We start from the raw sequence: 144179 nt of genomic DNA, 5'->3' as shown, positions 1-144179 counted from the left end.
AGCACGGTGCAAAGAGCATCGGACTGTTGTTAACTAACAGTCATTGATGACACGGTTATTCTGTTTTTTCCCAACTTTATACCATTTCATTACTGTCCATGAACAAACGCATTTCTCTAAAGCTAATCTTTTATTTTTCAACTGTTAATGTCTAAGAAATAGATAGGTTTATACCTCAACAAACAATATCTCATAGAAAGTTATTGTTATATTGATTTGTTATACAAAAAAAATCTGTTATATAATACTTTCAAACAAATTAATGTGTATTTGTATTTGTAGAAGTCATGATCTGCTTTTATCTCATAATTCATTTTATAAAATGATTATTAATGCTAGAATTCACACATATTTTTGCACATACTTGTGTGTGTGTGTATATATATATATATATATATATATATATATATATATATAAAATCAAGTTAAAAAGACATTTTTTTTTATTTTTTAGGTAAAACATTAATTTATTCAATCAAGTTAAAAAGACATGACGTTTCGGTGCATTGCTGCACCTTTTTCAAATGTCAAAAATAACATACAACAGATAACCTAAAAAATTAGTTTTAGGTTATTTGTTGTATGTAATTTTTGACATTTGAAAAAGGTGCAGCAATGCACCGAAACGTCATGTCTTTTTAACTTGATTGAATAAATTAATGTTTTACCTAAAAAAAATATATATATATATATATATATTTTTTTTTTTTAACTTGATTGAATAAATTAATGTTTTACCTAAAAGACCAATGAGTGCCTGTACTATTTGATGGACTTTGGATTTATTTTGACAGTGCACCGTGGCAGAGGCCTATATGTAAGATTGTGCTATTCTCTTTTGGAGTATATATATATGTGTGTGTGTGTGTGTGTGTGTTATGTCAGATATCTTTTGCAAACATATTTACATGTCCCTAAATTCCTTTTTTTGTTCTAAACAATGTTGTCTTTAATATTGTTGTGTTTATTTATACCAATATATGTATATAGTGTAAATGTATTATTATTTTGAGCAGGAATAATTGCAAATATAACATGTAATCAGGGTGTCATATGTATTTATTTGCAATCAATTGATATTTTAAGAGCTGGGCCAGTTTTCTCTCTGTACCTGTGTAACCCCTCATGATTGCAATCTAGTTTTAAAAACCACACCTTCACAGGTGTTATAATATGGGCTGGCATATAAGATGACATTTGTTACTGAAAAAGAAATTCAAGAGAAGGAAGAAATACACTTAAAATATAATTACAGTAAAGAGGTGATTTTAATTTCTGCTATATCTGAATCATGACAGTTTAATGTTAGGTGGGCTATCCCTTTGAGCTATTAGCTTAAGATTATATTGAATCAAACATCAATTTGAATTTTAAAATCATTGTCTAAAATATTACACTGTGTGTCCTAATGTCAGCAATGTTTATCTTTAATTCTAAATTCACATACACATACTTTCAAAGTATAATACACAATGTCACAAATGGCACTTACAAGTTCTGATGTGTGATCAATGACACAAGTATCGAGTATTTTGATTTGTTATTGATAGTTTAAAATGTATATTTGAATCAGATTGGCTGATGTCATAAATCATGTGATTAGGCATATTCCAATCAAAAGTGGTTGAAAAATTCACTAGTGTGTGGGTTGTTTAGGAGTTTGCGTCATAATTGGTGAAAAAAGTGTTGCGTCAAAATTGGTGCGAAGTGGAGAGTGTGACTTGTATTACATGGCTTAAACATGGTGCACATAGATTTTTCACAAAAAATAAAAAGGAAGTTAGCTATATTAAGTTCTGTATTTCATTTAAATCACCATATCTATTAGTGCGACAAGTTTGGGGCAAAACTTTTTAACAAATTTGTAGAAATATTGTCCCCTTGCTTTGTAATGAGAGACAAATTTGTAACATAATCCATAAGTAGTAATGTATTTTTGATTTTTATCCTGGTATCTACTTGTACACCAAATGAGGAGCAATAATATTGTTTGATTTAGAAAGGGTATACAATTTTAATAGAGTTTCTAATTCACTTTTATTATGTAATATGCTTCATTCTCTTGCAGCATCGAACATATAAGCTTTCTGTGTTTTCAGACTCCCATTGACTTCTATGGCATCCACGACCTGAAGGGTGGCGGATTGAAAACTAGGTACGCTGCGTCTGAATACACGCTAGCGTACCTGTTAAATGTTTGATAAATTTGGAAAAGGTTCAAATAGAGTCGAATCTGAATTCGAAAAATCTGTAATGACGCAAGCATCGATCTGAGTCGGATTGAGATCGCGGGATCATATTTTACGTCACAAAGTTCAACATTGCCAATCTTGACGCTTTGATAACTACAGCTGATCAATCGTGCGACAAATATGACGTGGAATTTAAGCATATTTTCATTTGACGCTTTGATAAATAGAGACCATGGTCTGCACATCACCAAAGAAGAAATCATATACCAAAGAATTTTAGTACAGGGGGGAAAAAAAGGTGTGTGGGCACATGTGTGTTTTTATGTACGTGTGTGTATGTGAATGCATGTATGTACGTGTGCATGCTTGTCCATGTGTGTGTGTGTGTAAGTACATATGTGCATGGGAGCGTGTATATGTAAGTACGTATGTGCATGCATGCATGTATGTGTAAGTACGTATGTGCATGTGTGAGTGAAAATACTATGTGCATGTGAGTGTGTATGCGTGGGTGCATGCCTGTGCATGTGTGTATGTGTGTGTTTAAGTACATATGTATACATGTGTGCATGTGTATGTGTAAGTATGTATGTGCATGTATGTGTGTGTACGAGTATGTGTGTAAATGCGTGTGTATACGTGTGTGTAAGTATGTATGTGCATGTGTGTGTAAGTATGTATATGCCTGCGTGTGTAGATGCACAGAAAGGCTCTTTTTATATTAAATGTATAGACACAGAGCAGAATCAAGTCTGCTGTCAAGTATAAATGCTTGGCATGTGCTAAAATATAACTGCATTTTGCAGTTACTACCACAATCAATTTTCACACTCTGGCTACTTCTACCATCAAAGAAGATCCCTCTGGAGTCTCACTTACAAGATTATTGATCAATCAAAGGCTAACCTGCTTAGTATTATGTGTGTTTCATTTGAGAGGTCATGGGTCGGACACCTGACAAGCAGCTTATTCAACCTTGACATACTTCTCAAGTGACTGAATCACTGTTACTTGTGGAGAAAATAATGTCTGAGGTTAGGAAAAATCATTTATTTTCTGTGCAAAAAAAAGTTGCAGAACAGGAAAGTTTCAAATTGTTTACATGTTATTTATTTATTTATTTGGATGTAAAGAATTAACCAGATGTCAGAAATTAGAAGGAAGATAATTTGATCCAAATAAAATCATAATGCAATAATATGTTACCATCACTAAAAAGAAGATCTATATGGAAAGGAAGACCTGAAAATACATTATATAGTAATGATCTAATCTGTATATTATTTTGCCATATACAGTACAAAATGATGCTGACAAAACCATACAACTGAAAAGCATAAAATAATAAACGCCGGGAGACTTGATATATTTATGGCTGTCTGTAGAGATAAACAAACAGACAGAGGCCCTGATATTCAAAACCTTGACGCGTAGGCGAGATGATCTAAGAAGTCTCGTCGGTAGGGTGAGGCCTTTAAAGAAAAAAATTTTTTATCTTGAGAAATGTTCATGTTGCTATGTAGTGCTCTTTATGCGAAAAAGAGACTCATATTACAACACAAGGTCTAAAATAATTCAAAATATTTTCTCTCCATGCTAGCAAGGTTTTGAATACAGGGAGTGCAGAATTATTAGGCAAATGAGTATTTTGACCACATCATCCTCTTTATCCATGTTGTCTTACTCCAAGCTGTATAGGCTCGAAAGCCTACTACCAATTAAGCATATTAGGTGATGTGCATCTCTGTAATGAGAAGGGGTGTGGTCTAATGACATCAACACCCTATATCAGGTGTGCATAATTATTAGGCAACTTCCTTTCCTTTGGCAAAATGGGTCAAAAGATGGACTTGACAGGCTCAGAAAAGTCAAAAATAGTGAGATATCTTGCAGAGGGATGCAGCACTCTTAAAATTGCAAAGCTTCTGAAGCGTGATCATCGAACAATCAAGCGTTTCATTCAAAATAGTAAAAAGGGTCGCAAGAAGCGTGTGGAAAAACCAAGGCGCAAAATAACTGCCCATGAACTGAGAAAAGTCAAGCGTGCAGCTGCCAAGATGCCACTTGCCACCAGTTTGGCCATATTTCAGAGCTGCAACATCACTGGAGTGCCCAAAAGCACAAGGTGTGCAATGCTCAGAGACATGGCCAAGGTAAGAAAGGCTGAAACCCCATTGAGAACCTGTGGTCCATCATCAAATGTGAGATTTACAAGGAGGGAAAACAGTACACCTCTCTGAACAGTGTCTGGGAGGCTGTGGTTGCTGCTGCACGCAATGTTGATGGTGAACAGATCAAAACACTGACAGAATCCATGGATGGCAGGCTTTTGAGTGTCCTTGCAAAGAAAGGTGGCTATATTGGTCACTGATTTGTTTTTGTTTTGTTTTTGAATGTCAGAAATGTATATTTGTGAATGTTGAGATGTTATATTGGTTTCACTGGTAAAAATAAATAATTGAAATGGGTATATATTTGTTTTTTGTTAAGTTGCCTAATAATTATGCACAGTAATAGTCACCTGCACACACAGATATCCCCCTAAAATAGCTATAACTAAAAACAAACTAAAAACTACTTCCAAAACTATTCAGCTTTGATATTAATGGGTTTTTTGGGTTCATTGAGAACATGGTTGTTGTTCAATAATAAAATTAATCCTCAAAAATACAACTTGCCTAATAATTCTGCACTCCCTTTATAAGGCCTAGAGTGAAAAACAGATCAATAGATCAATCAATCAATCAATAAATTAATTAATTAATACATAAATTAATTAAGTAGACAGACAGATAGAAAGGTAGATGATAGACAGATAGATAGATAGATAGATAGATAGATAGATAGACATCAACAAATAGATAGATAGAGACAGAAAGACAAACAGACAGACAGATTATTTTTACTATTTATAGGTTTTTGTTTGAGTAAAATGAACATTTTTGTTTTACTCCATAAACTACTGACAACATTTCTCCCAAATTCCAAATAAAAACATCATTATTTAGACAATTTCTTTGCAGAAAATGACAACTGGTCAAAATAGTAAAAAAGATGCAGTATTTTTCAGACCTCGAATAATACAAAAAAAAAACAAGTTCATATTCATTTTTAAACAACACAATACTAATGTTTTAACTTAGCAAGAGTTTAGAAATAAATATTTAGAGGAATCAATCAGTTTTTATGCGTCTTGGCATGTTCTCCACCAGTTTTTCAAATTGCTGTTGGGTGAGTTTATACCACTCCTGGCGCAAAAATTCAAGCTGCTTGGCTTGGTTTGATGACTTATGACCATTCAACTTCGTCTTTATCGCATTCCAGAGGTTTTCAATGGGGTTCAGGTCTGGACATTGTCCTGCTGGAAAAACCAATCCTCAGAGTTGGGGAACATTGTCAGAGCAGAAGGAAGCAAGTTTTCTTCCAGGATAACCTTGTACGTGGATTGATTCATATGCCCTTCACAAAGATAAATCTGCCCTATTCCAGCCTTGCTGAAACACCCTCAGATCATCACCGATCCTCCACCAAATTTCACAGTGGGTGCAAGACACTTTGGGTTGTAGGCCTCTTCAGGTCTCCGTCTAACCATAAGAAGACCAGGTATTGGGCAAAGATTAAAATTGGACTCTGTGGTCTTTGCAAACCTCAGCCTGGATTTCCATTGATTTTGATTGTTAAAGGGCTTTTTTTCTAGCTTTGCACAACTTCAGCCCTGCACCTAGGAGTCTGTTTTGAACTGTCCTTGCTATGCACTTTACCCCAGATGCCATTTTGCTGTTCTTTTTGTAGGTCACTTGATGTCATCATACGGTTGTTGAGTGACATTACAATAAGTTGGCTGTCATCCTTGGCAGTGGAGAGACATTTTCACCCTTTGCTTGTCTGTAGCTTTGCTGTCTCAATGTCTGCTGCTTGACCTTGTTCTTATGAATCACCATTTTTGAAATTTTAAGGATGGAAGCAACCTGATAATCAGTGTATATCTCTGCCAGTAAAGCCAGAATTGAAAACTTATTTTCCTCATTCAAAGCTTTCCTTTTGAACTCTTTTGGCATGGTCAATAGTTATCTTTTGATTCCAATTACTTTTGCGGTACTACTAGCACCATCCAACTGGTTATGATAGTGATAACCACAGCAGTGGTATATATAAGGAAAGTGTAAAGCCAAATAGGCTAGCAGTGCCTTAAGGGTTATGGCTGGCAGTGAGTGGGATAGAGGAATGGAAGTTGCAGTTAGCTGCAACAATGTTGCATGGCCAGGGAGTGGCTTACCTTTTGTCCTGATGAACCTGGATTTCCTCCTCCTCTTTTGCTGCAGGACAAGAAGCTGTCAAGTTGCTGTCAGGCTGCTCTGGAATTTTCTTTTAATCATGAGGCGTTCTAAGCGTTCTTCGGCTCTTCCTTTGAAATTCAGGGATGGAATTAATCCTCCTGCTGTCTGCAGTGACCTGGATCAACAGATAAGTGTGCAAGAATTAGATGACATTGTTTTACCATCTCAAAATCCACCTCCTCCCCCCCTCTCAATCCCCTTCCCTCTTCCTAGACTAGCATAGCTCCCAATAACCTTGTGATTGATGTTCATCATCCCCCATCAATTCAGTTACATAGTCCTCTTTGAAGTCCTGTCCATGTGGTTATGGAGACCCCTCCTCAGGAGCAGATTCCTCTTCCAATTACAGGGCCTGCTATCAATTTAACCCCACAGGATTTATCATCCTCTTTTGTTTAGCTATTTACTTCCCTACCTGAACCTGCGGCAGGTGCAGTTGCATCCACTATTGCTGCTTCAATATCTGGGGGATGTGTGGCTTCTGGGCCTGCTCCTCTGGTGGGCATTAGTAATCCTGGCCTCATGGCATTTAATTTGCCTCCTGAAATGGGCCTACCGGATCTGGATGCTAGAGGGGGTTGGGCACTCAGGTCCTGTGATCCCACAGGCTTATTGCAGGGGCCTAGCTTTCCATCAAACACGGGCTCACCCAGACCTATGTTTTCACCCCATCCACAAGGCACGTTACAGGGGCCTAGTTTTCCCCCAGTCCCTAACCAGCATCCACTTAAAATGCACCCTAGAGTGGCCTCTCCTACTCACCATCCAGAAAAAGTGCCCCCTAGAGCGGCCTCTCCTACCCACCATCCATCCAAAGTGCCCTCTATATCGGCATCTCCTACCCACCATCCATCCAAAGTGCCCCCTAGAGCGGCCTCTACCCAAATACATTTTTCAACAGGCCCGCAGGACAATAGAGGTCCGGGCCTAGCCGCACGGAGCGACGTTTCCTTCCCGGCACATTCCGGTGTCCCAGTGGGTGTCCTACCAGGCCACACTACCCTAGCATCGGATGGAATACTTACCTTGCCTTCCGGTCCTCAGAGCGATCATCCGCCATCTCGCGTCTCCAGGCCCACATGCACGCAGGTAATGGCGGCTCCTCCACTATCGGTTGCGGTCGATGTCACTTCCGGTGATGTCACAGGCCCCGGAAATCAGTTGCCACGAGGCAGGACGGCCATCAGGTGAGCACCGCAAGCGTTCAGTAGCCAAAGAGCGCCTGGTGGGTCGCCTGCTGGGGAGGACACACACACAAAGGGGAACTTTCAGGGGGTGCAGGGGGGCAAGTAGGGCTTTGGAGGACCGTATGGAATTTTTGCAGGGCAGGGGCACCAACCTATCAGTGTCGCATACACAAAAAGGGGATATAATAACCCATGATAGTTATAATGAAGGGGCGCAGGGCGCATCAACCCCTCAATAGAGCTCCTCATGTTAATGTTTTGCATCAGATTATAGGTCAGGGACAGGATGGTCTGGTGTTTCAGGGACAGGATTTGCAAGCTCAGTTAGGAATTGACAATAGAGTGGTAGGAATGCAAACACCTTCAGGGGTCAATAATGCACAAGTTCTTTCTAGGGATATGTCCTGTGGCCCACAATTCAGCTATGTTTGGACCAATGAGGTTTTAGGTCAGGCAGGTTTGAATGTGGGAATGACTGTTTGCAGTGGGCCGTGTAATGCTGGTAACGTGTACGGGAATGCAGCAGTTAGGTGAGGTTTCTCAGGCAACACCTGGGTTTTCTTTGGCTACTGGGCAAAGTGCTCGCAGTATTTTGTCTGTTTTGCAAAAAGTCCTATCCACAGCGGAGGCAACTCCCGTCGCTCCAGTAGTTTTCTCTGTGGTTGCCAGTCCAGGGGTTCATCCAGGGTTGGGACAAATGGACACCTCAACGCCAACCATGGTGGCGGCGGCGGCCGCAAATAACCCTCCTCTCCCCTCAGCGTTAGCTTGCCCATCTGTTCCTGCTGTCCAGGCAACATCCGCAGGACCTTCTGGTGAGTCTTCTGCTACTAAACACCGTAGGGAACACATGTCAGACACTTCAACAACAGATTCAGACTTAGATAACGATACATCCCTAGGTTTAAGATCTAAAGGGCAGAAGAGAATGTACAAAATGCTCAAGCAGATGAAGGCAGGTCAGTAAGGTAAGGATAAAACTGGCGAGGGAACACCTGCAGTAAGCCATGCCCAGTTAGCCACGGTTGGGGGACAGATGTAAGGCGGCTTTAGCAGGGGATACACTTCTCTGCCCAATTTATTCCCTGCATGCACATTTAAAAAACAAGATTATTAGGAGAATTCAGGAGGGGAGATATGTGAATATTTTCAAACTCTCCCTAGAGGCCCATAGACAAAGGGAGAGGAGTACAGATGGCACAGGCCCAAAAAGAGTCAAGAGGCCAGAGACCTTTGACGAGTGGCTGAAGTGTTTCAGAATCCTGCCTTCTTGCTACTTGGATAAGTACCCTGACCAGGGGCAGGCACTTCTAAAGCATTCAGCCACTATTCACTGGATTTATCAGCACCAAAAGAAGGGGTGTGGCCGGATTAAGACTCTGAGTTTAGAAGGAAAATGGCGGGTAGTAGTATTCTAACTTTCGGGTCACAGGAGATGCATTTGTGGTCCCGGCTAGGGTCAGAAAGATCCTCCTTTCCTCCTCCCCCACTAGGATAGGGTGCACGTTTTCAAAGCAGGAATAGGCGGCGGGGGAGAGAATGTTGGGCCTTTCAGGAGAAAAGATGCGAGAAGGGAACCTCCTGTATCTTCCGGCACATCTGTAAATTTTGCAGAGGGTACCATTCCGGATCGGATTGTACCAGCAAAAAGACATCTAGTATGGAGAGAACTGTTTCAAAGTTCACCCCTGCCATGGCTTCGCGCATACCTCGACTGGCAAGCGGCGGCCCTCCTTTTGGCAGGTTTTAGGGACGGCTTTGTTATCCCGGTCGGCAAACCAGTGGTGGGGCCCCAGACACACCGAAATTTAAAGTCTGCTTATTAGCATCCGGGAGTGGTAAGGGAGAAACTTGCTAAAGAAATAGCTATGGGAAGGATCTTGGGTCCCTTTCCCTTCCCAATTTGGTCATCTCGCCATTGGGCGTGGTTCCAAAAAAGAGGGTAAGTTTCGCTTAATTCAGCATCTCTCTTACCCCAAAGGTACCTCGGTCAATGATGCCATTGGGTCCCTTTCCCTTCCCAATTTGGTCATCTTGCCATTGGGCGTGGTTCCAAAAAAGAGGGTAAGTTTCGCTTAATTCAGCATCTCTCTTACCCCAAAGGTACCTCGGTCAATGATGCCATTGATCCCGAATTGAGCTCAGTGCACTATCAGTCCTTTTATAGGGCTCTTGATTTGGTCCGTGGGGCAGGTAGAGATGCTTTGTTGGCAAAACTGGATATTGAATCAGCTTTTCGCCATTTTGCTCTGTATCCTAATTCATTTTCTCTCATGGGTTGTAAGTTTGAGGGTGGATACTACATATATCGCTGCTTACCGATGGGTTGCGCTATTTCCTGCTCCTTGTTTGAATGCTTTAGCTCATTCTTGCATTGGGCGATAGCTAAAGTCATGGGGGCCGACTCGGTAGCCCACTACTTAGAAGACTTTTTGTTAGTAGGGGAAAAGGAATCTAGTAGGTGTTCTCTCATTATGTCGGAAATGAGAAGCCTGTTGGGGCAATTTGGTGTCCCTCTAGCCGAGGATAAATCCCAGGACCCATGTACAAAACTCAACTTTTTAGGGATAGAAATTGACACCTCAGCTATGGTGTGTATATTGCTGTTATGTAAGGTCCAAGAAATGCTTGAAGCAGTTAGGTCAGCCATGACTAAACCTTGCATATCGCTACGGAAGCTTCAATCCCTATTGGGTTTGTTAAATTTTGCTTGCAGGGTCATCCCCATGGGTAGGGTATTCAATAGGAGGCTGGAAAGCCAGCTTAAGGGTAGCCCCAGAGTGTCCACTAGAATCATTGTTTCTCAGGATATGGTTAAGGATTTGAAAGTGTGGGAGGCCTTTCTAGTGCAGTTTAATGGAGTTAGTGTGTAGCGCTCAGGCCCCGCCTCCAACCAAACCTTACATCTGTTTACCGATGCGGCAGGCGCATTTGACTACAGTGCATATTTCCAAGGGGAATAGTGCGCTAGCCCATGGCCGGGCACATGGGAACATTTAGGCTTCACTAGGAACCTCACGCTACTGGAGTTATTTCTCATTGTAGTCGCAGTTGAGCTCTGGGGGAGGAGGATGCAGAACTAGTCAATAATATTTTGGTCGGACAACATCAGTGTTGTGTTTTCCATCAACAGGCTATCTGCTTCCTCCCACGCCGTTGTTCGCCTGTTACGTCACTTGGTATTGAAATGCCTTCAGCTTAACATACACTTTCAGGCTAGGCACGTTCCAGGGGTTAACAATGTCTTAGCAGATGCTCTGTCCAGATTTGATTGGCTAACTTTTAGGAGATTGGCGCCTTTTGCAGCCAAAGATGGGCTAACCTTTTTTTTATTTTCTCTGGCAGTTGGTGGATCCTGGCTTTCCCTAGTCCCTTTAGTGCGCTCTTCCCTCGCCACAGCAACATGGCGGTCCTATGTTACGTTATGGATTGAATGGGAAAAAAGATTAAACTTCTTGCGCTATAAATCCAACAGCAAGGACCAGCACCACAGATGGATACTAGTTCCCTACAAACTAGCAAAAGGAATATTAAAGTGAAAAAACAAGTACTGTGGGCGCCTTAAAGGGCAGGTCAAAAAAATATATGAGTTGATTATGTCCTAATACATGAAAAAAATCTTTTAACAAATGATAGGTAAATGATCAAGAAAAAAAAAATCTTTTAACAAATGATAGGTAAATGATCAAGAAAAAAAAAAAACAACAGCCAATTGAAATGAATGTTAAAATATAATTTAATTAGACTTTACTAAATGTATTAAAAGAGTTGTAAGCGAAATAATTCATACAATGAGATAAATATAAAAAGGCAATACTAAATGTACATAAATAAATGCATAAAAACTTGTTTATATAAAATAAGTGATTCTCTGTAAGTGACCTATCTATGTAGAGAGAAGACCTCTAAAGACACTTCAAAATACTTAGCCTCTGCTGCAGACAGGGTTAAGGAAGCAAAAAAGCAGTACTAATGAGAGAAAACGAATCCTGGTGATTTAAGCAAAATAACAATGAGCTGCAAAAATGATGCTCAATTCAATTTCAAAGTTTTAGGATTGGTGTAAAACGGCAATCCTGCGCAGGTTATAGCCGTGAAGAAATAGTACCTTAATTTGTTCAGGAGCTCCAAGTGTTTTTGTAATCCAGTGTAGCAGTTATACCGCCAGCATGAAACAGCTCTGGGAACCCTCTGTGTGTGATGGGAAGAAAGCCGCCAAGCTCCTCTCCCCTACAAACTCTGGAATTCCACCCTCAGCTGTGTGATGTCCGTTTGTTGCTTCAGTGTTTCCACATTTAGTATTGCCTTTTTATATTTATCTCATTGTATGAATTATTTCGCTTACAACTCTTTTAATACATTTAGTAAAGTCTAATTAAATTATATTTTAACATTCATTTCAATTGGCTGTTGTTGTTTTTTTCCTTGATCATTTACCTATCATTTGTTAAAATATTTTTTTTTTCTTGATCATTTACCTATCATTTGTTAAAAGATTTTTTTCATATGTATTAGGACATAATCAACTCATATATTTTTTTGACCTGCCCTTTAAGGCGCCCACAGTACTTGTTTTTTCACTATGGATGGAATGGGACCAATTTTGCAGTGATCGCAGGGCGGAAGCCACTCGGGCCTCTCAGGTGATGCTGTCTGAATGGCTCGCGTAGTTGCATAAGGTGGGGGTTCGGAAAGGGGCGGTTTTGCCTGAGTTGTGTTCTAACTCATATTAGGTGTCGCTCTTTAAAACAGCATTTGTGCTGGCTTTCGCAGGGGCCCTAAGAATTGGTGAATTGCTCTCGCCCAGTAAAAAGCAAGTTAATAAAGGCATACAGTATAGTCATATTAGAGTATATCCCGCATCGGTATTACTGTTTATCCCTCGGTCTAAAACGGACCAGGAAGCCAGAGGCATGTGGCTCACGCTTCCTCCCCAAAAAGATTCCCCTTGCTGCCCGGTGGCAGCGATAGGGGAGTTTTCTAGACTCAGACCTACAGGGTTAGGCCAATTCCTCATACATAGCGATAGATCCGCCTTGTCACTCTATCAATTCCGTAAAATGTTAGCTAGAGCAGTGCAGCAAGTAGGTTTGGACCCTGCTAGAATATCACCACATTCATTTAGGATTGGGGCAGCCATCAGTGCAGCCCAGGAGGGGGAATCCCTCTTTAGTATACGGCGCTTAGGGCGACGGAGATCTGACCGTTACAAGTTGTATGTGCGCCCAGTGCCCCACATATAGTAAGAGTTAGGTTGCTGCATGTGGTTGAATGTATAGTTCCATGTTTATCCCCTGTGCATTATCTGCAAAGGTCCATTACCATGGCTAATAATGTTTTGTTTTTTAGGTGCGGGCAGAACTGCCTGCAGAGTGTGGATCGTAGGCCACTCTTTTATTCACTGGGCGGCGATTTGGGCCATATCTAAAGAAAGGGGGCAGAAATTTGGGTTCCCGGCTTCAAAAGCTTCTATTAGATGGATAGGTTTGAAGGGTATGTGCTGGCCTCAACTCCCAGGGGTCTTACAGGATGCCTATAGGCGTTGGGGTAAGCCCCATATTGTTATCATTTACCTGGTGGGGAATGATTTTGGAGCAATCCCGGCTCTTGATCTCATAAAGATTATTCAGTCAGACTTGGGTTGGATTAGGGCCTGGCTCCCCGGGGTTACAATTGGTTGGTCCAATCTGATAGCTCAACGCCAGTGGTGGCATATGTGTTCCGCCGGCGCGGAACCTGTAAGTCAGGTTGGGTAGGTGGCGGCAAGTGATAGCGGGAGGCTGTCCCCTTGTGGTGGGAGGTCGCGGCCAGGAGTGCACGGAGATGGTGAACGGGGGGAGTGATGGCCAGGCTGAGGAGGCGGGGCTAATTGCTCCAGTCAACTGGAGTGCCCCGCCCCTTGGGGTAGGCAGGCCAGGAGAACTCGGAAACACCCCTAGTAGCATCTCCACCCGAGCAGCTTTGCTGTTGTAGTCTAGATCGGGCCGCTGACCTCTCCAGTCCAGGGTTAGACATAGCGCCTTGTTTGATGCCATCTATTAAGAGTTTGTTGGTTTAGTTATTTCTATATAGATACATCTATATATTGTTAATAAAAGGGGACCAGTGATGGTCTGTTTTATACCCAAAACAAAGTGTCTGTGTCTGATTTATGGGAAAGGGTAGAGGGGCAGTTACCTGGAAGTTTAAGAAGTTGAAGTTCCCTGCCCCCTTTCCTTAAGTTTAGGGAAGAATCCTCTGGGAAGGAGCTGGTAAACCTTTAATCCCTTATATAATAAATGCTCTACATGACAATGTTTTTATTTGGAATTTGGGAGAAATGTTGTCAGTAGTTTATAAAATAAAATAAAAATGTTCCTTTTACTCAAACACATACCTATAAATAGTAAACTGATAATTTTACAGTGGTCTCTTTTTTTTTCCAGAGCTACAAATATATATATATAAAGAGAGATGGAGAAGCGGCACACACCATCATAACATCCACCTGGTGCACTGCAATAAAGTAAGATACAAATACAATCCATAACATACACCTGGCTAGGTGTGTATAATATGTCCAATATATAGATATATATATTTAAAATTGTAAAGATAATTTTCTTCTAAGTGTAGCACAAAGTTATTTGAAGTATTCGGCTTTAGCCCAGTTCTCCTAGCGTACCTTTGCGTTAGCATACAAGGGAGTTAGCGCAGCCACTCTCTTCAACCTCCAGATGTTAGAACTCCTGAGGCTTTCACACTAATATTGTACATTCAACTTGTAATACCTGGGCAAACTTATGAACCTATTTAACACGATCGCAGTTAGCGCTCAATAGCACTAATATTTTTGTAATTTAGCCCTTTATGTTTAAATAAATTCCTTTTAATTACTATAGGCTGGATTACAAGTGGGCGTTATATATTGCTCCCATTTGCATGCTAACTCCGCTCGACTTCAGCTCTGGTAGCGTTATTTTTCACACATGCGCTTACCCAACGCACGCAAATTACCAAAGATAGAATATTGCAACAGCGTTAATGGACTCCCTCATAGACTTAAATGGAGTGAAAAAGCAGAAAAAACTAACATCCATACTCACGCACTAACACAAATCTCCAAAAGCCCCCTACTCTAATAACCCCTAAACTGCCACATAGCCCACCACAAAGTACCCCACTACACTAATAACCCTTTAACCACCACACCCCCACATCCCAAACTACCCCTCTACGCTATTAACCCTTAAACCGCCACATAGCCCACCGCAAAGTGCCACACTACACTATTAACCTCTAAACCACCACAACCCTATATCTTTCATTCTATTGGCTGATTTGAATTTGAAAGTGAAAATTAGCCAAATTGAATGGAAGAGTATATATATATATATATATATATATATATATATATATATATATATATTTATGGGATACCTCGCATTCAAAATTCTGTGTGTGGCGGGTGACCCCATGAAGAATACATTGGAGACAGAATATCTGAAGATAAGAAGAAAAGAAGATGGATGAACATAGAAGGCCGCCGTCGGGATGAAGATGGACCGCGGTTGCCAGATTCAAGTTTGGCGAGTACCATCTTTGGGGTTTAATGAAAGACATTTTTTTGATGGGTTTTTTTTTAGAATAGGGGTTTGTTTGTTTAAGAATAGTTTTTTGTTTGTTTTTTCCTTTTTGGGCAGCAAAACAGCTAAATGCCCTTCTAAGGGCAATGCCCAACCAAATGAAATAGCATTTTTGTTTGCGGGGGGGTTACTTTTATTGTAGAATGGGTTAGTATTTGTTTTGTGTGAAATAGAACTATATCACTATTAGGCAATGGCCTACAAAAAGCCCTTCTAAGGGCTATTGCTATAGTTTTGTTTAGTGTTATTATAGGATTTTTTATTTTGCTGGGGTTTTTTTTAAATGGGGCTTAGAATAGGCATAACTGTTTTTTTATTTTGGTAATTTGTTTAGTTTTTTTGTAACTATAGGTTTTTTAATTTCTGTAATGGTAGCTTTTTTCATGTACTGTTTGTTTGTTTTTCTTCAGTTAATGTTAGGTTTTTTTTGTAACTTAGGAGGTGTCAGGTAAGGGGGGTTAACTGGTAAAGGGGTTTAGATGTTAGTTGGTATTTTGCGATGGGGTTGTGGCGGTTTCAGGGTTAAAAGTGTAGAGGGGTATTTTTTGATGGTGGATGCGGCGGTTTACGGGTTAATAGTATAGGGGGTAGTTTGCAATGGGGTTGTGGAGGTTTAGGGGGTAATAGGGTAGTTGGGTATCTTGCGATGGGGTTTGTGGCAGTTTAAGGGTTAAGAGTGTAGTGGGGTAGGACATTGCCGCTCACCGCCGTCCATAGGAAATATGGGGAGTGTAAATTACCACAAGTTCAATTAAACGAATTTGCGATAATTTAAATAGCGGGTCCATGTAATATGGATTTGCTCTTTCAATCACATTTACGCTCCTCTTGCTAATCTAGCCCTACGTATTTAAAGGGACATTCCGGTCAACATTTAAATGCACATACAAGAAATACAACTTTAAATAGAAGGATATTTGCAATACACATGCAGTGTCAAAAATGCTTCTAGTTAAAGTTATAACTGTTTTAGTGTTAACATTTTTCTCTGCACGTGCATGTGACGCATAGTAAGATATGCTCAGTGCTCCAGCATTTTAAATACTGATGCTGCTCAGAGCACCAGTTAAAAATGTGAGTAATACCAGATGATACAAGCACCTTAGGCTCTCCAAGCAAGTGCTGTGTTTAACATGCTGGTGTGCAGTTCATACTTAAAGGGACATAAAACAAGTTGGGATAGAGACAACATATAATAATATGTACTTTAATTACTTTACCTGCAAATTTATACTGCAGTGCCTCGTCATTAACCCTTTCTTTGTAGTTTCTCAATTGTAAAGCTCTAACTCCCCTCACACATTTCCTTCTATGGCTGTATCTATATCTATTGTTATTTTGGTAAAATGCAAAAGTGCTTAGGGATTATCTGCTGGAGCATGCCTAGAAGCTGTGAAATCAGTTGAAATACAATACCTGGGTCTAAACACTGATAATAGGGGTGGCGTGTGCTGCTCCAGGCAGCTTAGCTATGAGATTAATTTTGCTTATTTTTGAAAAAAAAAAATTAAAATACCTGCCAGCAATTTTTAAATAATTTTTTATGCAAACTATTTTTAATTAATTATCCCTTTTTAGGATATGCACAGATCTCAACCTGTTTTATGTCCCTTTAAATACACTTTTGAAACAGCTACAGTTTTTTTAGAAGCATTTTTGCTAATACATATATATACAAAAATGCTTTTACTCAAAACTGAAATGCACCCATGTGGATTCCAGTGTTGGCTGGCATGTCCCTTTAACAAGTGAAGGAAGGAATTAAATTCATATGCCGCTATTTATTATTTAGAGGGGACAAAGTTCTCAACTTGTGCTCCCCCATTCAGGGCCAGTGAGGTGGCACCAACAGCGTGCATTCATCTTTGCACACATTTTTACTTGTGCCACCCTTACCCCTGCCCATTTGCAACCAATTGCAAAAGACCAAGGGTTATCAATTATTTTGGGGTAGTGATTCCAGGATGATTTAACTTGCATGTGCTACAGTGGATTATTAACTTACTGTATATGTGCCACAAAGACTTTTGCAGCTTGATAAATGAAGCCCATAGTCAAAGTTGTGCTATAGGCTCAAAATCTACTTTTGCAACTTTGACTATGTGTTTAATCCATTTGAAGGAATTAAACATAGTTTTCCTTATTAGGGGGAACCTGTGCTTGAGTTTGCAGACAACAAAGGTAATAATGTTAGTTAAATGTTGTTTATCAGTTAATATCTGTTAAATACAATTAGGGAAATATATGTAGCAGGGTTAGCCTTGATAAGTAAGCAGTGCATATTTCAAGTTCTGAGAATTAGAAAATCCTAATTTTTCAGAACTAAATTACATGAAAAGAGGACACAATAAATAATAAAAGTATATTGCAAAGGTGTTTCATTACAAATAATTAAATATTTTATATAAAAATCTCAAGGTGTTCCCTGTCCTTTTAAACCTGATACCAGTGCTACAACACTCTCTGGAGCTTTTATGGAGATTATATGTGAGTGTCACCAATGTCCTTATTTACTCTTGATAAGGAGAAAAGCATGTTGGTGACATCTATCACTAATCTATCAGCACAGCTTCAGGCTCAGACTTTGTCAAGATTCACTCTCAGCCACACAATGTCACAACACATCACGCAGCAAATACTGCCCACAGAAACATTCAAGGTGTCACCCAGTCAATAGCAGAGCCTCAGGCTGGTGCTGGGTGGACAAGCCAGGAGTGTGTAAGCATCTCTGTCATAAACAAAACCAATATATCCCTGACAATTACACCAATGTGTCAGGGCTAGGAATACTGATGGATTATTTTATATGCACTGGTAGAGATATATGCTCTGCACTGGTGGGGTATAGGCTCTTTATTCTAATGGAAGCTTTCTTTATGCTTCCTACAGAGATATTTTAGGAAAAGGAGAGGTTAGAAAAAGGAGCGCTGGGCAGCTAATACCGGATTGGAGAGAACAAAAAATTGTTGTCTATAGCAAATAAGTTTCTGTTAAAACAATATTTTTATTATTATTTTTTATAAAAAATGCTATTATTGCATAAACCGTGCTTCAAGCGGTATATCAAACAGTATTTTACCGGCTTACATGTAGTAGGTGTGTTATTATATACTGAAATATTTTCTATAAAAAATATTTGAACTTGGTTATTGTGGTTTGAAGGAGTGTATAGTGTTATAGGTTGGCTAACCTTTATGTGAAATATAGTTAAAATCACAATTGTGCTTTAAGAAGCATTAAAAAAGAAAAATCCCAGATGTCCAAATAAAAAGTTCATATAAAAGTTCATATGAAGATACTGTGGGCGTGGTATTATTCTGTTCCAAAAAGCAATGCTTAGTGATAAGTAGTGATGTCGCGAACTGTTCGCCGGAGAACAGTTCCCGGCGATCTTAGCTTGTTTGCGTTCGATCCGCCCCCTATTAGTCATCATTGATGAAACTTTGACCCTGTGTCTCACAGTCTGATGACACATTTCAGCCAATCAGCAGCAGACACTTCCTCCCAGACCCTCCCAGCTACTGGGCAGCAGCCATTTTAGAGTCATAACGATCCTGCTGTCTTAGTGAGAGGAGGTTTAGTGCTGCTGCTGTTGCTATTATAGGGAAATAGATAGCTAGGCTAGTGTATTTAGTGTCCACTACAGTCCTGAAGGACTCATCTAGTCTCTGCTATAAGGACAGCACCCCAAAAAGCCATTTTTAGGGATAGAACTTCAGCCCAAAAAGCCCTTTTTAGGGCTATAACTTCAGTCGGTTTTTTTTTGGTAATTTTATTTGCATTTGCTTGCCTGTCAGCCTGTGGCTCACAGCATATACTGTGATTAATTCTTCTGTGCCACCACTTATATCTGCTTAATATTAGTGTAAATTTAAAAAAAAAAACTTTTACCTCATTTTGCTAGTGTAATCTAATTTCATTTTCCATCAGGCCTGTGTGTCAGGTACACAGCATATATTGTGCCTAATTGCTCTGTTTTCCACCACTTATATCTGGTGTAACATTAGTGTAAATTTAAAAAAAAATAAACTTTTACATCATTTTGCTAGTTTAATCTAATTTAATTTTCCATCAGGCCTGTGTGTCAGGCCCACAGCATATACTGTGATTAATAGCTCTGTTTTCCACCACTTATATCTGGTGTAACATCAGTGTAATTTTTTTAAAAAAAAACTTTTACATCAGTCTGCTATTGTTATTTAATTTTAGTTGCCAGGCCAGCGTGCCACTAGTGCCAGCCTGTGTGTCAGGCTCCCAGCATATACTGTGCCTACTTCCATCCTGAGTGCCACCACTCCTATCTGGTGTAACATTAGTTTAAATTTAAAAAAAAAACAACTTTTACATCAGTCTGCTAGTGTTATTTAATCGCAGTTGCCTGCCTGCCAGCGTGTGTGCCAGGCCCACTTGCCAACTAGTGCCACCAATCATATTTGTTATAACAGTAGTGTAAATATTTAAAAAAAAACTTTTTTGACTCTGAAACATCAGTCTGCTAGTGTAATCTAATTGCAGTTGCCTGCCTGCCAGCGTGTGTGCCAGGCCCACTTGCCAAGTTAGTGCCACCACTCATATTTGTTGTAACAGTAGCGTAAATATTTAAAAAAAAAAACTTTTTTGACTGTGAAACATCAGTCTGCTAGTGTAATCTAATTGCAGTTGCCTGCCTGCCAGCGTGTGTGCCAGGCTCACTTGCCAAGTTAGTGCCACCACTCATATTTGTTGTAACAGTAGTGTAAATATTTAATATTTCTTAGATCTTGAAGCCCACCTCTTTCAGATTGCATTTTAACAGTTTTTCACCACTAGAGGGTGTTAGTTCACATATTTCATATAGATAACACTGTGCTCGTGCACGAGAAGTTATCTGGGAGCAGGCACTGATTGGCTAGACTGCAAGTCTGTCAAAAGAACTGAAAAAAGGGGCAGTTTGCAGAGGCTTAGATACAAGATAATCACAGAGGTTAAAAGTATATTATTATAAATGTGTTAGTTATGCAAAACTGGGAAATGGGTAATAAAGGTATTATCTATCTTTTAAAACAATAAAAATTCTGGTGTAGACTGTACCTTTAAACGAGGAGTTTGGTCTGTCACTGTGAAGCGGGCGTAACCCTTGCACTACATGATCGATACAACATCATACCTGATGTTTTAAAGCACGTTATTCCAAACAATTTAGGAATGTTAGGTGGTTTATGCCCTTTATGGCTTAAAACCAGACTCTGCATCAACTATGTAATTTTCCATGGGAGTTTTGCCATGAATCCCCCTCCAGCATGCCACAGTCCAGGTGTTAGTCCCCTTGAAACAACTTTTACATCACTATTGTGGCCAGAAAGAGTCCCTGTTGGTTTTAAAGTTCGCCTGCCTATTGAAGTCAATAGCGGTTCGCGAACAGTTGCGGAAGTTTGCCACATCACTAGTGATAAGCCTTTTTATGATGCAGATGTTTTGAATACAGACTGAAGAATTCTGACCTGTATTTCCCTTTAGTCCATTGGTGGCAATAGTAGATCCTCCTAGGGTCCTAGTCAGTGTCTTTGGGGTTTTAGGGTTTCTAATCCCCCCTCTGCCCGGATGTAGTAAGTGACGTTTAGAGTATCCGTACTCCAAATGGGGATCTTTGTTTTGAATCTTTTATTCTTCTTTTGCGGGTCTTTAGGATTCCACTTTTTCCGCAAACTGTTTTATACGTGAGAAAACAAAAGGAATGTATCCATAAGTGAGTATGCCCGTATAATGTCCTCTATTGTATTATTCTCTGTATAACATCAGACAGTTCTATGAGAGTCCCTTTCCATATACTCATATCCAGCACCTGCATGTCCCATCAGGGTGTTACCAATGTAACAGCACTTATTTGCAAGCAAAATCAGAGGACCGGGACCATGTCCCTCCTACCTCTGTGCTATAACGTTCGGTGTGAAATCAGTGGAATGGAAACGGCAGTGTATGGCAGATTACTTGATCTACAGTTATCGCAAATCACTGTCTCGCTCCGTGAGCAATAATAAAGGAACTCACCCAGTCCTGTGTCCTAAAAATAAAAAATAAAAACAGTGTCTCAATTCCTATTTGGATAAAGTGACAGCGTGTTATAAATCAGAGAATGTGATGAAAGATTTCACCTATTTGACATTGTTAATACTGATGTTGGTATAGTAAGAAAAATGTGATGTGCATACGTTTGATGTGGTGGGTAATTAAGGTCTATATATGTAGATAATAAGTAACAGATTAAATAGCAAAAAATAAATCTCTGTGACAATATTACTATGTAAAATATTTAATCCTAATAAAAATCAATAAACATCAATAAATGTTATTTAAAAAACTAGGGACGTCTCCCTTGCAATCAGTGGTTTCTGTTGACAATAGTTTGCTCAGCAGCAGTTAACTGAACATCGTAGGTAGTATATACTACAGTGTTACTGCATAAGTTAAAAGTCACAATGGCATAAATAGTAAGGTACCTTACTGTTAGATGTGTTGTGGAAGCTGGTGAACAGGCCGTGTGTTGATTCTTTTTGTCTTTGTACCGCGTCTCAGTATAGCGGTGTATTTCGCGGCTTAAAAACCAAACCGCTCGCTTTTGTGGTGATTGGTGGTTTGGGTCACACACCCCTTCTCTGATAGGTCTAATGAATGGCGTTCCGTAAAAGTATATCGGACAATATATTAGTTGATAAATCCTTCTTCTTACTGCAATGATGCTTGCTGAACTTGAGTCAGACAATTTATGCCTGCTGTAGCCGTGTTCAGAGACGGTAATGGTGGTAAAAGTAGATACTCGGTAATCGCTTATCAGATCCCTGGTCCTCGCAGTGGCTTTGTCTCCTAAATCATAAAATTAGAGAGTCCACAGGAGGGGCTGGATCGCAGCTTTTGCGTGTATTTCAATCTTTAATGGGTTCCAATAAAAGCAAAGTTTCTGGAGTAAATTCTACGCGTTTCACCCTGGGAGGGCTTTATCAAGATACTCCAGGTGTATATTTCACACTTTTTAAAGGTGTTCTTTGGATTTCATTGGCTGCTTGGTTGTTGATTTCTATTGGAGCCAGTGTACAACACCTCTTTTCCATAAAGGTGGACTTTGGATATTACTCAGACATATATAAGGTGGTCTATATATATTTGTGCTTATACATATCATTATCTCCTGTATTACTATAAATCCTCAACATATTTTTATTTATGCAGAGTGTTTAAAGGGCTATAAGAAAGTGATAACATATATTGTATCACTGATGCTGATAGATATAATGTTCCTATACACATAACTAGAACAATATGACAGTGATTATATTTAATAGTAAATATTCATATAAATAACATATTTCTATATGTTATGAAATTATTAATTAGCTACAACTTTAGGGCTATATGTCCAGAGATTTTCCTAAACTTAAGAATATGTAAATAGCAGATATAAAATAATAAAAGATATAAAATAATAAAAATATTGTGCAAAAATAAAAAAGAGCGATTCTAATGTGGATCTCTATAGGTGAATGGAGATAAAAAATGTAGTGCTATATCACAAGTGTGGTATGTATGGAATATATGAGCAACTATGATTAAAGACTTATGTTGTGGATGAACTATGGGGGTTAAGTTATCAACTATAAAAGTGCCAGAAAGGGTTTTAAAGTTTATAATGATACTATTATAGATCAATAATAAAAATATAAAATTATAAAAAAAGGGATATTTCTAATTCTGAGTTTAGTCCATGGAGTTGTAATGTTTGTAAGGTATATATAGTCTCTGATTCAATTTTGAGTAATTCTACTTCTAAGATGCCCCCTCTCCAGTTTCTGGTTACTTTTTTTGGTTCCCCAAAATCTAAAATCTGCCAAGTTATTGTTATGCTTTTCTTTGAAGTGTTGATATAAATATGTATCTTTTTTTCCTTTTTCGATTGTCCAGAGGTGCTCACGGATCCTTTCTCTAAGGGTTCTAGTTGTCTCCCCAATGTATTGTTTATTACATGTGCACTGGATCATATATACTATCCCTTTGTCTTGGCATCTGATGGTACTATCGATTTTATATACTTTTCCTGTTTGTGTGGACTTATATTCCTTTGTTTTACAACTATACTGACATGACTTGCAGTTTATACATGGAAAAAAAACATTTATATTTTCTCCTGATAGGCTGGTTTGTATTGTCTTGTTTGATTCATTTTTGAACTCACTAGGAGCTAAAATTGTTTTAAGATTTCTGGCCTTTCTATAGATGATATTCGGGTATGGAGAAATTTTATTACCAATAATTGGGTCATTCTGTACTAAATGCCAGTGTTTATTCATTATTTTTCTCAGAGTTTTATAGTCTTCATTGTAATTAGTGATAAGTGATACATTGATGCTATTACTATCTGGAGAGGATGTGTTTGATTTATCTTTATACTTCAGGAATTCTTTCCTATCAAAAGATTCAATATCCTTTTTAGCTTTAGTTATTAAATCTTTGTTATAACCTTTCTCTAGGAACTTTCTTTCCAGAAAATCAGCTTGTTCCAAATAGTCTGTATTTTTTTAACAATTTCTACGCAAACGGATGCATTTTCCCTTTGGTACGTTCTCTTTCCATCTTTTTAGATGGCAGCTCTCTGAGTGTATTAGGTTATTAGCATCTACTTGCTTAAAGTGTGTTTTCGTGTTCAATGAGTTCTCTACTATTTCAATTTCTAGATCGAGGAATACTATTTTTTCTTTACTTATAACGTTAGTAAATTTTAAGCCTAGGGTATTGCAATTCATATCCGCTAAAAACTGGTCTAAATGTACAATATCAACATTCCAAATCATTATAATATCATCTATATATCTTTTATATAGCACAAGGTTTGCGCCAAGCTCATGAGTCTGGATGAAATTTTGTTCCCAGTTGCCCATAAATAAATTGGCAAAACTTGGCGCAAACCTCGTGCCCATTGCTGTACCTGTTAACTGTAAATAAAATTTCCCATTGAAGGAGAAGTAGTTCTGATTAAGAATGAAAGTTATACCATCTAATATAAATTTTGCCTGCTCTTTTTTTTAAGTTTTGTCATTATGTAAATAATATTCCACCGCTTTTATACCATCATCGTGTTTGATGCTTGTGTAAAGTGATGATACATCACTTGTGATCAGATAGTAGCTATTTTGCCATTCTAATTTTTCTAAAATTTGTAATATGTTAGTGGTATCTCTCAAATATGAAGGGAGAGTTCTAACATATTTTTGCAAGAATTTATCGATATATTCTGAGAGGTTGCATGTAAGTGATCCAATGCCAGAGATTATTGGCCTCCCTGGTGGGTTACTGAGGTCTTTATGTATTTTTGGCAAGTAATAAAAAATGGGTATTTTCGGAAATTTTGGTGTTAAATATTTGAATTCTTTGGTGTTTATAATACCTTTGTCCTTTGCCTCATCTAATAATGAACTTAATCTATTAGAATATAGAAGTGTTGGATCTGATTTAAGTGTAGTGTAAGTACTTTTATCATTGAGTAGTCTATTTGTTTCAATTAGATAATCCTCTTTGTCTAAAATGACAACTCCTCCTCCTTTAGCTGCCTGTTTAATCACAATGTTTTTATTTTTTTGTAAACTTTGTATAGCTTGTTTTTCTTTTAAAGATAAGTTATATTTAATATGGGTATTGGGTGTTATATTTTGTACGTCTTTCTGTACTAACTTCTCAAAAAGTTCCAAATTGCTTCCCCGTTCGTGTTTTGGGTAGAACTTAGATTTTCGTTTTAAATCTGTATGTGTATATACGGTGGTTTGGCCCATATTGGTCCTTTGATTTAGAGGATTAGGATAGTTTCTTTCAATTGGAATTTTTAGAAAATATTTTTTTAAAGTTAATTTTCTAACAAATTGACCTATGTTAATATGTGTTTGGAATTTGTTCATTCTGGTAGATGGTGCGAAAGACAAACCTCTATTTAGAACTTTTATTTCTTCTTTGTTTAAAGTAGTGCTGCTGAGATTAAAAATACCATTTGGCACTATTTCGTTCTCTTGAAGTCTCTTATTTTCCCTTCCTCCTCTTCCTCTGCACCCTCTCTTGATCTTTTTTTTTGGGCTTCTTTGTGGTTTTTGTATTTCTCTTTCTATCCTTTGTTCTAATCTTGGTGATGCATCCGTTTGCGTAGAAATTGTTCAAAAAATACAGACTATTTGGAACAAGCTGATTTTCTGGAAAGAAAGTTCCTAGAGAAAGGTTATAACAAAGATTTAATAATTAAAGCTAAAAAGGATATTGAATCTGTTGATAGGAAAGAATTCCTGAAGTATAAAGATAAATCAAACACATCCGCTCCAGATAGTAATAGCATCAATGTATCACTTATCACTAATTACAATGAAGACTATAAAACTCTGAGAAAAATAATGAATAAACACTGGCATTTAGTACAGAATGACCCAATTATTGGTAATAAAGTTTCTCCATACCCGAATATCATCTATAGAAAGGCCAGAAATCTTAAAACAATTTTAGCTCCTAGTGAGTTCAAAAATGAATCAAACAAGACAATACAAACCAGCCTATCAGGAGAAAATATAAATGTTTTTTTTCCATGTATAAACTGCAAGTCATGTCAGTATAGTTGTAAAACAAAGGAATATAAGTCCACACAAACAGGAAAAGTATATAAAATCGATAGTACCATCAGATGCCAAGACAAAGGGATAGTATATATGATCCAGTGCACATGTAATAAACAATACATTGGGGAGACAACTAGAACCCTTAGAGAAAGGATCCGTGAGCACCTCTGGACAATCGAAAAAGGAAAAAAAGATACATATTTATATCAACACTTCAAAGAAAAGCAAAACAATAACTTGGCAGATTTTAGATTTTGGGGAATCAAAAAAGTAACCAGAAACTGGAGAGGGGGCAGATTAGAAGTAGAATTACTCAAAATTGAATCAGAGAGATATGTTATTTATATGAATATTTACTATTAAATATAATCACTGTCATATTGTTCTAGTTATGTGTATAGGAACATTATATCTATCAGCATCAGTGATACAATATATGTTATCACTTTCTTATAGCCCTTTAAACACTCTGCATAAATAAAAATATGTTGAGGATTTATAGTAATACAGGAGATAATGATATGTATAAGCACAAATATATATATACCACCTTATATATGTCTGAGTAATATCCAAAGTCCACCTTTATGGAAAAGAGGTGTTGTACACTGGCTCCAATAGAAATCAACAACCAAGCAGCCAATGAAATCCAAAGAACACCTTTAAAAAGTGTGAAATATACACCTGGAGTATCTTGATAAAGCCCTCCCAGGGTGAAACGCGTAGAATTTACTCCAGAAACTTTGCTTTTATTGGAACCCATTAAAGATTGAAATACACGCAAAAGCTGCGATCCAGCCCCTCCTGTGGACTCTCTAATTTTATGATTTAGGAGACAAAGCCACTGCGAGGACCAGGGATCTGATCAGCGATTACCGAGTATCTACTTTTACCACTATTACCGTCTCTGAACACGGCTACAGCAGGCATAAATTGTCTGACTCAAGTTCAGCAAGCATCATTGCAGTAAGAAGAAGGATTTATCAACTAATATATTGGCCGATATACTTTTACGGAACGCCATTCATTAGACCTTTCAGAGAAGGGGTGTGTGACCCAAACCACCAATCACCACAAAAGCGAGCGGTTTGGTTTTTAAGCTGCAAAATACACTGCTATACTGAGACGCGGTACAAAGGCAAAAATAATCAACACACGGCCTGTTTACCAGCTTCCACAACACATCTAACAGTAAGGTACCTTACTATTTATGCCATTGTGACTTTTAACTTATGCAGTAACACTGTAGTATATACTACCTACGATGTTCAGTTAACTGCTGCTGAGCAAACTATTGTCGACAGAAAACTCTGATTGCAAGGGAGACGTCCCTAGTGTTTTAAATAACATTTATTGATGTTTTATTGATTTTTATTAGGATTAAATATTTTACATAGTAATATTGTCACAGAGATTTATTTTTTGCTATTTAATCTGTTACTTATTATCTACATATATAGACCTTAATTACCCACCACATCAAACGTATACACGTCACATTTTTCTTACAATACCAACATCAGTATTAACGATGTCAAATAGGTGAAATCTTTCATCACATTCTCTGATTTATAACACGCTGTCACTTTATCCAAATAGGAATTGAGACACTGTTTTTATTTTTTATTTTTAGTTAACAGAAGGATAATATTAGGATATCTACATCTTATGCTCAATTCCCACTAGAGCACTCAAGACTATTTTTCACGAATCACTTTTCTATTCTCTCTCACTCAAACGGATAGCCGTCAATTATTATAACAGTCACTCTATTGGTAGTGTTATCCTAGCTAATTTAACTATTAGCGCCAGTTACCCCTTTTTTAATTTTAGCACTCACATTTTTTAAACTACTGAGGAGGAGTAGTTTTTTTAACCAGGCATTTAGGATAACAGTTAGCGCCAACGCTCACTTCTAAACACTGATTATCATAAGGGATAGGTGAACTAGGGAGTTCACCATCTAAACCTAAACCAAGTCCCAGGGTGGTACACTGACTTATCTCCTATCCTGATCTCGGCCGTTGCAGGAAATTACAGCTACTCTTATTAGTTGCCATCCTATATCCTATTAATTTGTATGTTAACCATATAAAACAATCTCACTTATTCTTCCCAATTTACCAAAATTCTTTTAGTATATACGGGAGATATTTCCTCTTTGCAAGATACAGGAGTGAACCTTTAAGTACAGCCAGATGTTAGTGTTTTGATAATTTAGTAGTCTAATCTGTGAACAGGAGTGTCAGAGACTAAACCTCATCATCTCTGCCAAAAATTTATGATATTGAATTCAAAATTGAATCCTTTAGGTACTAGGCTATCCAACTTGTGGATCCAATATAGCTCTATTGGCGGCTTAAGATTTGAAGTTTATTACCGCCCCTGGGTGGTCTCACTATTTGTTCAATAGCCTGCCACCTAAAGGATCCAACATTGCCATGGTGCACCTCTATAAAGTGCTTGGAAAGAGCCAAACATGGTCTCTCACTTGAAATATATGATAGATGTTCTTTTATCCACGTGCCCACTTCTCGAGTGGTTCTTCCCACATACTGTCGTAAACAACTAGTGCATTCAATCAAATAGACAACAAATTTACTCGTACAGTTGACGCAGCCTCTTGTCTCATACGCTTCCATGCGATTGGATGAGTAAAACTTATCAGTGACTCACACATGGTCAAAAGAGCAGCAGGTTCTTTTGCCACATTTAAATATTCCTTTATGTCGTAGCCAAGAATCTGCTCTACCCTCATCCCTAAGAAGACTAGGAATACACATTTGCATTCATTTTCAATGTATGGTCTTAAGTTCCTATCCCCCATCAAGATGGGTAAATTTTTCTTAATTATAGAACATATTTCCCTGTACTGGTTGGAGAAAACTGTAACAAAGATAGGTTCACCTCTGTCTCTCTCAATCTTCCTAGAATCTGTCAGTGGATTACCCATGAACAGGGCCTTTTTGTCCATGTCTTTAACTTTAGCAAAAGCACCTGATACCAACCTTTTTAGGTATCCTCTCAGGCGAGAGGATACCTAAAAAGGCACCTAGTTAGGTCACCTAGTTAGGTCTGTACTCTCTTTCAGAAAGTCCCCTTCCAGTGTGCAGTTCCTTTTAAGGCGCATAAACTGGCCCTTTGCAATCCTCCCAAACACATGCTTTGGGTGATTGCAGTTTGCGTGTAAAATCGAGTTTCCTGTAATGAGCTTTCTGTAGAGAGTGGAGACTATTTTGGAAGAGCTAAGGGTGATATCCAAGACGTTAATGCTCTTTCTATCCCATTCATGGGTGAAACTAATCTCTACATCATTGATGTTTAAATACTGTACAAATTCCTCTGCAGTGTTCTTGTCCCCTGACCAAATGATCAAAAGGTCATCTATGTAACATATATATCTCATTATCCATGTGGTAAAGGGGTTACTATCTCCATAGACATGGAACTGCTCCCACCACCCCATAAAGAGATTGGCGTACGAGGGGGAAATTTTGCCCCATGGTGGTTCCACGTCTCTGGAGATAGAAGCATCTCTGAAACATAAAAAAATTATGTTCAAGAAGGAATTTGACTATATCTACAATGAATTGCTTCAGATCCTCCGCCATATCTGTGAAGAGATCTAGAAAGAATTCTATGACCCTCAACCCGAATCGGTGAGGGATACTGGAGTACAATGACACAACGTCAATTGTTAACCAGCTATAGCCATTTCTCCACTCAGTATTCTCCATTTTTATTAGGGCATGGGTTGTGTCTCTTATATAACTTGGAAGTGTATGTACCAGTGGCTGAAGAAATTGGTCTACCCAGTTGGACAAGGGCTCCAGTAGGGACCCTATACCCGCCACAATGGGTCTACCCTTAACGTTAGTAAGGCTCTTGTGAAGCTTTGGAAGATGGTGGAAAATGGGTATGACAGGATGGTCAACTATAAGACTACTGAAAGTTTTTCTGTCTAAAAAGCCCATTTCCACACCATCATCCAGAAGGCTCACAAGTAGTGCCCTAAAGCGCTCTGTAGGGCCCCCTCCGAGTGGTAAATATGTCTCTGTGTCGCTAAGTTGCCTTACTGTCTCATCCACGTATGCACTCCTATCCATGATCACAACACTTCCTCCCTTATAAGAGTTTTTAATCACAATTTCTCTGTTATTTTGTAGGATTGTAACTGCCTCTCTTTCCATTCTAGTCAAATTTGAAATATGCCTTTGTTTGCTGTTTGCTAGATGAGTTAAGTCTTCTACTGTTCTTTTGTGAAAAACTTCAAGTAACTTACCTCTGGCCTGTAAGAGATAGAAATTGGATTTATATGTGGATGTGATCTTAGGTAACTCCCTACATCCCCCTGATTTGTCTGTAGTGGATAAATCATCCAGGGCTGTAATGGTGCAAATGTCTTCAAAATTTAATTGGGTATAGTCGGTGTCTACATCTCAGATCAATGTATTACCTGAACATGTGATTGCTCTGGTGTCTATGTGATAAAAATAATTTTTAAGGGTTAGGTCCCTAACTAATTTATTGAGATCAAGGATCATCTGAAAAAGGTCAAAATCTCTTGAAGGGACGAACCCCAACCCCATGCTCAATACTCTTTCCTCAACGTTTGTTAAATTAACTGAGCACAAATTGATAACCATACTAGGTGTTATTAATACTTCATTGCTGGGTTTCTGTTCTCTCGTATGGGGTATCGCTGATTTCCCTCCATATTTACAAGTTGATTTGCACCCCCTCCCCTTCTGTTGCACCTCCCTCCTCTCTCACCCCTCATTCTTCCTCCCCACGGTTTTATTGGTGGTCTGTGGTGTGTCTTGTGGGGCTGAAAGTGGTGTGGGGAGTCCTTATTCCAGTTCCCGAATATGCCGGTCTTGGAGAGTCTCAGCTCAGCGTGTCTCTGCCTCTCTCTTACTGAAACTGTCACACTCTGGTTGATCGGGTTGATTTCTGTCCGCGGCCTCAGAGCGGCGGACAAGTTATGGAGCAGCGGTACGGGGGCATCAAGCTCCATACGGAGCTTGATAAATCGACCCCCAAGTCTGAACTTCAAATGAGTAGTAGATTTTTTTCTAAAACGTTTTAAAGTTATGTCTATTTCCACCCATCCTGTATCATGTGACAGCCATCAGCCAATCACAAATGCATATACAAATATTCTGTGATTTCTTAGGACTGTGCACATTTTGTTAATGGAATTAAATTCAATTTTTTTTTTAAATTGCAACCTCTATCTGAATCATGAAAGTTTAATTTTGACTTGAGTGTTCCATTAAGGTGAAAAAAATAAACCGCCAGCATGGCTGATTAGTTGTGTTTAACATGGTGCCTCTTTATTATAGGCATGTGCAAAGTTAGGTAGCATTGTGAGTTAATGTATTGCTAGAGAAGGAAGTTGTAAATGGGGGAGAAAATTATTTTCTTGGGAAGTTTGTTAGAGTAATTGGGTAAAGGAAGCTAACTGGTGGCTATGTTTGTCAGGTGATTATTTATAGGTAGATGATGGCTTCTGCTGGAGATACAAAACAGAACTAGTGAGGAAACTATATAAAACCAAGTGTCCTTTTAAAAAGGAATCTCCAGCCTCTGTGTGAAGCACAGGGATGGCAGTGGGACAGCAGATGTCCTGTATGTAGTGTTTGCATATGGCAGGCGATTTGACTTCCTTTCTATAAAGGTTATCTAACACAGACTAATGAATAGAGAGGTTTTTTGTTAGCTAATTTGCTTTAAAGGGACACTGTAGTCAAAAACGGAATGCCAATTAACCAGCAGTATACATCTCAATCTATCATTTTCTAATGTGTATTCATTAGCAAATATAAACCGTTTTAAAGATATTTATTTTACACATAACTAATTTTTCCAAACCCACTTGTATATCAGCATTTACGGATTCCCAATCCGTGCTGACAACTGCAGTTGGAAGATGGCGTTCTTTTGACGTATTGCGCATGCGCGAGTTGTCTCCACGTCACATGATACGTCACCATCTTCCGAACCGAACAAAGTTTCTAATGCGCATGCGTTAGTTTGTTCACGACCGCAATGATCTTTAATTTAGTGCTGCTAATTGCGCATGCGATAAGAGGTATAGTCTATTGCGCATGTGTTTAATGGCGTTAATTCATTATAATTATATGCAAGTAAAAAGCATACCATTGGTGGTTTGATTATGCCATAGACGGCCCACATTTGTGGGCTGGATGACGTGATGTCATCTTAAAATAATAAAATGTAATTTTATGAAAGAAGTATGCTTCGTTTCAAGAAATAAATAGGTACATTTCATAGATAATATCATTTATCTTCAAAACAGTTATTGAATTTTACATTTAGTAATAAAAAGTTAGTTATCCTTTAATAATCAAAAACATTTTCACCCATATTGTGTTGGGAAATACAACAGCATGTACTATACCATGTGTATGAACAACATTAATGAGTAAGTGTTGCATCTATGATCCAAGCAAATACTGTGTGAGGAAACAAGAGCTGTATCCAAATTACTGAAAGATGGCAAGTGGTTCAGATGTGAAATATGCAATAGCGAAGCTAAACAATACCAACTACCAGCTGTGGAAATTTAAGCTTGAAATGCTGTTATCCAAAGATGATTTATGGGAGGTGCTGGATACAAACAGACCCACTGATAATCCAGGGGAATGGGACAAGAAAAACAGGCAAGGAAAAGCAGTTATAAGCCTGTTAGTGGAGGATGATCAACTCATTCGCATAAGAAAAGAAAACACAGCTAAAGGTATGTGGACTGCACTACAAAAACTGCATGAGCGTTCAAACTTAAATAGTAAACTATATTTGCAGCGCAAACTATATAAGATGAGGCTGGAAAAAGGCCAGGAAATGTGTGAACATGTGAATGCTATGCTAGAAATTGTGGAACAGCTATGTGCAATTGGAGAAGAAATTAAAGACAATCATATAGTAGCATTGTTACTATGCAGCCTTCCAGAGTCATATAGTGCCCTTATCAATGCTCTAGAAACCAGACCTGAACAAGAACTAACACTAGAATATGCTAAGGGAAAACTAATTGATGAATATAATAGAAGAAAGGAAAACATGCATAGTGAAGAAAATGAGAGATCAGAGGTAGCTCTGAAGGCGCAAGAAGGCACAAAACAAAACAAAGAAACCAGAATGTGCTTTTGCTGCAAAAAGGTTGGTCACCTGAAAAAGAACTGCTCAATCTGGAAAGCTGAGCAGTGAAAGTTAGAACCACCTACAAGAGAGAGAGCTAAGGCAGCCACAAAGCAAACTGCAGCTGCATCATGGAGCGGCAGCTTTAAAGTGACTCAGAATAGTACACCACACGGATGGTGCATTGACTCAGGGGCAACTAGTCACATGACAAGTGACGAGACATTCTTCACAGAAATTGATTTCAATACTAAAGATAAAGTCTTCCTAGCAAATGGGAAAAGTATTACAGCTGAAGGTAATGGTCAAGGGTTCCTGACTTGCATCACACCATCAGGAGATAAGCAAAGCATCCTAGTAAAGAATGTTCTGTACGTCCCAAGTTTAGAAGGAAGTCTCCTATCAGTGAAAACTCTTGCTAACAATGGACTCACAGTTCAGTTCCAAGGCAATGAATGCACAATTCGAAACAGGAAACAAATCCTAGCAAAAGGAAGATTGAACAAACACCTGTACAAACTTATCACTGAAAGGAAGCAAGCCAAAACAGCCATTCATAATCCACACAACAAATGTATCCACCTGTGGCACAGGCGATTAGGGCATCGAAACCCAGAGGCCATAAAGGAACTTGCAAAGGAAGGTTTATCAGAAGACATGATAATTTTGCCTTGTGACATGCTCATGAAGTGCACATGTTGTATCAAAGCAAAGGCCACACGTACCCCACTTCCACAAGCCAGTCAAAGAAAAAACACTCACCCCATGGAACTCATACACAGTGATGTGTGTGGACCAATGAAAACCCCCACACCCGGCGGGAACAAATATTTACTGACTTTCATTGACGATTATTCCAGGTACACAACAACATATCTGATGAAGCACAAAAGTGAGACATCAGAGAAACTTCAAGAATTTATAGCTACATTCAGCAATAAATTTCAACAGAAACCAGGAACAATACGTACCGACAACAGAGGGGAATATATGAGTAAGGAAGTGGAGTCATAAATGAAGAAACAAGGCATTATACACCAAACAACTGTACCATACACTCCTGAGCAAAATGGTGTTGCAGAAAGGAAAAATCGCACCCTCATAGAAATGGCAAGATGCATGCTTTCAGACGCCAATTTACCTAACCAGTACTGGGGTGAAGCAATAATGACTGCAACATACTTACAGAACAGGCTACCATAAAAAACTATTGAGAGTACCCCATATGAAATGTGGAATGGATCAAAACCTAGTATGGGGACATATTAGAGTGTTTGGATGTAAAGCATATGCCCATGTTCCAAGTGAGAAACGCTCCAAATTAGAGAACACAGCCATAGAAGGCATTCTTATGGGCTACAGTGAACAAAGTAAAGGCTATAGAATTCTTCATCCAAAGACCAACAAGATCACAATAAGCCGCAGCGTTTTTTTTTGATGAAAGTCAAACATCAGAAAAAATGTCCCTCGAAAGCCATAAAGAGAACCTCTCCACTGAATCAGCAAGATATGCTGACCAAAGTGAAGCTATACAGGAGACAGAGCAAGAAGTGGAGCTCACAATAGAAAAAACAGCTACTCAAAAACCAATAGAACCCACTGAACAACCAGAAATCAGAAAATCGACTCGGGTGATGAAAGGCATACCACCCCGCAAGCTGTCATACATCGCTAAGACACATGAAACACTCGAACCAACATCCTGGGAAGATATAGAAAAATTGGCAAAAAGGGAAGCCAACCAATGGAGAAAAGCAGCCGAAGAAGAAATAAAATCACTTCAGGAAAATAAAACCTGGACACTCACTAAGCTCCCCCCCCGGTCGCAAAGCTACAGGAAGCAAATGGACTTTTAAAGTAAAATACGAGGCAGAAGGAAATATCCACAGATACAAGGCAAGATTAGTTGCAACGGGATACTCACAGAAATTTGGAGAAGATTATGATGAAACTTTTGCTCCAGTTGTAAAACACTCCACCATCAGAGCACTCCTTAGCATTGCAGCCGGAAAGGGAATGCAAGTGAGGCACCTGGACGTCAAAACTGCTTTCCTATATGGAGACATCAAGGAGGATCTCTACATGGAACAGCCACCTGGATTTGAGAGGGAACAGAACCTTGTATGCAAACTTCAAAAGAGCATCTATGGACTAAAGCAAGCTGCGAGAATGTGGAATGAAAAAGTGAATGAAGTACTCATGAAACAAGGATTCTCAAGAAGCAAAGAAGATCCATGTCTATATTCAAGGCATCAAGAAAACAAATGGATATACATCCTAATTTATGTTGATGACATCATAACTTGTTTTGAACAAGAAGGAGACTGTGACCAAATAGTTCATATATTAAAACAGAACTTTGAGATTAAAGAACTAGGGAACATCACTCATTATTTAGGAATTCAAATAGAAAGGGAAGAGGATGGAAGCTATCTTCTTAACCAAAGTCAGAAAATTACAGAAATATTAGAGCAGTTTCACATGCAAGATGCAAAAGAGGTGAAAACACCTATGGAACCAGATTACCTGAAAAACAACGGAATAGAAAACTTGTTACCCAATAATGACAATTACCGCAGGGCAATTGGAAAATTGCTATACATTGCCACTGTGACAAGACCAGACATTGCCGCAGCAATAGGTATACTCTGTAGAAAAGTTGCGACACCATGTCAACGCGACTGGAATGCAGTAAAGAGGGTGATACAGTACCTAAAAGGAACAATTCGGATGAAGCTGCGACTGCCAGCAACATCAAACCCAAAACTAATTGGATATGTTGATGCTGATTGGGCCGGAGATACCACTGACCGCAAATCTACAAGTGGTTACATCTTCCAGTATGGAGAAGGAACAATAAGTTGGTCCAGTCGAAAACAAGCGACTGTTGCACTCTCTTCAACGGAAGCAGAATATATAGCAGCAGCACATGCATGTCAAGAAGCAATTTGGATTTGTCAACTTTTTCAAGACATGGGACTGGATGTGTCTAAACCCATACAAATTCTTGAAGACAACCAAGGGTGCATAAAGTTGATACAATCAGAAAGAGTGAATCCTCGAACCAAGCACATTGATGTAAAATATCATTTACTCAGGGACATGCAAGAACAAGGTATTATTGACATTCAATACTGCCCATCGGAAGAGATGACTGTAGACGCACTCACAAAACCGTTGCCAAAGGAACGGCATTGTTTTCTTCAAAAGAAACTGAACATAGTGTAATTATGTACATGCCGTTGAGAAGGGGTGTTGGGAAATACAACAGCATGTACTATACCATATGTATGAACAACATTAATGCTGTAGATGGCGCTGTTCAGTTTAGATTGCGGATTGTTTATATCTGTGATCTTGTTCATTCTTTTTACAGGAAGGAAGTTGTTTTATTCCTCTCTATTGTGTTTTTCCTCCTCTGTGTGTGCAGACTATCGTTTTACAAGTCCTTTGGTATGTTCCAAATATTGCTGATGCATCTGTACAAGTAAAGCCTAATGCAGTTTTCTTTAAAAGCTTCCAGTGTCTTTTTGATACATACACCAACATATTGATGCCTACATCCCTCAACCTGCCATCCAGTCAGTGACTATATCTCCTACATTACATTTGACTTCAGGCTGTGTATAGTGAAATGATTCCTGAGCACTTAAAGGGACAGGAAACTCATATATACTTTGCTTATTTATTTTACCCTATTTTCATGTAATGCTGTTCTAATTGTTTTTTTTTATTTTTCTTAATTTTTTTTTAGATTTGGCTGATATGTTCTCCTATTGTAAGATGATAGATATGTATTGTAATTAAAAGGGGTTCATTGTCCCTTTAAAAGAACATTGTAGAGAAATTTCAACTAGAAAGGGCTCATAGAGCTCTAAGAGCTAAACCCAAAGAGACAGAACCCCCGAGAGATATAATTGCGAAACTTTTCCGCTTTCAAGAGAAGGAAGAGATTATGTCGGCGGCGAGAAAAAACCCTACTTTCAAGTTTAAAGGCTCAATTGTACAATTCTATCAAGACCTCAGTGTCAAAACCCTACAACGAAGATATGCCCTGCGTCCGTTGACGCAACTCTTGAGGAAAAGTCAGATCACATATAGGTGGGGATTCCCCTTTTTTACTCCATGAAGGCAACACTTACACTATTAAAGAACACCAGGACATACCGGGACTGTGTCAATTACTAAAGCTAGAATGTCCGGAACTTCCAGACAACCCCCAAGACATCATCAAAACCAGACCACTATTACCAAAAGGGACTATTCAAAATGGTCGCTGGGCGAGAGTCTCTAGGAGGAAGCAGAGACCTTGAACACCCAACAGGATTTAGATGGCTGAAAATAACTTTCTAAAATAATAGAGTTGCTTTGCCTTCCCTAAAGGGAGAGAATAGGTCACAATTATTAGAGGTAAAACAAACTTGCACAGCAGTCCCATTAAGACTCACATTGTTAATAGCTGTGGGTAAGATAGGAGAAAGGTAAAAGTTCCCCTATTGTTGGTAGCTTCAAGTACTGAAGGGTCCATGCCGAGAACTGGTGGGAATACTGGAGGTTGGGCTTGATGACAGCAGAGAAGCAATAAAGTGATATCTGAAAAATTAGATTCATGCCCCAGAAAGATATCAGTAACGGCAAGAGACAAGGACACTTTAAACTGATTGAGATGTTCATAGAAATGTTGAGCTCCTAATGTTGTAATAGGATTCTTATATGCACGTTTAGCTAGACAACGAGATTTTAGTAAAACTTACAGAGAGTACTTTATAGTAGTATCTCAGTTTTCTATCAAAAATTAATATGTTTAAGTTTAAGTTTAATTTTTGTTTTTATGTTCCCATGCTAAGTACCGTCGAGCAGTGTCACAGAAAGTTTCTCCATGCTGGAGTTGGACTAAGGAAGACAGGAATTACTCGGGGTCTAATGCAGAAGGCACTTCTGAGCAGGTATGAGGGGGAGGGAGGTAAGGGTTGTTATGGGTTCTAGAATACAGATAATTTCACATAACGTAAGGGGTCTGAACACCAATGTGAAGAGAAAAACGGCACTCACTCAATATAGAAACATGAAATCTAAAATAATATTTCTACAAGAGACACATTTCTCACATAACCAATATCCTACTTACTGGGACAAGCATTTTAAACAACACTACCACGCCACATCTGATAAAAAAAAAAGAGGGGTATCGATACTTATACATGATTCTATGCAATTCGTAGAGGAAGAGGTGATCAAAGACAAGGAGGGAAGATATCTCATATTGAGAGGCAGTATACGAGGTACACCATTAACACTTTGCAACATTTACGCACCGAATGAGGGACAACATGAGTTCTTTAAAAAGCTATCACACTTACTGACACAATGGTCTCAAACGCTTTTGATAGTGGCAGGAGACTTTAATGTTAATTTAAAGATACTTAGGGATGCTGGCACTAATAGTCTTACTAACAAACAAAAAAGACTCAATTCTATCACTAAGTTAATTAGGGAAGAACTAGAGACACACAACATAATGGACACCTGGCCGACTCTATATGGCCAAACAAATGACCACACTTACTATTCACCCGCTCATAAAATATATACTAAACTGGACTATATATACATTAGTCAAACTTTGATACCTAATTTAATATCCTCGTCTATCCATACGTCGGTGTGGTCTGATCACTCTATAGTACAGGTTCAGTTGCACGGTTTTACAGATTTTAATAGACAGAAATCTTGGACTTATGACCCCTCACTATTAAAACACCCAGATATCCAAACCAAAGTCTTGAATAACCTAAAAGAATACTGGAGACTGAACGTTGACCCTTCCATAAGACCGGTTATTGTATGGGCAGCCCATAAACCATATATGAGGGGGTTGATTATCAAAGAGAAAGCTATGTATATGAAAAGGATCAGGTCTACGGTAGATTCCCTACAAAAGGAAATAGAATCGCTAGAGAAATCACATCAGGCGACCTTGTCCCCCCTAGTTTTAACTACCCTGACCACCAAAAGAAAAGAACTTGCTAGGATATTGACTGAAAACTCCCTGAGAGCCATAAACAAATTAAAGTCATTCTATTTCCTATATGCAAATAAGCCAGATAGGTTCTTAGCCAACAAATTACGAGAAAAAACGAAGTCCTTCACTATAGCTCACTTACAGAAATCAGACGGCACACTAACATCTAACCCTAAGGACATTGTAGAGGAGTTTGCCAAATATTACGAAACATTATATGACGGTAAGAAGGTCTGCCATTCCCCAATGACTATAAAACTTAGAGAACAAATACTAAAGAAAGCAACCTTGCCTAAATTAAATTTAGATGAGGCAAACTCCCTGGAGGCAGACATCACTTTGCAGGAAATAGCAACAGCTATTAAAGACCTTAAAACGAGGCAAGGCTCCAGGCCCTGATGGGTTTTCAGGGGACTATTATAAGCTATACAATACTGATTTGGCCACTCATCTACACAAATTTTGTAATGATATATTGAAAGGTTCCCCAATCCCGCCAGAGCTACTTCAAGCCAAAATAGTTGTTATCCCTAAGCCAGGGAAAAACCCTAATCTGACACAAAATTATAGACCGATTTCGCTAATAAATCAGGACATAAAAATTCTCACAAAAATTTTGGCAAACAGGCTTAAGCAGTATTTACCCACATTAATCCATACTGATCAGGTGGGCTTTATTAAAGACCGAGAAGCACCTGATAATATAAGACGCACACTAGCTCTAGTGGAATATTTGAATGCTACAGGAACGCCTTCTCTGCTTCTATCTTTGGATGCGGAGAAGGCGTTCGACAGGGTGGATTGGGGATACATGTTGGCGGTTCTGGAGCATATGGGATTTGGCAATCGGTTCATAGATGCGATTAAAAATATATATTCACGCCCAACTGCAACAATTAGGGCGGCAGGCTACCAGTCAAGAGCTATACAGATACTAAATGGAACCCGCCAGGGGTGTCCACTTTCGCCACTGTTGTTCGCCTTATGTGTAGAACTTCTGGCCGCCTGCATTCGAAATTATAAAGAAATACATGGGATCAAATTGAATAGAGGAGAATACAAATTAACATTGTTTGCGGATGATATCCTGCTTTCTCTCACAAAACCTATGCTTTCTTTGCCCATCCTCTATCACTTGCTAGATGAGTTTTCCAAGGTTTCAGGTTTTAAAATTAACTCAGAGAAATGTGAAGCACTTCCCCTACACATACCAAAGCAGACACAAAAACTAATTGAAGCTAACTGGGACTTTAAGTGGGCTAATAAGCACATCAAATACCTGGGAATATATATCACAGACACAATTGAGTCATTATATAAGGTCAACTATAATCCAATATTTAAGACTATAAGGAAAGATCTATCCAAATGGAAAAAAGCAACTTTTCCTGGCTAGGCAGACTATCGGCTATAAAGATGAGCATTTTACCGAGGTTGCTATACCTATTTAGAGCTCTACCAATCAAAATCCCATTGAAAGACCTAGATGCTCTACAGGCCAAACTTATTCTATTTCTTAGAGGACATAAAAAAGCTAGAATAGCAGCGCACTTCTTAAAACAACATAAACAACTAGGAGGACTGGGAGTCCCAAATCTCCGAGATTATTACCAAGCAGCAAGACTAGCGCAATGTGCATTGTTAAGCAAAAATTGTCAGGGAATGACGTGGCCTATGATAGAGACAGACATTAGAGGACTAGTGGATCCAGGGGAGCTTCTATGGAGCCCCGAGGACACAAATGCCAGCTGGCTATCACAACTAAAAATCACTGAAGATTCAAAAGCGTTGTGGTCTTCACTAACTAAGACATTGCAACTAATTTCACCACAGACTATTATTAAACCAATAGGGACGCTACTCCCGACTGAATTCCAAAAACAATTAAACAAATGGGAGAACAAGGGACTATACAGGGTGGCAGATTTTATAGACAAGGGGAAAATGTTGACGTTCAATCAATTGAAAGATAAGATCAGCCCGAGCACTTTACATTGGTTCTTGTACCTCCAAATCTCGCATGCCATAAACAAATACAGACAGGGCTCCTCTACCACAAAGAATACTGTTTTGGAACAACTCATAATAGCTCCAGGCAGGCACAAAAAAATGATCACACACCTATATCTAGCCATTTAAACAGCGAAAAACACAACAAAACCGAAGCTCCACGAGAGTTGGGAACATGATTTAGATATAACCCATAATACTGATGAATGGAGACAGATTTTCTTTGAGCTTAGTAGAGGCCTGATGGGAGCAGATCTGATAGAAAATTCAATTAAAACAGCTTATAGATGGTACCTGACCCCATTAAAGACTTCACACTACACTCCTGAATGCAATAGATTATGTTATAGGGGATGTGCAGAGGTAGGTTCTTATCTACATATGTGGTGGGAATGCCCAAAAATACAACCAATTTGGGATAAACTGCAACAGCTGATTAAGAGAATACTGGTTGACTCCTTTACACTATCAATATCAAAAGCTCTGCTACACACTCACTTAGATTCCCTAAACTCAGCCTCGAACAGATGGATTAGCATAGTATGCACAGCTACTAGATTATGCATAGCTAGGAAGTGGAAAGTGGGAGCCCCGGAATGGAATGAGGTGCTTGAAAAGATTGAGGATATTTATAGAATGTCAGAGTCAGCAGCTTGGATGCAGGGTACTGTAGAAAACTTTCATAACATCTGGATCCATTGGACCTTGAATAAATATTAATAGGTAGGACAAACTCTTGAAACACTATAGGACATAGGTTACTCTTTAGTGTCATAACACATAAATGACAAATGCATATTTTGATGGATACTGCTCGACGGGAACGGTTTAAGGTTTATAGTTAGAAGAAGTTTATGAGTTTGGGAGTTAAGGAGGGAGGAGGGTGAGGGGAGGGCGTAGGGGGGGGAAACTATTTATATAAAAAAAAAGGGAAACAAAATGGGACTAGAGACGGTTTGATATGTATCATTTTGATTCATGTATTTGGCTTTCCCTAAGTCATGTTTATATGTCTACCGTTCTGTCATATTTCTGATGTGAAACCTTAATAATAAAAAATATTTCAACCTAAAAGAACATTGTAGTCATTTTTTTCCTTTCAGCTAAAAGAGGGCATTTAAAATAGATTTTCAGGTTGTTTGTGTCATATCTGCAGAGGCGTCTCCTCCTCTCTACTCCAATAAAGCATTAATAGGAAATACAAAACCATTAATGCAGTATTAGCTTCAGTTTAAATTTAAACTGGCTTTGCTGAACACTTTATAAGCCTAAAAAATACTGCTTTTTCATGTGCATGACAGAAATGTATTTAGTACAATATCCCTTTAAAGAAAACATCCAAAGACAATAAGTCACAATTTATCTAATATTTTTTGCAGTGTAAATTACTCAAACTTCTTATTTAGTAAAATCAAAATAAATTAGATTGTACCCCCCGTCTGCTGAATAACATGGGTATCAGTAAGGTGATTTTTTTTTTAAATCACACTACATGGCTCCATTTATGATAGGTCAGAGGCAGCTTTAGAGCCTCATTGGTGCAAGCTCAAGGCTACCAGAGTTAAAAAGGGACCTCCCCATGGGTATACTCCATATAGATATCCCTCCAATTCCCTCTCATAGCAAATGTTTGCTGATCTGCATCCTTCTATCAGCAAAGCTACTGATAGCTAGAAATTGGAAAAAAAAATATCCCCCGAGATGGAGAGGTGTGCTGGAGACGGTTGAATACTTTAAGTCCATGGAGAGCGGTGTATATATGGTCAAAAGACAAATGGGTACTTATACCCAGATCTGGGAACCCTGGGAGACTCTTATGACCCATAGAACCCGTACCACCCTATATGACTAACTCCCTCCCTGACCTGAGAGGATCAAGATGGACAACGATTCCCACAAGTAGTCAGTGAGCCGAAACTTCTTCTCTACTAACTCTCCCTACCCTTTGGATATCACTCTCAGTGATACCATCGTGTAATAAGCCCCCCCCCCACCACCACCTCCAAACCTAACATATACTAGCATTTACACATGGACTCACCTGACTCTGACCCCCTCAGATTTTTGGCTTCAGTAATAACCTTTGCAGGTTGTTTACTGACCACATTTTCCCTCACTTATGATAGCTCTGTGAAATCTAGGGATGACCCATTTGGGGCATTTGTTTCTATTCCCCTACCCTCCTTCCCCCAACTTGTTCTGTTAGGAAAATTACCTTGTTGCTATGATTGAATAATATGTTTATATAGCCTTTATCATTTGTTGTAAAATGATTTCACTCTCATCCACTCCCGGCCGTACTTACAACAATGTTTATAGCTATATCATACATAGTTACAAACAATCGGCTAGATTACGAGTTGTGCATTAAGGTAAAAAAGCAGCGTTAAGAGGTCCTAACGCTGCTTTTAACGCCAGCTGCTATTACGAGTCTTGCAGGTTTAGGGGCACCACACACTTCTTTGACCTTACCGCAAAACGACTTACGTAAACTTCGTAAAGTCTTTTTTCTATGGGACTTCCATAGAGCTGATATTACGAGTCTGTCCTGGGAGGCCAAAAAGTGAGCGGTACACCCTACCCCGTCAAGAGTCCTAATGCATTAAAAGTCAGTAGTTAAGAGTTTTATGGTACAATGTCGTAGCATAAAACTCATAACTAAAGTGCTAAAAACTACACTAACACCAATAAACTACCTATTAACCCCTAAACCAAGGCCCTCCCACATCGTAAACACTATAATAAAAAGTTTAACCCCTAATCTGCCGCTCTAGAAATTGCTGCAACTATAATAAACATATTAACCCCTAAACGGCCGCACTCCCACCACGCAAACACTAGTTAAATATTATTAACCCCTAATCTGCCGTCCCTAACATTGCTGCCACCTACCTACATTTATTAACCCCTAATCTGCCGCCCCCCGTCGCTGCCACTATACTAAATGTATTAACCCCTAAACCTAAGTCTAACCATAACCCTAACACCCCCTAACTTAAATATAATTACAATAAATCTAACAAAAAATTCCTATCATTAACTAAATAATTCCTATTTAAAACTAAATGCTTACCTATAAAATAAACCCTAAGCTAACTACAATTTAACTAATAGTTACATTGTAGCTAGCTTAGGGTTTATTTTTATTTTACAGGCAAGTTTGTATTTATTTTAACTAGGTAGAATAGTAATTAGTTATTAACTATTTAATAGCTACCTAGCTAAAATAAATAGAAAAGTACCTGTAAAATAAAACCTAACCTAAGATACAATAACACCTAACACTACACTATAATTAAATAAATTAACTACATTAACAACAATTAAATACATTAAATTAAATTAGCTAAAGTACAAAAAAAACCCACTAAATTACAGAAAATAATAAACAAAATACAAGATATTTAAACTAATTACACCTAATCTAATAGCCCTATCAAAATAAAAAAGCCCCCCCCCATAAAAAAAACCCTAGCCTAAACTAAACTATCAATAGCCCTTAAAAGGGCCTTTTGCGGGGCATTGTCCCAAAGTAATCAGCTCTTTTACCTGTAAAAGAAAATACAAACAACCCCCCAACAGTAAAACCCACCACCCACACAACCAACCCCCCAAATAAAAACATAATTTATGCTTACCTGATAAATTCCTTTCTCCTGTAGTGTAGTCAGTCCACGGGTCATCATTACTTATGGGATATTAACTCCTCCCCAACAGGAAGTGCAAGAGGATCACCCAAGCAGAGCTGCTATATAGCTCCTCCCCTCTACGTCACACCCAGTCATTCGACCAAGAACCAAACGAGAAAGGAGAAACCTTAGGGTGCAGTGGTGACTGGAGTATAATTTAAAAATTTAGACCTGCCTTAAAAAACAGGGCGGGCCGTGGACTGACTACACTACAGGAGAAAGGAATTTATCAGGTAAGCATAAATTATGTTTTCTCCTGTTAAGTGTAGTCAGTCCACGGGTCATCATTACTTATGGGATACCAATACCAAAGCTAAGTACACGGATGACGGGAGGGACAGGCAGGATCTCTATACGGAAGGAACCACTGCCTGAAGAACCTTTCTCCCAAAAACAGCCTCCGAAGAAGCAAAAGTGTCAAATTTGTAAAATTTGGAAAAAGTATGAAGAGAAGACCAAGTTGCAGCCTTGAAAATCTGTTCAACAGAGGCCTCGTTCTTAAAGGCCCAAGTGGAAGCCACAGCTCTAGTAGAATGAGCTGTAATCCTTTCAGGAGGTTGCTGTCCAGCAGTCTCATAGGCTAAACGTATTATGCTACGAAGCCAAAAGGATAGAGAGGTAGCAGATGCTTTTTGACCTCTCCTCTGTCCAGAATAAACGACAAACAGGGAAGAAGTTTGTCGAAAATCTTTAGTTGCCTGTAAATAAAATTTCAGGGCACGGACTACATCTAGATTGTGCAGAAGTCGTTCCTTCTTTGAAGAAGGGTTAGGACACAATGATGGAACAACAATCTCTTGATTGATATTCTTGTTAGTGACTACCTTAGGTAAGAACCCAGGTTTAGTACGCAGAACTACCTTATCTGAATGAAAAATCAGATACGGAGAATCACAATGTAAGGCTGATAATTCAGAGACTCTACGAGCCGAGGAAATAGCCATTAAAAACAGAACTTTCCAAGATAACAGCTTGATATCAATGGAGTGAAGGGGTTCAAACGGAACACCCTGTAAAACGTTAAGAACTAAGTTTAAGCTCCACAGCAGAGCAACAGATTTAAACACAGGCTTAATCCTGGCCAAAGCCTGACAAAAAGCCTGAACGTCTGGAACTTCTGACAGACGCTTGTGTAAAAGGATGGACAGAGCTGAGATCTGTCCCTTTAATGAACTAGCAGATAAACCCTTTTCTAAACCTTCTTGTAGAAAAGACAATATCCTAGGAATCCTAACCTTACTCCATGAGTAACCCTTGGATTCTCACCAGTGTAAGTATTTACGCCATATCTTATGGTAAATTTTCCTGGTAACAGGTTTCCTAGCCTGTATTAAGGTATCAATTACTGGCTCTGAAAATCCACGCTTTGATAAAATTAAGCGTTCAATTTCCATGCAGTCAGCTTCAGAGAAATTAGGTTTTGATGTTTGAAAGGACCCTGAATTAGAAGGTCCTGTCTCAGAGGCAGAGACCAAGGTGGACAGGATGACATGGCCACTAGATCTGCATACCAGGTCCTGCGTGGCCACGCAGGCGCTATTAGAATCACTGATGCTTTCTCCTGTTTGATCCTTGCAATCAAACGAGGAAGCATCGGGAAGGGTGGAAACACATAAGCCATCCTGAAGGTCCAAGGTGCTGTCAAGGCATCTATCAGGACCGCTCCCGGGTCCCTGGACCTGGACCCGTAACGAGGAAGCTTGGCGTTCTGGCGAGACGCCATGAGATCCATATCTGGTTTGCCCCAACGTCGCAGTATTTGGGCAAAGACCTCCGGATGAAGTTCCCACTCCCCCGGATGAAAAGTCTGGCGACTTAGGAAATCCGCCTCCCAGTTGTCCACTCCTGGGATGTGGATCGCTGACAGGTGGCAAGAGTGAGACTCTGCCCAGCGAATTATCTTTGATACTTCCATCATCGCTAGGGAACTTCTTGTCCCTCCCTGATGGTTGATGTAAGCCACAGTCGTGATGTTGTCCGACTGAAACCTGATAAACCTCAGAGTTGCTAACTGAGGCCAAGCCAGTAGGGCATTGAGAACTGCTCTCAATTCCAGAATGTTTATTGGAAGGAGACTCTCCTCTTGAGTCCATGATCCCTGAGCCTTCAGGGAATTCCAGACAGCGCCCCAACCTAGAAGGCTGGCGTCTGTAGTTACAATTGTCCAGTCTGGCCTGCTGAAGGGCATCCCCCTGGACAGATGTGGCCGAGAAAGCCACCATAGAAGAGAATCTCTGGTCTCCTGATCCAGATTCAGCCTTGGGGACAAATCTGAGTAATCCCCATTCCACTGACTTAGCATGCACAATTGCAGCGGTCTGAGGTGCAGGCGTGCAAAAGGAACTATGTCCATTGCCGCTACCATTAAGCCGATTACCTCCATACATTGAGCCACTGACGGGTGTTGAATGGAATGAAGGGCACGGCAAGCATTTAGAAGCTTTGTTAACCTGTCCTCTATCAGGTACATTTTCATTTCTACGGAATCTATAAGAGTCCCCAAGAAGGGAACTCTTGTGAGTGGTAAGAGAGAACTCTTCTCCTCGTTTACTTTCCACCCATGTGATCTCAGAAATGCCAGTACTAACTCTGTATGAGACTTGGCAGTTTGAAAGCTTGACGCTTGTATCAGAATGTCGTCTAGGTACAGAGCTACCGAAATTCCTCGCGGTCTTAGTACCGCCAGAAGAGAGCCCAGAACCTTTGTAAAGATTCTTGGAGCCGTAGCCAACCCGAAGGGAAGAGCTACAAACTGGTAATGTTTGTCTAGGAAGGCAAACCTTAGATACCGGTAATGTTCTCTATGAATCGGTATGTGAAGGTAAGCATCCTTTAAATCCACTGTGGTCATGTACTGACCTTTTTGGATCATGGGTAAAATTGTCCGAATAGTTTCCATCTTGAATGATGGAACTCTTAGGAATTTGTTTAGGATCTTTAAATCCAATATTGGTCTGAAGGTTCCCTCTTTTTTGGGAACCACAAACAGGTTTGAGTAAAACCCTTGTCCGTGTTCCGACCGCGGAACTGGATGGATCACTCCCATTAGTAAAAGGTCTTGTACACAGCGTAGAAACGCCTCTTTCTTTATCTGGTTTGTTGACAACCTTGAAAGGTGAAATCTCCCTTGTGGAGGAGAAGCTTTGAAGTCCAGAAGATATCCCTGAGATATGATCTCCAACGCCCAGGGATCCTGGACATCTCTTGCCCAAGCCTGGGCGAAGAGAGAGAGTCTGCCCCCCACTAGATCCGTTACCGGATCGGGGGCCCTCACTTCATGCTGTCTTAGGGGCAGCAGCAGGCTTTCTGGTCTGCTTGCCCTTGTTCCAGGCCTGGTTAGGTTTCCAGCCTTGTCTGTAGCGAGCAACAGCTCCTTCCTGTTTTGGAGCAGAGGAAGTTGAAGCTGCTCCTGCCTTGAAATTACGAAAGGCACGAAAATTAGACTGTCTAGCCCTGGGTTTGGCTCTGTCTTGAGGCAGGGCATGGCCTTTACCTCCCGTAATATCAGCGATAATTTCTTTCAAACCGGGCCCGAATAAAGTCTGCCCCTTGAAAGGTATGTTAAGTAGTTTCGATTTAGAAGTTACATCAGCTGACCAGGATTTTAGCCACAGCGCTCTGCGTGCCTGAATGGCGAATCCGGAATTCTTAGCCGTAAGTTTAGTTAAATGTACTACGGCATCAGAAATAAATGAATTAGCTAGCTTAAGGGTTTTAAGCTTAAGTGAAATCGCATCTAATGTCGCTGAGTCAAGGGTGTCTTCCAGAGACTCAAACCAAAATGCCGCCGCAGCCGTGACAGGCGCAATGCATGCAAGGGGTTGTAATATAAAACCTTGTTGAACAAACATTTTCTTAAGGTAACCCTCTAACTTTTTATCCATTGGATCTGAAAAAGCACAGCTATCCTCCACCGGGATAGTGGTACGCTTAGCTAAAGTAGAAACTGCTCCCTCCACCTTAGGGACCGTTTGCCATAAGTCCCGTGTGGTGGCATCTATTGGAAACATTTTTCTGAATATAGGAGGGGGTGAGAAAGGCACACCGGGTCTGTCCCACTCCTTAGTAATAATTTCAGTAAGTCTCTTAGGTATAGGAAAAACGTCAGTACTCGTCGGTACCGCAAAATATTTATCCAACCTACACATTTTCTCTGGGATTGCAACTGTGTTACAATCATTCAGAGCCGCTAACACCTCCCCTAGCAATACACTGAGGTTTTCCAGCTTAAACTTAAAATTTGAAATGTCTGAATCCAATTTATTTGGATCAGATCCGTCACCCGCAGAATGAAGCTCTCCGTCCTCATGCTCTGCATATTGTGACGCAGTATCAGACATGGCCCTAGCATTATCAGTATACTCTGTTCTCATCCCAGAGTGATCTCGTTTACCTCTAAGTTCTGGCAATTTAGACAAAACTTCAGTCATAACATTAGCCATGTCTTGTAAAGTGATTTGTAATGGCCGCCCTGGTGTACTTGGCGTTACAATATCACGCACCTCCTGAGCGGGAGATGCAGGTACTGACACGTGAGGCAAGTTAGTCGGCATAACTTCCCTCTCGTTGTCTGGTGAATGTTGCTTAACATGTACAGATTGACTTTTATTCAAAGTAGCATCAATGCAATTAGTACATAAATTTCTATTGGGCTCCACCTCGGCTTTTGAACATATTGCACAAAGAGTTTCCTCTGTGTCAGACATGTTTAAACAAACTAGCAATTAGACTAGCAAGCTTGGAAATACTTTTCACTAAATTTACAAGCAATATGTAAAAACGTTACTGTGCCTTTAAGAAGCACACAAAAACTGTCACAGTTGAATAACAATGAACCGGATTAGTTATATAACCCAAATTTAGCAAAGGATTGCACACATTAGCAATGGATGATTAACCCTTAATATCAGAAAAAAACGTATAGCAATTGACAATATAAGCGTTTTTATCACAGTCAAGCACAGTCTCACAGGTCTGCTGTGAGTGATTACCTCCCTCAAAACTAGTTTTGAAGACCCCTGAGCTCTGTGGAGACGTCCTGGATCATGCAGGGAGAAAAAGACAGACTGTGACTGAATTTCTGATGCGTAGTAAAAGCGCCAAAATAGGCCCCTCCCACTCCCACTACAACAGTGAGGGAAGCTCAGTAAACTGTTTTAATTTAAAACAACGACAGCCATGTGGAAAATAAAGCCCAAAACAATTTTCACCAAGTACCTCAGATAATTAAACGATTTAACATGCCAGTAAACGTTTAAAATCTAATATATGAAATGTCATTAAAAAGCCTGCTGCTAGTCGCTCCCACTGCAAGTTAGGCTAAAAGTTATATGCATACAGTATTTTCCCAGTGAAGTGCCATTCCCCAGAAATACTTAAGTGTTAACATATATACATGTCAGCCTGATACCAGTTGCTACTACTGCATTTAAGGCTGTACTTACATTATATCGGTATTAGCAGTATTTTCAAAGTCAATTCCATTCCTTAGAAAATAATATACTGCAACATACCTCTTTGCAGGTGAACCTGCCCGCTGTCCCCTGATCTGAAGTTACCTTACTCCTCAGAATGGCCGAGAACAGCAAACGGATCTTAGTTACGTCCGCTAAGATCATATACAAAAAACTCAGGTAGATTCTTCTTCAAATTCTGCCTGAGAAGGAAACAACACACTCCGGTGTCGTTTAAAATAACAAACTTTTGATTGAAGATATAAAAAAAACTAAGTTTAATCACCACAGTCCTCTCACACATCCTATCTATTAGTTGGGTGCAAGAGAATGACTGGGTGTGACGTAGAGGGGAGGAGCTATATAGCAGCTCTGCTTGGGTGATCCTCTTGCACTTCCTGTTGGGGAGGAGTTAATATCCCATAAGTAATGATGACCCGTGGACTGACTACACTTAACAGGAGAAATACTATCTAAAAAACCTAAGCTCCCCATTGCCCTGAAAAGGGCATTTGGATGGGCATTGCCCTTAAAAGGGCAGTTAGCTCTTTTGCGGCCCAAACCCTAATCTAAAAAATAAAACCCACCGAATACACCTTTAAAAAACCTAACACTAACCCCCTAAAGATCGACTTACTGTTCTGAAGACCGGACATCCATCCTCAAGAAAGCAGCAGAAGTCTTAATCCAACCGGGCCGAAGTCCTCAACGAAGCCGGGAGAAGTCTTCATCCAAGCCGGGCCAAGTGGTCCTCCAGACGGGCAGAAGTCTTCATCCAGATGGCAACTTCTATTTTCATCCATCCGACGCAGAGCGGGTCCATCTTCAAGACATCCGACACGGAGCATCCTCTTCAAATGAAGTCTTCTTACTGAATGACGGTTCCTTTAAGTGACGTCATCCAAGATGGCGTCCCTTAGATTCCGATTGGCTGATAGAATTCTATTAGCCAATCAGAATTAAGGTAGAAAAAATCCTATTGGCTGATGCAATCAGCCAATAGTATTGAAGTTCAATCCTATTGGATGATTGGAACAGCCAATAGAATGCGAGCTCAATGCTATTGGCTGATTGCATCAGCCAAAAGGATTTTTTCTACCTTAATTCCGATTGGCTGATAGAATTCTATCAGCCAATCGGAATCTAAGGGACGCCATCTTGGATGACGTCACTTAAAGGTACCTTCATTCATCTTTAGTCGTCGGATGAAGAGGATACTCCGCATCGGATGTCTTGAAGATGGACCCGCTCCACGCCAGATGGATGAAGATAGAAGATGCCATCTGGATGAAGACTTCTGCCTGTCTAGAGGACCACTTCCCCCGGCTTGGATGAAGACTTCTCCCGGCTTCGTTGAGGACTTCTGCCCGGTTGGATGAAGACTTCTACTGCTTCCTTGAGGATGGATGTCCGGTCTTCAGAACAGTAAGTCGATCTTCAGGGGGTTAGTGTTTTTTTAAGGGTGTATTGGGTGGGTTTTATTTTTTAGATTAGGGTTTGGTTCGCAAAAGAGCTAGTTGGTTGTGTAGGTGGTGGGTTTTACTGTTGGGGGGTTGTTTGTATTTTCTTTTACAGGTAAAAGAGCTGATTACTTTGGGGCTATGCCCAGCAAAAGGCCCTTTTAAGGGCTATTGATAGTTTAGTTTAGGCTAGGGTTTTTTTATTTTGGGGGGGCTTTTTTATTTTGATAGGGCTATTAGATTAGGTGTAATTATTTTAAATATCTTGTAAATTGTTTATTATTTTCTGTAATTTAGTGTTTGTTTGTTTTTTTGTACTTTAGCTAATTTAATTTAATTTATTTAATTGTTGTTAATTTAGTTAATTTATTTAATTATAGTGTAGTGTTAGGTGTTATTGTAACTTAGGTTAGGTTTTATTTTACAGGTACTTTTGTATTTATTTTAGCTAGGTAGTTATTAAATAGTTAATAACTATTTAATAACTATTCTACCTAGTTAAAATAAATACAAACTTGTCTGTAAAATAAAAATAAACCCTAAGCTAGCTACAATGTAACTATTAGTTATATTGTAGCTAGCTTAGGGTTTATTTTACAGGTATTTAGTTTTAAATAGGAATTATTTAGTTAATGATAGGAATTTTTAGTTAGATTTATTGCAATTATATTTAAGTTAGGGGGTGTTAGGGTTAGACTTAGGTTTAGGGGTTAATAACTTTAGTGTTGTGGGCGGCAGATTAGGGGTTAATAAATGTAGGTAAGTTGCGGCGACGTTGGGGCAGCAGATTAGGGGTTAATAAGTGTAGGTAGGTTGCGGCTACATTGGGGGTGGCAGATTAGGGGTTAATAAATATAATGTAGGTGTCGGCGATGTTGGGGGCAGCAGATTAGGGGTTCATAAGTATAATGTAGGTGGCGGCGGTGTCCGGAGCGGCAGATTAGGGGTTAATAAATATAATGCAGATGTCAGCGATGTCGAGGGCGGCAGATTAGGGGTTAATAAGTGTAAGATATGGGGTGTTTAGACTCGGGGTTCATGTTAGGGTGTTAGGTGTAGACATAAATTGTATTTCCCCATAGGAATCAATGGGGCTGCGTTACTGAGTTTTACGCTGCTTTTTTGCAGGTGTTAGACTTTTTCTCAGCCGGCTCTCCCCGTTGATTCCTATGGGGAAATCGTGCACGAGCACGTACGACCAACTCACCACTGACTTAAGCAGCGCTGGTATTGGAGTGTGTTAAAAAGCAAAATTTTACTCAACGCTCACTTCTTGCCTTTTAACGCCGGGTTTGTAAAAACCCGTAATACCAGCGCTGTAGGTATGTGAGCGGTGAGAGAAAACTGCTCGTTAGCACCACACAGCCTCTAATGCAAAACTCGTAATCTGGCCGACAGTTTCCATAGAATGCTACGGAGACTCTATGGCAGCACAGTTTGTAAATATGTATAAGATTGATATAAACATTGTTGCAAACATTGCTGCCAGATGGCTAAGAACATGTGCATACACCTAAGGTCAACTAGGATTACATTTCACAAAGGATACCAAGGGAACAAAGCAAAATTTATCACAGAAATAAATTGGAAAGTTGTTTAAAATGACATGTTCTATCTGAATCGTTAACGTTTAATTTGACTTCACTGTCAATTAAACCCCTTCGCTACTGGGAATTTCAGAGAAAACCTTGCACAAAGTACCAGAGAATTTTAGCATTTTTGTTATTACTCTGATTAAACAGAAATAGATCTTTTTGATTTACCTATTAAAACTATAAATATTTTTTAAGTAGACAACCCAAGTTATTGATCTAGGCTCATTTTTGTATATTTGATGCGCTATTTGACCACCAGATACGATCATATAAAAAAACTTTTTCACAAACTTTGGGTTTCTCACTGAAATTATTTACATACATCTACTGCAGTCATATGACAAATAGTTATGAAAGGTTCTCTGGGATACATACAGTATATAGACCACTCTTGTGAAATGTGACAGCTTAATGTTTTACTTTTATTTTCCATCAAACTGGAGCTCCCCAGCAAAATATGTTAGCTTCAAAATAAAGTAAAGTAGGTTTGAATTATCAGAGTTGCTTAAAAAACATGTGAATTTAGTGACACTACTGTATCACACAAACAACAAAGGCAAATCCTATGCTTTATTTGTTTATTGACATTTACATAGAAATCCGGGTGACATTTTTAAAAAAGCTTTAATCATAAAGACAAAACACATGCTTAGCTAACAACAAGAAAGAGATATTGTCCCTATAACCCCACAATATTCCCAGTTTCCCTCTTGTACTTAACATTTTTCACTATGTTGTGACTGCTATTATTTCATTTAACACTAGTTAATCTGTAGCAGAGGTATATAGAAACCCTCTAGATGATAGGGTTGGAATACTTCCAGGGCTGGCAGTTTCCTAGCACACACTTTCCATGTGTTTTCATCTTAACAGTGACTCCCTGCTACTTGGACTGGCTGCCAACTCGTTCTTGGATAAGCCTCTCGCTCAGCTCCCATAAGGCAGCTGCAATCTCCTCTCTCTGGCCCTCCTGTGACGGCAGGCACCGGCAGCAGTTGTTGAAGTACATTCCTCCTAATCCCTCTAGTTCTGGAGACACAGCACAGTAGACAGAAGTGGCAGCTCCTTGTTGCTAGAAAAGAAGAAAAATGTATCAAATGTGTGCTATGTGTTAATTCGTCACAGATCAAGAAAACATTGGTGCAGAATTAAACAGAGGCTTTGACACTTTAAATAATCTGGATGCAATGGAGTAAAAATAAAACTAAAGCTACAGGTTTAAGAAAATATAAAACATCATATAATTATATCAATTGCATTTAATTTACTGTAAAGTTTCTTCTTTTATATTTTTAAAGAACATTTTGTAGGAAAGAAATATATTGTATCATCAGAAATCATTTGGAAAAGGAATCTTGCTCCTTTATAAAAAATCTATGTACTATAATTGTTTTCAAGAATATAACACAAATATTTTCGACAGATAAATTAATAGCAATTTAAACTACAAAATATTACTTAGCAAATACTCAAAATCTGTAACCTAAGGGAAAGATTTATCAATTTGCACGCAGCCAGGATTTACAAGTTGTACACCTGTCCGCACTTGATCGCAAATTGTTGGGCGGATATAGGGTTTCCAGGTGTCCAGTATTCAACCAGACAGTCCAGTATTTAGCAGCCTGTCCAGTAAAATCTGTACAAAAATACTCCAGCCAAGGGGGTCACATCACTGCTCTGTACATGTTACAGCCAACCAACTGCTTAGTTGTAAAATATATATGTAGTGGGATCAAGGGTGGGGCCTAAGGTTGAGCTTTTGTGGAGACATTGTGTGAACCCAGCTATGTCCCGTATCCAATCACCTATTGGTCGTCCGGTATTTTTATGAAGCGCAGCTGGCAACCCTAAGGGGATATGATTCCCATATTAAACATTGCATGAAGGAACACTCCTTCGATTCCGCCCCCCTACCCTCACGCATTAATTGCGTGAAAATAGGGCTTGTCAATCACCCCAGTCAAATGAATCTGGGGTGAATTTCATCCGTCAAGTCCAGTTTGGCAGAGACAGTTTACGAAGAAGCAGTTTAAACCACTGCTTCATAAATATCAGTTGCAGGCTCAGTTGAGCAAGTCTGCAACCAATTGGGGAATTCGCCTCATCATAAATCTTTCCCTTAGTATGCAAAAAACTGTCTGCAAATTTCGTAACTCCAACTACATACTGAAAAATGATTGCTTAGAGTAGTGCACAACTAATTTATAGTTAGTCCTAATTGTTCACAATTAAGGAAGATAACATAAACCTACTCACCAAGGTTTATTACTGATAATTACTTTGTTGGCATCATGTGCAGATTTGCAAGCTCTAAACGCTTCTATAACATTTATTTTGTAAGTGTATTCTTTACAATACAGTAGTTATGTAAAAATGGCTTTAATGTTCCTTTAAAACCAGCTAGCATATAATATTACCTACATATACTGTAGAGGTGAACAAACCATTTCACTTCTAGAGCTGCATTTACTGCATCTGCCAAAACAAATCTCAGAATGATCAGCAGCCAATATATATTTAGAAATAAACTAATGTGGCAAATATTAATAATTTTTACTAAAACATTTGCTCATCCCATTTGTCTAGGATACCTATTTCCTCACAGAACATGAGTAATGTGAGCTGTCAATCATTGCACCTTGCATTAGCAACTGAAATAAGGAATCAGCCCCACTCACACTGAAGCAAAGGTATGGAAATCACATATACACAAAAACTAGCTGCAGCAGAGATCACTAGGTTAATATAGACAGGGTTTTTGTTGTTGTTTTATGTTTGTTTGCATTTAATGTGTTTTTGTTGTTGTTGTTTTAAAGCAATCATATACAAATTATAAAACAATATTTTTATTTTTTATACATTTTATTATTAACATTTTTTTATCTGTTCCTTTATTTGTTTTCATAACATGAACAGAATCAGTATTAGCACCTGAAATGAATAGAGCAAACTGCCCCTTCTCTATTATTGCAGTAATCTTGGGCATTGACGTATATTATTAGCTTTCCCAGAAATCAATTGAAGGGTCCCTATTTAAGGATATTAAGTTTAACATCATTCTTTTGAAGAATGGACTTGCGCTCTTACAAATCGCAGGCTGCTAATGTTGAGGAGCAATATAGTCTGACACATCTGATATAAAAATATATGGCTCCGAATTAACCTAGGCACTCCAATTAAGCCCATCACATAAAGTGCAATTGGGACATGTGCCAAAAATGTCCTTACATTTCTGGTCAAAAGCATTTACCCAGGCTGCACTGCTGGGAAAGTTTCACATACCTACCCTAAAGAATCTAGTGATTCCTCTGTATCAGATGTAACCAGCATCTGGACATTAGAGTATTCAAATGCATTGTTAGCATCTGTTATACTTGTTCTTAAAGAAATCACAGTGAAACTTAATTGCAGTACCTGTGGTTTTATTCACATTTTTGCCAATAAGATAATTAGCAGATTACCAGGAAATATATATATATTGCAGCTAAAATGTATAGTGAAATATAGCAACTCCTTAATGAATCACAGATTTCTATGGCACTGAATAGTTCCATCAGCTCTTTTTATAATGCCTGATAGCAAAAAAAAAAGTATTGACATAAAACACAATCTCTCCAACCAAGCTTATACTAAAAGACTAAAACAACACTCCCCCCCCCCCTTACTTCAAATCATCTCAATATATACAGTGCTTGCTAATTAAAATTACGTTAAGCTGATATTAGCATGGAAATGAAGAAATACCAGTTAACTGACTCACCATCAAAAGATTAAAATAACATATTTATTATCTTAATAAGAGCTAAAATATGCAAATAGATGCAATTTATTTTCAAGATAATTAGGGCAATGTTTTTATGTTGAAGTTTTATACAGTTACTTAGTCATATGTAGAAGAAAAGGCATTGTTGCACTGCTAACTGGGTAAACAGCTGTTTCTCAAGTTATGTGTAAAGACCTTGTTCAATCCATTTCTCTTGGAAATATGATTCAATAATAATGTAGAGTGTGACAACATGCGTTCTAAAATCTTTGCACATTGTTTTATATTCCTATAAATCTGAGACTTTTTATATTTTTTTTAAACTAGCTACATTTGTCATTGTTTAAATTCACTGTATGAGATTAAACCTTCATATCATCTTTGAAAACTGGGGTGTCCATCCTTTTCAAACAGGGGCCAAATTGTATTTTTTTTCCCAAACATTTTCCAGTAATTATCAATTATTTCAAATTATTATTTCTTTCTTAAAACCTGTGTGTATGTTTAATGTTGATGTATTGATGGAATTAATAGTTATTGGGGGTTTTATTAACAATTTGTGAAATATTACTTTAAATTAGTAAAAGGCATAACTAAAAATGGAGAGGGGATTAAAAGAGAGTCTTCTGCTCATCTACATTCACAGGGAACAGAGATGGAACAATCTAGTGACACTGAATATTTGTAGTGAGCGAGAACTGGAAACCGGAATCTGCATGAGGGGACTTGGGATCATAGCTATGCAATTTTTTTAAAGTGAATCTAGTAAGTGCAATATTAAAGAGACAGTCAAGTCAAAATTGACTGTTATCAATTTTGCTTAGTTCTGTTGGTATATATTTTTTAAAAGAGTAATTCTAGGTGAGCTCAGGAGCATGCACAAGCTTTTAGCCATCTTGCAGCAGTGTTTGCAGCTGTGTTTATAGCAATATTATATATAGTTGCAAGCATTGTTGCCATAGAATGCTAAAGACACGTGCACAATCCTAAATTCCTATAAGCCTACCTAGCTTTACTCTTCAACAAAGGATGCAAACAGTACAAGGCAGATTTGATAATAGATGTAAATTGGAAAGTTATTAAAAATGACACGTTCTATCATGACCATTTACTTTTTACTTAACTGTCACATTAAGGTGTTGGGGTTGAATTAAAGGGACAGTCAACACCAGAATTTTTGTTGATTTAAAAGATAGATAATCCCTTACTTACCCATTCCCCAATTTTGCATAACCAGCACATTTATATTAATACACATTTTACCTCTGTAATTACCTTGTATCTAAGCCTCTGCAGACTCCCCCCTTATTTCAGTTCTTTTGACAGACTTGCATTTTAGTTAATCAGTGCTCACTCCACGGTAAATTCACGTGCAAAATTGGTGATAAAAGTACATTGCAAAGTTGTTTAAAATTATATGCTCTATTGGGGAGAGAGGGGGATCCCGCAGATTTAGCAATTGTCTCTATTGATGCTGAGAAAGCGTTTGATTCAATTCATCATGATCATCTGGTCACGTCTCTAGTTAAATTTGGTCTTAAGGGAAACTTTCTTAAATTTGTTGAGAACATATATAATAAGTCACATACAAAGATAATTGTTAAGAATATTCTATCTCTCGAGATACCACTTGAAAGAGGGACACGTCAGGGGTGCCCCCTCTCTCCTCTTCTCTTTGATATTTCAATTGAACCTCTGGCAATAATGATAAGGGATCAAATGGAAGGTATAAAAATAGGTAAAACAGAGCTCAAAATTGCGTTGTACGCTGATGATATTCTTCTATACATTTCCAATACACAAAACAATATACCTATAATTATGTCAATTATAGAACAATTTGGATCCTTTTCGGGCTACAGGATCAATGCGTCCAAGTCGGAGTTACTCTGGATCAGAAAGACCTCGGGTTCCCTTTTAGATATACCCTTCAGAGTCTCTGAATCTTTCAGATACTTAGGGATAATAATATCACCTGATATAGATCAATGTTATGATCTTAATATAATACCAGTGATGAACAAGATCAGGGATAGTATGAAAGTATGGCAGAACCTTCCACTTTCAATCTCAGGGCGTATTGCTGCATTCAAAATGATACTTCTCCCGAAATTATTATATATTTTGCAGAATACCTCAGTAATGCTTAAACGGAAGGATGTTGGTAAAATTAACAGCATGATAAGAAACTTTATATGGCAGAACAAAAAGCCCAGAATATCGCTACTGAAACTATCGTTACCTAGAAAGTATGGGGGATTGGCACTGCCAGACATACAATTATATAACCTGGCTTTTCTTGCTCAAATAGTGGTCGACTGGATTTTAAATAAAGATTATACAATAAACAATGAACTGGAAAAAAGTGTAAGCTCTCCCTTTCTTCCTTTAGCTTTAATACATTGTAATATCAAATTAATTCCCCAAGAAATCAAAAGACTCAAAACGATAATGTATCCTTTACAAGCATGGTGGAAGATCTGTAAGATATTATCCATCAAAAGCAGCATTTCTGACTATATGCCAATTAAAGGAAACCCTAAATTTCAAGCGGGACTACAATCGGTTTCTTTTCAGAACTGGCACACCTTAGGCTTGTATAATATTTCTCAGATGATAGATAAGAATAGACTTTGCATTAAAACGTTTGAGAACTTGAAACGAGAATTTAACCTTTGTAATAAAGAATTCTTTGCATATTTACAAATAAGGCATTTTATCTCCAAGATGGTAAATGAATCGAGCTGGAATTGGTCCCTGGGAAAGGTGGAGAACTGGCTTGTGTTAGCAAGGAATGGATTTATGTCAATTTCCCCATGTTATCAATTCTTAATTTCTAACAAAGGGGAAAAGAATTTAGGAAACTTATCAACCGCATGGAATTTAATAATACCTCAAGAGGATATAAATGTAAGTAAAATTCATGCTTCCATTTCAAAAGTCTTACAAATTACCTTATCAGCTACATGGAGAGAGACTCATATAAAGTTATTATATAGGACCTACTATACCCCGAAGAAGGGGTCTAGATATGGGAACATTAATTTCTGTAAATGTCCAAAATGTTCATTTTTATCAGCAGATCTCATTCATATGATCTGGGAATGTCCCAGAATCAAATGCTTTTCGCTTAAGATTGAATACTGGATCAATCAAATATTAAAAATTTCCCCTTTAAAATTAAAAGTGGCTGATGTAATTTTTCTATGGGACGTGACTAAAAATCTGCGGATGTATAATAAAATAGTGAATATGATTATCTTAGCGGCTAGGTACTTGATTTTTAAGAAATGGAAAGGAAGTAGGAACCCTAGTATAAATGAGCTTAAAAACTGTCTAAAAAAACAGTGTATACTAGAGCAAAAAGATACCAATATGGAAAAGGAAACGGATATCGAAGTTTTCTTTAAAAAATGGTCAGTACTTATTAAAACGCTGTCACCAAATGAGATAGAATATATGATTTACCCTTTCAGAAATTCAGAGCTAGTTTTGCTGGGGGTTTGGTAATCCGCTCTGCTCAAGCCTCAAACTGGTGGGTCAAGATTCCTTCCTTCTCCCCCCTTTTTTTTTTTTTTCTCTTTTTTGTTGTTGTTTATATGTGTTTTGTTTTTAATTTTTATTTTTTCTTGTTTGTTTGTTTTTTGTTTTTTTTTGTTACCGTACGGTTATTTTTTCTTAAAATTTTTCAGATTACTGTATAGTAAAAGGTCTAATTTGTTGTAATGTTGAGAGAATGGAATAAAAAAGGAAAGAAAAGACTCCAGCAGAGAATATAATTTATTTTAGAATCTATGTTTTGGTATAATTCTGTGAAATACTGACAACTTTTTTATTTTTCTTGTATTGTCTACATTAATTGTAATATGTAACATCAGGCCGTGCGTGGCGCAAAATTTGTAATTTGATTTCTTTTTTTCTCAATATAATGCTGGATTTAAATAAAAGTTTAAAAAAAAAATAAAAAAATTATATGCTCTATTTAAATCATGAAAGTTTTTTTTTGGACTTGACTGTCCCTTTAAATGTTCTTGTTAATTTATTGACTCAAACGGCTAGATTACGAGTTTTTCGTTTTGAGCTGTGCAGTGCTAACAAGCAGTTTTCACTCATCACTTACTTACCTGCAGCGCTGGTATTACTGGTTTTTACAAAGCCGGCGTTAAAAGGCAAGAAGTGAGCGCTGAGCAAAATTTTGCTCCTTAACGCACTCCAAAAGTCAGTGGTGAGCTGGTCGTACGTGCTCATGCATGATTTCCCCATAGGAATCAACGGGGAGAGCCGGCTGAGAAAAAGTCTAACACCTGCAAAAAAGCAGCGTAAAACTAAGTAATGCAGCCCCATTGATTCCTATGGGGAAATAAAATTGATGTTTACACCTAACACCCTAACATGAACCCGAGTCTAAACACTCCTAATCTGCCGCCCCCGACATCGCTGACACCTGCTTTATATATATTAACCCCTAATCTGCCGCTCTGGACACCGCTGCCAACTACATTATATTTATTAACCCCTAATCTGCTGCCCCCAACATCGCCGACACCTACATTATATTTATTAACCCCTAATCTGCGGCTCTGGACACAGCCGTCACCTACATTATACTTATTAACCCCTAATCTGCTGCCCCCGACATCGCCAACACCTGCATTATATATTAATCCCTAATCTGCCGATCTGGACACCGCCGCCAACTACATTATATTTATTAACCCCTAATCTGCTGCCCCCAACATCGTCGGCACCTACATTATATTTATTAACCCCTAATCTGCCACCCCAATGTCGCTGCAACCTACCTACAATTATTAACCCCTAATCTGCCGCCCCAACGTCGCTGCCACTATAAAAAACATATTAACCCCAAAACCGCCGCACTCCCGCCTCGCAAACATTAGTTAAATATTATTAACCCCTAATCTGCCGTCCCTAACATCGCCGCCACCTACCTACATTTATTAACCCCTAATCTGCCGCGCCCAACGTCGCCGCCACTATACTAAATGTATTAACCCCTAAACCTAAGTCTAACCCTAACACCCCCTAACTTAAATATAATTTAAATAAATCTAAATAAAATTACTATAATTAGCTAAATTATTCCTATTTAAAACTAAATACTTACCTATAAAATAAACCCTAAGCTAGCTACAATATAACTAATAGTTACATTGTATCTAGCTTAGGGTTTATTTTTATTTTACGGGCAAGTTTGTATTTATTTTAACTAGGTAGAATAGTTATTAACTATTTAATAACTACCTATCTAAAATAAATACAAAAGTACATGTAAAATAAAACCTAACCTAAGTTACAATAACACCTAACACTACACTATAATTAAATAAATTAACTAACTTAAATACAATTACCTAAATTAAATTAAATTAGCTAAAGTACAAAAAAACAAAACACTAAATTACAGAAAATAAAAAACAAATTACAAGATATTTAAACTAATTACACCTAATCTAATAGCCCTATCAAAATAAAAAAGTCCCCCCCCCAAAAAAAAACCTAGCCTAAACTAAACTATCAATTGCCCCAAAGTAATCAGCACTTTTATCTGTAAAAAAAAAATACAAACAACCCCCCCAACAGTAAAACCCACCCACACAACCAACCCCAAATAAAATACTATCTAAAAAACCTAAGCTCCACATTGCCCTACAAAAAGGGCATTTTTAAAAAAAAACTAACACTAACCACCTGAAGATCGACTTACTGTTCTGAAGATCCGACATCCATCCTCAAGGAAGCAGCAAAAGTCTTCATCCAACCGGGCCGAAGTCCTCAACGAAGCCAGGAGAAGTCTTCATCCAAGCCGGGCGAAGTGGTCCTCCAGACGGGCAGAAGTCTTCATCCAGACGGCATCTTCTTCGGAATTAAGGTAGAAAAAATCCTATTGGCTGTTCCAATCAGCCAATAGAATGTGAGCTCAATCCTATTGGCTGATTGGATCAGCCAATAGGATTGAACTTCAATCCTATTGGCTGATTGCTTCAGTCAATAGGATTTTTTCTACCTTAATTCTGATTAGCTGATAGAATTCTATCAGCAAATCGGAATCTAAGGGACGTCATCTTGGATGACGTCACTTAAAGGTACCTTCATTCATCATTAGTCCGTCAGATGAAGAGGATGCTCCACGTCGGATGTCTTGAAGATGGAGCCGCTCCGCGTCAGATGGATGAAGATAGAAGATAACGTCTGGATGAAGACTTCTGCCCGTCTGGAGGACCACTTCGCCCGGCTTGGATGAAGACTTCTCCCAGCTTCGTTGAGGACTTCGGCCCGGTTGGATGAAGACTTCTGCCGCTTCCTTGAGGATGGATGTCGGATCTTCAGAACAGTAAGTCGATCTTCAGGGGGTTAGTGTTAGGTTTTTTTAAGGGTGTATTGGGTGGGTTTTATTTTTAGGTTAGGGACTTTGGGCCGCAAAAGAGCTAACTGCCCTTTTAAGGGCAACGCCCATCCAAATGCCCATTTCATGGCAATGGGGAGCTTAGGTTTTTTTAGATAGTATTTTATTTGGGGGGTTGGTTGTGTGGGTGGTGGTTTTTACTGTTGGGGTGGTTGTTTGTATTTTTTTTTTACAGGTAAAAGAGCTGATTACTTTTGGGGCAATGCCCCACAAAAGGCCCTTTTAAGGGCTATTGGTAGTTTAGTTTAGGCTAGGGTTTTTTTATTTTGGGGGGGCTTTTTTTTATTAAGTATATCAGTCGCATAGTAAGGTAATTTCAGTTCCGAAGTACCAGGCTATTCTCTAACAAGGAATATGGCAACCCCAGACGATCATTTCGGCCTTCTGTGGGCAGCCATATCTCTCTAAGCACAAAGGGCAAGGAGTCCGTGTCGGGTTTCAACCAGCACCCTTAGGGAGACCTCCCAAGGGTCATAATACAAATGCATACAGAAAAATAAGCACTCTTCCATAAAATGAAAACATTTCAGTAGCTTGTTCCATGGCGGGTTACAACTTAGGAGCAGCCTCTTTTAGCTCAAGTGTGCTATTCACAGAGAAAAAAAAATTCTGAAGTATATCAGTCTGATCCCTCCTAGGAAGGTCAGTCCAGCCCCCAAATTCCAGGCGATTCTCCTCTGTACAAGGAACATGGCCACCCCAAATGATCATATTGGCCTTCTGTGGGTCTTATTAGTGAGGTGCAGCCATATTTATCTAAGGACATTGGTCAAGGAGTCCACTCCTGGTTTCCCCCATCACCCTTAGGAAGACCTCCCCAGGGTAATAGTACAAATGCATACAGAGAGAAAAGCTCTCTACCAAAAAAATGAAAACATTTCAGTAGCTTGCTCCATGGCAAGCTACAACTTAGGATCAGACTCTTTTAGCCCAATTGTTCTATTCACAGAGAAAAAACTTGTCTGAAGTATATTAGTCTGAGCCCGCCTAGAAAGGTTAGTCCAACCCTGAAATACCAGGCTATTCTCCTCTGAACAAGGAACATGGCAACCCAAGATGATTGTTTCGGCATTCAGTGAGGTGCAGCCATATCCATCTAAGCACATTGGGCAAGGAATTTACGTCTATTTTCCCCATCACCCTTAGGGAGACCTCAAATGCAGACTCTTTTAGCCCAACTGTTCTATTCACAGAGAAAAAAAAATTCTGAAATATATTAGTCTGATCCCTCCTAGTAAGGTCAGCCCAGCCCCCAAATTCCAGGCAATTCTCCTCTGTACAAGGAGCATGGCCACCCCAAATGATCATATTGGCCTTCTGTGGGTCTTATTAGTGAGGTGCAGCCATATTTATCTAAGGACATTGGTCAAGAAGTCCACTCCTGGTTTCCCCCATCACCCTTAGGAAGACCTCCCCAGGGTAATAGTACAAATGCATACAGAGAGAAAAGCTCTCTACCAAAAAAACAAAAACATTTCAGTAGCGTGTTCCATGGCAAGCTACAACTTAGGATCAGACTCTTTTAGCCCAATTGTTCTATTCACAGAGAAAAAACTTTTCTGAAGTATATTAGTCTGAGCCCGCCTAGAAAGGTTAGTCCAACCCTGAAATACCAGGCTATTCTCCTCTGAACAAGGAACATGGCAACCCAAGATGATTGTTTCGGCATTCAGTGAGGTGCAGCCATATCCATCTAAGCACATTGGGCAAGGAATTTACGTCTATTTTCCCCATCACCCATAGGGAGACCTCAAATGCAGACTCTTTTAGCCCAATTGTTCTATTCACAGAGAAAAAACTTTTCTGAAGTATATTAGTCTGAGCCCGCCTAGAAAGGTTAGTCCAACCCTGAAATACCAGGCTATTCTCCTCTGAACAAGGAACATGGCAACCCAAGATTATTGTTTCGGCATTCAGTGAGGTGCAGCCATATCCATCTTAGCACATTGGGCAAGGAATTTACGTCTATTTTCCCCATCACCCGTAGGGAGACCTCAAATGCATAGAGAGAAGGCCGTAACAATCAATTTCAGCAGAAAATAATCATCTAATTTGTTTCAACATTTAAATGCAATTAATTAATTGATATTATTCTATTTACATAGGGCTAGATTATGAGTGGAGCACTAAGAGATAAGGGGTATTTTACGGTTCTTTGAGCACTTCAGAAGTAGCATGCGTATTACGAGTTGAAAGTAAATGCATTCGCTTGAGCGCTAGCAAATTTAACGCCCATCAGATTAGCGTGACTTTAGAGCTCTGGTTAACTGTTAATAGAGACAAAAAAGTTGTAAAAAAACATCAAAAATACTTTTAAATGTAAGGTTACACTCATAATAACACTGTTAAAAAATTATTTTAAATAATTATATATGTGTGTATGTACAAATGTATTTATATATTTTACTGTATATTTACTGTACATATTATGGTAAATACATATGCCTATACAGGTAGCCCTCAGTTTACGCCGGGGTTAGGTTCCAGAAGGAATGGTTGTAAATCGAAACCGTTGTAAATTGAAACCCAGTTTATAATGTAAGTCAATGGGAAGTGAGGGAGTTAGGTTCCAGGCCCCTCTCAAAATTGTCATAAGTAACACCTAATACATTATTTTTAAAGCTTTGAAATGAAGACTTTAAATGCTAAACAGCATTATAAACCAAATAAAATAATCACACAACACAGAATATATAATTAAACTAAGTTAAATGAACAAAAACATTTGATAAACAGCATTATAAACCTAATACAATAATCACACAACGCAAACTTCACTTGCATTTTTCTGCAAACAGTTCTTTCTATGCATTCCAATCTGGACTGATTTATAGACGGGAAGTTCTTGTTCCTTTGAAATCTGCTCGATAGCTCAGGTCTGGTTAAACTGATTCATTTCAGCTTGCCTGGCTTTGCTGCAACACAAGCGGACAGCTCACCTACTGGCTATTTTAATAAATGCACTGCTTCTCAATGCTTTTCAATAGCAGTCACATGACTTGAAAAAAAGGTTGTTATTCTGAAACGGTGTAAATTGAACCGTTGTAAACCGAGGGCCACCTATATATATATATATATATATATATATATATATATATATAAAATTACTCCTCCTAGTAGTAAATCCGTCTTCCTGGGCCAACAGCCTGGGTGCTAGCATGAAAAGTATACCTCAGTGGTATATATATATATATATATATATATATATATACCTCAGTGGAAGAAAGCAAACACAGGACTTCTCAGTGGTGGGTCAACCAAAAGACTTAGTGTTTATTAACGTTTCACAGACCCCTGATTCTGATGAAGGGGTCTGTGTGAACCCCAAAACGTTAATAAACACTAAGTCTTTTGGTTGACCCATCACTGAGAAGTCCTGTGAGTGCTTTCTTCCACTGAGGTATATATATATCTATTCCAATAGATAACTAAAATGATTTGGGCACTCACATGTATAAATAATATTCATTTTTTTTTAAATTAAATTCAATGCAAAAAAGTCAACATTCCAGCTCCAATCTTTCTCAAGACAACAATGTGTTCCCCAAGACTGCCTCCTTCTATTCCTATAGCTATATAGGTATAGATTTGTATTTTATATGAACAGTATCAGATATATATATATATATATATATATATATATATATATATATATATATACATATTTAATAATACAAAGTACATAATTATCTATGTGAAGAACATAGAAATGTAAAATATAGGTTTTACGCATTGTGTTTTGCGATTTAGACTGTAATGCGGTTGGTTAGCGCACCTAAAAATTTTGTAATCTTAATGCGCTTTATTGAAATATTATATATAAAATTATTATTTATTTTTTTAAATTATTAAACATACTATTCTATATTCTATGGATTTTTGGAAATATTTTATAGTATGTTTAATCATTTTTAAAAAAAATTATTTATTTTTTTAATATCTAATATTTCAACAACACTTCTTAAGATAACTACGTTTTCATGTGTGCTAACCCAACCGCGTTAAATCTAAATTGCGAAACCTGATGCGCAAAACGCATATTTTAAATTCCTATGTTCTTCACATAGAATTTTTTTTATTTTTTTATAATTAAATATATATTTCTATATATGTCTCTGATACTGTTCATGTAAAATACATATCTATACCTATATATACAGGTATAGGTTTATACAGATATATATACAAGCTCGCAAAAAGCCTCCGTCAATCGAAGTTTAGGTGCGAGCGGGAGCACTGATTTGTGCTCCACTCGTAATCTAGCCCATAGATGGGTATTTGTGCTCACCTTTTTACACATCATAACGTATATAAATATCAGTAAACAGATAGTTGTCCTTTTTGACTAAGGAAATATAATCCACACACATGGCTGTTATTAATATTAAGTCAGAATTTTTTAATTAGTATGTTTTCAATATAATCCTCTGACAATTTTGTTTTGTGCAATATTGTGGCAGCAAACACATTTTAATTTGTCACTCCTTGTAATATTTGGTTTAGACACCACAGATGAACACAGGATAGGCTGTCAGATGACTAATTACTGCACTATTCTACCAATGCTGAACTGAGATAAAACAGTTGAAAACAGCTAAAAATAAATATACTACTTTAATCAGTGCCAGATGATACTAATTGCTAACATGTCAGTTTCCCATGTGACACACACGCACTAGTAAAAGGGATTTTATTTAACATCTTTGTGTGAGGAAACAATGGGCTTGGCATTGCCTTTGATAATCTCTGATGGAAAAAACAATTAATTTAGCCAATAAACAGTTCTTATACTTAAGTTGATAAAAAAAAAAAAACACTTAGAAAAATCAATAAAAAGCAAATAAACAGCTGACCGAATATAATCACCTGAGTCTAATCAATGCAAGCTTTTTTAACCAGTTTTCTTACATTTGGACAGTACTATATTTCTACAATGCTAAAATTAGCATAGCTCCTGCACTGTTTATCCTGTTAGATAAAGCAGGCAACTGCCTAAGGATGTATTAAAAACTGAGATTTTATTTGCAGAATTTGCATTACTTTGCAATCCAGGCTATACCCCTCAAAATTCTCATGTCATTCATGTAGCCAGCAATAAGCACTATCCAGGGTTCTGAACCAAAAATGGTCCGGCTCTAGATCTTTACATTCCTGCTTTTCAAATAAAGATAGCAAGAGAACGAAGAAAAAATGATAATATGAGTAAATTAGAAAGTTGCTTAAAATTGCATGCTCTATCTGAATCATAAAAGAAAAAAATTGGGGTTAGTATCTATTTCAGTTTACTTTAAAGGGATATAAAATGGCAAAATGAATGTGTTATTTTATCATTGCACGGTTGCTTGCATATTACCTCTGCAAAGCCACCGAGATATGCTATTCAATGGTATACTAGGAGAATTAAGTTAATTTGATAATATAAGTATATTGAAAAGTCTGTTAAAATGGCTATCTGAACTGTGAAAATGTAATTTTTACTTTTATATCCATAGCACTGTAGTCTGGGTGTAATATATGTCATTTCTCTGCATTACATTTTGAAAGCTCTAGTCCTGTTTTGCTTTTGATGATAAATCAATTACAGCAAGAAGAAATAGAACTCAAAGAATCTGATTTTATGATTGGTTCTGAGATTAACCAATTAGATGCACTGATGCAAACACCCTATTTTACTGATTTGTTAATATTTACAGTATACTGTAACACTAAGCAGCACACTTGCTTATCTTAATGACAAAAAAATAATAATATTAATTTCTGAAATCCCTTCTTTAATATGTAGAATTTAGGCTTTAGTCTCAATGTTTCTAAAATGTCTACTTATAGCTCTAATTCACAATATATTTGTTGCTATTATAATCAGCAAATCTCCAGTATCTGCAAACGTGATCTGTCTGCTTTAAATGCTGCTTGCTAAGTCCACTATATAAGGGACAACATACACATTTTGCACACTGCAAACTAAATAAAAGCAAAGTTTTTGGGTATTCAAAAGGTTTTATAATCAGATTCACACAGCGAATGATGCCTGCAAGCATTTGCTACCTACTGTATATTGAAATAAGAATTCCTTTTTTTATTAATTTCATCACATCAGCTATCAAACGGCTTTTGCATTATGGTGAAACGAGTTTTGCGTTATGGTGAAAAAGCAGCGTTATCAGGTTATAGCGCTTCTTTTTCACTACCGCTGCTATTACGAGTCTTGCAGGTTTAGGGGCACCGCACACTTTTTTGGCCATAACGCAAATCAACTTACGCAAATTGCGTAAAGTCTTTTTTCAATGGGATTTTCATAGCGCCGATATCACAAGCTTTTCCTGGGAGGCTAAAAAGTGAGCGGTACACCCTATACCGTCAAGTTTCGTAACGCATTCTAAAGTCAGTAGTTATGAGTTTTACGCTACAAAGCTGTAACATAAAACTCATAACTAAAGTGCTAAAAAGTACACTAACAACCATAAACTACCTATTAACCCCTAAACCGAAGCCCTCCAGCATCGCAAACACTAAAATAAAATTATTAACCCCTAATCTGTCGCTCCGGACATCGCCGTCACTATAATAAACATATTAACCCCTAAACCGCCGTACTCCCGCATCGCAAACACTAGTTAAATATTATTAACCCCTAATCTGCCGTCCCCAACGTCGCCGCCACTATACTAAATTTATTAACCCCTAAACCTAAGTCTAACCCTAACCCTAACACCCACTAACTTAAATATAATTAAAATAAATCTAAAGAAAACCTACTATTAATAACTAAATAATTCCTATTTAAAACTAAATACTTACCTGTAAAATAAACCCTAAGATAGCTAAGACATATTGGATCAGCCAAAAGGATTGAAGTTTAATCCTATTGGCTGATTGCATCAGCCAATAGGATTTTTTCAACCTTAATTCCGATTGGCTGATAGAAATTCTATCAGCCAATCGGAATCTAAGGGACGCCATCTTGGATGACGTCACTTAAAGGAACCTTCATTCCTCGAAAGTCGTCGTAAGAAGAGGATGCTCCGTGCCGGATGTCTTGAAGATGGACCCGCTCCGCGCCGGATGGATGAAGATAGAAGATGCCGTCTGGTTGAAGACTTCTGCCCGTCTGGAGGACCACTTCTCCCGACTTGGATGAAGACTTCTCCCGGCTTCGTTGAGAACTTCTTGTCGCTTCTTTAAGGACTTCTCCCGGCTTCATTGACAATGGATGTCCGGTCTTCAAAACTGTAAGTGGATCTTTGGGAGTTAGTGTTAGGTTTTTTTAAGGGTGTATTGGGTGGGTTTCATTTTTAGGTTAGGGACTTTGGGCCGCAAAAGAGCTAATTGCCCTTTTAAGGGCAATGATCATCCAAATGCCCTTTCCAGGGCAATGGGGAGCGTAAGGTTTTTTTAGATAGTATTTTATTTGGGGGGTTGGTTGTGTAGGTGGTGAGTTTTACTGTTAGGGGGTTGTTTGTATTTTTTTTACAGGTAAAAGAGCTGATTTCTTTGGGGCAATTCCCTCGCAAAAAGCCCTTTTAAGGGCTATTGGTAGTTTAGTTTAGGCTAGGGTTTTTGTTATTTTGAGGGGGCTTTTTTATTTTGATAGGGCTATTAGATTAGGTGTAATTAGTTTAAATATCTTGTAATTTGTTTTTTATTTTGTGTAATTTAGTGGGGGGTTTTGTAATTTAGGTAATTGTATTTAATTTAGTTAATTGTATTTAATTTAGGCAATTTATTTCATTGTAGTGTAAGGTTAGGTGTGTGTAAGACAGGTTAGGTTTTATTTTACAGGTAAATTTGTATTTATTTTAGCTAGGTAGTTAGTAAATAGTTAATTACTATTTAGGAACTATTCTACCTAGTTAAAATAAATACAAACTTGCCTGTAAAATAAAAATAAACCCTAAGCTAGATACAATGTAACTATTAGTTATATTATAGCTATCTTAGGGTTTATTTTACAGGTAAGTATTTAGTTTTAAATAGGAATTATTTAGTTATTAATAGTTAATAAGTGTAAAATTAGGGGTGTTTAGACTCGGGTTCATGTTAGGGTGTTAGGTGTAAACATAAATTTTGTTTCCCCATAGGAATCAATGGGGCTGCGTTACTGAGCTTTACGCTGCTTTATTGCAGGTGTTAGGCTTTTTTTCAGCCATCTCTCCCCATTGATGTCTATGGGCAAATCGTGCACGAGCACGTATGACCAGCTCACCGCTGACTTAAGCAGCGCCGGTATTGGAGTGCGGTATGGAGCACAAGTTTTATCTACGCTCATTTCTTGTCTTTTAACGCCGGGTTTATAAAAACCTGTAATACCAGCACTGTAGGTAAGTGAGCGGTGACAATAACGTGCAAGTTAGCACTGCACCCCTCATAACTCGTAATCTAGCCGAAAGTGTTTCCCCGCAGGCTTACGTGACGAAGCAAGTTGGCTATTTAGGGACATACTCCCATTCATTTCTAAAACCAATTAAATCGTTTCTGAAAATATAATATGGTAGCTCTTAAAACAGAAACACCAAGCTCCATTTAAACAAAAATACAACAAAATGGCCTGTCAGGTGTCAATAAATATATACAATTTTTTTTATATTTTTAAAATGTAGGGTGACATTTAAATTTGATTTACGTTGGGTTTATTGCATTCAAATATCACATTCTTTATCATGTGTTTAACTCTTTCCATATGGTTAAACGTGTACTAAACGTTGCATTTCTGGAACACTCCTATTCTGCTCCAGATGGTACTTCCTTTGATTGGAGCATGTGAATCCTTAGCTGGAGTGGTAGATAAGCACAACTTTGACTATTTAAGGGGACAGTCTACAATTTAACTTACTTTAGATTAAGCTTCAAATATCCTCCTGCACCCTTTCTATATCATGCAGCAGTAACAGTAAAAAGTTATTTTAAAATAATTATTGTTTCTGGTTACTTTGAAATGGCTGCCAAGCTCCGCCCACTGATGACATCACAATCTGGGCTGCATCTATGCACTCTACTTAAAAGCATTGACAGGCTCTTGAATTCAACTAGTGAGTCTTCTGTAACTAGCGAAGCCTGTTATGTAGGCCCTTTTTGCAGAGGTTACATATAAAAAAAAAATCAATTGGTTTAAAAATAAAATCCTGTAACAAAATAGAGGATTTCATTTTCATACTAGAATGTACCTTAAAACATAGACCTGTTTGACAGTAAAGACTATTACTATAAAATGAATTCTTGTTATCACAATTTATAGTCCCGTTTAGAAGGCTTTAAAGAGATCTAAATGCCATACTAGACTTACACAGCAGTATGTTTCGAATACAGTTAGAACCAAGTTATTGTAATGCGGTCAATTTAAAAAAAAATTCTATTGGACCCATACATGGTCATCACGTGACCACATGCTACCAATACACAGTCAGTGGTTTTTGGCGCATGTGACGTGTTGACTCGTCTTTGATCTCAGGCATGAGAAGGCAGTGACCGTGCCGTGGTGTTGTGACTAGTCACCTCAGTAGCCTCACTGTGTCTACTTACTAGGAGAATGTGGCAGTGTGCTGTGAGTCTCTGAAGACGGCGGTCAGGACTACTCTGGCCACGAGTAAGATCTGAGAGAAGTTAAGACTCAGAGTCGGATCATCAGCATCGCTAGAGATTTATCTCCCCTTTAATCCCAGGCTGTTTAAAAAACAATTTTTTGCTTTACAGTTGTACGATGGGTTTTGCAACATACTCCTAGCCCTATCCCTGCAGCGTGAGGAGTGACCGCACACATTCTCCATTATTATGTCAAATAAAGCATAGAGTAAGAGGCAGTCTTACTACTCAGATAGGAGGGTGAGGGGACAAGGGGCAGGCTGATATTAAACCATTGCTACAACAATTATGTACAAGCATAAGAAAAACACTGTACAAAAAAAAAAGTAGCAGCTTTAATTTGGAATATTCATTCTGCTGTCAGTTAACACGCTTGCTTCACGCAAAGTCTGCACACATTACCGGTTGCAGATTGGGGAAGGAGGCGTGGTGTGGTTACTTAGTAACAAAAGTCACTTATCAGAGTGCTTATACTTTTTTAAAAACAAATTAATGTGTGTTATGTTCTGCCACTTGTTAAGCCCACTCCCCAGACCCCATCCCTGCTCCTTCCCACCACATATCACACTTTTGCTCATTGTGGGGGGGGGGGGGTCCCTCATTTGGATTTTAAAATGTTGGGAGGAATGCATCATGTACCCTGTTCTATTGGCTGAAGTTTGCAAGCATTTTAAATGCTTTACTCTAGCAGTAAAAACTTTAAAAAGTAGACTTTTCACAAACACATGTATAGTGCAAAAATGCTTCTAATCAAATTTAAAAAGCACATTTACTAAAAATGAAATTCTACTGCTGTTCAGCTGACAGTAATGTACCAAGCTTGCAATGCATTGTATATTAAAAAAGAGAATAATTTAGATATATATTGTTTCTAAAGTAAATCTATTATAATGTTTTCTTTGCATAGTCTATAAAATCTGTTTTCCTAAATCTCTTTTTAAATATTGATGTCCAAAACACACTAAAATGGTTGGCAAATAATACATTTATACTCTGAAGATTTCATCGAATTATCCAACTTTACATAATGTTTTAAAATATCTAGTAAATATTTTAAAAACTGTCAATTAAATATCAAATGAGTGTGCTCTCTTAAAAGCTAACAAAGGGAAATAGTTGAGAACTGACCAAATAATAAGAGAATTTGAACATAATGGAAAGTATTAACCTTTCTAAAATATATTTGGCAAAATAATAATAAAAAAAATAATTAAACATTACGGTCTTAAAGTCAATGTTAAAACATAAAAAATATATTAAAATAAGTAAAAGTGACTTATTTGTGATCACAATGAGTTTATATGATCTATCCTGCCTATAACAAATTAAGTTGACACAATGAGGCTAGGCTTTGACATACTGAGAATTCCTTCAGATGTTCTGTAACTATTTTTACCATGTTAAGCGCCATTAAAAACTAGATTGTTTAAACAATACTAGGAGCAATGTCAGAACAGCACTGTCACCATGATGGGAACAGCTAAATTGCCGTCCTCATTTTTTTCTCCTATAAGCTATTTAAGTTAAATACCATTAGATCGCGTCAGTTTTATGCTAGCAAGCAACTGAAAAGTTAACAAGCCGGTGACCTTTCAAGGCAGAAGCGGTAATAAGAAGTCAGTGACAATCTCATTGTGTTTAACCGATATTCACCCATTCTCAAGTGATGCATTGTGTGAGCGGAATAGCATGTAAGGCAAATATTTAAAGGCGTATAAAATAAAATACACTACATAATGGTGCTGAGTATTTGCAGATACCCCAATAGGTCTAAATCAGAAAATTACCTGCATATTATATTTACTAGAAATAATATTTTAGCCCACAAATACTGATTTCTCGACAGTCAATAGGGCGCAAGGAATGGCTGTCAGCTGCTGTAATTGCTGATAAAGAACAATTATTGCTTGCTCATTTGTGCGTAAAGGAGGTCAAAGGTTGCTCAAAGAATCTCTTTTTATTGTTTATTTTTGGTCAGAGCCTACAACTTTTCAATGCAAAGTGTTTAATGAGGTTATGTCCCAGTTAGAAAAAAAAAATTGGAATACATTTTGTAACATACAAATCTAATTACAACATTTTAATTCCTGAATTTAAAGGGATATTAAACAGTGCTCATTTGGTAAAAAAAAAAACAAATATGTTAAAGGGACAGTCTACACCAGAATTTTTATTGTTTTTAAAGATAGATAATCCCTTTATTACCCATTCCCCAGTTTTGCATAACCAACACAGTTATAATAATATACTTTTAACCTCTGTGATTATCTTGTATCTAAGCCTCTGCAAACCGCCCCTTTATATCAGTTCTTTTGACAGACTTGCAGTCTAGCCAATCAGTGCCTGCTCCCAGATAACTTCACGGGCACGGGCACAGTGGTATCTATATGAAATACGTGAACTAACACCCTCTAGTGGTGAAAAACTGTTAAAATGCATTCTGAAAAGAGGTGGCCTTCAAGGTCTAATAAATTAGCATATGAACCTCCTAGGTTAAGCTTTCAACTAAGAATACCAAGAGAACAAAGCAAAATTGGTGATAAAAGTAAATTGGAAAATTGTTTAAAATTACATGCTCTATCTGAATCATGAAAGTTTATTTTGGCCTAGACTGTCCTTTAAATCAAAGTGAAAATAAAAAGAAACAGATTGTGTAAAAAAAACCCAGTAAATAACTTACTTGTTTTCCTGCAAAATTAGCACTTAGAAATTCTCAGTGTGGCCCCTGCCCCCAGTGTGATAAAAGTGGTGGATTTTCAAAACCTAAGTTTTAATTCTGTCAGTTCTGGGCATGAGCAGACCTGATTCCCTGTTATCTAGTCTTTTCACTAGCCTAAAAGTTTTCTGACATCAGGCTAAGATAAAACTTCCTGCAAATGCCTCCTCCTCCTTGTAGGGATTTAACAGGAAGCACAAATGTAGTTTTAAAAAAAAAAGAAATAAAAAGGAAAAAATCTATTTAAATAGATGAACAATAAATGTTACAATGATTTCTATTTTTTAAGTATAAGCAACTGCTTAGTACTTTTTTATTGCAACAATGAAACAGACTGTTGACATCCCTTTAAAGGGACAACTCAAACCATCTCTATCATTCATAAGAAAGAGCACTGGGTAATTAATTTTTTCACTATTGCTTGCATTTAACTATGCTTTTGTACATTTGTGTGTAGCCATCAATCATCATCTAGCTCCCAGTAGTGCACAGCTAGATATGTTTTTCAACAAAGAATGAAGTAAATGTGATGATAAACTGTAAGTAAATTAAAAACTCCCTTAAAACTACATCTTAACCATGAAAGTTTAATTTTAATTTACATGTTGCTTAAAATACTGTTTAATATTCATTTTGAAGAAAAAAAGAAGTGCATATCTCTGTGTAACAGTGCTCTAAGGACTGATTGCTTTATTGTTGGACAGTTACGCATTTTACGCACTATTATGAGGACTGAAGCTTGTCATTTCCTCCCTATATATACGCAAGGGAAAAAATACACACACATATGTGTGTGTGTGTGTTTTTCCTTGTATTCTGCAAAGTGAGTCAGGGTTCGCAATAGCAACTCTCCCATATTTCATATATTATAAAAGAGCCTCATTTATATTACTAGCATAAGTAATGGATAACTAGCTTAGGCACTGCCTTTACAAAAGAGACAAGTTTGGTACCAAACAACTGATAATAAAAATAACGATACATTTTATTCACTAGATCTTGCTTTGTTGTTTTTTTTCCTTAGATAGTTTTAGTGGAAAAAGGATTGTATGTTTTGTTTAATTGCCAGTGTGATTATTAATAATAATAATAATAATAATGCAGCTTTTAAATAAGAGTGAAATAAAAAAAAATGAAAAGAAAAAAACATACATTTATAATATAATCACTGAAACAAAATAATATGTGTAAACCCTCTGCTGTTTGGTGATTTTGCCATCTATAGTAGACAAAGGGAGTTAAATGAGAGACATTATTCAACTATGCTCTCTTTAAATGTAACTACAACATTTTAACAAACACTTCTCTTGGTATCCTTTATTAAGGATTACTCCTAGGTGAGCTTAGGAGAGTGCATGTGTCTTTCGCTATTTGGCAGCAGTTTACAACAATGTTTATAGTAGTTTTATACATAGTAGCAAACACTGCTGTTATAGAATGCTAAAGACACTTGCATGCATCTATAGCCTATCTAGGTTTACTCGTTAACAAAGGATACCAAAAGAACAAAGCAAATGTAGAAGTAAAGAGGAAATTTGTTTAAAATTGTATTTTTTATCTGAATTATAAACATTTATTTTTTACTTTACTGCCCCTTTAATTAAATTAACTTCTAATTTTTTTTATTAAAGGGACAGTCTAGTCAAAATTAAACTTTCATGATTCAAAAAGGGCATGCAATTTTAAACAACTTTCCAATTTACTTTCATCATGAAATTTGCTTTGTTCCCTTGGTGGTATTTTTGAAAAGCTAAACCTAGATAGGCTCAAACTGATTTCTAAACCGTTGAAAACTGCCTCTTAGCTCAGAGCATTTTAAAAGTTTTTCACAGTTAGAAAGTACTAGTTCATGTGTGTCATAAAGATAACATTGTGCTCATTCCCGTGTAGTTATTTAGGACTCTGCACTGATTGGCTAAACTGCATGTCTGTCAAAAGCACTGAGATAAGGGGGCAGTCTGCAGAGGCTTAGATACAAGGTAATCACAGAGGTAAAAAGTGTTTATTAATATAACCATGTTGGTTTTGCAAAACTGGGGAATGGGATTATCTCTCTTTTTAAACAATAAAAATTCTGGTGTAGACTATCCCTTTAACCCTTGCAGGGCCAGATAACCCTGTAATTCAAATATGAAATGTCCCTGCAAAGTGTTACTATTAATGTTATAATATAAATTTAGCAGAGTACAACAATGCTATGCACAATATTTTAGTCTGCAATGTTGAATTATCATGCATTGCAGTGCATAGAATAATCTTGATCAGTAATGCCCAGCATTATCTTACTGTGCAATGTCTTGTCTAACTATTTTTTGTTATCTTGATCTGCACTGTATTATCGTGCTCTGCAGTATATTATTTTGTATGTAGTATATTATTCTACACAGTGCTGTATTTATGTTCTTTATCCTGCAGTTTTTTGCTCAGCAGTGATGCTCAAAATGTCACATATTGCTCTGCGTGTATTTATACTGGGCCATATTACAATTTGCTTTGGCACAGAATGGGTTTCACCTGTTTGCTCAAAACTGCAGAGCATTTAAAGGTACAGTAAAGTCAAAATTAAACTTTCATGATTCAAATAGAACATGCAATGTTTAACAAGTTTACAATTTACTTCTATTATATAATTTGCTTCATTCTTTTGTATCCTTTGTTTAAAAACATAAATAGGTAGACTCAGGAGCAGCAATAAAAGATGGCAACTACTGGCTGCTGATTGGTGGTTGCATATATCTGCAACGTCAGTGGCTCACTCAATATGTTCAGCTAGCTTCCAGTAATGTGTTGCTCCTTAGTCAAAAAAAGATACAAAGAGAATGAAGCAAATTTAATCATAGAAGTAAATTTGAAAGTTTTTTTTTAAATTGTATGTTATATCTGAATCATGAAAGAAAAATATAATTTATGCTTACCTAATACATGATTTTATTTCGTGGTGGTGAGATTCCACAAACCATTACTTCTGGGAATTCCACTCCTGGCCACTAGGAGGAGGCAAAGATTCCAAAAACTCCAAGAGCCCTTAAAAACCCTCCCACCTCAGTGGTAAACCAGTCTGACGTATATATCCAAGCAAGGAGGAGAAGAAATGAGCCTCGTGGAGTCTAACCACCATGAAAGAAATGAATACATAAATACATAAACATAGATCTTTACACTCCAATAATGCAGCTCTTGACAGTATTGAAAATCCTTCCCCCTCCACAATAAAGGAGCTTATGCATCCATAAAGTTATGTGTGCTAACCTGACACAGCATGACATTGCATGATAGTGGCCAGGAGTGGAATTCCTATAAGTAATGGCTCGTGGGCTCTCACCACAGTTATGAAAGAAAGGAGACTAGCAGTTGCTGTCAGGTGATCATTATTACTATGACAATCACTTATCTATATGGTTCTGTCAAGTGATTATTGGGCATGTGACCCTTTATTTGAAAGAGGGACCTCTCCTCTTCAGAAAAAGGATCACTTGCCCCAAGCCCATAAAATTCACCTAGTAGAGAGGTGGTTACAATTTCTATGTCAATCACCTACTACCTAAAGAGTCATGAGATCCTGCAGCTCTTTCATATGACTTACCCCAAATTAAATAATGTGGCATAGAAAACAGAACAAGAAGAGCACAATATGGAGAGAGGGAAGAAGACTCCCTATCCATTGGGAGTACACTAAAAGGTAAGCTCCCACATACCCATTTGAATAATATGTGTGCTACTTACATGCCTGACCCCTAACATTCCACACTCCTTTAAAGAATAACCCATTAAAGTGAAGGTAAAGTTAGCATGTAACGATGTTTGCAAATGTAAATAGCACAAAAAATAAGGGTAGTTTAATTGATCAATTTTGTTATAGCTCAATATTTACCGATTTATCCGCGTTTTTAATCTTGAAACTACTCGTTCTGCAATCTGCCCGTTTTTTTTTTTTGTTTTTTTTTCGTAGCCAGGTCACGTTTTTCTAGTACCCAATCATATGTTTGGCCGTTAGGCGGCCGTCATTTGACGTCACTTCATTAGTATTACTAGTGCGCATGCGTTAGTTACACTTCCTGCATCTTGTAAGCCGTGCTCGTTCCAGCTTAGCGCATGCGCAAATCGCCATCAATCAAGCAACTCGCCCGAACGCAGTGTGTTTACAGTTCGCCTTTACAGTTCGCTTACAAGTACAGTTACAAGTACAGTTGCCTTTACAGTTCGCTTACAAGTACAGTTACAAGTACAGTTGCCTTTACAGTTCGCTTACAAGTACAGTTACAAGTACAGTTGCCTTTACAGTTCGCTTACAAGTACAGTTACAAGTACAGTTGCCTTTACAGTTCGCTTACAAGATAGTAATGAATGAATAGATATTCATTCAATACTATGTTGCAACGGGGATTGACACGCTTTAGATCATAATAGTTTTTAGTCGCGCAGGCACAATTAGAGGTTACGGCGTGATGTGCGCATGCGCAAGCATTCAGATAATCGCGAACGCACATTTACAATACGTATAGAGCGGGTGGGAACGCTCTATACGTAATACAGAAAGAAACCAGGAACTAGATGGAGGGAGGAGCTATAAGCGGCCGAACACGTAGAGAAAAAGTATTTATTTTATATTTATATGTATACAAATATGTGTTAAAAACTTAGCGATCTTGGTATATATCAACTAATTAACATACTACTGCTTTCAATTGCGCAAAACTTTACCTTCACTTTAACATTACACACTTCCCCTATATAGCATTGCTATTAATCCCATATGGGCAAGATAGTTTTAGGTCACAAGGGCTTTCTATCAAGTATAAAAACAATGTACCAGCCTTTTAACAAATGGGTCACCTGTGGCAACGTTTCATGTATTGTAGAGGAGCTTTATCAATCTGATAAAGCAGACAGTGTTTCACTTATATTTATGAAAGTAATTTATAATAACTATTAATATTTAGACTGTATATTTCTCCTCAAATGAGACTGGAAGCATTTAGTACACATGCCAGGGTTTTTATTACCGAACCTAATGGTTCTCAATAAACCTAAGAAGGATGAAGGGCTAAAATAACAATGCTGGGATTTTAAACTAAAATAGTTACAGGGGTTAGAATGGGCACAAAAAATTAACTTGTGTTTTATTGTACTCTATGAGCCCAATGGCTGCCACAGAATATGCATTGCAGCCCTCTCTTATAACAAAGAGGTTCCATTTTAATTCAATACTTTTCTGTCAGAATATCAAAACTATCAGACTTACGATAGTCCATAAATGGATGCTGTGCCCCTTATGTCCCTGTACAGAGTTACAGACCAATGACCCAACTACAATCCATAGCTTTATAATCTTTGCCCAGAATCTGATTACCTTAGATATTCACAGTTCTGCAAGTATGGAACCTAATAACAAGCAAAGAATGTCTGCTGCAGGGATTGGCTCAGCCTAGTAAACATTCAGCACATATTTTACATAAGTACCCCTTTAAAAAGCATTATGGTCACCGAACACTATTAGTATTTTGATACATCCATTTTAATATGTAAGTGACTCTAAAAAACAGGTATTTTATCTGCAATGTAATATGTACCCAGAGTAGAGATAGAACTGCTTTCCCTGTGTATAGCATGGCATCCCATTCAGATCACATTTGGAAGCTGTACAAAGTCATCTTTGTGTTCCAAAGTGCTCTCTCTCTATCAGGTCGAGAGGAACCTATTAAGTTGAGTGTTGAAATGTTAAGCTGACATGAGCTTTGTGTTCAAGTGCAGCTGTACAATTCTCTCAATTGGTAGGGTGGAATGCTTCAGAGGATTGTTATCTTTCTCTAGACAAAACCCATTACATTCACACTAGGAGGGAGTGTACTGTTTTCCTTCACTAGTGTTGTGTAGCCGCTGAATAAATGATGGCTGTGTATAAAGATGATATATACCTTACATTAGTATATCTACATATATAAGGCAAAGAATCCTGGGATAATTAAAGTCCTTGTTCCTAAAATACTACATCAGCTCCTAAATGAAAATTCTGTCTAGTTCTAAGTGTATATACATTTTATTCCAATAATTTATACATAGATTATAATATATATCAATTTGTTTATACACATTTATACATACACTATATGGCCAAAAGTATGTGGACACCTGTATTAATTATTATTATTATTATTATTATCATTTATTTGTATAGCACTGCAAAATTCAGTAGCACTATTTATTACATTTAGGTGTTTCAGCCACACTGAAGAGCTCAGAGACTTTAAATGTGTAGGATGCTGTTTGTGAAATGATTGCCCTAATACACGGTCAACTGTAAGTGCTATTATTGAGAATGCTACCTACCTGAATGCATAGTGCTTACCGTAAAGTTTGTAGGAGGGATAATGGTATTGGGCTGTTTTTCAGGTTTGGGCCAGAAATAAAAAGACATTTCAGACAATTTGGTGCTTCCAAGTTTGCGGCAACAGTTTGGGAAAGGCCCTTTTCTGTCCCAGCATGACTTTGCCCTTGTGCACAAAGCAAGGTTCATGAAGACAGATGTTGTTGAGTTTGGTTTGGAGGAACTCGAGTGGCTGCACAGAACACTGGCCACAACCCTAACGAACAACTTTGAGATTAACTGTAATGCTGATTATGAGCCAGATCTTTTCAGTGGTGGCTGTGATAGCCACAAAACAGGGACAACTCCTTATTAATTCCCATGGTTTAACAATGGGGTCCAACAAGCTCATATAGGTTTGCTGGTCAGGTGTGTGTGTGTGTGTGTGTGTGTGTACATATATAAGAGATTACACTCTCACAAACCTGGAGACACAGGACCATGGTGCAGCAATGAACAATATCACAATATTAGCCAATTGCAGTACTCAGTCACAGGCTCTCAGCATCAAACCAGTCAAGGACGACATTCAATGGGGGGCCATTTCATCTCTTCCCTAACTTCCTGCATGCCACATTTATTCATAAGCATTAGTTGCATGCAGGTAGATAGGCTTAGTAAGGTTAGAGGACAGGCTAGTAGGTTGATATAGAACAAGAAGGATAGAGGGCGCCACATAGTGCAGATCAAACAGGAAACCAGCAATTGTCAGTACAGGTGCTGATAGAATCTTACTCACGTGATGAAGAGCACAAGTTTGCAAAATAGGCAGGCCGGAACCAAAGTGTCGTCCGGCAGACACCCAGGCACAATTCAAAGTACAAAAATTCTTGTCCCAATCCAGTGGGAGTCCAGAGAAATTCCTTGGTGCTGGGAAAGATGTCAGGCAATGGTCGGTAGCAGAGATTATCTTTGTTTAAGGCCCAATGGCAGACTTATAGTCAAAAAGGACAAGCAGCAGTAAGAAAAAATATTAAATATTTATTTAAAAAGTAAAAACCATAGCAATGCGTTTCTCCGTTTCACAGCACGGTTTCATCAGGCTGTATAAAACATTCTCTCAGCTGCAGGCACTTATACCTAAACCTGTCCAATAGGCAATCAGGAAAAGTCACACACCCACACACACAATGCAAACATAGTTAGTCGTGGGCATAAATATAACACGTACATATTGTTACATCATATAGAAAAAAAGGTCACAATCCCTGTATGGTCTGTATAGTCCCCCAGACAACAGAATAATCTCTATCATAAGTTAGAAGCGACTTTATTTTTAAAAAACGCTATTCGTTTCAAAATAGGGGAGAGTGGTGATACCTTGACACTTGTGTCATCATGTTAACCAACCAATCCGGTAGAGGGGCATTACTAAACACATAATGTGTATCACCATTCATAAATACTATCGAACAGTATAACGTTGAGTGATCCAAGTCTTTAGCTTAAGTAAAGGGAATTATTTTATCGATTGAAGCGGAATTACCAATCTTTGTAAGATCTGTACGATCCTACAGAGTTTAAAAACATATTCCTTATTAAAATTAGAGGTGACTTTATTATTATAAGTGCTATTTGTTTTGAATGGGGGGAGGTAGTGATACCTTGACGCTTTCATCATCACATTAACCAGCCAATCAAGTAAGGGGGCGTTACTGGATGTGTGATGTGTCACTGCTCATAAATACTACGGAACAAAATAACAATGAGCGATCCAAGTCTTTTACTCACATAAAGGAAATTGTTTTCTCAATTAGAGAAACAAAAGAGACAAACTAGCAATGACCAACAATAAATAACAATAATAATATTCTACAAGAGAGGTAAAATTAAAAATAACCACCAAAAAATACTAATAATAAACTTGACAAATATGTGGGGGTTTATTAGTCCAAACAACAAATATGTGGGGGTTCATTAGTCCAAACCACAAATAGATGATGACATAACAATAAGTGGATCTCAAAAAGCAGCAATTGAGGATCCTTTTCCCTTTGGTCTCAATATGAATATGGACCTAGCTGCTTTTTGAGATCCACTTATTGTTATGTCATCATCTATTTGTGGTTTGGACAAATGAACCCCCACATATTTGTGGTTTGGATTAATGAACCCCCACACATGTGTCAAGTATTATTAGTATTTTTGGTGGATATTTTTAATTTTACCTCTTTTGTAGAATATTATTATTGTTATTTATTGTTGTACATTGCTAGTTTGTCCCTCACTTTTAATTTCCTCACATCACTTTTTAGCTTTGTACCAACTGGAGTTGTGTTGCAGGAGGCCTAACTGACATAACTTATTTTGCACTTTATGGTTGTTATTCATCACTGTTTGTGGCATTATTTGTTATTATTTATCATAAAAACCTTATATATTAGGGGGTCTTTTTGCGCTATCTAGGAGCCCCATTATACCCATTCTTTGACACATTTTAGAATACTGATGATGATAACTCATCAGTATCACTTTCTGTTCATTTTTTGTCTCCTATTTTGGGTATATTTTTTTTTTAGAGACGATCGTATAATATATTATTATATGATTATATAATAATTTTAAACACAACTTGTAATGGTGTATCTTGTGATGGATCTCAACTGCCAGAGTATTAGTAGTATGGATGTTCCACTCTGAATTACAGACTATTGTTTCAGCATAGGCTGTGATGATTCAGAGTGAGTTTTTTCTCAGATGAATTAAAGTGTCAATAAATTTGGAATATGACTGCTATTGGAATGTAGCAATATTCTGTTCAGTAACAGTGAAGTAAGTAAAATGTCTTTAATTTGAGTATCAATATTAGGCAATGAGAGGATTACACTGCTGTTACCTTGTTGCTGAAAGACAGCGAGTGAATGAGGTCTAGCCGCTGCAGCAGCTGACAGCTGTAGTATCCGCCCGAGTGGAAGGGAGACAGAGCGCAGAACCTTGCAGCTACTGACAGGGGCGTGACTGAATCACAGGAGTTTCCCCAGCAGATGACGTCAGAGCAGGTCCGTAGCGCTACAGTGAAGGCGGCTTATTAAACTTGTGAAGATGATGCAAAGGTAACGATCTGCTTAGTTATGAGGTTAGGAAGTCCTAGTACTGTTTAAAGGTAATTTTGGTTTTAACTCATTTGCGGTTAATCCCGGCGATAGTCCGGTATGTCCTGGGTTGAATGTGACAATGGAAACAGATCCAGTTCCCAGGGGAAGCGCTTGTGCTGGCTGTAGTGAAACAAGTAGTGGGAACTTTGGGAATTCAACACAGTCAGGCAGGATAAGTTGTTCAATGGACCAGCTGCAGCTAGTATTTGTAAATCCAAAAACTTTGGGTATTATATATTTTCAAACTCCTGATTTGTATACAGGTTCAGCAAACAGTGCATAAAGCTTAGCTGACATGAACACAATAACTAAGCACTTGTTTGGGGCGGAGACATGTCTTAAATACAGGTGGGTAAGGTGAGCTGCAGTAACAATGAAAACCAGGAGTGGATTCCTTACACGTCCCCCCCCTCAAGCAAGCCGACCACGGCTGGATGTTTAGGTCTGTGCGGAAAACGTCTATGGAAGCGTACAACCAGTCTCGTAGCATCAATGTGGGTATGGGGTTCCCAGGAGTCTTCTTCATGAGAAAACCCTATCCACCTCACGAGATACTGAAGTTCACCATTCGAATACCTCAAATCCAGAAGATCTTGAACTTCATAGATGGTTGTGTCCAGGCGTACAGGATCAGGAGGAAGGAGAGGTATAGGAGGGTGTTGACCTACATAAGGCTTGAGCAAAGAGACGTGGAAGGTGGGGTGTATTACCAATGAATCGGGTAGATCCAAGGTGACAGCATTCTCGTTTATGATATGAGTGATCTTGAATGGACCGATGAATAAACTGGCCAGTTTTTTCTTGGGAAGATGTAGCTTAATATTTTTTGTTGACAACCACACTAAGTCCCCTATTTCATACTTTGGGGCGGCTCTTCGTCGTAAGTCATAGTACTTTTTCTGAGTAGCTTGTGCATGCTGTATATTCATGCGTATATGTTGGAAGTTTTCTGTCAGTCCTTGTATTAATTCATCAACAGAAGGTGTATTTTCAGAGGAGGACTGGTGGAAACTGAATCTAGGATTGAAACCGTAGTTCGCAAAGAAAGGAGAGTAATTGGTGGTACTGTTGATCGTGTTATTGTAGGAAAATTCGGCCATGGCGAGGAAGGATGACCATTTGTTTTGATGGTAGGAACAGTAGCAACGTAAATATTGCTCGAGCCATTGATTCAACCTTTCAGTTTGGCCATTCGTCTGGGGGTGAAAGGCAGTACTTAGCCGTTGTTCAACTTGCAGTGTTTTAGTGAGTGCTTTCCAAAATTTTGAGGTGAACTGGCTAGCTCTGTCAGTGATCAAGACAGTCGGTAATCCATGATATCGTACTACGTTGTTCAAGAACAAATGTGCTGTTTCCAAAGAAGTAGGTAACTTGTGGTAAGCAATAAAATGGGCCATTTTAGTAAAGTGATCTGTAACAACTAATATGGTTGTGAGACCAGAGCTTGGTGGTAAGTCAACTATAAAATCCATGCCTAAGTGAGCCCAAGGTGACTTGGGAATTTCCAAAGGCATGAGGTGTCCGTACGGAGGTCTTCTCTCAGGTTTGGATACTGTGCATCTATTACACTGCTGAATGTATTCCTTCATAGTATTTTCCATGGATGGCCACCAGTAAGTTCTGGTTATTAATTCTTTGGTGCGTCTGATACCTGCATGACCAAGTAAAGGAGGGTCATGGTGTTCCTTGATAATCTGTGCTCTAAGTGTTTCTGGGACATATAACTTGGAACCATGAAAATACAAGCCATCTTTCTTAATCAGGGAGTTCAATGGGGTTCGGTGTTCCGAATCCAAGGCAGCTTCATAGTCTGGAACTGAAATAGAGGGTGAAGCGAGAAATCTTGTAGATGGCAAAATACAACTAGGAGATTGTTCCTGAATGGGTCTAGGATCTCTACGGGAAAGGGCATCTGCCTTTCCGTTTTTTGATCCGGGCCTGTACAAGATTTGGAAGTCAAAACGACTAAAGAAGAGGCTCCATCTAACTTGTCTGCCAGATAAAGTTTTGTTGTTTTGTAAAAATTTGAGGTTACGGTGGTCAGTATATATTATGATGGGATAGGATGTACTTTCCAGAAGATGTCTCCAGAATTCCAGCGCTCTTTTGATAGCCAGTAATTCTTTATCTCCTATGGAGTAATTCATTTCTGCAGAAGACATAATCTTGGAGAAGAACCCAATAGGGAATAGAGGGTCTTTAGGTGTCTTGCGTTGTGAAAGGACTGCACCAAGTGCATAATCTGAAGAATCCACTTCCAATATGTACTGCAGGTCGGGATCAGGATATTTTAAGATAGGAGCGGAGAAAAACGAATCCTTCAGGAAACTGAAAGCATCAGCAGCTTCTTTCGACCACCGGAACGCACAAGTTGGGCTAGTAAGTTTGGTAAGGGGTTTCGAAATTCCAGAAAAATTTCGAATGAATTTCCTGTAATAATTACTGAACCCAAGGAATTTTTGTAAGTCCTTTCTGGTAACAGGAGTAGGCCATGATTTCACTGCATCAACTTTGCCCTCTTGCATTTGAATGCCGTCAGGGCTGATGGAATAACCCAGGAATTCTATAGTCCTAGTGTGAAAGATGCATTTTTCCAGTTTGGCGTAGAGCCGGTGGACCTGGAGACGTGACAGAACCCAACTAACGGACAAAAAATATTCCAGCTCCGGCTGCCGTGACAGAAGGACGAATGAATCCTTTCTTCAAGTTCTCGTCTAAGTAAGTTTTCAGATGGTCTAGTTCGGATTGACAGAGGGGATATAAGTGCCCTATAGGTGGGGTTGTACCTGGCTTTAGCTCTATGGGGCAGTCATAGGGACGATGGGGCAGAAGTGTTTCTGCCTCCTTTCTACTAAAAATCTCTGAGAAGTGAGTGTATTCAAGTGGTACAAGAGACTCAGATGTGGAGGTCAGAGAAAGTAGCGGCTGCCTAATACATGTTTGTTGGCAATATTGTGAGTTCAAATGTATTTGGAGAGATTTCCAACTGATCTGAGGTTCATGTAATTGTAGCCAAGCCAACCCAAGAACGATTGGAAATAGAGGAGATGTAATCACATCAAAAGAGAGATATTCATGGTGATTATTTAATGTAGTGACTGAAAGAGGGATAGTGTGATGTGTAATAGGCCCAGAAGAAATCTCAGAGCCATCAACAACACAAAGTGAAATCGGAGACAATTTTTTGATCAGGGGTATTTTATTGATAGACACTAATGAGCTGTCAATGTAATTCCCTTGAGCTCCTGTGTCCACGATGGCTGGGACGGACATCTGCTTACTTGCCCACTGTAAAGACAAAAGTAGAGAGCAGTGAAGAGATTTGTTAAGTACTACCTGAGAGGTAAAATTAGTGCTACACTTACTGTTCTTTTTCTGGGGTATAGAAGGGCAATCCTTAACACTATGGGCTGGGTCACCACAGTACATACAAAGGCCCCTGGTCTTCCTTCTCATATGTTCTTCTGGAGAAAGGGGCCCCCTGAAGATACTTATGTCCATAACGTCAAGAAATGATGAGAAGGATGATAGGACCGGATTGTTAGTCTCGAATAGTGTGTCAGCCCATATGCGGGGTTCTCCCCTTAAGTAACTTATCATGGTAAGCACTTTTACCCTATCATTTGGATAGGTCTTGGGTTTGAGAGTGAAATTGAGAAGGCAAGCATTTTTGAAGTGACGATATTGATTTCTCTCTCCTTGGAAGAAATCTGGCGGAGCAACAAAGGGTTCAGGAGAGGTCTCATGGGCTGACAGTTTTGGAGTGATGGTGTCTTTTATGACCTTTCGCAAAGTCTCATTCTCCAATTGTAATTCTCTTAGACCCTGACTGAGTTAGTCTACCCTTTGGGACAAGTTGAAGACAATTTGTGGGAGCTCGGCTGGATCCATAATAATGGCTTAGTTATTCTGTAATGGTGTATCTTGTGATGGATCTCAACTGCCAGAGTATTAGTAGTATGGATGTTCCACTCTGAATTACAGACTATTGTTTCAGCATAGGCTGTGATGATTCAGAGTGATTTTTTTCTCAGATGAATTAAAGTGTCAATAAATGTGGAATATGACTACTATTGGAATGTAGCAATATTCTGTTCAGTAACAGTGAAGTAAGTAAAATGTCTTTAATTTGAGTATCAATATTAGGCAATGAGAGGATTACACTGCTGCTACCTTGTTGCTGAAAGACAGCGAGTGAATGAGGTCTAGCCGCTGCAGCAGCTGACAGCTGTAGTATCCGCCCGAGTGGAAGGGAGACAGAGCTACTGACAGGGGCGTGACTGAATCACAGGAGTTTCCCCAGCGGGTGATGTCAGAGCAGGTCCGTAGCGCTACAGTGAAGGCGGCTTATTAAACTTGTGAAGATGATGCAAAGGTAACGATCTGCTTAGTTATGAGGTTAGGAAGTCCTAGTACTGTTTAAAGGTAATTTTGGTTTTAACTCACTTGCGGTTAATCCCGGCGATAGTCCGGTATGTCCTGGGTTGAATGTGACAATGGAAACAGATCCAGTTCCCAGGGGAAGCGCTTGTGCTGGCTGTAGTGAAACAAGTAGTGGGAACTTTGGGAATTCAACACAGTCAGGCAGGATACGTTGTTCAATGGACCAGCTGCAGCTAGTATTTGTAAATCAAAAAACTTTGGGTATTATATATTTTCAAACTCCTGATTTGTAGACAGGTTCAGCTTAGCTGACATGAACACAATAACTAAGCACTTGTTTGGGGCGGAGACATGTCTTAAATACAGGTGGGTAAGGTAAGCTGCAGTAACAATGAAAACCAGGAGTGGATTCCTTACACAACTGCAAGTTTCTTTGATGACATTTAATCCCTTATTATAGGGCTTGATATTACCATGGTTACATAGCCCTGGAGTGTATCCGATTGGTTGACATATACTATGCACCCAGTAACGCCCCCTTGGTTGATTTAGTATATAATACGGCGATGAAAACATTATTTGACACTGATGGTGCTTATAATAAAGAATGGGTTTCAAAAACCCTGGTTAATCGTATTGATCTTGCCGGGATTGATACTTCCGCTCTAATTGAGAAAAATCTTTCCTTTAAGTGAGTAAAAGACTGGGATCGCTCATTGTTATTTTGTTCCGTAGTATTTATGAGCAGTGACACATATCACGCATCCAGTAACGCCCCCTTACTTGATTGGCTGGTTAATGTGATGACGAAAGCGTCAAGGTATCACTACCTCCCCCCATTCGAAACAAATAGCACTTATAATAATAAAGTCACCTCTAATTTTAATAAGGAATATGTTTTTAAACTCTGGAGGATCGTACAGATCTTACAAAGATTGATACTTCCGCTTCAATCGATAAAATAATTCCCTTTACGTAAGCTAAAGATATGGATCGCTTAACATTATACTGTTTGATAGTATTTATGAATGGTGATACACATTACATGTTTAGTAATGCCCCTCTACTGGATTGGTTGGTTAACATGATGACACAAGTGTCAAGGTATCACCACTCCCCCCTATTTTGAAACGAATAGCGTTTTTTAATAATAAATTTGCTTCTAACTTATGATAGAGATCATTCTGTTGTCTGGGGGACAATACAGACCATACAGGGATTGTGACCATTTTTTCTATATGATGTAACAATATGTACGTGTTATATTTATGCCCACGACTAACTATGTTTGCATTGTGTGTGTGGGTGTGTGACTTTTCCTGATTGCCTATTGGACAGGTTTAGGTATAAGTGCCTGTAGCTGAGAGAATGTTTTATACAGCTTGATGAAACTGTGCTGTGAAACGGAGAAACGCGTTGCTATGGTTTTTACTTTTTAAATAAATGTTTAATATTTTTTCTCACTGCTGCTTGTCCTTTTTGACTATAAGTCTGCCATTGGGCCTTAAACAAAGATAATCTCTGCTACCGACCATTGCCTGACATCTTTGCCAGCACCAAGGAATTTCTCTGGACTCCCCTTGGATTGGGAAGAGGATTTTTGTACTTTGAATTGTGCCTGGGTGTCTGCCGGACGACACTTTGGTTCCGGCCTGCCTATTTTGCACACTTGTGCTCCTCATCACGTGAGTAAGATTCTATCAGCACCTATAGTGACAATTGCTGGTTTCCTGTTTGATCTGCACTATGTGGTGCCCTCTATCCTTCTTGTTCTAGATTTATCTTTTTTTGTGCCGTGGCATGACACATTAGAGGAGCTGCCTGATCTGTGATACCATCTGGACTGGATTAAACTTCTAAGGGACACTTCTGTGTTATTGTCTTCTCAGACACTCTGTCATAGCACTTTTGATTGTATCACTGTCACATTTTGCATGTTTGGATTTGTTATTGTTTGTCTACTTATGGTCAGCATCTTATACTGACACTGCAGTCATCATACAATTGATATAACTGACACATTAGTTAGTAACACTATTTAATTGATATAATATTAAATGCTATTACAGACATTTTTTTATATATTTGTTGTATATTTGCTTAAGGATTTGTATATATTCATATTATTGGTTTACTAAGCACATCAGTTTGTATTGTTGGCGCCTCTTACAGCTACCAGTTTGGCTTGAATCAGGGGTACATACATTTGCCTGCTGTGTATCTTAGTAGGTTGATATGTTAATAAGTAATGTTACTATGGGGGGGGGGCGTCATTGCATTCTTGGACCCAGGCAGCACAATATCTTGAGCCGGCCCTGCATTTGCATAGCTGGATTACACTGAAAAACATCATCCACTGCTAGTGTATAAGATATAAAGGAACTAAGGTGCATACACAGTAGTCATTTTTTCAGATAAAGCAATTACCAAAATGTGCATCTTACTAATAAGATACAGTTACACAGCTCTGAAGACATCCCTCAGTTGTATTTGAAAGTTTATTAATAAATAGTGAGCTCATAGCTTCACTTCTAGACATTCAGTGTATAGTAGAGGTGTTGAGTTCATTAACCTCTTTGTGCAAGACTCTGACTGGATGGTTTGATGGGTCAAATTAGAGTATCAGACTGTAACACGTATACAGCAGGATGCAAATTGGGTATATCTGTGAACATTTGAGAGCAATTCAACTTGTAAAATGACGACTGTCTTACAGTTGGAGATTGTTCCTTTAAGCGTTATGAATAGGGTAGCCAGATGTTCTCCACAAAATTACTGCACAGAGCTCTCCCTTAATATCTGTACCTGAGCTACCACTTTTTATCCTGCCGTACATATTTTTGACAGTCATTGTGCACCTTTGCTGTGAGTAACATACAAATCAATAAATGTACCTGTTTGGTTGCCAGTAACACACATAAAGAGTAGTGATTCAACCCCCTTTGTATCATCTGCAAAAATAGAGATGTTGCTATTAAATCCTTGCTCCAAGTCATTAATCATCATCACCCCTACCCCACATGCCCGATGTCTTGGGGTCACATTTGACTCAGATCTTTCTTTCACTCCTCACATTCAATCCTTGGCTAAAGACTGTCAGTTCCACCTTAAAAACATCTCTAAAATTAGACATTTACTTACACAAGACACAACTAAGATTTTAATCCACTCTCTCATCCTTTCCCGCCTTCACTACTGCAACTCCGTCCACTCTGGTCTCCCTAGCTGCCGCCTAGCTCCTTTACAATCCATAATAAAAGCCTCTGCCAGGCTCATCTTCCTTACACATCACTCTTCATCTGCTGCAACTCTCTGCCAATCCCTTCACTGGCTTCCTCTTGTCTCCAGGATTAAACACAAAATTCTGACTCTAACATACAAGGCCCTCAACTGTACTGCCTGCTCCCCCCTATATCTCAGACCTTGTCTCCGGATACTCTCCCTCCCGTCCCATTCGCACTGCTCACTACCTCCTACTCTCCTCCTCTCTTGTCACCTCCTCACATTCCCGTTAACAGCACTTCTCCAGACTGGCTCCCATCTTGTGGAACTCTCTGCCTCGCTCCACAAGACTCTCCGCTAGTTTTAAAAGCTTCAAGCGCTCCATAAAGACTTTCAGGGATGCATACAACCTACACTAACCTTTCCTAATACTTTACCAGTTCCTCTTGCTATCCGCCATGAACCCCCTTAGCATTTAAGCCTAAAAACCCAACTGTTTGCAGATCACCTTCATAAGAGCTGACTACAACAGTGCAAATCTTGGCAGGGCCCGCTACCCATTTGATCCCTATAAATGTTACCTTGTATACCGCCTATGTTTATAGAGCAGCAGAATCTGTTGGCGCTCTACAAATAACCGATAATAATAATAATTAATACAAATATTAAAAAGAACAGGGCCCAGTACTGATCCCTGGGGAATCCACTGATCACATTAGTTCAATCTGAGTATGATCCATTTACTACTACTCATTGCTCCCTGTCTTTTACCTAGTTATTTATCCATGAGCTAATAGTCTCAGCTATTCCCAGTCCCTTAATTTTGTACAATTATCTCTTATGTGGCACTGTTTAAAATGTCTTTGCAAAATCCAAGTATATCACAACAACTGATTACCCTTTATCTATATTTTACTTACTTTATCATATAATCTAATTAGATTAGTTTGACATGATCTATTTCTCATAAAACCATGCTGATTTGAACTCACAATCTTGTTTATACTAATATACTCATCAATGTAATCCCTTATAATCCCTTCAAGTATTTTGCTCACTACTGATGTCAGACTAACTGGTCTATAGCTTCCTGAATCAGCCCTGCTTCCCTTTTTAAAAAGTGACACCACATCAGCTTTACGCCAGTCCTGGTGTACTATACCTGAGGATAATGAGTCTTGAAAAATTAAGAGTAGAGGTTTGGCTATAACAGTGCTAGATTCCGTTAAAACATTTGGGTGTATTCCATCTGGGCCTGGAGTTTTATTTACCTTAATATTATACAGTTTTTTCCTGATATCCTCTAGAGATAACCCAGTTATTGGTATGGGTATGTATGTTCTAGTTTGTTTCAATATATCTCCCATGGGTTCCTCTCTTGGGTATACTGAAGAAAAGAACTAACTGGTTTAGTACCTCTGCCTTTTTCATGTAACTGTTACCCATGCTACCCTATACACATTTTAATGTACCTATATTTTTCTTTTTGACATTTATATACTTAAAAAATATTTTAGGGTTTGGCTTAGCATTCTTTGATTTTCAATTTAGTCAAATTTGATTGCTTTTTTTGAATGCTTTGTTACATTCCTTAGGTGCCCTACATTTTTCAATAATTTTTTTAACACATTTGTACTTAGTCATTGGTTTGGATTTTTTTCTTTTACTTTTATAACCATGTAGTATGTGTTTATGTGTATATTAGTTTTACACCATTTTAAATGTTATCCATTTATCCTCTGTGCTTTTATTCAAGAATACGTTGTCCCAATGTATGTCATTTAATAATTTCCTTAAATTAAAATTGAATAACACCTTGCTTGCTGCAATTAGTTTTCAATGGTCAAACTCCACCCACCAGTTTCTTTATTTGAAGGAGCCAGACTGGATTTTAACATAAAGAGGACAAGGCTTGCTACTGTCATTATGTTAACAAAATCTTTGTTGTTTAGCTTCAGTAAAAAAGATAAGATTACAAACTGCAAATTAGGAGCACATGTGGCAAGGTTAGGATTGTGTTTTTTGAGGAGTGAAAATTCCCAGTTATCCTAATAAATTAAAAAGAAAATGGGCAAAATTTTATGACAATCAAAGTGTTTACTGACCCTTTAAAATTAGGAGGGTGCTATTAAAGGTAGCATAGTGCCCCATAGGGCAACGTTTTTATAGGTGGGTGGGATCATCATTTTATACTACAATACTATACTATAATACAGTTGTTTACATACTTTCCCTTTTCTCACATTCCCTTTGTTCTAGTCATGTAGTGTAAATAAAATGTACTGCCTACAAATGTATACACATTGGCGCCTCTGAGACTTGGGGTGCACCCCATAGAACAACCACTGCTTCCCACTCTCTGCACATTTTATTTGCATCCTTCACTTTAGTACTGACTTTTTTTTCTTCATCCTCTATTTTGATCTTTTTCTCCCTCTGTGTGTGTAATCATCTGTCTGTCTCACCCATGTCCTTGCTCTTCTCTAGCTTTTGCATGTTTGTGCTGAACTACTGTTCCAGAAATCTGGAACCTCAGAACATAGGTGATTGTTTACAGCTAAAATCAATTTTGTAGAAGGAGAAAGTGAGAGAATTAAAAAAAATGTAATACCAATAGCTAGTAGCTACCGTACTACACACACACACAATTTTCCTTTTTGGACACGTTTACTATCATCTCAAATTATATGGTCTGGAACCACTCTGGTATTGATTCTTTATTATATAACAGCTAGTGTTTAAAGGGACTTGAAACCAAAAAGATGTCTAATTAGCTTTATTCTCTTGGTATCCTTTGCTGAAAAGAATACCTAGGTAAGTTCTGGAGCAACAATGCACTACTGGGAGCTAGCTGCTGATTGGTGGTAGCACTTAAATTCCTGTTGTCATTGGCTCTCCCAGTGTGTTAGCTAACTCCCAGTAGTGCATTGCTGCACCTTCAAAAAAGGATACCAAGAAAATGAAGCAAATTTGATAATAGAAGTACATTGGAAAGTTGTTTAAAATTGTGTGCTCTGTCTGGGTTTAAAATCTTTCTAAATCTGAAAATGTAATAATAATATTTGTGTATATAACTTTAAATGCACAGATTGTCTGGTGTTCTGTATATTTTTTTGTCTTCTTATGTTTCATAAAACCCAGAACCTTAATTAGGCTCTAATCATTCTTGCCTGTTTCTGTGATAGGCAAAGACTCATAATGATAAATGACCCATTTGCAAATGATCTCAACCTGCAAGTGGCAGTGACTATGAGTGAGTAGAGTTGTAGTGGGAGGCAGGACTGGCACAAAACGTCTGCCAGATGAGTGCATTAGTATATTAGAGACTAATATAATGATTAACAAGTGCTTGATGAAACACAGCTCACACTGTAGGTTCAGTAGCCTCTGGGCTACCAGGAAACTGCAATGCATTGCAGTGCTTTGGCAACAAGTCCTTAAAGGGGCAGTGTATTGTAAAATGCCCTCCCTTTAATATATTCCCAGTGATTTATATTACCTGATTGAGTGTATTAAATTGTTTGCAAACAGCTCATTTTTTTAGTTTGTCACTTAATAGCTTTTTTTTTTTTTTTTACAAAATCAGTGTTTATAGCAAAATTGCTTCTAAAAGAATATTATATACACTGACATTTTTAATGTCAAATGGGTTAACGTTTTTCATTGCCTGTTTCTTAACTGAATTAAATATCTTTTTTATCAAACTAATCTCATGTTATTTTAACATTTTCTTGAAACAAACACGCAAAAAAAAAAGAAAATGAAAAAAGGGGACTCCAAAAAAAATGAAGAAAACTAATAAAAAAAATTAAGTTATTATTACAGCTTTAGCTACTCCAAGGTTTAATAGCAATTCATTAAATAATACAACCTAAACTGAAAAAGTTCACAAATATTTTAAAATATTTAAAAGGTGCTTAAACATTTAGTAAACAACTTTTTTTTATGCATGTTCAAAAATAAAATAAATAAAAAAGAAGTGCATAAACTGTTATTTTGGGTTTTCTGTTATCATTCAATCATCTATTGTAAAGATAGCATGATTTTAGTTCACTGTACCTACTGCTTAAAGGGACAGTTTACTCAAAAAATGTCTCCCCTTTAATTTGTTCCCAATGATCCACTTTACCTGCTAGAGTGTATATTTAATTGTTTACAAGTATTTCCATTACCCTTATACTGGCATATGAAATCATTTATTTAGCCTCTGGTATCCCCATCCATCCTGAAAGTTTTTGGTCTGGAGGCCAAGCTGCGTTAAAGGGACAGTACATTGTAAAATTGTTTTTCCATAAATGTATTTTAAATGACTTGTTATACCAACTGCAGAGTATAAAATATTTGAGAAATTGCATTTTTGGGTTTATTTGTGTATCTGAAGTAGCTGGTTTTGTGCTTTGAAACCACAGCCTATTACAATGGGTTGAGCTTCAGGTAATATCAGATCTCATTATGTTATCACTTTTATGTACACAGACTTGCTTCCTTATCTTATATTTGTCTGGAACACCAAAGCTCAATACATAGAGAGAACAATGGAAAATTATCATTTTATTACTTAACTATCATGCCCCCCACTGAGAGTGTAATCTCTTCTGCTGGCTGTGTTTACTTAGGCTATTCAATAGCGTATACGCCAGTATCTAAACTTTCAGTATAGGTTGGGAAACCACAAGCTAAATCAGCTATTTCAAATGCTGAAATATGAGTAAAGGAGCTACTTGCAACCAATTTAATACACTCTAGCAGGTAAAAAGGATCATTGGGAATAATTTAAAGGGGAGAAAGTTTTTGGGTGAACTGTCCCTTTAACACAGCCAGTAGAAGAAATTACACTCCCAGTGGGTTATAGAAGAGATAAGGTAATACAATGTTAATTTTCCATTGTTCTATCCAAGCATTGGTGATTAGTTTATGGACAGATATAAGATAAAGAAGCATGCATATTTACACAATGTGATACATTAATGAGATCTGATTATACCTACAAGCTCAACCCATTTTATTTAGTTGTGGCTTTAAAACACAAAATCAGCTAATTCATATACACAAATAAGCCTTAAAAAAGCAAATCTCATACATTGTATACTCTGCAGCTGGTAAAAAAAGTAATTGGAAACACATTAAGGGAAAAATAATTTTATAGTATACTGTCCCTTTAAGATGACAAATAATTAAGTTAATTACTCAAGTTGTTATTTTTGTCCACGGTGGCAATTACAAACTAATAATTAAATATTGTACTAGATAACAACATATGATTATTTTAAAAAACAGTAGCTACAGTGGTATATGACTGAATGTTTTCAAGACGTTAAGTGGATCTGCACCTTTATTATACAAAAATGAAGTGTATTTGCACATTAGCAGGGTCTCATTGTGTTTACACCTGATGCATTAAGGTTCATTGCTCAGTTCTCTGGCAGAAGCCTTTCTCCCGTTTTGTTTAGCTTATCATCAACAGACTGAGCTTTTGTGAGTGGACAAGCGATTTCAGTGTGCTTTGGGGCTATAATAGCTTGAGTGACAGCTCAACCAGATAAACACCAGGGAATAACAGACACAAGAACAATCTAGGTATTCACGTTATCCATTCGACCGGGTTAAAAGGATTTGCCAGCCAAGGGCATAACACTTCAGGCTAATTTGCTCAACCAAAAGCACTGCCAAACAGTGACTACAATCACATGACTAATAGTGGGGGTTCCATCCCAGCTATGTTTTAGGTCCTTCTGAGAAAGAAAAAAAGAAAAAGAAAAGGAAAAAAGCTATAAGCTGTGAGTGCCAATGGAGACTGTGAACAGACAGGAACACGTGAGACTATTCAGTGTAACACTGTATTATCCTGTTTTATTAACCACTTGGTTGCAAGACAGATCTGCAATGCAATGTGTAGCAATGTGTTAAATCTAGGGGTTTAAGGGAACTCTGAATTTACAAGATGTCTTTTATTCTCTGAAAGCTGCCTTTTACATATTACAAAGGGTTTTTTAAAGTTGAGGGAAAAATAATGACAATCTAGTAATCTTACATGTTGTTCTGTAGAACAGGAAATCTATGATAAGAAAATTGATACGGCAGTTACCAACTCTAGTCCCTAGGACCCACTAAGAATTACTTGCTTCTGATGCAAAAAGGTCAGATAACCTCAGTTACTGAACAGGGGATTATGCCACTCAAATTGTACTTCACACATCCTGAAAATCTGACCTGCTAGTGGGTTCTTAGGGAAGGAGTAGAAAAACCTTAGTTTACAGTCTGGTCCCTTAGTGTATTAAACGCTGGTAAAGTCACCAAACAGAGTTTGAAAGAAGACAGACGCAATGCTTGTTCACACTCAAAGTTTTGATTACAAGCACACTCTGAAATATTTAAATAGCAAATTAACATTTTACCGCAACTGATTGGAAATATTACAGACGTTCTATCATGCTTTGACCTAAATGTAAGACTGACTCATATAGTTAAGGGTAAGGCATTAAAATAAAACATTTGAAGTTTTTGATTAATGCTTGTAACTTTGGTTCCTAGGTTTGTATAAATATACTGGGCCCTAAGAAGTATTGAGATTCATGCGAAGGTCCTAATCCTGTCATTTAAAATTCTAAAGCACTTCAGGAGAATCTCAGGACCACAGACCATATTTTGGAATCTTTGTCTCTTACCATATACATTACATACAAGGTTTTATTCAATAATAAACTACAGGTCAATAATAAACTCTAAAACTCTGGTAAACTGGCAGCACAGGGGACTAATGTTACCCCCTTAGAGCATCCCTTGCAGCACCGTTTTCTTCCTTGTAATTATAAGTTTGTACCCCCATAATACACCCATCCTCTTTAATGTACCATAAAACACCTACAGCACCTCACTATGCCCAATATCCCATTAATTCATCTTATCCTACACAGTGGCTGTGGGTTCAATAAAAGGATTTCAGGTTCAGTACAGCTGTTTTGGCAATATATCTAAATGAATGTAATCTGACTTGATAGCTAAAACTATTTTACAAGAAGAGTAGCAGAGTAATGGAAGCACAAGTGGTATAGACAAACAAAGCGATAGAATCCAATAATTACCGGAAAATAAAGAAATCTGACCTTTTTATGAATGAATAATAGACATTGAATGGGTCTACTATCCTAGTATACAATACAGTGTGTTTCTATGTAAAATAAAGTTAATTTCTTCTCTACTGGTAAAATGACTATTACAAAATGTAAATAGTGTTGGCACATTTTGTTAAACATGCACTCGATGACACAAAATAAGTGTAGTCAAAGTCACAATTGTCTGAGCAATTCCCTGATGAGTAATGAACTCATTTCTGATTTTCTTTAGTCCCCTGTGAATACATGATACAAAATAGAGAATTCCATGACGTGTATGTGTGGGTTTGGAGAGCTCTGGAAGTTCAGCACGTAAATAACGCACACATAAATGTACAATACCAAATGCCTTAATTTATAATCCCCACACAACATTTTGCGCCATACAAAGAGACCGTATCAGGCCTTATCAAAATCAAAGAGTTGTAATTCTAAATGAGGTAAAAGCGCATTCAATTAAAAAAATAATTTATAATGCAAATGTAATTTTCATATTTAAAAAAATGTTTCTATCAAAATAGGTGTTACAGGTACTCATTTTGACTTTGAAACTAACAGGAAGTAAACAAGTGAACATTAGTGTAAAAAGTTTAGGAAGATAAAAGTTCACTGGCTGATTAGAACAACTCCCACAACTTTATTGGCCAATGACATGGCAGAGTAGTATAAAAAATGGCCTTTGTTTCAGTAAGGAACATCCTTTTGTTTAATAAATAAAAAACAAGTAATACATTTTTTTAAATGCCCTTTACTGGATCCAAATATCGCTGTGGAATCTGTTGGCACTCTACAAATAACAGATAACATTAATAATAATAACTGATAATAATAACAGAGAAAACAATTGCTTTATTGTAATTTTAATTAAACATGAAGGGTGCACAATCATTTAGCGCTCCACTTGTAATCTAGCACAAAATATTTAGTAATGAAACTACTTTGCAATACATTTTCATTTTTTGCCCCCTTTTCATGTAATTTAGCTCTTAAAGGACCAGACAACACAGTAGATTTGCATAATCAACAAATGCAAGATAACAATACAATGCAATAGCACTTAGTCTGAACTTCAAATGAATAGTAGATTTTTTTTTCTGACAATTTTAAAAGTTATGTCTATTTCCACTCCCCCTGTCTCACGTGACAGCCATCAGCCAATCACAAATGCATACATGTACCATGTGACAGCCATCAGCCAATCACAAATGCATATACACTTATTCTGTGGATTCTTGCACATGCTCAGTAGGAGCTGGTGACTCAAAAAGTTTAAATATAAAAAGACTGTGCACTTTTTTTAATGGAAGTAAATTGGAAAGTTGTTTAAAATTGAATGCTCTATCTGAATAATGATAGTTTGATTTTGACTTGAGTGACCCTTTAAAATTGAACAATTTCTAGTACTCAGAACTTGAAATGCATCCGCCTTACTTTTCAAGGCTAAATCTGCTAGATATCTGTCCCTAATTGACTTTAACTGATAACAACTGCTAATAATGAATTTTTTTACTAACTTTATGACTGTGGCTTGCCTGGTAGTTTGCTGACTAACCCCCAGATTTCCAAATAAGGCAAATGGTGAGTGGATATTGAAAAATAATTGCAGATAGGAGTATGAAACCCCCCAAAAAATATTTCATGATTCAGACAGAGCAGGCAATTCTAAATAACTTTCTAGTTTACTTCTATTATAAATTTTTCTTTGTTCCCTTGGTATCTTTTGTTGAAAAGCAGTGACTTATGCTTAGTAGCCAGCCCATTTCTGAAGCATTGTATGACAGCAGTTTTGCAAGAGCACTAAATGGCTGCACTATTTCCTAACATGTATTATTATTATCAGTTATTTGTAGAGTGCCAACAGATTAAGCAGCACTATAAACAAAGGTAATATTTATAGGGATCAAGTGGGTAGAGAACCCTGCCAAAAGATGCAATGTTGTAGTCAGTTTTCATGAAGGTGATCTGCAAGCAGCTGGAATCTTTCATGCTAAGGAGGTTAAAGGGGATAACAAAGAAGGAAAGAAACTGAGGTTAGAAATTGTTAGCATATGTTATATGCATCCCTGAACAGTAGAGTCTTTAAGGAGCACTTGAAAACTTTCAAAACTAGGGAAGAATCTTGTGGAGCGAGGTAGAGAGTTCCACAAAATAGGGGCCAGTCTGGAGAAGTCCCGTGGATGGGAATCTGAGGAGGTAACAAGAAAGGAGGAGAGTAGGAGTTTGCGAGCAGAGCAAAGGGGGTGGGAGGGAGAGTATCTGTAGACAAAGTCTGAGATATATTGGGGAGCAGTGCTATTGAGTCAAAATTTTGTGTGTAGTTCTGGAGGCTATAGGAACCCAGTAAATGGATTAACAGAGAGGGGCAGCAGGTGAATAGTGACGTGTAAGGAAGATGCAGAGGCATTCATTATGGATTGTAAAGGAGCTAGACGGCAGCTAGGGAGACCAGAGAGTATAGAGTTGCAGTAGTCAAGGCGGGAAAGGATGAAAGAGTGGATTCAAATTTTAGTTGTGTCTTGTGTAAGGAAATGTAAAAATTTGGAGATGTATTTAAGTTGGAAGCGGTAGGAATTGGCCTAAAACTGAATGTGAGAAATGAAAGAAAGTGTGACCCCAAGACATTTGCATGTAGGGTTGGAGTAATGATGGAATTATCAACAGTTATAGAAAATGGGGGGGGGGGGTGATTTTGGAAGAAGGTGGGAAAATAACCCCTTAAGGACCAGCGACGTACCCTGTATGTCGCTGGCCTTTTTTTGGGACTTGATTGTTTTATAGCGCGGTCTTGCCACCAGCGTTGAGACTGCTCTATTCCACAAAGCCTGCTGGAGGGAGGCCATTAATAGCGTGTTCTTGCTAGACTTGTGCTATTATGTCCTGAAAAACCCCTTAACGACCAGTGACATACAGGGTACATTGTGGTCATTAAGGGGTTAAGGAGCTCAGTTTTGAAGAGATTTAGCTCAAGATGAGAAATTAGAAAGACAGTTGAGACATGAGTTAGCAAGGAAGGGGATGGCTCTGGTGCAGAAAGGTAGATTTGGGTGTCATCAGCATGCAAATGTTTTTGAAACCAGTGGGACTTTATTAAGGAACCTAATGAGGACGCATAGATTGAGAAGGGAAGGGGACAAAGGACAGAGCCTTGTGGCACCACAACAGAAATTGGTAAAGGGGCAGAGGATGTAGTGCTCCAGATGACTACATATGTATCTTTTCACACAGAATAGCATGGGAATGAAGCAAATTTGATAAAAGAAGTAAATTGTATTATTTTTTTTTTAAATAGTATGCTCTGTCTGAATCACAAAATACATTTTTGGGGTTTCATATTCCTTTAATTTGTTATTAGAACCATTAAGACTTGGCTTATATGTTATTCTATAGCAACACAATAGAAAAGTCTTGTAATTACACTCGGCTAGATTTAGAGTTCTGCGGCCAAAGGGGTGCGTTAGCTACGCATGCTTTTTTTCCCCCCGCACCTTTTAAATACCGCTGGTATTTAGAGTTCACAGAAGGGCTCCAAAAAGGGAGCGTACAGGCATATTTACCGCCACTGCAACTCTAAATACCAGCGGTGCTTACGGATGTGGCCAGCTTCAAAAACGTGCTTGTGCACTATTCCCCCATAGGAAACAATGGGGCAGTTTGGGCTGAAAAAAAACCTAACACCTGCAAAAAAGCAGTGTTCAGCTCCTAACGCAGCCCAATTGTTTCCTATGGGGAAACACTTCCTAAGTCTGCACCTAACACCCTAACATGAACCCCGAGTCTAAACACCCCTAACCTTACACTTATTAACCCCTAATCTGCCACCCCCGCTATCGCTGACCCCTGCATATTATTTTTAACCCCTAACCTGCCGCTCCGTACACCGCCGCAACCTACGTTATCCCTATGTACCCCTAATCTGCTGCCCCTAACACCGCCGACCCCTATATTATATTTATTAACCCCTAATCTGCCCCCCCCAACGTCGCCGCTACCTACCTACAATTATTAACCCCTAATCTGCCGACTGGACCTCACCGCTACTATAATAAATGTATTAACCCCTAATCCGCCTCACTCCCGCCTCAAAAACCCTATAATAAATAGTATTAACCCCTAATCTGCCCTCCCTAACATCGCCGACACCTAACTTCAAGTATTAACCCCTAATCTGCCGACCGGACCTCGCCGCTACTCTAATAAATGTATTAACCCCTAAAGCTAAGTCTAACCCTAACACTAACACCCCCCTAAGTTAAATATAATTTAAATCTAACGAAATAAATTAAATCTTATTAAATAAATTATTCCTATTTAAAGCTAAATACTTACCTGTAAAATAAACCCTAATATAGCTAAAATATAACGAATAATTATATTGTAGCTATTTTAGGATTAATATTTATTTTACAGGCAACTTTGTATTTATTTTAACCAGGTACAATAGCTATTAAATAGTTATTTACTATTTAATAGCTACCTAGTTAAAATAATTACAAAATTACCTGTAAAATAAATCCTAACCTAAGTTACAATTAAACCTAACACTACACTATCATTAAATAAATTAAATAAATTAAATACAAATACCTACAAATAAATACAAATAAATACACTAACTAAAGTACAAAAAATAAAAAAAGAACTAAGTTACAAAAAATAAAAAAATAATTTACAAACATTATAAAAATATTACAACAATTTTAAGCTAATTACACCTACTCTAAGCCCCCTAATAAAATAACAAAGCCCCCCCAAAATAAAAAAATGCCCTACCCTATTCTAAAATAAAAATTGTAAAGCTCTTTTACCTTACCAGCCCTTAAAAAGGCCTTTTGCGGGGCATGCCCCAAAGAAAACAGCTCTTTTGCCTGTAAGAAAAAACATACAATACCCCCCCAACATTACAACCCACCACCCACACACCCCTACTCTAACCCACCCAAACCCCCCTTAGAAAAACCTAACACTACCCCCCTGAAGAGCTTCCTACCTTGAGTCGTCTTCACTCAGCCGAGCCGAATTCTTCATCCAATCCGGGCGATGTCTTCATCCAAGCAGGGGCTGAAGAGGTCCATCATCTGGCTGAAGTCTTCATCCAAGCGGGGACTGAAGAGATCATCCATCCGGCTGAAGTCTTCTATCAAGCGGCATCTTCAATCTTCTTTCTTCCAGCTCCATCTTCATCCCGCCGACGCGGAACATCCTTCCTCCACGACGAACTCCCGACGAATGAAGGTTCCTTTAAGGGACGTCATCCAAGATGGCGTCCCTCGAATTCCGATTGGCTGATAGGATTCTATCAGCTAATCGGAATTAAGGTAGGAAAAATCTGATTGGCTGATTGAATCAGCCAATCAGATTCAAGTTCTGAACAGCCAATAGAATGCAAGCTCAATCTGATTGGCTGATTGGATCAGCCAATCGGATTGAACTTGAATCTGATTGGCTGATTCAATCAGCCAATCAGATTTTTCCTACCTTAATTACGATTGGCTGATAGAATCTTTCTTTTTTTATTTTTTGTACTTTAGTTAGTGTATTTATTTGTATTTATTTGTAGGTATTTGCATTTAATTTATTTAATTTATTTAATGATAGTGTAGTGTTAGGTTTAATTGTAACTTAGGTTAGGATTTATTTTAGAGGTAATTTTGTATTTATTTTAACTAGGTAGCTATTAAATAGTTATTAACTATTTAATAGCTATTGTACCTGGTTAAAATAAATACAAAGTTGCCTGTAAAATAAATATTAATCCTAAAATAGCTACAATATAATTATTCGTTATATTGTAGCTATATTAGGGTTTATTTTACAGGTAAGTATTTAGCTTTAAATAGGAATAATTTATTTAATAAGATTTATTTTATTTTGTTAGATTTAAATTATATTTAACTTAGGGGGGTGTTAGTGTTAGGGTTAGACTTAGCTTTAGGGGTTAATACATTTATTAGAGTAGCGTCGAGGTCCGGTCGGCAGATTAGGGGTTAATACTTGAAGTTAGGTGTCAGCGATGTTAGGGAGGGCAGATTAGGGGTTAATACTATTTATTATAGGGTTTTTGAGGCTAGAGTGAGGCAGATTAGGGGTTAATACATTTATTATAGTAGGGGTGAGGTCCGTTACAATTAATAATTGTAGGTAGGTGGCGGCGACGTTGGGGGTGGCAGATTAGGGGTTAATAAATATAATATAGGGATCGGCGGTGTTAGGGGCAGCAGATTAGGGGTACATAGGGATAATGTAGGTGGCGGCGGTGTGCGGTGGGCAGATTAAGGGTTAAAAAAATTTAATAGAGTGGCGGCGATGTGGGGGGGCCTCGGTTTAGGGGTACATAGGTAGTTTATGGGTGTTAGTGTACTTTAGAGCACAGTAGTTAAGAGCTTTATGAACCGGCGTTAGCCCAGAAAGCTCTTAACTACTGACTTTTCTCTGCGGCTGGAGTCTTGTCGTTAGATTTCTAACGCTCACTTCAGCCAAGACTCTAAATACCGGCGTTATAAAGATCTCATTGAAAAGATAGGATACGCAATTGGCGTAGGGGGATCTGCGGTATTGAAAAGTCGCGGCTGGAAAGTGAGCGTTAGACCCTTTCCTGACTGACTCTAAATACCAGCGGGCGGCCAAAACCAGCGTTAGGACCCCCTAACGCTGGTTTTGACGGCTAACGCAGAACTCTAAATCTAGACGACTGTGTTTACTGTCCCTTTATCAATATCTTTAATCCTTGATTTATTTTTGTAATAAAAAATAATTCAATAAAACAAAGATGAAAACAGATAACTATAACCAAAATATAATTTCCAATTGTGGCCCCTGATTTAAGAAATGTTGGACACAACTGTTATATAGGAATCACTGCTCTGAATAAAGTTTATCTTATGTGCTTTTTAGCTTTTGATTCTATTGTTTATTATTGTCTTTATTTATTTATTTATTTATATATTTATTTATTTATATATATATTTATTTATTTATATATTTATATATTTATTTATTTATATATAGTGTCTCTAATTTTCATAGCTCTGTTTACTGCCCCAACAGTAAAAAGATGCTATATATTGGTCTCTTTTTCTTGAATATAATTACAAAAACAAAATAGCCAAACTGCTAAATGTTAAACTTGTATATTTAATCTGTAACAGCCAAAAATTAAAATGTAAAACAAACACATATTGTATTATAATTGCACAGGGAAAGATGTTTATTTACATATCAATATTGACTTCATTGGCTTTTAGGACTGAAATATCAATTGTACTTAGAAATAAATAACTTTCTCTCTGCTGCCAGAGCATTATAATGTGCTGATCTATAGGGTTTCCCTCTTATTTATCTGAGGACAACAAACTGTAAATCTATCATCTGCTGGACAGAGATTGAACACAAGGTATGTCAGCCAGCAGATCAGGAATGCTCTGGATATATAGACACAAGAGAACAGAATGGGTTACAGCGTATCCCTGTAAGATTTTAAGAAGTCACATTTATTGCTATGCCCACAATTCATGATGTTTAAATGAATCACATAATATCTTTATGTCCAATTTATGCTAAACATGATTAAAGTAATCTCTTTGCCAATGCATAACATATTTCTTAGTAATTAATCACTACATTACAAAAAAAGGTTTGCATGCAAAATTAATGGTTTTAAACCATATTAAATAGTAATTTTGTTACTAAAATTTGCATTATTTGCAGTACCTGGGCATACCCTTTTAAAAACCTTATATCTCCTCTGCTGACACCAGTTATGGACAACTATAAAGTATCTACTACAATGAACAAACAATATCTGTGTAGAATATAGTACGGTTAGGCTGTGTGGCTTCAATAGCATCATTTACATTAAAGCAGACATCCATACAAAAAAAGTTGACAGGTGTCAGGTGAAAGCTACAGTATATAGGAACTCTTATTCTAGGATACAAGTTTGTTGTACTAGGCATTTCTTTCAGAGAGGCACGGCAAAGCCACAATATTATAAAATAACCACATACGTTGTGTATATACCTCTGAAAACAGTAATAACTTTTACTAGAAGCATTTTTACTAAGGGAACTATAATGCAAAAACAATTATATTTAAAATTTAAATGCACCTATGCACATTTCAGTTTTGACCTTCTATCCCTTTAATTTAGATAAATTGTCTGGAAAGCTCTATTCTTAATGATAAATTAGAGTCAGATTATTACCTTTAAATGCGTAAACAACTGCAATCAATATGTTACTTAGGTGTATTATTCAAAATAGTACATAGGGAATAAAACATCTACAAACCTTATGGATACCAACTCTCTCACCATCTCCGATCATTTACATCATCAGGAAAACTGAGACTTGTAGAGGGGTCTCATCTCGCAGAACATCCTGGCAGGACTACACAGTATCTTGTTAGTTAACAAGGATTCCCTCCTCCTTTACTTTCCAATCACACAGTAGCAGACAAGTTTCACACATAGTTGGCAACAACAGAGTGGGGTTTGAAAAAGTGCCCACCAGACTCAGCACCACAGGAACTGAATTTGATCCCTAACTTTGATAGATGGCATGCTACTGAAACACCCCACAACATTTGACACCCCTTATATCCTGCTGACCTTATGATCTGGGTAATGATAGGCCCAAGAATTATCAGTTTGGCATGGTAGACAGTAAATACAGTAATCTAAACTAATACATAAATTATAAGGGATAAAAAAAAAAATTAAACACATTTTTTTTTCAAATGTTAGACCATTAAAGGGACAGTATACACCAGAATTTTTATTGTTTAAAAAGATAGATAATCCCTTTATTACCCATTCCGCAGTTTGGCATAAGCAACCCGGTTATATTAATATACTTTTTACCTCTGTAATTACCTTGTATCTAAGCCTCTGCAGACTGCCCCCTTATTTCAGTTCTTTTGACAGACTTGCATTTTAGCCAATCAGTGCTGACTCCTAGGTAACTCCATGGGCGTGAGCACAATGTTATCTATATCTGCATTCAGATAAGAGGCGGCCTTAAAGGGCTAAGAAATTAGCATATGAGCCTCCTAGGTTTAGCTTTCAACTAAGAATACCAAGAAAACAAAGCAAAATTGATGATAAAAGTACATTGGAAAGTTTTTTTTTAATTATATGACCTATCTAAATCATGAAAGTTTTATTTTGAAAAGACTGTCCCTTTAAAAATATTGTGATATCCTTACCTAGGAGTACTGCCTAGCTTTTTGTTGTCATGGGTACAAATGTTTTAAACTTATAGGTTGGAGGGCAAAATACATACAACATCAATATAATGGAACAACATGCTAAATCTGTTGTAATAGATATCAAACAAATTCTGGATGAAGAATTTAATTATATGCTGAATTTAAAAATACGTGCAAAAAGTATACAAAACAATATTTATATTAAATTGGACCCTGCAAAATGTTTTTCCATTTGTAATTATCAGTAAGCGTCCCACGCAGTCATACACCACGCAACCTGTGAAAATATGGATAAAGACAATGACTAACTGCATTTATGAGAAATTGCTGAATTTATTCTTGTAAAACCTTCGCTATAGCAAACTGAGAACATGAGAAATATTCGTTTTTTGCCTCATCCTCTGAAAATGAAAGCGAAGTCAATTAGAACTCAAAGCAGTAATGTTTATATAATATTTAATTTATAAGTGCTTTTGCTTGTTTAATGCGTTCAGTCAACTTAGGTAAATTAAAGGCAAACAAAAGTCACACATTACTTATTGATAAATTAATGATCTGAAGCTTAGAAAACTTAATTTGTTTCATGTAACAAAAACAAAAAACTATTTGAACTACTGCTCCAGAATTCCAACTCCTAGTTTGTTTGTAAAGGGTCTTGTTATCTGCTTGTCACTCAGCAACTCTGTTTATTTCATAATTAGTTGGACTTAAAGGGACAGTCTATACCTTAGTCATCTTAAAGTCTTACCTTAAGCTGCAAATAGCTCCTGTACCCCTTTCTATATCATGCAGCAGTAACAATAAAAAAGTAATTTTAAAATTAATATTGTTTTTTGACTACTTTGAAATTGCTATAAGAGATGTTCATTTGGTCGATTGGGCCGCAGACGAATTGGGAAGATGGCGGCTACAGTGGCATTCAATTCTTTTCAGAGCTGGATTTCATGTGTAGTGTATTTTTTATTTATTTATTTCTGTAGTGTAGGGCTCCCCCTCACCCTCCCCACCTACCTCTTAATTCATTCAGCTATTTAGTATAGGGATCCACATTCTCCCAATAACCATCACATCTTTTTCTGTAGTGTAGGTACCCATCCACCCATCTCTCCTTACAAATTATTTTCAGTAGTGTAGGCACCTGCATCTCCCTCCCCCCTCCCACGATGGACCACCCACCCTCCTTCCTTCCCTCCACACCACCCACCAGCACCACTGCACCAATACAGACAATGACACTGTGTCACCATCTGTATTGGCGATCTGGCTTCATATGGTAAGGGAGCCCTATCATATAGTTTTACCTTATTAAATAGATTTATTTTTTTTATTGCAGTTTTATTTATTTTCTATTTACAGTTCTATCTTAAAACCTTATAATATTTGATATTTTTATTTTTTGTAGGTTATTATTTTATTTCAATATATAAAGCGACATTAAGAAGTTGCTCTATGATTTTGTAGTTTTTTCAAATCATCTGTATGTGATCTTTGGCTGATATTGAAACCTATGTTTATCCAGTTTTGCAAACTAAAACCGCTCCTTAAAAGTACTGTCAAACCTTTTCCTGTAACAGATGCTTAGAGTTTGAATGGTGTAGAGTTTCATATCATACATCCAAGGTAAATATGGAAATAAGCACATTAACAAACACATTGAATACATTTGCTGGGGTGACTAAGTGTGTTTAATGGAGATTTTAACAGCTAACAACAATATGTATGTAGCACTATAGTCTAAAGTTAGGATAGTTAATTGTTCAGATGTTTTAATGGGTAAGAAGCTAATGTACATACTTAGCGCATTACATGTTTACATTCACCTATCACACTATAGAAACTCAGAAATATTAATCTCATTACAAAGTAAAAAAAAAATGCCATTTTAAAAACAATGAAAATGTTCTTACCTTAGCTAATGAATCATTGGATGTTCTAATGTGAAAATAAAATGCTCTATTTCATTAATAAATTCCCATCTAACACTATTTTTAACATACATAGTCAAAAGTGTTCATGTGCCACTCCAAACAAGGGTATAGTCAGTAAGCCAATCAGTAGAAGACATACTTGTGTATGCTTCCGTCACTGGCCAAATCCTCACCTGGAACAGGATGAGGTAATCTAGGAATGCCACTCTATCCCTTTTTAGGTTGGTACAGAAAAGTGTTCATGTAGTAAAAAGATTTCAGCTTTCTATGATAAAAAAACCTGCAAGTATTTTAGAACTGGAAATATACATTTGCTTGTAATAAAGGGCTTAGCTTAGTGCAATTAAAGATCCGCTACATAAGGGGGCTACCATTACAGAACTTTTGGAGAAGATTTTTGCAGCAGTAGTATTCTACTGAACATGGGCGGGAAACTGACTAGAGCTATTGTAGGTGTTTCCTGGTAAGCACTTCAAAAGTTAAAGGGACAGTAAAGTCAAAATTAAATTTTCATGATTCAGATAGGGCATGTCATTTTAAACAACTTTCCAATTTACTTTTATCTTCAAAGTTTCTTTTTTCTCTTGGTATTTTTTGTTAAAGGCTAAACCTAGGTAGGCTTATAGACTGATTTCTAAGACTCCGTAGTCCATATCTCATCTCACAGTCGGGCTATGAATAGCTAATAACATGTACTGTTTGTTCATGTGTGCCATATAGATAACATTGTGCTCACCCCAGTGGAGTTAATTAAGAGTCAGCACTAATTACCTTAAATGCAAGTCTGTCAAAATATCTGAGAAAAGGAGGCAGTCTGCAAAGGTTTAGATACAAGGTAGTCATAGAGGTAAAAAGTATATTAATATAACAGTGTTGGTTATGTAAAACTGGAGAATGGTAAAAAAAAGGAATTATCTATCTTTTTAAACAATAACATTTGTTTACTGTCCCTTTAAGCTACTTATTTGCCTTCTTGTAGAGAGCACAGCCCCTGGTGGGCTGTAGGTATAATTGGTAGATATGCTCTGTGTAGAGCGACATAATATTTATAAAGGGACACTAAAGTCAAAATTAAAGTTTAAAGATTTAGATAGCGCGTGCAATTTTAAAAGACTTTCCTATTCACGTATCAGATTGTGCACAGTTTCTGAGACCCAATATCCTATTAAGCATGTGCACGAGTTCAGTGTATTCATGCATACTTCTGTTATTGGCCGATGGCTGTCACATGACACATACATGGGGCCAAAGTTTATTTTCCAAATTTGGCAGATAAAATCTACTGCTCATTTAAAATTCAGAGTAAGTAAATTGCATTGTCTTTTTAGTATGCACTTGTTGATTATGCAATTCTACTATCTATACCTATAGTTAATGTCCCTTTAATAATTGTTTTTATCCATTTAAAAGAATGTGAAAGTCAAAATAAGAGTTTCATAATTCAGATAAAGAGTAAAATGTACTTAAAAACAATTTATAATTGCCTTATGTTATATATATACTGTATGTTACACGCATTGCTACAAGCACTACTGATATGTCCTTGCTCCTGAGCCTACATAGGTATGAGAATAAAGTAAATTTGATAATGTCAATTGGAAAGTTTTTATTGTTGTTTTTAAATGAATGCTGTATCTGAATCATGAGAATTTAATTTTGACTATCATCTTGCTCTTAAAATTACAGGTATATACAGTATTATCTATGTTTAATAAGAAATGATTTTAGACTAGTTGCTTCTTCAGTTACTAACAAAGCAGTTAGAATGGAAATAAATTAATATTTTATAGGAAGGAGAATACAACACATTATTACTTGTGAAACTTGTATTATCTATTTAAATGGAATATCAAGATCTAAAGAAGCTGTGCAGTATGCTTAGGTGAAAGGTTAATACATACTTGTTTACAGGAAACAATATCATATCAATGGATAATCTTCTCTACAGATGTGGTTTATAGGAACATTAACCTCACAATTAAATTCCAGATAAAATATTTTATAATTTGTCCATGAAATTTGTATTTTCTCCACTCCCCTGAAGATTCTTTATAAAAGGGACATAAAAAGTCTAATTTGAAATCTATAGTATTCTGGCTGCATCTGCAAAAACACTTCTAGTAACTATCACTACTTTTGCAAAACACAACCTTCTGAGCAAAAGGCTGCAGTTTTTGTGAACACTCATTCCTGTCTCGTGCACACTCCAGGTGGAAGCAATGTCACAGACTTGGACTATGAGGGACAGTGATGCATGTGCATGCTACCCATACCCAGCAGTATACTTGGCAGTTCACTTGCAAAGTGTATGAAAATGCTTTTAGTCAAATTACTTGGTGAATTGTTTATACAGGAAGAGTTATCATTAAACGCGTTGCAAACACATCTTGCTAGAATGCTTAAAAAAATACTGCCGTGCACAAGTGTCAGAAGAAGGCCGATGAGATTGTTTAACACTTTCCTAGGGTTTAAACGCATAGATGAGTGGAGAATTTTGCAAAAATGTAATTGCATCCAGCCTAATACAAGTGTTTCTGCTCACCTGTAAACAAATATAACTTATATTTGTCTGAGGAAGAATAAAGCTGCAGAGTCTATATAAATCTAGTAGTAATAAATGCCCAAATCACAGTGGGATTTTATTTAGAAATCATGCAGCCTAGGTTGGTTGGACCTTCCTAGAGAACGAGATAATTTGTGAACAGACCAACTTGGCTGTCCCTTTAAGTGTTTATAAAGATGAAATAATTGTGTGCAGACAATTGTCTCCTTTCCACTGAATCAGTATTTTCTATTGTAAATTGTATTGTGTTCAAAGACTTTGATTAATCTTGAGTGTGTATTTTATATACAAACAGTAACCTCTTGTATATAATCTTGCAATGGAATAATGTAGCTGTTTACATAAAATGTACAACATGATAATTGCCAGCAGGAAGTTATACACATAAATATACCACCAGCATTTAGCCTTTATTAGATGAAGGGACAAAGCACACAAGACAGAGATCAAGGGAATATTTTTTTATTAGACTTGCAGACAGTGTTGAAGTGCTCAATTTGAATTATAAGTAGAAAAACAAACAAACTGGTCATATTATGTATTCTTATTATATTAAAAGCAGTTAGCTAATTGTTTCTGATACCTTATATACTTTGCCATTTTGCTACTAATACATATACTGTACAAATATTAACATAGTGGATGCCAGCGAAGGCTGATAACATTGTAGACTCTCTGGCAACAAGGGTGCTATAAACATGAGCAATAAGTTGCCTGTTGAAATAGCAAATTTGTATTAAAGAGCATTTGCCTCTAAATGTTACAATTCTACAAATTGCGCGTGATGCTTACTAAGCAATGTTGTTTCACATTATAGGATCTTGTAGAGAGGGCTACTCTAAGGCTAGATTTATCAAAGCTGAGGAGGAAAGGGGCGCGTATAAGCGCCCCTGTATGCCTCAGCTTGCCTGTGGTGGGGCGAAATTACCCGCAGGTAATCACCATTGCACACGAGCGCAATTTTGCGCTCACGTGCAATCCCGCCCCCTGCCCGTGCACAGCCAATCACGCGCAGGCAGGAGCTGTCAATCTCCTCGGTCGAAACTAGACCGCGGAAATTGAATTTCGCCACCTTAGAGGTGGCGAAGAGGTTAGGTAAGTGGCGGTCTGGTGACCACTGCTTGTTAAATTACGGCGAGCAAGTTCTTGTGAGAACTTGCAGACGTAGGGCTTTGATAAATCGAGCCCTTAGGGCTCAATTTATCAAGCCCTTCTCTTCTCTGCAACTGCAGGTTCTCACAAGAACCCACTCTCACAAGAACCCAGGGCCCAGTCTCTGTTGAGAGGCCCAAGAGTCCTAAAAAAAAAAATATTTTTTTTTATGGTTCATACCCGACTGCTGATGTGACATGGGGAACAAACACATTCAGTCCTAATACTGTCAGTCAAAAGTACTCTGCTTACATATATATTTTTTTTAAATTGTGCCAGACCGTGACGGTGTCATGTGACATGCCAAGCTATTGTCATGTGCTGTTTTAGATGTGCACTGTGCAGCACTGAATGCAAAGCCCTAACTCGGCATCCAGCCATTCCCACTGCATCAGAAAAGGTCCTACTGGGGTACCAGGTAACTACTCTGGTTGTGGGGATTGTTTCTGGGTAGGGCTGACTGTAGATGCATGCAGCAGAAAGCTGGAGCGGCAGGCACGTGAGCATCTGTGCAGCTGCATACACTGCTCTCTTCAGTCTTGAGGCTGTGTGACTCATCTCACACTGTATCCATGCAGCCTTGGACAGACAGCATCCAGTCTGCTGGTCCCCTTAGCCCTGCTCTTTCTGCTGTGGCCCTAAGATCAACTAACTGAAGTTTGTTAGGGGAACAGTGCTTTGTAGAAAGGTATCAGTGGGAAGAATAAGTGAGTGCACACACGCCCCTCCCCATGCAGCATTGTCTAGTGCAGGGTGAGAGGGAACTTGTTCCTAGCAAAGAAGTGACATGTGCTGCTGTGGCTGAGGTATAGTGTTATGCTGATACTTCACACATTAATGTAAGGTTTATTTTTATAGTTTTTATTTTCTCTCTGTCTCAGATTTTACAGCTTCCCATAGTAGTTCTGCTGTTCTAGTCAGTAAACTTATATTTGTCTGCACCTCCATGCTTCCTCCTCAGTCTTTACCTTGCTTTGCTCCTGTTGGCTGCCCTAAATCTCTTTAACCAGCTAACCTCACACCAGAAACATTCAAAAGAATATTAAATTAATCCACAGTGGAGGAATTTATATATTTATTTACTTATTTGTACTGCTTAGGTCCAGTTTCACATATTGCAATTTATTTCATTTTTTTAAATGATTAGTCCAGCAGTGGATGATCCACCGCTGGGCTAATAATAAAAAAAATAAAAAAAAATTGATTTAGTTGTATTTTGGGATGTTGAGGTGGAGAGCGAAATTGCATGGGGTAGGGGGGGGGCAAGAAATTTTTTGCCCAGGATCCAGTCAATATTAAAGACGGCCCTGTCTCTACCTCTTAGGTGGATAATTTCAATCTCCCCGGTCTCATCCGACCGGGGAGATTGACAGCTCCTACCTGCGCGTGATTAGCTGTGCGTGGGTAGGCGACATTGCACACGAGCGCAAAATATTCTGTCCGCCAGAGGCAAGCTGCGGTGGACAGGGGCGTATATGTACTTGATAAATCGAGCCCTTAGAACAGAGAGGATATGACCAAAGAGAGGGACCCCATATGGGTATGTTGATAAAAGAGAAACGTTTGAGCTGAGGGTCATAGGTTTTAATCCTACTAAAATATTTTTTTTTTAGTTATTTATTTTTTGTATTTGCATTTTAGCCAATTAGTGCTGTGTTGTGCTGACCCTTAAATAACTCAACAGGTGTGAAAAGCTAATAATAAAAGCATGTGATAAGAGGCTGTCTGTAGTAGCTTAGAAACAGGCAGAAATTTATAATATAAACTATATTAATATAACAATGTTAGTTGTGCAAAGCTAAGGAATAGGTAGTAAAGGTGTTATCTATCTTTTTAAACAAAAACAATTTTAGTGTTGACTGTCCCTTCAAGAGAGGGTCGGGCTTCTATATAGCAGCAAGGCCCACATAAGAGCCCAGCTGACCTGGCATTTGCCCTGTAGAATCTATGGCCAGTCTGGGCCTGAAAACAACTGATAACTTTCCAATGCTAGTTTTGTATTAACTATAGTGTAAAAAACGTTTGTGAGTATATTTCCTTTTGAGTTTTTTGGTGTGAAGCTGTTTGATGTATTGAGATACTGTACCTTTAGAGCACCTTTTTCTTGTGCTTCTTTTATTTTGTCTCCTAAGCCTATCAAGGTATGCTTTTCAACAAAAGGATGCCAAGAGAACAAATTAAATTTGATAATAGAAGTAAATTGCAAAGTGTCTGAAAAACCCATGTTCTGTCTAAAATCAGGAAAGTTTGTGTTTCATGTCTCATTAAAATAGAGTTTATGTGCATTGTTTTAGCACAGATAAATGTATAATGAAGATAATTTGTACAGGGAGATGTTTGTGAACACATTTTTCCTAGGTCTAAATTGAACCAAATTATTTTTTCTTTGTGACAATGTTATGGTTTGCAAATCTGCTCTACCTGAGACATAAAAGTCTAACTTTCACGTGCCTCTAAATAAATACATTTTTGCAGTCTTTACCATTTGTATTGGAATTTCTGTAAATCAAGTAGTGAAATAAGGAATTTCCTAACTTTTTAAAATGTCGATGAGAAGTTAAACTCTGGAATTATTTATTTGTCATCTAATATATTAACAGTATTAAAGCAGAAAGCTAACAGTGTTAAAACTATGACTAAAGGCATCGTCAACAAATTACCAGTGAATTCTGTTGCTTTAAAGGGACACTCAAGTCAAAATTAAACTTTCATGATTCAGATAGAGTAGCAATTTTAAGCAACTTTCCAATTTACTTCCATTAACAAAATGTGCACAGTCTTTTTATATTTACACTTTTTCAGTCACCTGCTCCTACTGAGCATGTGCAAGAATTCACAGATTTTATGTATATGTTTGTGATTGGCTGAAAAAATCTACTACTCATTTGAAGTTTAAACTAAGTGCAATTGCATTGTCTTTTTATCATGCATATGTTAATTATGCAAATGTACTGTATTTACTGGTCCTTTAAATATGTTGTAGCTATTTGCAATATAACCATTCCATGCATATAATCACTTAATGATCCCAAACACAAGTCATTAGTGAATTCACAGGCTGCACTTTGCTTTCTTCAGTTAAAAAGGTTTTAGTTTTTTTTTCTGTTCCCTAAATGTGAATGAAGAGGATTTATTGTCCTAGACAAGATCCTGCAGTTGCACATCTAGTAGAATGACTTGTTCTTATTTTCAAAAATTGATTTTTATTGCTTAAAGAACAAACACACACTCAATCTCCCACTGTACGTCCTATAACAATTCCATATATCTCGTCTATGTAGATTCTATTTTTTTTCTTGCTGAAAGAAATTGTATTAATAGATTACCATCACCTTCAGCGTCATTAAGTTGAATATTACAGAGCCCTTTCTTCTCTGTTAGTCTAATTGAAATCAGAGGTTGCCAGGCTCTTTCGATTAAGGTTTTCCTTGCAATGAGACGCATACGATAGACCACTGACAATACTTTATTGAACCAACCCTCACAGTTCCGCTGCGCTGATATGATTAAACATTCAAGGTTTTGATATCCCAATCTGTTGTATTTTTTCAAAACCCATAAAAGCAATTATAAAGTGCAATTATTTTTCCTGCTATCACTAAAATAATATATTGAGGTTTAGAAGAGAGCATCATATGTGCAAAATTACAAACTAAGAATATTATTAATTAATATTATACTTTTTAACCAAAATAATGTAAAGATTATGAAGAGCAATACATATATATTATTTAGCAGAATAATGTATGTATGTAGTCTCAATATTACATAGCGTGTTGTTCAGTCCCTTTACAAATATCCACTAAGACAAAAAAAGAAGAAAAGATGGAAATCTTTGCAATGTGCACAAAAGCACCAAAGTTTCAAATAAAAATATTAGTAAAATGTCTTAAAAATATCAGTGTGCAGGATTGCCTTAATTCAATAGACAGTTTACTCCAGAATATTTATTGTTTAAAAGAGAATCCCGTTATTACCCATTCCCCAGTTTTGCATAAACAACACTGTTATATTAATACACATTTTTACCTCTGTAATAATATTGTATCTAAGCCTCTACAGACTGCCCCCTTATTTCAGTTCTTTTAACAGACTGCATTTTAGCCAATCAGGGCAGACTCCTCTGTAACTCCACGGGAGTGAGCACAGTGTTATCTATATGGCACACATGAACTAGCACTGTCTAGCTGTAAAAATGGTAAAATGCCCTAACATAAAAGGCAGTCTTCAAGGGCTTAGAAATTAGCATATGAGCCTACCTAGGTTTAGCTTTTAACAAAGAATACCAAGAGAACAAAACAAATTTGATGGAAATAGTATATCGGAAAGTTGTTTAAAATTGCATGCCCTATCTGAACCATGAAAGTTTAATTTTGACTAGACTGTCCCTTTCAGCACACTTTTATGTGTCTACACATCTATATAAAAATATAAAAACACATTGTTTCATACCGCAGACACCATACTTTGGGCTAGATTACGAGAGGAGCGCAATTTATCGCTCCCGCTCATGCGTTAACTGCACTAGACGTAAGCTTTTTGTGTGCATATTGCAAGTTGAAAGTAAAATGTTTTCACACAAGCGCTAACCCAATGCACGCAAAAAGCCAAAGTTGGAATATAACGACTGGGTTAACCAATTCCCCCATAGAAGTCAAGGAGCAAGAAAAAACTCTATTTGTGCACAAACCTTATCACATTTCCTCAATGTGTGCAAACCCGAAATTAAAATATGAATAATTCACATTCCATTGTTTTTCACTTAGAAGAATATGTTCTGTTTATTGATAAATACATATATATAGTCATATTTATTTAAAACTACTTAGAACATATTCCTATATGTGAAGAACATTAGAATGTGAAATATTTACAGTAACAGTTAAAAAATGTTTACATATGAATATTTCCATGTTTTCATCTACTTGATTGCAAAGGGCTCCAATGCACTATAAATATATAAATACATATGTACATACACACACACACACACACACACACACACACATATATATATATATATATATATATATATATACACTGTATATACGGACTGTATATATATATATATCTATCTATCTATCTATATACATACACATGTATGTGCATGTATCTCTATGTTAAAACCTTTTGCATTACTTTTTTTTTTCTAACATCTGAGACCTGATATTTTTGAGCCTTTATAACTTTTTTGTGCAATATTTTTTATTAATAATTTTTAGCAGACAGTGTTATTATGATTGTAACGATACTTTTAAATGTATTTTTGAAGTTTTTTTTTTCCAGTTATTTGTCTTGCATAACAGTTAACCAGAGCTCTGAAGACGTGCTAACCCGACGAGCGTAAATCGCGATAGCACTCAAGCATTCATATTTACTTTCCGCTTGTAATACATGTGATCCTTCCGATGCAAGAAACAGTTGCAATAAACCCGATATCGCTTGCGCAAAACAGCGCACCACTCGGAATCTAGCCCTTTATCATATATGTTTAAATTTTTATATTTGTATACATGAAATGTTGATCATTTTCAAATTATGTGTTTAACCCCTGCATTGTTGAGTTCATGTTCAGAAGGTCCAATCCATTGCTTCTCCTGAGAAAAATAAAGCCAGTGACATACCACCCAATGTTTCCTAGCATCTTTCCAGGACAGGGAGTTCAGGGGTCTTGTGGGCTATTGTACACCTGTGTTTTGTTTGTGACCACAACGGAAGGACGTGTAAGTGGTGTGTCATGGGTGGGACACAAGGCATGATGTGGGTGGGGCGTGTCCTGGGCAAAGAATGGGCCTAAAAGTAGAAATTTGCCCTGACAGCAGAAGCTACAGGCGGGAATGTGGGCAGAACTTTCAAACTTGTGACAATCCTGCAGGATCCAGAACAGTTGGGAGGTTTGTGAAGAGCCAATCAGGTGTGACATACCAAAGTAGCCACCAATCATTGACTGTGTCCTCCACTGCAGAGGTGTATTAGTTTTTATTAGGCATTTATTTTATAATAAACTGACCTAACCAGAACAATATCCCTTTACAAATACTTTAACCAGCAGTGTAACAATATCATTTGGTTGTGTTTGCTTGTATAGGGAAATTGCAATTTAAAAATAAGTCCCAGTTTGTGCAATAACCAGAAAGTCATCTCTCCAGCTACTGTCCAACATGGGCACAATAAATTGTAACTTTATTATGTTTGTTGCTTTTTTTTTCTAATGGAAACCCTTCAACACCCATTAGCTACACAAGCAATAGTTTATCTTCCTATCTGAATTATTCATATATGTCTTAGGGCTTAACTATACGCTTAAGGGAGGAAAACAAAGAATAACTCATAAACATATTCTCAAAGGGTGCTAGATAATAAATCTCAATGTCTTTGTCATTCCCATAGAAAGATTGGGACATTCTTGGTAAAAAAGAAGACCACTTAAAAATGCTGGAATGACCAGGGTCCATTTGTTATACTTCCTATATTGGATATTTGCATACAAATACACTTGTGGTTCACAGTGGCCCTAAAGGGTATTTTACACAGGAATTTCATTAATAATGTACATGTATATTTCTGGACTTGTATCCTTGAATTTAAATGGCTAGAAAGCCATAGTGAGAACATTTTTATTAGATGAAAGTTGACTGGATCAATAATAATTGTTAAACTATAAAAAAAATATGAGTTTCTTTTTATGAGAATTGTTTATCTGGGATATAAAATTAATGTGCAGAACAACTATACCTTTAGTTATTATTACAGCTAATAGGGGGTTAGGAAGGGCTCCTGAAACAATTTACTTTACTTTATTTAAAGATGACACCCCTGAACATAAATATATATATTTTTATTCTGTGTACACATTAGATGTAAAATGAGTCCCATGCTATTTACCTCAAAATAGAAAATCTTCACATCCATGATAGATAGATAGATAGATAGATAGATAGATAGATAGATAGATAGATAGATAGATAGATAATAGATACTGTAGATAGGTAGATAGAATATGATTATTTATGTGTGCTTATTAAAAGGGACCTTTAATAAAACCTTGGTTTTGTGTAAAAATCTTGCTTTTCCAACACTCTCTGAAAAGGCAATAAAGCAAATCATGTAATTGCCTAAACCACCTATTGGATTTGCAGCAGTTTAACACCTTGTACCATTTGGATGTAGGCACAACGTCACACAGTACTTTGCCCAGCATACTGTGTTGATGTAGTATCTACGTCCGACACAGAGACGCATGCTGCGGTTCCGTTATCAGCTTAGACAGCAGCGACTTCAGCTGGGGGCAGAAGGCAACTACTGTCATATGGTAAAGGAGGACTCATCATGCTCCCTTACTATATGACGGCCGATTGCCGATCGATACAGAGAGTAGCACTGTATGTGTCCCTCTCTGTAATGATCATTCATTGCCAAATGGGAGCAGTGGGAGAGAATGAGGGATCCGGGTGGGAGGCCCAGCGAGGAGGGGGAGGGAAGGACTGCTGCAATTAGTGGAATAATAATTGCCAAAAACAATGTCAAAGTCATGCATGTCTGCTATTTCTGAACAAATGGGATCCCAGAAAAGCTTTTACAACCATTGTTCTTATGACTACTGTAGTTGTGTGCAAATAATTTAGCTGAGAAACCCAAAGTTTACGAAAAAGTTAACATTTTTATATATGATCATATTTGGTGGCCACACAGTGGCATCAAATATACCAACATGGGCCTAGATCAATACCTTGGGTTGTCTACTTATATAAAATATACATAGTTTCCATAAGTAAATAAAAAAAAAACTAAGGCTCAGTCTCTGTTTAAATGGATAGCAAAAATGCTGAAAATTCTAAAAAGTTTTGTGTGGTGACATAGCTCACATATTTTATCCCTAGAAAACTCACATAGCTGGTTTGAAAATCCCCCCCCCCCCCCCCCGATACACATTTGTCTGTTAGCTGTTTAATTAAACACACTCCCATTAGCCTTTGCCTGGCATGTGATAGGCGAGACCCCTTTGAATTGAGAATAAATTGGGAAACCAAAACTCTCTTTTTTCTCTTCTGTTCCTCTCTTGCTGAAGATGGCTGATATTGGACAAATTAGAGAATTTGGCTAAGAATATTCCTTGGATAAAATTATGTGATTATTTTAGCAGTGTTGCACAAATTGGGGATGTGGTAGCTCATTGCCCTGTATTAATTATTTGGACTGTTTTGCTGTAAAAATATATGTGTATATATATCTATAAATATATTCCCCTTATTACAGCATATATTGATTCCTAATAAATTGTTTGGAAACAATTGAGACACTGTTACAGTGTTTATTTCACTTAACATAATTGTTATGGTTTAGTGGTTTTTAACATAGAATTATATATAAGGTATTTAAATTAAAAATCCAGTTCAATTAAAACCACATTCTCCAGTACTTTGGACAATTTTTTCTCTGAAATTTTCCGGTAGCAAAGAGGTTAAGAGAAAAAAATGTCAGAATTTCCTTTTTGTCTTCTCTATGGAGTGTGCAGCAAACACTTTTGTTTTACACAAACCTCCCTTTTACAATACATTTCAAAACTTCAACCTACAAACAATGGACTGTCTGGGCAATATTAGAGGCAAACTTGGCTTTTTACCATACAGAACACATGAGAATAGAAACTCATTTCTTCAAATATAAGGTTTCCATGCACTGCATGTAATGTTATCATTTCCAAGAACACACATGTCACAAACAAGATATAAACTTCATCAATACTACCAACTGTGATTGACTTGTCTAATTTATAACCTATGGATACATCAATAAACAATTTAAGCAGCTGACTAGGGTGCTTCACTCACAAAGGAGATAGTTTGCCTGGACATGTGATGAAGCGTCTTAGTCCTCTCACTTTAGCCTCACGTTAGGGGCTAGATTGCAAGTGTTGCACACAAGTAATATCGGGTTTTTGCGCGTGTATTACAAGGTAAAAGTAAATGTAATTGCGAGAGCACAGTCGCGTTTTACACTCATCAGGTTAGCGCGACTGAAACCCTTGCGTAAATTGTAGTGAATTTAAAAAAAAGTTGCATTAAACACAACATAAATACATTCAAAATTACAGCTACACTCATATAAATACTGATAAAAATGATTCACGTAAATATATATATTAAAAAAAACTATAAGGGTTAAAAACGTTATGGAATATGACAAGGTGTTTGACTGCAAAGGGCTATATGTGTAAATATACTGTACATATACATGTCTAAATATGTGTATGTATGCATATATATTTATATATGTGTGTGTTTACAGATGTATTTAAGCGTTTTACTGTATATTTACTGTACATATTAACCAACATATAGGATAATGTATTTTTCATTGTACATACATATATCTATATATATGTATATACCTATACCTGTAAAACTATTCCTATAGATATAGATATCAATTTGACATTAATATTATCATATATATATATATATATATTTAAAAATAAAAATGATTTTTTTATGTGAAGAACATAGGTATGTAAAATAACACTTAATGCACATCAGGGGTTTACACTTTAGGTCTAACGCGATGTCGGGTTAGAGCACATAAAGAATTACTAATCTTGCATTGCGTTATTGAAATATTAAATATAAAATATTTGTTAAAAAAATTATAAGCATTACAAACTATAGATACTGTGATTTAAAAAAAATATATTTTACATTTAATAGTTAAAAAATTACGATATAAGATTACTAATTCTTAACCCAAAATTGCTATTTCTAAAGCGGTGTCGCGTTAGTGCACATAAAGACTTGCTAACCTCAAAGCTCGTTATTGAAATATTAATAAAAATGATTAAAAATGATTATACATACTGTATAAAATATATATATATTCTACAGATTATTTAGCATTTTTTACAGTATGCATAATAATATTTATAAATGTTTTTTAGTATTTTATATGTAATATTTCAAGTCACATTGAGGCTATCAATTCTTCATATGCACTAACTTGACACCGCGTTACCCTAAATTGTGAGATTTGAAGAAGATTTGAGGCAAGCTAAATATTTTAATTCAAAAAATATTTTGCACTTAACATTCTGCTATGTTTTCAGGACTGCTTTTTCTTTTATCAGTCTCATGTCTGTTCCACAAGCAGGCTCAAATGCTCATACCTTACCCTTCTCCACATGCAGTTTATGTAGGCCCCTCTCTCCTTTCTTCACCATACCTTAGCTCTCACAAACTACTTTCTATTTTAAAATCTATGTCACTAAACTGCACCACCTCACAGAAATGCCCCCACTGCTATAAATCTCATTCTCACCTACTCTTACTTTCCATCTTGATGCTATTAGCATCAGGCGACATCTCTCCAAATCCTGGGCCCACCCTCATTCCCACCATTACCCAATCACGCACTCCATATAGAAACTTTAATAAAAGCAACACACATAACCTCATTTCTATCCAATGCATCCCACACGCATACACTCCTTTCACCTACGCACTATGGAACTCTAGCTCTGTCTGCAACAAACTTACAGCCATTCATGACCTGTTTATATCAAATGCTTTCACCCTTTTAGCAATTACAGAAACCTGGCTATCTCCTTCTGACACTGTTTCTCACACACGGTGGTCTTCACTTTAGCCATACCACTAGGCCAGGTGAGAAACGTGGCGGCAGTGTTGGCATCCTGCACTTATCAATACCTACCTCCAATCCCATCTCTTTCCTTCTCCTCCTTTGAAGCCCACTGTATTCGCCTGTTCTCCCCCCTCTCCCTCAAAGTGGCAGTCATCTAGCGCCCTCCTGGACCGACCTCCCAATTCTTTGACAACTTCGCTGCCTGGCTTCCTCACTTTCTCTCTTCAAATATACCAACCCTAATTCTTGGGGACTTCAACATTCCCATTGACAACCCATCTGCCCCTGCTGCCTCTAAACTTCTTTCACTCACATCCTCCTTCGGTCTCTCACAATCCACCCTATTCCCAACTCACCGTGATGCACACTCCATCGACCTGGTATTTTCCTACCTCTGCTCTATATCTGACACCACCTGCTGCCCTTTTCCCATTTCAGACCATCACCTGGTAACCTATAATATTAATGCAACAGCTAAACCCACTTCTCCATCCCGCCCCCGCACCTGTAGAAATACACATTCTGTGGATCCGCTCCAAAGTTCAAAAATCATTCAAAATCTCCTCCCTCACACCTCCACTATAACCTGCCCTGATCTCGCTACAGCCCACTATAACAAAACTCTCTTCTCTGCATTAGACACACTTGCCCCTCCCCAGCTGCCCAAAACACCACGCTGTCAGTTACAGCCCTGGCATGCTCAGCAAACACGCTATTTGCAAAAATGCTCCCATACTGCTGAGCGTGTCTGGAGGAAAACTCACTTTGAACCCGATTTCATACACTATAAGTTTATTCTTCGTTCATACACTTCCGCCCTTCACTTAGCCAAGCAAACGTACTTCTCTTGTCTCATATCTACTCTTTCCTCAAACCCTTAACGACTCTTCTCCACCTTTAACTCTCTCCTTTACCCACCTGCTCCACCACCCCCGCCTGTCTTTAGTTCTAAAGACCTGGCAGACTACTTTTTAAACAAAACGTACTATCCAAAGCAACATCCCAACACCAACCTGCAATATTCCAACAACAGGCCCAATTACTCCCTCTGCCACCCTCTGTATCTTCCATCCAGCCACTGAGAATGAAGTTTCTTCCTTACTATCTTCCTCAAGCCTCACTACCTGCCCACTCGACCCTATCCCTTCCCACCTAATACCCTCCCTATCTTCCACCCTCACTCCTGCTCTTACCCACATCTTCAACCTATCTCTCTCTACCAGCTCATTCCCATCTTCTTTCAAGCACGCAAAAGTCACTCCCATACTCAAAAAACCCTCTCTCGACCCTAATTCTCCTGAAAGCTACCGCCCCATATCACTGCTTCCACTAACATCAAAACTCCTTGAAAAACTAGTTTACAATCGCCTAACCCACTTCCTGTCCGCCAACTCCTCGCTTGACCCACTGCAATCCAGATTCCACCCAAAACACTCACTGCCCTTACCAAGGTCACCAACGATCTTCTCTCTGCTAAAAATATTGGCCACTACTTTATACTCATCTTACTTGACCTCTCAACTGCCTTCGACACAGTTGACCACCCCCTCCTCCTACAGACCCTTAGCTCTTTTGGCCTCTGTGACACTGCTCTTTCCTGGATTCACTCCTATCTTTCTCACAGGTCTTTTTCTGTGTCATTTGCCGGCGACTCCTCCTCTCCTATGCCTCTTTCTGTTGGAGTACCTCAAGGATCTGTTCTGGGTCCTCTACTCTTCTCCATCTATACTTCTTCACTGGGTAAACTTATCAACAGTTATGGCTTCAAATATCAGCTCTATGCTGATGACACCCAGATCTACCTCTCCACCCCTGCTCTCTCTCCCTCTGTACTCTCTCATGTCAGCAACTGCTTATTATTTCTTCCTGGATGGCCTCTCACCACCTAAAGATTAACATGTCCAAGACTGAGCTCCTTCTTATCCCCCCTCAAGCTCTACGCCGACTTCTGACTTCTCTATCCCTGTTGACGGCATCACCATTTCCCCATCGCCCCAAGTCCGCTGCCTCGGAGTCACACTTGACTCAAACCTATCCTTCGTCATCCATATCCAATCGCTTTCTACATCCGGCCGCAATCATCTACGCAATATTTCCAAAATTCGCCCTTTTCTGAGTGCTGACACCACAAAACAAATAATCCACTCCCTTGTTATCTACCGACTTGACTACTGGAATAACCTACTCGCTGGCCTTCCTCTTTCCAGCCTCTCCCCCCTTCAATCCATCCTAAATGCCTCTGCCAGGCTGATCCACCTTTCCCGTCGATTTGTAACTGCTGCACCTCTCTGTGAGTCCCTTCATTGGCTCCCCATTCACAGCAGAATCAAATTCAAAATTCTCACCCTTACATACAAAACTCTACACAAGTATACTCCAGCCCGTCCACTAAGATCCAACAATGACCTGCTCCTTGCATCCGTGACTATCACCTCCTCTCATGCTAGACTGCAGGACTTCTGTCGTGCAGCACCTACCCTCTGGAACACTCTCCCTCGTGCTGTCAGGCTTTGCCCTAATCTTTCTTCCTTTAAATGTTCCCTGAAGACTTTTCTGTTCAGGGAAGCCTACCACCCAACTCAATAATAAATTAATTTCACTTACCTAACATTTTCCTCATCTAACTCTGTATTAACATCTTTCTAAATCTTGCAGTCCTCACCTCCTGTTTCTTAACCTCCTACCCTTCTAGATTGTAAGTTCCCACGGGAATAGGGCCCTCAATCCCTCCTTTATATGTTTGTAAATTTTGTCCTGTATCTTACAAGTCTTGTATTGTTTTATTTAAATTAATTGTATCCATGGACAGCGCTGCGGAATATGTTGGTGCTTAATAAATAAATAATAATAATAATTACATATTTTACATTGCTATATTCTTCATGTGAATTTGTTAAATTTTTTATTATTAAATATATATTTGTAAATCTATATATGTGATAATGTTAATGCAAAATAGATAACTATATAGCTATAGGAATAGATATACAGTTATAGGTATATACAGATGTATATAGAAACGTATTTACAACACAAATTACATTGTTCTGTATGTGAAGAACATTGGAATGTAAAATATTAATAACTTTAGTTGGGCTAGTGCACAAACTTTAGGTTTTAGGTTTTTTTCTTCTACGCTCTCCATTAACTTCTATGGGCAGAATACATTAACTTGCAGACTTTTTACTTTCATTTTGTAATATTAACAACCCAATGTGTGCGAAGATTACCTCTAGTGAAGTTTATGCTCAAGTGATAGAGATAAATAGTGCACCACTTGCAATCAAGCCCTATGTGTGCTAGAAACAGGAATTATATACTGTCCTTATTCAATTATGTTTCTGAACAGGGAAGATACAAAAGAATATAAACAAGAACATGGTCTGTGGAGCCCCAAAGAAATTCTCTTTGCTGTAAATAGCAACTTTCTTGGCAAACTCATTGTCATAGCACAGAGAACTATCAATCATTTATTTTATGTAATGAACCATTTAAAAGGAGTGCCTGCTCGCCGTGTCTATGCACATGCACTAATGACAACACCTCTGCAGTCCCAGAAACATATGGCTGTATTAGTAGACTTACACATGCGTCTTGATTTGACTAAGGAAGATTCATGTAGACAGATACCCCATTTGGCTGATTTTTCACTGGTACATTATTTTACTTTACTGCAGCCTAGGAAGATTTGTGTCCGTTAGAAAAAAGCCTGATTTATCAATTGGTAATGAGCACAGGAAATCATCAGCACCACATATTCATTCATTCTGCAGTGTTACAGTCAGAAATCTACTGCAGGCTGACCGAAAGCAAGACAGTGTGTTTCAGGTGGAATATATTACATTGCCAATCCTTTGGGACATGTCTGGTCATTTGAACAATTCATTCATTCTGCTCTTTCACATTTTCAGATGTTTTCACATGTAATATTCATATATGGACAGTGTTCAACCCACAAAATTGAAATAGTTAAGATAGGCAACATGTTATCAGCTTGTGCAACTGTAGGTGAGTCCACTTTTTAAAACAACAGTAATATATACACATATACTGTATGTGTGTGTGTGTGATATATATGATCCATGCTATGCACTTATGTCCACTGCTGTGCTGCTAAAGATCCAGAGTAGTGCAGCAAATGCATAAAATAATGTTCGACAGCACATGCATCTCTGAATTAACCCCTTGATTGCACAGTACACAGATATACAAACATACTTATCACTGATATAAGCTCTACAGGGACAAAATAGTGCAATGGAAACATGCTCTAATGTGCAATTTTACTACTGTATTAATCTCCTGCCTGCTGCTGTGTTTTACACCCCCCCCCCCCAGGGTCTCCTTATGAAGAATCTAAATTAAAGAAAATTCAAGCCTGTTCTAAGTTTAAAATGGACCTTTATTTCACAGATACATTAGGGTCCAAGAGAAAAAGGACATTTCAGGCCAGCTTTTGTCCATCATTCATTGGCAAATCTTTGATTCCATGTCTGCACACTTGTGAGTACTGTGCCATACCTTTGTTTTTTAATTGAAAATCTCCCTACACTGTCAGAAAAAAGGGTACGGTTCGGATCCGTTTGTGAACACTTAGGGTACAACTGCTGTGGTTGTACCCTCAATAGATCATAATTACAAATTAAGGAACTAATTAGTACCATTTAGTGGTAAATAAGGTACAAATATGTTTCCAACTGTCAAAGGGTCCATGTCTGTACCATTTAATCCCCCCAAAAAGGTACACTCACTTGTGTGACTAAAAGGTTGAGGGGGATGGGTGGTTCAAGGCTGCCAAACCCTACAAGTCCATATCATTTGTACACCTCAATTATTCATATTCACATGAAAGTGAAAGTGGGGTAGAGAGTTCCAGAGGACAGTAGCAGCACATGAGAAGTCTTGGAGATGGGAGTGGAACATAGAGATAACAGAAGTGGAGAGACGTAGGTCAGAGGTTGATCGAAGAAGATGGGATAGGGAATATTTGGAGATGAAAGTGGCATATAGCTGGGAGTGAGGCTGTTCAGTGCTTTGTAAGTTAGGGTTAATACTTTAAATTGTATGGGGAACCAGTAAACTTATTGTTATATAACAACAACTAACGCAAAGGCTGTGCATTATCTGCTTTTTATCAATGGGACAAAAAGTACAGTGGAATAAGTAAAACAACACCAATTTATATATAATTTTATAGCACTTTGCACATTTTTATCCGGAATATTAAGATCTATACGCTTCTATCTCTCAAATGTATTGTATTTTATTTGTTGCATTACTTGTACCTTTAAATTACACTTTCCTACATCCATACATATCTTTCAAAGAGGAAACTGTATAAATATTAATACAAAAAGATGAAGTATATAACTCCAATATAATAATAAAGGAAAAGATAATAAAATATTGTCACATATTCAGCAAAAAAACCCATAATAAGTCAATTTAAAGTACAAACAAATACAATGAAACATTTGCTTAGCACAATCAAAGCCACATATTTTTCTACTTAAAAAAAAATTAAATTAAAACTTTGTTGTTGTTTGGGGCTTAATCTTGAAAGTGACTCAATATTTCACCTCATGATGAATCAGCCTTAGAGTATCAGTTCTTAATTTTCTCACAGAAAAAGAGAAAAAAAAAAATCACATTTGATGTTTATATCCCTTTGTCATCAAAATATACCTTTGTACTGATTGTTGTGGCTGCTCATGAGGGGGGATGGCATGGGATTAATAAAAAAATTATATTTCACATTATGTGACAGTTTTTCTTTAAAGACTTTTTTTTTTGGTTTATATAAAGCTCATGTTTTAGGCTTTTCCAAATCAGGGGATGCCAGCATGTTTATATGAGGTAATATTTTTTTCTTTCGCTCACAGGGTCATTAATAATAAATAAATACACAGTGTTGTTTTAGCAAGAGTCCAAAAGAAAGGATACAGTTGAGAAACTTGACATTAAATTAATGTGTTTCTTTTTAGCTTCATAGAGTGAGTCACGTGGATTTGTGTTGTGTGTTGAGAAATCTGAGGTGTAGATGAGGAAAATAAACTCAGCTAAATACTTTATGCAATCAGTTAAAGGGACATAAAACCCAAAATGTTTATTTCATGATTCAGATAATGCATACAATCTTAAACAACTTTCAATTTTACTTTTATTATGTAATTTGCTTTGTTCCATGTGTTTTCTTTGTTGAAAAGCATACCTAGCTAGGCTCAGGATCAGTACTACTAGGAGATAGTTGCTGATTGGTCGCTGCACATATATGCTATTTTCCGCTGTGTTACTGATCTGGGGAAACAGTCTGAAGTAACATAGAGCACATCATATGTTATAAGTTAGCACAACATATATCAAAAGTGCTTTCATACTTTCCTCTCTTGCTTTTATGTATTATTGTGTTAAAGATCTCAGAGTACACTTGCTTCTTTGTAGAAGTGATTTAAAGGACCACTAATTAGAGTAGATTTGCATAATCAACAAATAAAACGACAATGCAACAGCAGTTTGGGGCCGATTTATCAAGTGTCGGGCAGCCATGATCTTAAGACCGCTGCTTCTTAACTTGAAACTATAGGGGTAGATTGCAGCATCCACTGCTTGATAAATCTACCCCATTAGCCTCTAGTTATCAACGTGTCTACTTACCTGCCTTCGCCGGCCCCAATACGCCCGCCTTAGCTCGCCTCACATCGCCGCGGACCTGAATACGCTCGCCAAAGTTATCAAAAAAGCTGTCAAAAAGCCGCGCACCAAGTACGGGGCGATGAGCAGCGGACTGTGATAGTTATCACTCATCCGATCTCGCTGCTCTTCGGCTTTTTCCCAGCTTTACTGATAAGCTGTCACTAAGCACCCACACTAAACTACACTGTTCTACCCCCTATACCGGCGCCCCCTGGAGCCCCCCGCAACTAAATAAAGTTATTAACCCCTAAACCGCCGCTCCTAAACCCTGCCACAACTATAATAAATGTATTAACCCCTAAACCGCCGCTCCCGGACCCCGCCGCAACTATAATAAATGTATTAACCCCTAAACCGCTGCTAACGGACCCCGCCGCCACCTACATAATACCTATTAACCCCTATCCTGCCCCCCCTATACCGCCGCCACCTATAATACATTTATTAACCCCTATCCTGCGGATCCCGGACCCCGCCACAACTAAATAATTTTTTTAACCCCTAAACCGCCGCTCCCGGACCCCGCCGCCACCTATATTAAACTTATTAACCCCTAATCTGCCCCCCCTACACCGTTGCCACCTATAATAAATTTATCAACCCCTATCCTGCCCCCCCTACACCGCCGCAACCTATAATAAAATTATTAACCCCTAAACCTAAGTCTAACACTAACCCTAACACCCCCTAACTTAAATATTAATTAAATAAATCTAAATAAAATTACTATTATTAACTAGATTATTCCTAGTTAAAACTAAATATTTACCTATAAAATAAACCCTAAGATAGCTACAATATTACTAATAATTATATTGTAGCTATTTTAGGATTTATTTTTATTTTACAGGCAAATTTCAATTAATTTTAACTAGGTACAATAGCTATTAAATAGTTATTAACTATTTAATAGCTACCTAGTTAAAATAAAGTCAAATTTACCTGTAAAATAAAAACTAACCTAAGTTACAATTACACCTAACACTACACTATCATTAACTAAATTATTCCTATTTAAAAATAAATACTTACCTGTAAAATAAACCCTAAGATAGCTATAATGTAATTAATAATTACATTGTAGCTATTTTAGGATTTATATTTATTTTACAGGTAACTGTATTTATTTTAACTAGGTAGAATAGTTATTAAATAGTTATTAACTATTTTATAACTACCTAGCTAAAAGAAATGCAAAATTACCTGTAAAATAAATCCTAACCTAAATTACAATCAAACCTAACACTACACTATCATTCAATAAATTAAATTAATTAACTACAAATACCTACAATTAAATACAAACAAATTAAATAAACTAACTAAAAAAAAAAAAAAAAAAATAAGTTACAAAAAATAAAAAAATATTACAAGATTTTTAAGATAATTACACATAATCTAAGCCCCCTAATAAAATAACAAAGCCCCCCAAAATAAAAAAATGCCCTACCCTATTCTAAATTACAAAAGTTAACAGCTCTATTACCTTACCAGCCCTTAAAAGGGCCTTTTGCGGGGCATGCCCCAAAGTAATCAGCTCTTTTGCATGTACAAAAAAATACAACCCCCCCAACATTAAAACCCACCACCCACATACCCCTACTCTAACCCACCCAAACCCCCCTTAAAAGATCATCCTACCTTTAGCCGTCTTCAGCCAGCCGACCACCGATGGAGCAGAAGAGGACATCCGTAGCGGCCGAAGTCATCATCCAAGGGGCGCTGAAGAGGTCTTCCATCCGATAGAAGTCTTCATCCAAGCGGCCAATCAGATTTTTCCTACCTTAATTCCGATTGGCTGATAGAATCCTATCAGCCAATCGGAATTCAAGGGACGCCATCTTGGATGACGTCACTTACAGGAATATCCATTCGTCAGGTAGGCGTCGTTGGAAGAGGATGGCTCCGCGTCGGCTCGTTTGAAGAAGGCTCTGCTCCGGATGGATGAAGATTGAAGATGCCGCATGGATGAAGATGTCTATTGGATGGAAGACCTCTTCAGCGCCCCTTGGATGATTACTTCGACCGCTGCGGATGTCCTCTTCTGTTCCATCGGTGGTCAGCTGGCTGAAGACGGCTAAAGGTAGGATGATCTTCAGGGGGTTAGTGTTAGTTTTTTTTAAGGGGGGTTTGGGTGGGTTAGAGTAGGGGTATGTAGGTGGTGGGTTTTAATGTTGGGGGGGGTTGTATTTTTTTGTACATGCAAAAGAGCTGATTACTTTGGGGCATGCCCCACAAAAGGCCCTTTTAAGGGCTGGTAAGGTAATAGAGCTGTTAACTTTTGTAATTTAGAATAGGGTAGGGCATTTTTTTATTTTGGGGGGCTTTGTTATTTTATTAGGGTGCTTAGATTAGGTGTAATTAGCTTAAAAATCTTGTAATTTTTTTTAGTTTTTGTAACTTATTTTTTTTTATTTTTTTGTACTTTAGTTAGTTTATTTAATTGTATTTAATTGTAGGTATTTGTAGTTAATTAATTTAATTTATTTAATTATAGTGTAGTGTTAGGTTTAATTGTAACTTAGGTTAGGATTTATTTTACAGGTAATTTTGTATTTCTTTTAGCTAGGTAGTTATTAAATAGTTAATAACTATTTAATAACTATTCTACCTAGTTAAAATAAATACAAATTTACCTGTAAAATAAATATAAATCCTAAAATAGCTACAATGTAATTATTAATTACATTGTATCTATCTTAGGGCTGATTTTACAGGTAAGTATTTAGTTTTAAATAGGAATAATTTAGTTAATGATAGTGTAGTGTTAGGTGTAATTGTAACTTAGGTTAGTTTTTATTTTACAGGTAAATATGTCTTTATTTTAACTAGGTAGCTATTAAATAGTTAATAACTATTTAATAGCTATTGTACCTAGTTAAAATAAATTGAAATTTGCCTGTAAAATAAAAATAAATCCTAAAATAGCTACAATATAATTATTAGTTATATTGTAGCTATATTAGGGTTTATTTTATAGGTAAGTATTTAGTTTTAAATAGGAATAATTTAGTTAATAAGAGTAATTTTTATTTAGATTTATTAAAATAATATTTAAGTTAGGGGGGTGTTAGGGTTAGTGTTAGACTTATGTTTAGGGGTTAATTAGTTTAATATAGATGGTGGCGGTATAGGGGGGGCAGGATAGGGGTTAATAAATTTATTATAGGTGGTGACGGTGTAGGGGGGGGCAGATTAGGGCTTAATAAATTTAATATAGGTGGCGACAGGATCCGGGAGTGGCGGTTTAGGGGTTAAACAATTTATTTAGTTGCGGCAGGGTACGGGATCGGCAGGATAGGGGTTAATAAATTTATTATAGGTGGCGGCGGTATAGGGGGGCAGGATAGGGGTTAATAGGTATTATGTAGGTGGCGGCGGGGTCCAGGAGCGGCGGTTTAGGGGTTAATCGGTTAATTAGAGTGGCGGTCGGCTCCGGGAGCGGCGGTTTAGGGGTTAGCATGTTTAATATAGGTGGCGGCGGTGTAGGGGGGCAGATTAGGGGTGTTTAGACTCGGGTACATGTTAGGGTGTTAGGTGCAGATGTTTCCCATAGGAATCAATGGGATGTCGGGCAGCAGCGAACATGAACTTTCACTATGGTCAGACTCCCATTGATTCCTATGGGATCCGCCGCCTCCAGGGCGGGGGATTGAAAACCAGGTATGCTGGGCCGGAAAAGTGCCGAGCGTACCTGCTAGTCATTTGATAACTAGCAAAAGTAGTCAGATTGTGCCGAACTTGTGTTCGTAACATCTTGAGTGAAGTAAGAATTGATCTGTGTCGGACTGAGTCCGGCGGATCGAAGCTTACGTCACTAAATTCTACTTTTGCCGGTCTGTAGGGCTTGATAACTTAGGCGAATCAGCCAGGCCACAAATACGCTGCGGAATTCCAGTGTATTTGAGGTTGACGGCTTGATAACTAGAGGCCTTAGTATGAACTTCAAATGAGTAGTAGATTTTTTTATGACAAATTTAAAAGTTATGTCTATTTCCACTCCTGTATCATGTGACAGCCATCAACCAATCACAAATGTATATACATATATTCTTGGAATTCTTGCACATGCTCAGTAAGAGTTTTTGACTCAAAAAGTGTAAATATAAAAAGACTGTATACGTTTTGTTAATGGAAGTAAATTGGAAAGTTGTTTAAAATTGCATGCTCTATCTGATTCATGGAAGTTTCATTTTGACTTGAGTGTCCCTTTAAGGCTGTTGTGAATCCACAATACATCCTGTGAAATCACTTAACCAACAAGTTGTTTGAGAAGAGTGCGGATTGTGACTGTATGGTAGAGAGTATCTCTGAAATAAATACAACCTTTTAAAATATTGTTTTAAAGGGACATGCCACCCACATGTTTTCTTTTATGATTTAGAAAGAGAATGCAATTTTAAACATCTTTCTAATTTACTTATATTATCTAATTTGCTTTATTCTCTTGATATTCTTTGATGAAAAGCATATCTAGATATGCTCACTAGCTGCTGATTGGTTGCAGCACATAGAAGCCTCATGTGATTGGCTCACCATGTGCATTGCTTTTTCTTCAACTAAGGATAGCTAAAAAATGAAGCAAAATAAATAATGGAAGTAAATTGTAATGTTGTTTAAATTTCTATTCTCTATCTGAATCATGAAAGAAAGATTTTGGGTTTAGTGGCCCTTTAACCTTTTGGCTTCCAGAGGTGACTGAGATGCAAAGAATTTATAGTGTTCATTTACAGGAGCTCCTCGCAAATTTTAGGTCTATAAAGATATTTGGATATGAAACTTATCAGTTATATCACTCAATAGCAACCATTCCACCAGAATTCGCTTATGAAATACATAACATTCTCTTGGCATTGTCAAATTCAAAGTCATTCAAATGCATTAGAAAATATCACTATAACCCATTCACCAAACTTTTTTAAAACACCTTCATGGGATAGTAACACCACTATACCTAGTTTGGGGACAATTGGACAACAGTGACAGCAGTGTTTGCAACAATGTGTTTAACAATGTTATAGTTATCAAGACATGTGCACACTCCTGAGCCTACCTCAGTATGCTCACATAAAAAGGAGCTAATTTTCAACCAAGATACCAAGATAACTAAATTTGATACAGTAATAGTAGTACATTTTGATATTTAAAATAAAAATCACACTCTTTCTGAATCATGAAAGTTTAATATTGTCTTCCATGTCCATTTGACTTAACATTCTTCTTTAGAAAGCAGCCTGTAGTGGCAGGGAAACACATTAAGGCAATCTGTGTATGTGCCTTGTGTATTGAGAGAAGTGGTGGAGTACTCTGGGCATTTTTATTGGGTGGTGATGTCACACGCCAGCTTGAACGATCGTGAGCCGGGACAGAGGACTCCAGTACCATCTTGTTCCCAAGGACTGAGAAGTTTACTTTTATCTATGCCTTTTTACCAACATATGTTTGTGAATAGAATATTATTTTATAATAAATTTATTATTAAAGGTTTCACACTAATTTGGGCAGTTTGTCTTTGCGCTCTAGATTTGTTGGATTGTGACCTGATTGCTTTGGCTGCAGGACAGGCAGCATAAATAAGCCCATTTCCATCTAATTCCATTATACTTTTATTGAAGAATCGTTCATCAATCAATACCACTGTTTGGGAGAACTTTAGTATTGCTACAATATATCTATCATCATCTTAAAGTAAGACTGTTTCAATATTTGTATATTTTAGACTGAAGCGCTCTGATTGTGTTGTGCTAATACTGTTATATTATTATATTGGCCACTTTTACTAATTTCCCACCAGTATTCTGATAGATTGAAATGATGGTCTATAATAAAAAAACACATAGATAAAAATGCCAGAAGACTGTTCTCTTGTGATAGATATAGAAGATTAAAACAAGATTTTTCTAAAACTCTCTCTATTTCATGGAAAGTAAATGCAAGTGATGTAGCACAAGACATGTGTTTGCATGAGGCACAGTTGCAATTTGTAACACTTTGCATTATTTTATTTCCTTTGCTTTCTATCAATCACATTCTAAGAAAAACAACATCTGTTGGATACAATATGTTTGAAGCACTGTCAGAAAGTTTCCCTCAGCATCATGCTGTCACTGAGATCTATGGCTTCATGGGATGATCTAATTTAACGAAGCGACAATAGGCCATGTTACCTGTGTCCTTCCAAGACCAGAAACAAGTAAACTCATAATAGCAGCCTGGCAATCCCAGCCTAACATAGTTCTAGTGACCTATGGCCATTTAGAGAATTAGTAACATAGTGATCTATTACTTTGTCTATGTCATAAAAGGTTGCCAGGGATTTCACAACAGTAGCAAAGTATTGGTTTATATTGATAAAATACTATACATACATATGGTGCAAAAACAAATTATTATTATTATTATTATCATTTAAAGGGACACTGTACCCAAAAATTTTCTTTTGTAATTCAGAAAGAGCATGCAATTTTAAGCAACTTTCTAATTTACTCCTATTATAAAAATGTTTTCGTTCTCTTGCTATCATTATTTGAAAAAGAAGGCATCTAAGCTTTTTTTTGGTTTCAGTACTCTGGACAGCACTTTTTTTATTGGTGGATGAATTTATCCACCAATCAGCAAGGACAACCCAGGTTGTTCACCAAAAATGGGCCGGCATCTAAACTTACATTCTTGCATTTCAAATAAAGATACCAAGAGAAAGAAGAAAATTTGATAATAGGAGTAAATTAGAAAGTTGCTTAAAATTTCATGCTCAATCTGAATCACGAAAGAATTTTTTTGGGTACAGTGTCCCTTTAATTAAACAATGAAGCAGTAAAAAAAAAATTAATGGCAGGTAAGAATCTCTATTCTGTAAACTAAAATCCTATTTGGTCTTAAAGGGACAGTGTACTATAATTTTTCTCCACTTTAATGTGTCCCCAATGGTCCAGTTTGCTTGGCGGAGTGTATTGGGAGGGGGGAGTGTGATATGTGCTAAAATGTTAATTTCCAGTTTCTCTAAATATTGAGCTTTATATAAAGAAAAAGATAAGATAAGAAAGCATTTATCTGTGTATAAAGTGTTAATATAAGAGGTCTGATCTCTCTACAAGCTTAGCCAATTTACGGCCAGATTACAAGTGTCGCGCTAACAGTTGTGCGCAAGCGGAAAGAGGTTTATCCGGGCTGTTTGGGTGAGTCGGGTGTAGGGCTCGTATTACAAGTTGAAAGTACACACGATCGCTTGAGGGCAATTGAAGTTAACGTGCATTAGGATAGCACATTCTCAGAGCTCTGGTCAACTGTTTTGCACAACAAAAAAGTGTCACAAAACACATCAAAAATGTATTTAAAAGTACAGTTACACTCATACACTATCTCATAAAATTATTTTAAAAATATTGCATAAAAAAAGTATAAGAGCTCGACTTCCGGGGCGGTGACCCAAGATAGCCACAGATTCTTGAAGCTCCATGCTGCTTTAGGCAAAAAGTGGCTAAATATTTCGCCATCCGCATATCCCTTGGCAATTTTTGTGCCTGGGAACTTCCCTGGATCAAGGTACACCACCCCTTGGCCACCTAGAAGCAGATTAGAGCTGAAAAGGCCGTTTGGCGCCATGGCATGCGTTCTGCTGCCACGCTGTATATAGTTTCATCCTACTGCAGCTGCATATCAACCTCCTCCCTGATCTTAAGGAATGGATATGTCCACTGCTACTAAAGCAAGCAGCGACAATGGTATTCTTGCTGAAGTTTAGGCTATATTCTTGCCCAGGCTGGATAGACTCCTAGCGTCCTGCATGGACCTATGCACAAAAGTTAAGGTACCGGAACAACTTCCCCGACTGCAGAAACCTGTATCCAGTTGACATGTCCCTACCTCACAGACTATGGCAAGTACTATCACTTCCTACTCCGGCGGTACAGATGACGGCCTCATGGTCTGAATATGAATGTATGCTGGACTCGATATTAGCACCCATAAGCTTTCTTTTGTTCTCTGGTACTCTGTCTACAATAGATTGCACAAGTGTAACAGTTAGCGATCTAAAACTTCCTTCTAACTCCTCACAGACCTGATTAATATATATAATGCTAAAATGGTTCAATTGCACCAGGCTATATGTCATCCATTGTAATAGAATGTGTCAACCTACTTTTTCATATTTAATCACTGAAAGTCAGCAATGTCTCATATGCAGAACAGCATGCTATTTCTCTACCATGGGTATAATGTATATAGACTCACTTCTTAATAATGGGTGAATGGGTCCCAACTATATAATTTGTTCGGTTCACTGACTTGTCCAGCAATATCTCTTCCTCCTCGACACTTGAGTACTGCATTATGTCCCTCAGAGTTGTTTATATAAAAATGTATCTCAACTGATGTGATATGGTAACTTTGCTGGATTTTACAAGTTAATTCAGCACCTTATATAATCTTTGGAATTTCATAACTGAAACGCATGCCCTAAGCCCAGACTTACTCGGAAGGATTTTTGATACCGCCAATATATTTCCAAGTTTTTTTAAACCTGAATGACGTTAGGGAACCTAGTTAATGCGGCGGTCCTACTTGGAAAATGTGGGGCAGGATGAGTTAGGTTTATAGGGTATTTCTAGTCTAGTTGAGTTTTTATGTTTATTTTATTGTTATTATTATTATTTTTTTTTATTTTTTTTTCCCAGTTTGTTAAAAGTGTTATAAATCTTGACACTATTATTGAGTATAATGGCGGTCCTACTGTCAACCCTGTTAGGGGGGTAAATGAACCAAACAAAAATTGGCACCCGATGTTTACTCTAGCATTTAAGTCAATGTATAAGCTCGTTTCATTAATTGAATAGCCTCTTAATCCGTAGACATGCTTATTTGCAAGCCCAATTACATCGTAAAGCATTACCAATGCACAAATCTATATCTTAACTGCATAATTTAGTGCACATTGCTAAACTCGATGTTATCTTATTTAATAACATGACTTAAACCAGGCCACAGGAAAGTCTAGCTTCATAAGCACCCTATCTATAAATATTGAGCCAATACGTACTTTACCACCAGCGTAGAATTACTCTCTACCAGATCAACAGTTATTTGGGAGACACATTCCTACTGTACCCCGCGCCCACTCAGATGGGCTTGATTATGAGCCCTTTGTGCTATACAGTATCCCTATAATGAACTAGCTCACTAGTTCCACCACCCTAAATACAATGCACCATAAAACCCACAAGGTGCACCACACCTTGTCCAACATTTTTAGGCACAATTGGGCATGCAGAAACAACGGAATGAGCATTTTACTACCACGCATATCCTCATTTAATTGAGTCTAGTTTCTAGGGGTTTAGCTTAGTTATAATTATAATAATAAAATCTGACAACATATCAAATGACTTGAATGCTGGGCTTCGGAGAGGATCTAATGTACAACAAACATATAAAACTATGGAGCGAACATTCATCCTAAAAAGTATATAACAGCTACTCTGAAGTCCTACCAGGGCCACACAGGTTTCTTATAGACTGTGCATAGGCTATTCTATTTGTTTTGTTTAGTTTAGTTTTGTTTAGTTTGTATGTTTAGGTTAATAAAGTTTAAAAAAGGGAGAGAGTTCGGGTAATAGTTACTGGAGACACCTTGGTGTCCACATGCACTGACTATATATGTTTATGTATTATATACACCTTTTCTATAATTTAACAGACAAAGGGCTTTAAAGTGCAATGAAACATTTTGAGTTATGTGCACTGAGGTAAAACAGTGTGTGAAAAAAGTGTAAATAAAAGCTTAAAAATATTTTAATAAAATTTCCAAAAATCTGCAAAATTACTCACACTTTAGTGTTGCCATGTGTAGCTTGCTCCCCCCCCCCCCCCATCTGTGTCCTAGTCCAAACCTTTTGCCATCGTATAACAAAGTGTGCATGTGAGGATAATTACTTATGCAAGCAAGGGGGAGTTGAGGATTGACAGCAGGTACTGCTATTGTTTGTTGCCAAGAGGCTTGCTTGTTTCCATAGGGATAATGTCACATGCTTTGTGAAAGCTTCAGCATTATACTGTGCACTGCTTTAGTCAGGTGCCATGTGACTCTGCCCCCTACCGTGCACAAGTGCATTCTGCAGAAGCTATAGCCTGGATAGCACCTACCATATATAGAAATGCCCAGGTGGGGGAGCTTGCTGCAAACAAAACTATGCCTGAATTATAGGGGTTATTAGGGGATAAAATAGAAACCTTTTTGAAGGTAAGCTTTGGCTGCATTATATATTTAGAAACCTATGTTAATTCATACTGCTTTGAGTCCCTTTAACATTGAGATATATACATGTCTAAATATGCATATGTATATATATATATATATATATGTATATATATATATATGTTTATATGTGTGCACATTTGTATTTATATGTGTATTTACAGACATATATACACATATAAACACATAAATACTATGTATACATTGCAGTTAAAGGGACACTAAACCCACATTTTTTCTTTCATGATTCAGATAGAGCAGGCAATTTTAAGCAACTTTCTAATTTACTCCTATTATCAATTTTTCTTTGTTCTTTTGCTAGCTTTATTTAAAAACAGGAATGTGATGCATAGGAGCCGGCCCATTTTTGGTTGAGAACCTGGGTTATGCTAGCTTATTGGTGGACAAATGTAAGCCTCCAATAAGCAAGCACTATCCCTGGTGCTGAACCTAAAATGTGCTGGCTGCTAAGATTTACATTCCTGTTTTTAAAATAAAGATAGCATGAGAACGAAGAAAAATTGATAATAGGAGTAAATAAGAAAGTTGCTTTTCCATTTTCTGACCGTTTGGGACCAAGGCTATTTTTACATTTCTGCGTTGTTTGTGTTTAGCTGTAATTTTCCTCTTATTCATTTACTATACCCACACATATTATTATATATTATAGTTACATTGGAACACTGATATCTATCAGGAATCCCTAAATATCCCTTGACATGTATATATATTTTTTTAGAAGACAGCCCAAAGTATTGCTCTAGGCCCATTTTGGTATATTTCATGCCACCATTTCTCTTGTTAAGTGTATCCAGTCCACGGATCATTCATTACTTATGGGATATTAACTCCTCCACAACAGGAAGTGCAAGAGGATTCACCCAGCAGAGCTGCTATATAGCTCCTCCCCTAACTGCCATTCCCAGTCATTCTCTTGCACCCAACGAATAGATAGGATGTGTGAGAGGACTGTGGTGATTATACTTAGTTTCATACCTTCAATCAAAAGTTTGTTATTTTATAATAGCACCGGAGTGTGTTATTCCTTCTCTGGTAGAATTTGCAGAAGAATCTACCTGAGTTTTTCTATGATTTTAGCCGGAGTAGTTAAGATCATATTGCTGTTTCTCGGCCATCTGAGGAGAGGTAAACTTCAGATCAGGGGACAGCGGGCAGATTAATCTGCAAAGAGGTATGTAGCAGCTTATTATTTTCTGACAATGGAATTGATGAGAAAATTCTGCCATACCGATATAATGTAAACTCAGCCTTAAATGCAGTAGCAGCAACTGGTATCAGGCTGTCATGTATGTATATTTTACACTTCAGTATTCTGGGGAATGGCACTTCACTGGAATTATACTGTATGCATAAAACTTTAGCCTAATTTGCAGGGACTAGCAACAGGCTTTTTAATAACACTCAATTTATTAATGTTAAACGTTTTTTGCTGGCATGTAAAATCGTTTAATTTTCTGAGGTACTGGGTGAAAAAATGTTTTGGGCACTATTTTTTTCCACTTGGCAGTCGTTTTATTTAATTTATGACAGTTTACTGATCTCTCTCACTGTTATGTGTGAGGGGGAGGGGCCTTTTTTGGCGCTTTTTCTACGCATCAAAAAATTCAGTCAGAAGTTTATTGTCTTCCCTGCATGATCCGGTTCATCTCTACAGAACTCAGGGGTCTTCAAAACTTGTTTTGAGGGAGGTAATCACTCACAGCAGAGCTGTGAGATTGTAGTTGAC

The 144179-nt window shown here is 37.6% G+C and overlaps 1 protein-coding gene across 1 annotated transcript; it reads right to left on the bottom strand.

Annotated features, from left to right (window-relative positions):
* Positions 1–53914: 53914 nt before the first annotated feature.
* On the bottom strand, positions 53915–108409 carry LOC128647857 (WW domain-containing oxidoreductase-like). Its single transcript, XM_053700568.1, has 2 exons — positions 108294–108409; positions 53915–54422 (listed from the first exon to the last, which is right to left on the bottom strand). The coding sequence occupies exons 1-2, from the start codon at positions 108327–108329 to the stop codon at positions 54234–54236; spliced, it is 225 nt and encodes a 74-aa protein (XP_053556543.1). The 5' UTR covers positions 108330–108409; the 3' UTR covers positions 53915–54233.
* Between the last annotated feature and the right edge of the window lie 35770 nt (positions 108410–144179).

Source organism: Bombina bombina, chromosome 1 (assembly GCF_027579735.1).
Source record: "Bombina bombina isolate aBomBom1 chromosome 1, aBomBom1.pri, whole genome shotgun sequence".
Taxonomy (NCBI): domain Eukaryota; kingdom Metazoa; phylum Chordata; class Amphibia; order Anura; family Bombinatoridae; genus Bombina; species Bombina bombina.
The sequence above is the reverse complement of the archived record's forward strand: the minus strand, read 5'-3'. Positions and strand labels throughout refer to the sequence as shown.

Coding starts and splice junctions, on each gene's coding strand:
- LOC128647857 (XM_053700568.1), bottom strand. CDS start 108,329: ATGATCGGAGATGGTGAGAGAGTTGGTATCCATAAG. Junction 54,423..108,293: donor AGAGAGTTGGTATCCATAAG/GTTTGTAGATGT, acceptor CTTCTTTTCTAG/CAACAAGGAGCTGCCACTTC.